Below are 121,896 nucleotides of genomic sequence, written 5' to 3' on the forward strand. Positions count from 1 at the left end.
AGGGTTTTCATTGCTGTGCGAGGGCCTTCGCCAGTTGCGGCAAGCCAGGACTACTCTCTAGTTGCGGTGGCCAAGCTTCTCTCATTGCAGTGGTCTCTCGTGGCGGGGCACGGGCTGTAGGCACATGGGCTCAGTAGCTGTGGTGCACAGGCTGAGTTGCTCTGCAGCATGTAGGATCTTAACCTCACCACAGATCGAACCCGTGTCCCCCTGCATTGGCAAGCAGATTCTTTACCACTGAACCACTAGGGAAGCCCCTTCTACAACATTTTAAAAGAATCTAGAATCTAGATTTATCACAAGAGAGAAGGCTGCTGTATATCAGTCTTGTGCTTTGGGAACTGTCAAGCTCCCAGCTGCTGAGTGCTGTCTGCAAAGCAGGCAGCAGCTGCAGTGGGAGGCAGCTTAAAAGGCCCCATAATCTAGGAGGGGCCTCTGAGAAGTTCTTATTTTACCATAGAATCCAGGCTTTCAGTCAGCTTGGCCAGCAGCTGTGACCCATCTGAACCGCAGTTTATTCTAAGAAACAAGGAATTCAGCCTTCAAACATGTTGTATTTGGCATAGTGGGTTTTCTTCTTAATTGCCAATATTTAAATAATGAGAAATTTTGTATAAATTTAGGGGCCAGAGTCATCAGGCCAGGATGTTCAGAGAGGCCTAAGGGCTCCTAGTGCTGTTCCTAATGCTAAGATTAGGAAGTGAGAAAAGTTGGACCTAGTATCTAAGCTCCGAATGCTGCCAGATTTTTTGGAAAGAGAAGAAAACCCAGGGAATCTGATCCACTCTGCAACCACTGAAGATCAGCATTGGCTGCTGTTGGAGTGGGGCTGGTCCTACCCAGATCACCACAGTCCTGACCAGGCTTACCTCCCTCACTTAAGATTCCTGCTGGTCCATCTGGCCTTTGAGTTTATGATCCTCGAACTAGCTGGTTCCTTCAGCTCTAACATGCAGTATTAACAATGACAATAGTTACCGCTTATCAAACCATTCCAGCGTTTTAGGCACTGTGGCTAGCAATATACATACATCAGCTAGTTTCAGACTTACAAAGGTGGTATTATTAACCTTACTTTTTAAATGAGAGGACTGAGGTACAGACCTGGAGGTAAAGTTGCCCACTATCACACTCACCAGTAAGCAACAGAGCCAAGACTTGAACCTGGGGCTAACAACATCCAAGGCCTGATTCTAACCATCACATTATCCTGACAGTATCACTGTATCTTTGTCAGCCTAGCTCTAGTGCAGCTAGAGTTGGAACTGCAGCTGGTGTCTTATCATTTAAATACCCCATATTCAGGAGCCAAGCTGCAGAAATGCAGGTGAGCGTGTGCCCAGATCAGGAGATGGGGAGATGATGGGGAACCTCGTTGGTCACAGCATCTAAGCACCTGAGACCAAAGTGCTTCAGAGCTGGCATGAAGAGAGGGGACTTCCCAGGGGCAGTCTTTTAGACTCCCTGCTCCCAATGCTGGGGGCCCAGGTTCAATCACTGGTCAGGGAACTAGATTCCACACGCGGCAACTAAAGGTCCCACATGTTGCAACTAAGACTCAGCACAGTCAAAAAAATTTTTTTTCAAAACAGAGATGACAAGAGAGATGAGCTTGGGTTTCTGGGGAGGCAATAGGGGAAAGGCAGGCTAGTCCCCTGTTAGAGGCCTTGGAGAGAACCCCCAGCTGCTCCTAGTGCTGGGACAGGCAAGTGGGAGGTGAAAGCATTTACAGATGGCTGATACCTGAACTGCTGGTGTCGGCAGGAACCATCCTGCGTATGTGTGGTTGGGCTGGAGGGCCTGGTGAATGAAAATGAGGTGGTTTCCTGAGCTGGGGGGCAGTGTGAGCCTCAGAGCCGTGGGGCTTCAGGGCCTCTCTACCCTCCTTGCTTGAGTGGTTGGTCTGTCGTGACCAGGAGGCTCCTTTGTAGGAGGCAGCCCAGCTCCCTCACAAGAAAAAAAATAGCATTGGAGCCCTCCTTAGGTGCAGAAATACAGCAATTTACCCAAGGCCTCCGGACCACGGCCACGTGCAATAATACATGGAAGTGGGAGGGGAAGGGAGGAAAGGTCACGTCCTGAGGCGCCTAAGCTCGGCCCGGGGCGCTGGGACGCCACACACCTGGCCCGGCGGGGAGCAGGCAGGAAGAGGCGCTGTCTGGGGCTGAGGGCACCAAGCGGTTCCGCGGCCCGGTCAGGCGGGTGACCCGGAGCCCTGAGCCCGGTGGCTTGGCTGGGGAGCGCCCCTGCGAGAGCCGAGAACGCCGCAGGCAGGTGGCAGCGCCGGGAGAGAAAGCCGACGGAGGGAGCTCTCCAGCCCCGCCGGAGCCCGGGGTGCGTCCGCGTCCCACCTGCGCGAGGGCACCTAGCCCGCGGGAGGAGGCTCGGGAGTCCGAGGCGGGTCGGATTCCCAGCCAGCTCTGTCCTCACAGGAGGCGGCCCATTATCCGGCGTCGTTAAAGAGCAATTAGATGGAAATTAAGCCGAGAACAAGTATTGATTATCTCATTAAGGCCGGGGGAGCCCTGTCTGTCGGCGAGAGTTTACTGCGGCTCACCCCATTATCTGCAAGGTGAAAGCCTGCGGTCATCAACACCTAGTGAAGTATCGATCTGGTCCCAAACCCAGTCCCGCCCCTTCCCCCTAGAGTAAGGGTTCTAAGAGGTGACACTAGGGGTGTGACAAGGTGGAGGAAGAACTCGGGCCCCCCACTCTCTCTGTCTTAGCTGTTCTCTGTAGCTGCCTTCCTTTCTTGCTCCCAAATCATTTCACACCCTGGTGCTGGCCAGGGGCGGGGCTGTAGGTGTAGGGACTGGAGAGGAAGGTCAGAGGTAGTTCACAACCCTCCAGGCCTGGAGAGATGAGACTCCCCTAGTTTTACATCCAAAGAAGAGAAACTAGAGTTGAGATTTAATGGAAAGAATTTGCCCTAGCTGACACAGCGCACAGGGCACCTCCGGACCCCAAGCCCCTGGAGGGAGGGGGAAAGGCTTCGTCTGGTTGACTACCATCACCAAAGGCAGAGACACCTGGGACCACCCCACAGATTTCCCAATGCTTAGTAACCTCAGAATTCAGAAGACGTTTCCTCAGGATCCCAGATGATGTGACATTTGGAGAAAAATCACAGTGTGTTGGAGATGAGTTTTTTTCATCCCAGCTTTGCTTCTAGTTTGGTTGTGTGACCTTGGACAAGTCACTTTGCTTCTCCGGGTCACAGAATCCTCTAAAGAATGGAGTCGAAAGAGCTCTATGGCTCTTGAGTCCTCAGACACCATAATCTGACCGACTAACTGCTGAGCTCCTGCCTGGTAGGGGCTTCCCAGGTGACTCAGTGGTAAAGAATCCACTTGCCAATGCAGGAGACTCAGGTTCAATCCCTGGGTCGGGAAGATCCCCCATAGAAGACATGGCAACCACTCCAGTATTCTTGCCTTGGAAATCCCATGGACAGAGGAGCCTGGTGGGGCTACAGTTCATGCGGTCACAGTGGAGTTGGACATGACAGTGACTAAACAACGAGAACCCAGCAGGTAGATGCTAGGGAGGCAGCTGAGTGCCCAGCTTCTGCCCACACTCCACGAGTTATGACCTCAATGGAGAGAAGATATCAAATTGATAATCACAGAAATAGTAATTCACAATTATTAATTAGAAGAGTACAGATGCTGTGAGGGTGTTTAAGAAGAGGGTGGTGGAATTTACATAGGAAACAGGTATTTCCATTAAAAAAAACAAAAACAAAAACACAGGGAACAAGCCTGTTGCCCACTCATCCACTGACCACAAAATTACTGAAGGTGCTCCAGAGCCCATGGTGAGTAAAGTGATGGTCCCTTCCACCTGGAGACTGGTGTCAAGTAGGGGAGAGAGACAATGACATAATAAACAGATGAAGGTAAAAGCACACACATGGTCTGTATACTGAAAAATATGACATGGGGATATGAGTGAGAATAAGAAAAGGAATTTACTTAGGAGCGGGGGTCAAGGGAACCTCTCTGAGAAAGCGAAGTTCAGTCCATCATTTAAAATCAAAAGTCCTTCAGTCAAACCCGCGGGAGGAAGGGAGAGGGCTCACCTTCCTCCCCTACTGGCCTAGCCTCAGACCTCTGCCCAGGTCGGAGACGGAGAAGGAAATAGAATTGCGGTCTCTGGCACTCCTGACCCTTTTATGGGGCTCACCTGACGGAAAGGAGGTGGAGAGAGGGATGGCGGCGGGTGGTGCGGCCGGCACCAGGTTGGCCAGCGCCGAGCGAGCGGCGCTGCAGCGATATCTGGGCTCATCTCCCTGCCCCGGAGTCCGGGAACTATTAATCTTGGTTGACGGTTTCTAATGTCCTAATTGGGAGGTGGGGAGAGCGGCCCAGTCCGCCCTAAAGGTAGAAGCAGCTAATGGGCCTCTTCATCACCGCCAGGAGCGAGTCCCTGGCGGAGAGCTAGGGGCGCTTCAGCAGGTGAGACGCGGAGCTGGCAGCGACCCTTAATGAAGCTGCCCGAGCGGCGGCGGACCGTGAGGGAGCTGGAGAGGGAGGCTGTTCCGGAGGTGAGTGGAGAGGTCGCACATTCCCGCCCGGCAGCCCAGCTCCGGAGCTCACCTGGGCACACTTTATCTGAGGAGACTTCCTGGGGGTTCAGTGCTGGGGGTGAAGGTGCTGAGTTAGCCTTGCCCAGATAGGAATCTTATCAGAGGTGACAGGAGCTGGGTAGGCTACACAGGGAGGAGGAGTGTCTGAAAGCCCAAGCTCCCCTACCGTAAGCAAGGGCTGGGCACGAAGTGGGCACTCTGATGTGTGTTGACCTACGAGGCCTAGGCCCTACCTGTGCGGGTAAGTAGATGTTAGGAACAAGTGTGAATTCGCAGGCCTCTGGGACCCCATGACTCCAGAGCGCCCGGTCTTTTCATAGTTGTGCCCCTCACCCCTCGGTGACTCACTTTCCCTTCTGGGGAGGGTTGGTAAGCTCTCAGTCCTCCAGCTCTCAAGCCCGTCTCTTCCACCAGCACCTGCGAGCGGGATCTGTCTCTAACCCAATCCTTCCAACGCAGCCCTCCTCACCCCCGCCCCCATCCTAGTCCAAACTGCCCGAGGAAGAGAAGCGGGGCGGGGGTGTGGGGGGGAGGTGCCCCCATGCCTCCGGGTCGGCGCCTCTCCTCCGCCCTCCCCAGGGGCCCGCCGTGCTTCTCTTCGGGATTCACTGTCTCTCACTCGCTGTCAGCCTCTTTCCCGCCCCCTCCCTCTTCCAGCCGCATCAGAAATATATTGTATTCTCGCCTAATCCCGTTCAATTACAGCATAATAAAACACATAATAAAAACCTAATTCATTTTTCTCCTGCGCCCCCCATCTCCCTGCATCTTCTTGCTCGGGATTAAAAATTTGTCTTCATGTTTGTGGCACCGCAGTCCCGGCGCCTCCGCATCTTTAATGTATGAACCGGGAGTTAGGGACCAGCGGGTTCTGCAGTCTTCGCTCCGGGAAGGCGCCCACCAGTCACCTAAGGATGCGGACTGGGAAGGAGAAAGAAGAGTAGACCAGCACTGGGCCTCACCAGCACCCACCCGCTCCGTCCCCAGGGATAGAGGCGGATCAAAGGCCAGCAGATTTGAGTGGCCTCGAGATAGCGCGTCCATTCTTCCAACGGATCCAGCGTGGCCTCCAGGGGGCTTAGTGTGGGGCAGGTCTCTGGGGATTTTACCAAGGAGGCTGGGCTACCTGATGCAGCTTAGCTGAAGGTACAGAGCAGCGCTGTCTTCAGCCTCCATTCTCTCCTTTGCTTCTGATCTGAGCTGACTTCATCAATGCAGCTCTGGCTTCCAATTTAGCAGTACCATCCCCAGTCCCTAGGGACACTCTACCACCTTCTGATCAGTGTGAACAACTGGATCACTGAAACAAGGTTAGAACTCCCCAGAAGGAATTATTAAGAATTCAGTAGGAGGACTTCCCTATCGGTCCAGTGGTGGGAACTTGCTAATTCAGGGGGCATGGGTTCGATCCCTGGTCTGGGAAGATTCTACATGTCTTGTTCAGCTAAGCTCCACACCGGCTACTAAAGCCTGCAGGCCTAGAATCTGTGCTCTGCAACAAGAGAAGCCTCTGCAATGAGATGCCCGTGCACTGCAACTAGAGTGTAGCCACCACTCACCATGACCAGAGAAAGTCTACACAAGAAAAATTTTTTTAAAAAAAGAGTTTTACTATTAAAAAACAAATTAATTTTTAAAAATTAAATTTAATTTAATTTTCAAAAAGGAATTCAGTAAGAGAAAATTTTCCCACAAAGGCGCAAGTACTTGGGGAGCTTAGAGAGGGCAAGTCTGAGACCCAAGTGCAACCCAGTGATATTCCTTCACTTCTTCCTTCATTCATCTAGGGCAGGAGTTACCAAATTTTCTACATTAATGGAGCCCTTAGTTTTTCAGGAATTTTTTCACAGTACTCTAGGCCAAAAAAAATATCTAACAATTCCCTTTAAATACTTAGTTCCAAAACAACTTAATATTTACATCCTAACTTCTTTATGCAGCTGTTTGAAAACCTAACACACATAAATTGGAAGAAAAATAGAATGGTTTTACATTATTCTTACCAATGGATGGAACGTGTGTGCCTGTTGGGCTCTGCATAACTTCTCAAACCTTGGAATCAGCTTGGATACTGCCATCATCTCCTATTCCACAGTGACTTTTGTATAGTTCTTGCTTTTTGTGATAGCAACCATCAAAAACCCAGTTTTGCAAAGACATCTTTAAAAGTAAGGTAGCACAATCTAATTTTGGAACTGTGAACTACCTCGAGCTAGTAGTTTTTGCAGTGTCCCAGAAATGTTGATTATTCTGGGGTTTCCCTGGAAGTCCTGAGTCTACTATGGCACTCTGAGGAGCCTCAGTATACTGTGTGGAAACCACAGACTTAGAGAGTCTACCTGTTTTCTTTAAGCAACAAGCCTTCTCAGTGGTCTTAGAAAAGTGCAGTTCAGTTCAGTTCAGTCACTCAGTCATGTCCAACTCTTTGAGACCCCATGGACTGCAGCACACCAGGCCTCCCTGTGCATCACCAGCTCCCAGAGTTTACTCATGCCCATTGAGTCAGTGATGCCATCCAACCATCTCATCCTCTGTCATCCCCTTCTCCTGCCTTCAATCTTTCCCAGCATCAGGATCTTTACAAATGAGTCAGTTCATCGCATCAGGTGGCCAAAGTATTGGAGCTTCAGCTTCAACATCAGTCCTTCCAATGAATATTCAGGACTGATTTCCTTTAGGATGGACTGGTAAGAAGTCATCTGATTTAGCCAAAGGAAAAGAACTAAAATCTTATCCACAGCTTATGGGTCAGATATAAACAGGGGAGTCTGATAGCCTGGGGGTTCAGGTGTTAGAAGCCAGCATGCAGAATGTGGCTCTGAAAGAAAATCACTAGCAGTGATGATCAAGTCTAGCAGGATGAACCAGACACAGAAGCCTTGATTATCATAAAAAGCAGTTCCTTAATCTTATATCACCACTACCCACCACCACCCCTGATCCTACTGTGCCATGATACCCTGGAAAGGAGGTCATGACAATGAAAGTATATCACCAGAGACCAGTAACTCTGCTATGGGAAACCAAACAAGAATGAGGTGATGTCTCTTTCCCAGCATACCTTAAAAGATGGCAGCTCAAAAAAAAAAAAAAGATGGCAGCTCAGAGCCAGCCCCAAGAACTGGCAGGTCAGCACCACAGAAACTGCCAAGAGGAAAAGGCATTGACGTGTAGAAGGAAGCAGATAGACAGCAGAGTTGGAGACAGTGGCTCTGATTACATGTTAGATATTCTGTCCCCACCTCCCTGCATTTAGGACTCCTAGAGAGACACAGAGAGGGAGGGCTGAGTTCCTTCCCTTGCTGGCTATCACATGTTGGAAGATCTCTAGGAACAAGCTTCACTTTGCCTAGGGGACTTATCAAGTCACATTACCCCCAAGATTCTGACATACCTCCCTGGGAGGGTAAGGTGAAAATCCCTGAAGCTGTGAGCCACTGTTTCTGTTGTGAATATGTTATGTCTTTTAAGTTTGTTGAGGAGTAAAATAGATTGAGAGCCACTGTGTCAGTAAACTAACCTTGGACAAATATCTGAGTGGGGTTTAGAGCACTTTTGGATTCCACATTCATTTATTCAGGAAACATGTATCGTGTACCTACCGTGGATCGGGCACTATTACAGGTGCAGTGGGCATGCACACGAAAGTGAAGATATGAGTGGTTGCTTAATGGGTATAGAGTTTCAGACGTGCAAGATGAAAAAGTTATGAAGATCTACTCCACAATGATGTGAATATACTTAATACTACTGAACTGTACACTTAAACATGGTTAAGGTGGTAAGGTTTATCTTACATGTTTTTTTAATCACAATAAAAAAAATAGTGAAGATATGATGCCTGCCCTCAGCTTTTTTATTTAAACTGGCAAGAATCCTTTGTATAGGATCAATAGGAAAACATACTGTAGCAAATACCACTCAGGTTAATTCCCAGCTCACGATAATTGCCCTTCTTTGAGAACAGCCCCAACCACAGAGAGGGACCTGAAGTAATGATGCACAATGCCCTTGCAACTTGACCCTGACCTCTGGCTACCTCCTAGGGGCAGACAACTGATCTAAGCTGCACCAATTTTTGAAACTTAAACAGAGAGACTGAAGCTGTTACCTTTATGACAGTGTCTGAGTACTGCCATTGCTGAGACCTCCGGAACTGCTCAGCTTCTTGCCCTTTCTAAGGCCTGGTTGATTAGCTACATCTCTGGTTCTGAGAGCTATGGCAGAATCCTTTCAATTTAATGAAGCTATCCACAATCATTCTCTACTGCTCTCCACCAATAACTTCAACTATAACCCAAAGCAGTAGGGCTCCTTCTGGGAAATAAAAGTTGAGGATTTGCTGGTGACAGAGGAGGGGAGGTCTTCAGTCAGAAAATAGCATAGGTGGTTAATTTACAGATTGAAATAGCAAATTCTTGTTTCATAAGCACTTTACCCTGAAGGAGCTGCAGTGTTGCTTGTTACAGACGGAGTTATTTTCCTAGTGGATGTGAGGGGATGGTGGGGAGGACAGAGTTGTGTGAATAGCCTAAATTATTCACAGTCCCTCCCCGATTCTCCTCATCCTTGTTATTCAGTTGCAAAATGTTGCTGGGAAGACTGGAAGGAGAAAGCTTGAGGAGGCTGTGGCCTGAAGTTGTGGCTGCTATGGTCCTTCTGGCAGCCTGGGCTGGGGCTGCCAGTGAGGGAAAAATAGAAGAGTGAAGGGGGCAGCTTCAGAGGCTCTCTTTGGGAAAATGATACAACTGGTTTGAGGTTCCTCCACAATTTCTAGCAAAAGATTGTTCGGCTTCAGGACCCAAGATCAGTGCAACACGCAGGGAGACTGACTAAGGGGACCGCCTGCCGAGCACTGGCTGTGTGCCAGCAGGTGGGATGGGACTCTTCACCCAACAGTCCATTTCTACTCAGCGCTGGGCACAGAGCCACACTTAGCAGAGTTTACTGAACTGTGGCATGCAAGGGTAGAGAGACGGAGAGACCGCGGAAGGCGCAAGATGCAGAGTCAACAGCCTCATAGGCCGCTGCGGGGGAAAAAAAAACAAACAAACAAACAGGCCTTGGAACCCAGGAAGGGCCTCGCGTGATTCCTCGAAAACCTCGCGTATTTCTGGGCGGGAAGTCAAAAGGCGGACGCTGGGGCACTTGTGGGTTTCGAAAGTGGAAACTAGGGAGGGGATTTGGCGGATTTAACGGCCCAGGACCCAGATGATCAACGAAGCGGATCTGTGACCTGTGACGCAGGTTCCAGGCTCAGGTAGGCGCAGAGAACTGTATCCTCAGCCTGCTGCGCTAAAGCCGTTGCCCGGGAAATGGGGAGGAGGCGGAGCCAACCGAACTTGGACTGACCGGAGCCACAGCAGGGGCGGGACTCTGCTTCTAACTGGTTATGTTCCTCGCGAGGGGCGTGCTCGCTTGTGACCAAGCGGCCGCAGGGGCGGGTTGGCTTGAGACTGACAAGCTTGACTGGGGAGAAAATGAGACTTGGTTTTAACAAGTAGGGCACCAGCCAGGGCGGGACTAGGATAGTCTGAATGGCATAAGTCCATAGGGCAGGAGCTAAAGCTAGCACGAACCACCTGTCCTACGCAGGCATTTTAGACACAGTCAGGGGAAGGACAGGGTGAGGTGATTTGGGAGAATAGCAGTGAAACATTTATATTCAGTTCAGTTCAGTTCAGTCGCTCTGTCGTGTCCGACTCTTTGAGACCCCATGGACTGCAGCAGGCCAGGCCTCCCTGTCCATCAAGCAGCTCCCGGAATTTACTCAAACTCATGCCCATTGGGTCAGTGATGCCATCCAGCCATCTCATCCTCTGTCATCCCCTTCTCCACCCGCCTTGCCTTCAATCTTTCCCAGCATCAGGGTCTTTTCAAATGAGTCAGCTCTTCGCATCAGGTGGCCAAAGTATTGGAGTTTCAGCTTCAACATCAGTCCTTCCAATGAATATTCAGGACTGATTTCTTTTAGGATGGACTGGTTGGATCTCCTTGCAGTCCAAGGAACTCTCAAGAGTCTTCTCCAACACCACAGTTAATAAGCATCAATTCTTTGGCACTCAGCTTTCTTTATAGTCCAACTCTCACATCCATATATGACTACTGGAAAAACCATAGTCTTGATTAGACGGACCTATGTTGGCAAAGTAAAGTCTCTGCTTTTTAATATGCTGTCTAGGTTGTCATAAATTTTCTTCCAAGGAGTAAGCATCTTTCATGGCTGCAGTCACCATCTGCAGTGACTTTGGAGCCCCCAAAAATAAAGTCTGCCACTGTTTCCAACATATATATATTACCATATGTAAAATAGCCAGCGGGAGTTAGATATATGAGGCAGGGAACCCAAAGCCAGGGTTTTGTGACAACCTCAAGGGGTTGGGATAGGGAGGGAGGTGGGAGGGGAGTTCAAGAGGGAAGGGACGTATGCATACCTAATGCTGATTCACATTGATGGGTAGCAAAAACCATAACAATACTGTGAAGTAATAATCCTCTAATTTAAAAAAAGAAAGAAGAAGAAAAAAAGATGTTGGCCTCCATTGGAAATATATACATTAAAAAAAAAAGATGTCGAACTCATTAGCCCCAATGGCCAAGGAAAACAGCCCCTGGCTCCCTCCTTATAGCCAGGGTAAGCCAGGCCTCCAGATCCAAGCCATTTCCCCCCCTTAGAACATGGACCAGGAGAGAGGAAGAAGGCTGGGTAGGAAGGCCAAGGATGCTGATACAAGTTCCCAGAGAAGGTTCCCGGAGTCTGAGCACTGGGAGGAAGACAGAAGGCCCAAGAATGGGGCAGATTACTTTCCAGTGAGTAAAGTGCTATCTCTGCGCAAATGCTAGCTTCCAAAGAAAATTCCAAGCATGTGGAAGCAGTTTGGAAAGCATACCTCACTAGGATTTGCCCCTAAAGAACCTGTGAAGTTAACCTTAACCAAACTTTTTTTCTTTTGAGAACCTGGTGTGAAACTAGGAATTTTGGTGGCAGAAAAGCCTTCCTACTAACTGGCCCTCTGGTGCCCTGTCCAGTCTTCTCTCTAACATGGTTTAGTATTATTTGCGGAGTACAATAATTGTTACTAAATATTCTTAATGATTTTGTTTTACAAATATTCCTGCACCTCACTTCCTAAGTAGATTTCTTTTGCCTAGATTTTCCAGTAAAGTGCAAGGCCTCTTTTCAAGGGGATTGCCAATGGTCAAAGCTATAACTATAGAAAGAGGTTTCGAGATTTGACCCAGGGTGCCAGCTGGGCTTGGTGGGAGACACTGTTCCCTGGCAGGATGCAATTGAAACTGGTTATCTAACTGTCATCCCATAGTTAATCAAGAATGGGAATCTTTGCTTATACTCCTTGTTATAAAACCCTCAAGCTTGGAAACTCTTCAGTGGCTTTGGTAAAAGGTCTGTCAATTTTTTCTGTCCTATAAACAAATTGGGCCCGGGAGGAGATGCCCTGGAATGTCAAAAGGACTAGAAGAACGACCTCAAGTTTAACTGGCGGGTGAGGAAAAAGCATAGCACAGGCTTCAGAGTCACTCAACTTGGCTTGAATCCTGATTCCACCACCAGATAGTTGTGTAGCTGTAAGCAATTTTCTTAATGTCTTAAATAAGTCTGTTTTCTTGCTATAGTGAAAGTGATAGCCACTTAGTCGTGTCCAATTCTTTGCGACCCATGAACTGTCACCTGCCAGGCTCCTCTCTCCATGGAATTCTCCAGGCAAGAATACTGGAGTGGGTATCCATTCCCTTCTCCAGAGGATCTTCCCAACCCAGGGATTGAACCATGGGTTTCCTGCATTTTTCTTGCTATGAATGGACATAATATGTCTGGCCTCACAAGGGTGTTTGTGGAGCTCAAAAGACACAATGGACTTAACAGCACTTAGTTTCATTAAGCCTGCCTGGCATGACTGGAAGGATTCAATTAGCAGTAGCTAGCGTCACTCCAGTGTTCTTGCCTGGAGAATCCCATGGACGGAGAAGCCTGGTAGGCTGCAGTCCATGGGGTCACACAGAGTCGGACACGACTGAAATGACTTGGCAGCGGCAGCAGGGTCACCCCTTGCTGTCCATCAAGTAAACTACTTTCCACAAGGAATGGGTGAGCTCAGGCTGGGGTAACAGGTCACTTGAGGCTGTTGTGGGACTATTCAGTCCTAAAGGTTCCTAAAGATTTCTCTTGACAACCTATTGTGAGAGCTTTAGGCTGAGAAAAAAAGGAGATGAGTGCGTAGAGGTGTGTGGCACCCTAACAACTTCTCTGATGGAGGTAGGCAGTCCTTAGCCCTCTAGCCTTTCTCTCTTAGAGATCACCACACCATCCCATGCCAAATGCCTGAAAACAACCAAGAAGCCTGAGCTGATTTGTAGGTGTGTGATCAGCCCCTTGCCACCCCCGTCCCCCGCCCCAGCTCCCCTCTCCTCCAAGGGAATAGGAGGTGGAGTCATCATCTACCTGCATCCTTCCTACTTTAGTACTCTGGGTGTGGATGGAAGATTGATTTTTCTAATCTCAGAGCGCCCTCTGCTGGCATCTGAGGCTCCCTACAAATGGGGAGGGAAGAGACTAAGATTCGAATTTTGTAGGGAGAGAAGGCTCCCTACAGAAGACTGCAGAAAGGAGGCTCTTCCCTGGCACTCAGGACGTGGAATTGAGTGACAAAGAAGAAACAGACAGGTGTTCAGTTTACTGAGTAACAATGGCACCATAGCTTTTATTACTGGTGGCGGTTGGTTGCGGGAAGCAGGAAGGTGCTCTTAGAGGATCTCACTGGGGCCTTCACCCCACTTCAGCCAGATGTCACAAGAGTTGGAGGCAAGGTCCAACTCTTCACTCTGTGAATTCACCAGCACATATTCCATCCCCAAGCCCACCTCCCCTTTGGACCAGCCATTGACATCTGGGCCCTTCTGCCTCTTGGAGATGGGGGTGGGGGTGGGAGCAGAACCAGCCCTCAAGAAAGAGAAGGAACTAGGATCAGGATGCTGCGGAATGTCTAACAAGATCAGTGGAACACAAAATCCCCTGTCTTAAGATTGTACACTCAGGCTTTGTTGCCCTGAGGTGTCTTACAGCCACTCAGACACCTGTGGAGTGTAAGCACCATTCCCACAGCTGCTTCCCTCTGTCAGAGGGTGCTGTGGGGGCTCTTAAAAAGGAATGCTTTGCCATGCCTTCAAGGCTTTTTGGTTGTGGGAGGGTGCTGGGATTTTAAGTTTAGCTTGAGGTTATGATGTCAGAGTGGACCGAAACTCCTGGGATTGTGCCCTAAGATGGCCTTATTGTAGTGGGAGGCAGGGAGAATGGGAAGCTGGCAAGAGCAGTACAGGATGCTGACACTCCTTTGTTCTATAGAGGAGAGGAAATGACCCATTCCAGGATGTGGGGGGTGGGACAAGCCCCCTGCCTCCCTTATCCCCCCATGTCCTCCTCCGCCAGCTCAGTTCTTGCCAGCTCAGTTCTCGAGTCAGCTTTGGGAGCCGGAAAGCAGAATTCTGAAGGATTCAGCCCAGTTTGGCCTGCTAAATGTCCTTCAACCTCTGTCGTGAGATCCTGGGGCTCCTATGTCCAGAGGGGCAAGGTCCCATCAGAAATGACTTGGCTGGTGAAACTGTTTAGGCAAGAAAGCCCTGTACTCTGGCTGGCAGATAGCCAAGAAGGGAAGCCAGACATGAGAACATCCCAGGACAGCCTGCACACACACACGTTATCACTTATGTACATACACAGACGTACTAGCGTAGGAGAAAGGGATTATGTGACCCTGCCTTTTGAAATCAGAGGAGAGAAAAAGGCTTGTGGGGGCACCTCTCAGCCTAATGGATCGCTGGTCTCAATGGCTGCTCCCCCATCAAGCCCTCCGCCCAGCACCAGGCAGATGGAAAGCAGCAAAGACGGCAAGGCTCCACTAAGCAGCAGCCCAAGGAGGCGAGGAAGGAGGCCACGGGCTGACCCTGCCTCAGAGCCCCTTGTTGTAGTAAACCACTTCGATGCTGGGGTTTTGCTCCTGAATCTGAGCTCTCAGCTCTGGCTCCAGCCTGCTCACGTGTATGGAGCTGTAACAGAAGAGCAGGCTGGCTGAGTGTCCCCTGAGCCCACCCCTCACGCTCAGGGACCACCATCCCTCATCCTCCCAGGCTGCAGAATCTTCTGCTCCGACTGCCAGAGGCCCAGATCACAGTCATTCCCTCACCCCCAGGATAAGGTGAATGTCCATCAGGCCCCTTCCTGGAACACATTGATGGGACCTAAGGTCAGCTGCTACCACAGGTGTGGAAAAGTGGAAGTGAAAGTGTTAGTCCCTCAGTTGTGTCCAACTCTTTGCGACCCTATGGACCTGTCCAAAGCCCCCAGCCAAGCCCAGAGACAGCACTTACCTTCTCTGGGGGAACAGGGCACAGCACAGGGGGGTGGCAAATACCAGGCTGAGGGAGAAGAGTGTTAGAGAGGTTTGTGAAGCGCTGATCTAAGAGTGTTCCCTCCCAGTCCCCCACCCTATCTCTGGAGACAGCCCCTACGGGTGGAAACTGATTAAAGCCAACGATGACAGATGACAGTACGTTCTGGCTGAGGAAAGAGCCTCCAGAGCAGTGATCCGGAGCGCCACAGCCAGTGACAGAACCAGGAATTAAATGTGCATCAAACTCTAAGATGGCACCAAAAGGCTTATTTCCATGGTGGATGCGGGACCCCTTTGACTAGACTCTTGACCTTCAAGAACAGACCTCACCCCTTAACACACACAGTATGCTTTACAGGTGTCCAAGACCCCTACCAGCTGACTGTATGAATGAATGACATATACAAACATCTTAAAAGCAATAATACCCACCCACATTCACCACAGAAAGGACACTCACACACACTCTAGCTGTCTTCCTGCATACTTACCAGAAGCCCACCAGGCCCATCTGCAGTGGGGCCCCCAGCCAGGGGCGGCGCTACGGGTAGAGAGAGAATATAACAGTGTGTGTCCCCTGCCCCCCTCACCCGTAAACCCATACCATGGCAGCGGTTCTATCCCATCAGCTCTACCTTTAAGCCTCTGAAATATGGCCCTTTTCTTTCCCCTAATCCCATAACAGCGATTGGCCGCCTTCCATTCCAGCCAGGCATGCTTGCCAACACCCTTCCTAGCATACCATCCTAACCCTTACCTCTCAGAATCACTTCCTACAGTTCCTCCAGGAGCATTTCTCCAGGAAGCCTTCTCTAACCCTCCACTCCCTCCCTCCCATCTCACTGCATCAATCTGTCCATTTCCAAACACACCTCCTGCTCTGCACACCCTTCTTGATTTGTTCCAGCCATACAGACCACCAATCTGTTGCTCCGTGTGTGTGTGTGTGTGTGTGTGTGTGTGTGTGTGTGTGTGTGTAGCTGGCACTCAATAAATATTTGTGAATAAAGGATTCATCAAATGAGTCAGAGCTTATATTGTAAACTACAGCATGTTCTGTCCTGTTTACACATGTGTGAGCCTGTGTGTGTGTGTGCATGTGTCTCAATGCTTTTCACAGCTGACAGCACGAGCATGATACCAGGTGTGACTGTGATGGTCCCTCCCTATGTGTGTCTCTGGAGTGACACCAGCTTCCTTCAGGACAGAAACCCTTTCCATCCTTTCCTGCCCTTCTCCTCCTGCACCCTCAGTGCTCCTTCACTCCAGTTCAATTTAGTCTTGCTGAATGAATTAATGAAGGGGGGGGAGCACAGGGGTGCAGACAGGTGGCAAGTCTTAGACTTAGGTCAGGCTGCAGAGGAGGTTGGGGACTGGTCACTTCTGCCCCCAGGCACCACTACTTCCAGGATGGGAAAGGAGAAGGTGACCTACCTTCAGGAAGTCTTTCTTCTCCAGGGTGTCCATGATCACCGGGGGAATAGCTGAGGGAAGAGCAGGGCAGGGAGGGAGGGAATGAATGGAGTGAAAGTCAGGACCCTCAGGAAGGGGTGATTCCCCCTTAGCAGCTCCTCCCACTCTCCCCAGAATCTTACAGCTCCCAGAATCCTCACACCCCCTGGAAAATGGCATCCCTTCTCTTAGGGCCTCCCGTGCCCCACGGAGCCACCCCTGCCTCACCCATGGCAGGAATCGCCATGCAGATTCTTGATATCACCACCTGGAAGATTCCTTTCTTGGCTGCAGCCACGGAATGGCCAAGCCTCTGACCCTGTTCATTGGTCACTGGGATGCCCACCTGAAGCTCCCTGAGAAGGGAAAGGGGTGAGGATCAGATCACAGGCAGCTGGTCCCTGGGGTCCCTCAGACAGCCTAGATTCAAAGGCTGGTTCTCCCACTCCACCATCCCCCAGCACCAGATGGAGACTAGGCCCGGCAGTTTGCATGGCCAGCTGGTATGCCTACAAGCACTCTGTGCATGCACACGCCAGAAGCAGGGGCCACTCACCTTTGCCTCATCAGGGGGATGTTGATGCAGTTGGCAGCTGCAACGGCTGCAAAGGGCACAAATCTGCCAACCAGTGGGGGAAGATGCTGGGGGAGGAAAGGTGTCACTGAGTGGCCCTAAGGGCCATGGGGTGGTGGGGAACTCTGAGGAGAGTCACCAGGAGCCTATAGGTTGGGTGGAGGAGGGGAAAGGAAAGAAGGAGGTAAGTAAAGAGCGAATGGGGGGGCATTTACCTTGGTCAGGGATTTGAGTCCCAGGGCCGTGGCCACAGCCCCGGTGGTGGCACTCACGTATGCCATTCCCAGCTGCCTGTGGGTGGAAGAGCCAGGAAATGAGGTGGAAATGAACAACCCAGCATGTGGCTCTTTGCTCCAGGGACACGCCAAATCCTCAGTAACTGAGGCGTGGGAGGCTGGCCTCACTGCAGAGAAATGTCTCCCCTGCTCCAGTGTAGACCTGTCTGGAAGCCCCAATCCCTCCACTTGAAGAGGGTCCCCCAAAGCATACACAAGAAGATCTTGCACCATCAGTCAGGCCAGGAAAGTGAGCAGGGGACTGGCTGAGAGGAGGGCATTGAGCCACGGGCTGCACAGGCCCGGGGGGACAAGAGAGAGAAATGGAGGGCCGGGAGGAGAGCCCCTGGGGTGAGCTCTCACCTCACAGTGATGGGAGCGTCGCCACTGCGGTTGGAGTAGTTCACGACGGCATTGAAGGACTGATTCAGCCACTGCCAGAACACCACAGTTGGGGTCTTCCTGAGGGAACAAAGGCCCTTATGTCCACAGTGTCCCACATCCTTGGACACTGACAATAAAACCCCAAAGGTTATCCCCAAACCCTCAAGAGAGGCCCTGGTGATGACCCCAGAACCTGCTCTGATGACCTGTGCATGACCCTCCTTACACAAACACACCTGAATTTTGAGAAATGGAAGCAATTCTAATACAAGCTCTCAGCCACCCACTATTTTCTGCCCAAACTGGCTCTGAGGACATGCCTAATCATCTAGCCTGAACAGAGTACCAGGGAGGAGACACACAAGATAGGACCTGCCTGTAGAAGATGAGCATGCAGCCGGTGATGGTCATGTTCATGGGCACCTGGGCCGACATGCGGCCAATCAGGACCACCTTCTCTCCTGTGTCTGGATGGAAGGCAGAGTCGTACACGTACTTGGCCCTCCACAGCTGGTCCTCGGTGAGCCCTGGCGTTACTATGCCAGCCCTGCAGAAGTTGGGAAGGAGCTGACAGGCAATTCTAGGGGGCAGATCCACCCTCCCAAGCCCTGCCCACCCAGCTTAGGGGTGATCTGGACAGAGGACCAGACACTCTGGCTCCCAATCTCAGAACAAATGAGCTTTTTGTCTCTGGGGAAGAATCAAATCTTCCAGAAAGAGTGCTCCTATTTCTATTTCCCTTCTGGCCACACAAAGAGGGGTGCCCTTCTGCTTCTGTCTAATGCTAGGTCATGGGTCATGGTGGTTTCCAATGGGTCAAAAATGGCTGGGGTGCTCTGAGGGTTTTTCCTCCTGGAAACAAGGAGGCTGCCCTCCTAATTTCTTGGGACTCAACTTTGAGCCCCTCCATCCTTGCAGAGGGTGGCCCAGCAGAGGGACAGGTCCTGTAGAGGGTTTGTGAAGCACAGAACAGCCCCCTATCCATAAATATCAACACCACCTCCTCTACCCAAATACCCTGAAATCCTTTGGGCTGAAGTTCTGTGTCTTAGTTGTCAGTGATTCCGACAGATAGAGTCAAGGAGTGAGGGGGTGGAGGAGTAGAACAGGGTCATGCTCAAGTGAGGGGAGGTAGGTACAAAAAGTACTGTATGAATAGCAGGGAATGAGCCCCTGGGTCAGATGGGGTCAGGGGTCACCTGTAGTTCTGCACGATGTTCCGGGAAGCTTCCAGCTGTGCCCCAGACAGCAGCAGATTTCGGGGGTCCGTCACGGTGAAGAAGTGCCGGGCTCTGCCTAGGAAAGTTCTTTGGTCCCAGCGAGGTTCCTGGATATTGATATCTAAGGGCAACTCACCCATTTTCTGCAGGGCAGGGACCAAAGTCAGAGGACTCCAAGGAAGGGGTCCAAGGGCTCCACATGGGGGAAACTTCGGTGGTGCTGCCCTGGTCCCTGGGCCTATTGCCAATCCTCTGGAGCTCAAGGTAACTCCAGATAGGTAAGCAAGTGGGGGAGGAGCTGCTCTCTAGGCAATGTTCCAGCCCAGGGACCTACAGCCACTGGAGGAGGGGACAGGAGAGAACAGGGCCAGGAAAGCAGATGTCCTTGTGCTCTGGCCTGCTGCAGATTTTCATGAGTGAGGATTTACACGTGTGTGGTTGACGCATGAGCGGCAACTAATCCCATGCAGCTACTCTTGTGCTCTGTATGCACAAAAATGCAGATTATATGCATCACACATCCACATTCATGTCAGCTTTAGGCCCCAGTTGCTTTGAGATCTACATGCAAACACCCGAGGCTGTTTGGAAAAATGGCATAAGCTGTACCACACTCCAGGCCCTAAATGGAGGAGAGCAAGGGCTCAACAGCTTCAGGGCTTACCTATTCCGGTCTCAAACAGGGGACTGATGCCAGCCAGCCAGTGTGCTCGCAGGCATCCACAAGTTGCCTCTCCAGACCCATCTCCCTCAACCACACTGAACTGCCCAACCCACACTGAATTGCCCAAAGTTCTCCTTGTTCCCCAGGTGGGCAGGGCTGGCATAGACACCCACTCACCTCTTCCTGAGCCACCTGCCTCTAAAGGAGCAGGATTCAGTAAGTGACCCCTTCACTCGGCATAGAGAGGAAAGCCTGAAGCAGCCATCTGGCCACGTTGGGCAAAATCCTACAAAATGACTAATCCTCTCCAACCACACTTCCTCACAGGCAGGCACACCCTCCCCTCTCGCACACTCACATTCACATACCCACACACAGAGACACCAGCATACTCGCCCTACACAGACCTGGAGACAGGGTGGACACACCCTGCACACCAAGACCGTTACTTACTTACTTACATACACACACATGCACAGCCTACATCCATCAGCTGCAGACACTTGAATGTGTGACCACACAGAGCCCCACCCTAACATTCCCTCCCTAACCAACTCCCCTGTGCCCCATGAGCCGAAGATACTGAATCCTATAGGACAGGGGCAGCTTCCCTTTCTGACTCCCAGCCCTCAATCCGCTACTCCCCTGACCCCCAAGCCCCACCCGGCACAGCGAGCACTCACGCTTTCCTAGGCTCCTGGGCTCCGCGGTTCTGCAGCCCTCAAACTCGCCTTCCTCTCCGCGCTTCCCCCGCCTCCCCGCCCCCGCCTTCACATCCATCACGCGAAACGTCACGCGTGACGCTCACGGGCTTGCGAGGCGGGGGCTCCGCCCGACGAGGCCAGGGATTGGCAGGGCCTGGGGGCGATGAGTGTCATTAAGGGCGACGCCCCCGGCCCTGGCTACCGAGACCCAGCCCTCCACAGCCTCCCAGAGCCAATCAGGGCTCGGGAATCAGTTCTGGCCGCGTCCCCAGCGCGAGAGAGGAGGGGAGGAGCTGCCCCGTTTACTTGCATTCCCTTGGCTGGCCTCGGGAGGCACCCGGCCTCTGCCCAAGGGGTCTAGGTGCCCCCCGAGAAGGCAGGAGGCGCGGAGGGGCATCCTCTGACGGTGCGCCCAGAGGGACTCGTGTTACCTCCAGGCTTGTTTACATGATGGCTACCTTGGCCGTGGCCTTTGCCTGCTTGGTCCTCTGGGCTCCTACCCCGGTTCCCATGAGGTCCTCTCGCAGCATCTAGACATTCTTATCCCCTCACAGATCAGTTCTGCTCGCGCCTGTGTCCTTTCAGTGCCCGCACCTTTCCTCCTCTGTATCTTCTATCCTCCCCTCTGTAACCTCTAGCTCCGCTGGGTCCCCAGTTTCCTTATGACTCCAGTCCCTATCCCTGCATCACAGACCCTGGCCCCTGGCCCTGTCCCGGAGGTGAAGGGGCAGAGAGCTCAAGATACCTCTGTCTGCATCAAGCAAGTGGATCAGACATTCTTCCTACTTCTGGTGGCCCGAAACCAGCTTCCCTGCTATGCGTTCTTTCCAGAACTGGAAGGCCAGAGAGACACTTTCTGACATAGAAGGAGGATGCATGTGAAGGCAACGTTCAAACACACACACACACACACACACACACACACACACACACACACACACACCCCTCAGTCATCATACAGAACATCCATGCCGCAAACTGAGGCTCCAGCTCGAGCTCCTGCCCACTGCACGTTCACGCCTCTCTCTGCCCAGGTGACATTCCCTCGCTGAAGCCTCAGGGGTGACCGCAGAGAGGTGGCAATTCCATGAGCCCTAGTAAGTAGCTGGTTCGGCCTGGAAACGACGCGGTTCTAGGCTCGCCTGCACCGAACCGGTAGCGGGAGCCGGGTGAGCCGAGATCCAGGCTTTAAGTTCATAGTGCAAGATGGGGTATCAGAACTCGAACTGGAGCGGGTAGAAACCACCGGCCCCAGCCCAGTTTACAGACGGCAGCCCCAGGCACCCAGGAGAGGTGGTGGGAGGGAGTGACTGGCGGCCTTCCCAGCCAATGGAAGCCCGAGGCTGAGCGGGCCAGCCCTATTCCTGCAGACTTGGCGGGGCGTGGGCGGAGATTCCCGGGCCGCTGCTCTCTTTTCGCGCCTGCAGGCGGGCGAGGCCGGCGGCTGCCGCAAGCGCGAGAAGGTGAGGGGGGACGGGAAGGATGGAGCCCGAGGGTGGGCTGCTGCATTCTGGATTCTGGAACTGCTCTGCGGGATTTGGCCCGAGGTTTTGCGTGGGGTGTTGTGGGTGGGATTCTCAGCAGCAGGTCCCGTCCCCAAGTCTGGTAGAGGTTCATGCACCTCTTTAGACCCAAGAGAAGGGGGGACAGAGGAGACTGCAGCCTGGGGCTTGGAGATCTCTGGGGCCCTTGGCTGCAGCTGTCCCAGGTTCTGAAGTCCCTGGGGGCCTCAGCCCCTGGGACTGGCCCCCAGCCCACATACACAGGAGAGGTGGTGCAGTGAACTGTCCTGGCCCAAATCTCTCACAGTGCTTGCAGCCCTAGGGCCGGCAATAATCCCATCCCCACTTTCTCACCCTCTGCTGAGGACTGGAGACCTGCCTGAGTAGATGACTCAGCTGAGAGCAGGAACTAGGGGTAAAAGAGGTTCTCACCCACCTTGTTGTATAAATGGCTTCAAAGTCCACAATGGTGCCTGAAATGGGCAGTTCTCTAGCCAGGGGTGGGAGAGGTGAGAGACCTAAGGGTTGAGCAGGATGCTCAAGCCATGGGGAGAGGGGGTGGAGGTCCTGGGGGGCATCAGGGGCAGCATTTACACCCCTTCCCCAATCCCTGCTCTTCCTGTGCAGGCCTGGAGCACCGACTCCTGAGGAGAAGCAGAGGTTGGGGGCTCCCAGTCCTTGAGACCCCGGTTGGCACAGAAGGCTCATGGAGCCCCAGGCGTGGGGGGCCCTCCTCTCGAGGGTCAGCAGGTTCCTTCCGGACCTGCAGGGCACCACTCCAATCTAGCCAGCATGGCACATGGTTTTGCAGTGGGCTTCAACCCGCTGGGTCTTGGAGACCTAAGCTCCAGCTCTCTGAGCTCCCTCTCCTCCCGAGGCCACCTGGGCAGCGAGTCGGGCTCCGCAACACGATATCTGCTGAGAAAGCAACGGCTGCTGAATGGGCCCCACCGTGGAATCCGAGCCTCATCGCCCATGGGCCGAGTCATCCTCATCAACTCCCCTATCGAAGGTGGGGGTAGGGCTGGGAACTACCAGGGTGGGTAGGGGACAGCAGGCTTAAGTAGGTGAAGGGAGAGCCAGCGTGGGTGGGGAGTCCTAGGGATGCAGGGAGAGAGAGGGCCTCTGGTAACCCATAGATTCTTCCTCGTCTATCCTTTTCTCATCTTCAGACCGGTTTTTCAGTGTTGCAAGATAGTGGAGAGGTCAGAGCTGGGAGGTCTGGGCATGGAGCCGAAGAAGGGGTGTGTGGTATGCTAGCCCCCAAGTAAGCAAGGCCAAATATTAAATTGGCCCCCTCCCTCCTGTGGATTCTTCCTTTCTCCAGGCTCATCTGAGTATGACTTTTGGGGGATGGGACAGCATGGAGAAAGACATTCTTCATCAACCCGCCCTTTGTGTGCCCAGCTCTATGCTGGGCTGTGGGAGTCAGTGTCCAGATGGACAGACAGAATTAAAGGCTTCAGGTGCAGAGGATGGAGACAAAGGTAGACTGGAAGATGCTCCCTTAGCAAGAACGGGGAGGGGTCGAGGGTCAGCACGGAGTCCCAGGTCTGGGCCCCGAGGGAGAGGGACACCTAATCTTATGCAGTTGCTTAGTGCCGTTTCATGGCACACCTATCTTATACCAGCTCTCATTAGGTCCTGAGGGGAACTTACAGGGAACTAAGTCTCAATTTTCACCTTCCAGAAATTTCCAGTGTAGCAGGGCTTGGAGATGGAGCCATGGTAGCAGCTGGTAGTGGGGTAGAGATATCACAGGCAAGGTTGAAATGAAAAGTGTGGAATATGGCAGGTGGGCACTTAGGAGACAGCGTGGTGCAGTGACAGATGTGAGGCGACAAAAAGCCGGTGAACCAGGCAGGACCTTGCCTACCAGCAGGGGAGGGGGCCTCCCTGGGCATGGGCTTTCCCTGAGCAGAACCAGATAAGTATCTCCAGCTGCCCTCCTCTCTCAGCCAGCAGAGTTCCCCTGGCTGGCTCTCAGACTGGACCTTTCAGACCCTGCTGTTCCCTCTGACCTCACTGGGCCCCTCTGTCCCCTGCCCGGCCACAAGGGCAGGAGTGGAATATGCTGCTCAGAGAGCAGGCTTTCCCACGCCAGTGGCCCAGCACGCTCACCCCCGTCGTCCGCCACTCTGGCCTCACTTTCAGGTGAGCAGCAAGGCAGTATGTCATTCTGGACATGAGCTGGAGTCCCCAGATGAACTAGGAGACACGGAGGAGCAGAAGGGAGGCACTGCAGTACAGCTCCTGCAAATCCCATCGTATTAGAATTACACCTAAACCTATACACCTGTACCTCCCCCCGCACACTCCATGCTCGACTATGATGCACACTGTCCCTCTGAAGAGCCTCTTCCAGCAGCTCCATGAGTGCTCTCTCCCTCACCCCATGCCCCAGTGCAGTCAGGAGAGCAGCCTCCCTTAGCAATGATGGAAGGACTAGGGCATCAGTCCAACCAATTGGTCTGTCTGGGTTGGGAGCATGTGAGCTCAGAATTGTCCCCTCTACCTGAGCACAAACATCCCCCAACTCACCACAGGCTGGAGCCCCTCCCCCATGTTATTTTATATGTTATTCTTTAGACCCTTCCAGAGGCCTAACATAACTGATGAGGGAGACACAGTAGAAAGGGGAACACTGCTACCCACATTGTCCTCGAGAGTTCCCACCAGCTCCTCAAACTCGCTGGGTCCCAGAGAAATGGCATTGTCTTTAATCCCAACCAGCCCCTTCTTCTTGCTCTCCTAACTCATTCATTTATTCATTGTTCTGGTTATTATTTCATTCATCAAAAAAAGACTTAGCAGGGACTTCTCTGGAGATCCAGTGGTTAAGACTCCATGTTGCCACTGCAGAGGGCACGGGTTTGACCCCTAGTTGAGGAAATAAGATCCTACATGCTGTGCAGTGTGGCCAAAAAAAATTTTTTTTAAAGACTTAGCAAATATCAAGCACTGTGCAACATACGGGGAATACTTTGGTGGAAAGAATTACTAAGTCCCTACCATGATTGACTTCCCTCGTGGCTCAGATGGTAAAGTGTCTGCCTACAATGCAGGGGACCTGGGTTCAATCCCTGGGTCGGGAATATCCTCTGGAGAAGGAAATGGCAATCCACTCCAGCACTCTTGCCTGGAAAATCCCATGGACAGAGGAGCATCTTAGGCTACAGTCCATGAGGTCGCAAAGAGTAGGACATGACTGAGCGACTTCAGTTTTTCACTTTACCATGATTGAGCTTATAGTCCAGTGAAAAGAGAGTGAGAATAAATAATATTACAAATGAACAAATAATGAGAAAGGATGGTAATAATCTTAAAGGTATTAATTTGGATGATAGGATAGAGTAGTGGTTATCAAACTTCAGAATACATCAGAATTGCCTGGGGGCTCATGAAAAGATTACTGGATCCTGCACTCAGAGCATCTGATTCAGTGGGTTTGTGGTAAAACTCCAAATTCACATGTGTGATAATTTTCCAGGGGCTGCTGATGCTGATCTGGAGAGCTCGCTTTGAGACCAATTTTGAGACTCCCTGGGAGGAGGGGGAGGGGCCGTTCTTCAGCAGGATTGCCCAGGAAGTCTTCTCTCAGAAAGTGGCACCCAAGCCAGGAGAACTGGAAATAGGAGGTGGCTTTACGAAGGCCTGGGCAAGAGCACCCCAGGCAGAGGGCACACAGAAAGGACTGGCTGGTGAGAGGAACAGGGAGGAGGTCAGTGTGGCCCAAGGTCATGAGGCCAGGGAGGGTGGCCAGGGGTGAGTGTTGAGAGGTGGGCAGAAGGAAACCAGGGAGGGCCTTATTGGGCATGGAAGGAATGTGCAGCTCCTTCTAGAAGCAGGGGCAGGCATTGAGGTTTTTAATCAGGGCAAAGGCATGCCTGTGTATAGAATGGATTAAAGGAGACAGAGGTGAAAGTGAGGAGATAGTGAGGCTGCTGGGTATCTGGAGAGATGCCTGGTGGCAGGGCTAGGGCACTGGAGGTAGAGAAACTTCCCTCCTCAGGGGCCCCAAGCTCCTAGGCTCGAAACCCAGATTTTGACATCCCCCTGGCCCAGGAAGCTGGCTCTCCGGGAGGGAATGAGGAGAAAGAGAATCGGAGGGCAGGAGAGCAAAAGTCTCCTTGTCTGGGCTGAGAAGGTCCTGGGACCTGTGCAGATAGAATCAGCTAGGAAGCCCCAGTGCCTCTCATGGCTCTGTCCTGCACTGTCCCTGACTGCAGGCTGCCCTTGGGGATTTCTTCCAGAGACACTCTGCTCATGCACTGTAACTTGATTTCTCTTAGATCGAGTGTGTGTGTGTGTGTGTGTGATTTCCCCTCTCAAACACCTCTGAGTAAGCCTCACCCAAGAACTCTCACCTTCCCACCTGGGACCCAAGTTACCCCTCCAGTCCCCTCACTCTTCTCTAACCAGAAGACCACCTCTGAGCCTTTGCTCACTCCATCCCTTCATCAGTGCCTTTCCCTTCCCCTCCACCCACCCAAATCCCACCTTCCAAGAAGCCTTCCCCAATAGTTCTGGTCCCTAAAGTTCCCCTCCTCTGACTTTCCCTGTCACTGATGGAGAGAACCACTTCTGTGCTCTAGGCGCATGGTGGTGTTTTGGGTTTCTCTCCTCATGTAGTCAAAGAGCTCCTAGAACCCTCACCTCGAGAATCACAGAGTCTAAAGGTAAAAGGAGCCTCAGGGATCCTTCCACAACATCCCAGACAGGGATTTACTATCAGCTTCTATGCCTCCAAATAATGAGGAATTCACTATCTTTCATGGAAAATTCATTCCATTGTCTGCCAGCTAAAGGTTTTAGAGAAAGTTTTCCCTTATTAAATCTCCTCCGTATAACTCCAGTGTGTGGGCTTGGTTCTGCCCTAGGGGTTACACAGACAAAAATATCTAATGCCTTTTATAGAATAGTTCTTCAACTATTTGAAGATAGGCTTGTCTCTGCTGTAAGCCAGAGAGCCTGGATTCCCTCGACTATGCCTCATAGAATGGAATCTTTTTCATCCATCTGACTCTGAGTGGCAGGGTTTTTTAGAATTTGGCCTGTCCCAGAGAGTATGGGAAACTTAGTAAGGATTACACACACACACACACACACACACCCTACATTATAAAGGAAAGAAAACAGTGTCTTCTAGCATGGAGTTCTGTTCTGCCTGCTCCCACAGCCTTCCTGCCATGATCTCAAAATCACCCAGAGAGGACTCAGAAATTAGCTGCCTAATGGCACCCCACTCCAGTACTCTTGCCTGGGAAATCCCATGGACGGAGGAGCCTGGTAGGCTACAGTCCATGGGGCCGCTAAGAGTCGGACACGACTGAGCGACTTCACTTTCACGCATTGGAGAAGGAAATGGCAACCCACTCCAGTGTTCTTGCCTGGAGAATCCCAGGAACAGGGGAGCCTGGTGGGCTGCCGTCTATGGGGTCGCACAGAGTTGGACACGACTGACGCGACTTAGCAGGAGCAGCAGCAGCCCACATTTAGGGTCCTGGGTGGCTGTGCCCGGCAACCCAGCCTTTGCAGGCCCCAAGTTAGGGTACTCAGGGACCCTCTGTGCCCAGAATGGGCAGGGGAGTCATGCCTGTGTCCCCACCGCCATCAGCCAACAGTGATGAAAGTGACATCATCCATGCAGTTCGAGTGGAGAAGAGTCCAGCTGGGAGGCTGGGGTTCAGTGTGCGGGGCGGCTCTGAGCACGGCCTGGGCATCTTCGTCAGCAAAGTGGAGGAGGGGAGCAGTGCAGGTGAGCGGGACCCCATGGGTGAAATCCTGGCTTAGGATGTGACCCCCCCCACTTTGGTGGTATGCGGAGCTGTTGGCAGGGATGAGAGGAGAGGACCCTCAGTTTTGGAGGGGCTGATACAGTGGGGAGATGAAAGGGGCTAATGAATAGGTCCTTGGTCCGATGGGCTAATACTCAGACCCTACCTAGGCATCCCAATCTCATCGAAGAAACTGTATCCCAGGGAGCTTCAGGGATGGGAGAGGCTCAGCCTCAACCTGGGGGACTTCTCCCCAGGGGCCCCTGCCCACCACCCCCTCCCCTGATACAGAGCGGGCTGGCTTGTGCGTGGGGGACAAGATCACCGAGGTGAATGGGCTGAGCCTGGAGAGCACCACAATGGGCAGCGCTGTGAAGGTGCTGACTGGCAGCAGCCGCCTGCACATGATGGTGAGACGCATGGGCCGCGTGCCGGGCATCAAGTTCTCCAAGGAGAAGACCACATGGTGAGCAGGCCTGGCCTCCACCCCCAGCCCAGCACCACCACCCAGAGCCATGGTGGGAGAGACCTAGAGTCCAGGGCTTCTGCTCTTCCCATCCCCTGGTACTGGAAACACAGGGATCTAATGGTCTGACCTTGAAACGAGAAAAGGCTGTGTCTTTCCCCCAGCCCTCCTCCCAACGCTACTGTCTCAGACCCCAGTGACCCTGCCCCTCTATGCTGTAGCTGCTGCAGACCTGGAGACAGGGCAGTATCTCTCTCCCCGGCCCAGAGAGGATTTAAAATGGAGCCTGGCAGTTTCGTGTGTGCCTGCTAAGTCACTTCAGTGGTGTCTGACTCTTTGCCACCCCATGGACCACAGCTTGCCAGGCTTCTCTGTCCATGGGATTCTCCAGGCAAGAATACTGGAGTGGGTTGCCATGCCCTCCTCCAGGGGATCTTCCCGATCCAGGGTTCAAACCTGCATCTCTTACATCTTCTGCATTGGCAGGCGGGTTCTTTACCACAAGTGCTACCTGGGAAGCCCAAGCTGTTGCTGCCTTGGGCCTGAGGAAAATATAGTATCCTCCCTCCTGGGCCTGGGGAGGATTTAAAATGGGGCTTGGCAGTTAGAACTGCTCAATAAAGAAAGATTTCCATGGTTTCCCTAATTTGATGAAATCTATGTCCCAGTGAAGATCTCAGGCCCCCCAAAGCAGTTCCTCCTTTCCTGTGCAATTGTCTTGGCTGCTGGGAGGAGAGGGGTGGGTGGTGGTAGATGAGGGCCCAGGCTGAGGGCCCCCTGTGATTGTCCAGGGTGGATGTGGTCAATCGGCGACTGGTGGTAGAAAAGTGCAGCTCAACACCCTCCGAAAGCAGCTCAGAGGACGGTGCACGGCGCATCGTCCACCTCTACACAACCTCCGATGACTTCTGCCTGGGCTTCAACATCCGTGGGGGCAAGGAGTTTGGCCTGGGCATCTATGTGTCCAAGTGAGACTGGGGCAGGGGATGAAACGGAGTCAGGCTGGGACCTGGGGGTGCATCAGCAAGTGGATCCTGGCCAAAGACATGTCCCGGTGACCTAGGTTAGGGATAGGATCTGGAGAGGGGCCGGGGCTCCCCAGGAGGAGGGTCAAGGAGTTTGACCAGGTCATCCCTGTGTTCAAGTGAAGAGTCTGGAATGGGGAATGAAGGAAGGCATCAGATTGCCTCTTTCCTGACCCCAGAGTGGACCACGGTGGACTGGCCGAGGAGAACGGCATCAAGGTGGGAGACCAGGTCCTGGCGGCCAACGGTGTCGGGTTCGACGACATCAGCCACAGCCAGGCCGTGGAGGTGCTGAAGGGTCAGACACACATCATGCTGACCGTCAAGGTGGGCAGGACTGTGGGAGTCAGGGAGAGGACAGACTCTAGGAAGGACTTCCCAGACCAGTCTAGCACCTAATGCTGCCCATTGCTGTGCAACTGGTGAATTTCCACAGCCTCCTGAGAGGCAAGGCAGGCATTGTCCTCATCTCTCTTCACAGAAGAAGGAACTGAGGCTCAGAAAGGCAAAGAAACTCAGGAATCAGTCATTTACACAGCTGATCAGTAGCAGGACCTGGTTTCAGCCTGGCCCCCCCCCACCCCAGGTGCAGTGGCCAGTGCCCCTTTGTATGAGTGGTGGTCTTGGAGGGTAAGGAGAAAATATCCTGCCCAGAAGGTGACGTGGTAGGACCAGGACCTGGATGGTGGGTGTCCTAGGGCACAGGGCAGGACAGAGATTGGATTTCAGGGGAGGTACCTGAATTCATTATTCATGTGGGTCTCACACTTGCCTAAGGATCAAGTCCTTCTCACCCTGGCTCCCACAGGAGGTGATGTCTTCCTCTCCCCAGGCCCCAACCCTGGCCCCTGCTCTGGTCCTCTCCTTTCTGAGCCTTCATCCTTCTCACCATTCAGTGCCTCCTCTGCCATCCCCCCACCACCTCTATTTCCCACCTCTCCTACATCCCATTTGTCCCCTTCCTTCCTCTCAAATTATCCCAAACATTCCCCTTCTCCCACTCTGCCCTCATTCATTCACTCAATACTTTTGAGCACCTACTATATGACAGCCATTATGCCAGGTACTGGGTGACAACAGTGAAAAAGATAGACAAGGTCTCTGCTGCTGGAGGGAAACAGACAGACTAGATGCACGTGGATTGTGACGGCTGTTGTAAGGAAATTGATGGAGAGGTGGGATGGGTTAATCTGGGAAGGCCCTTTTAGCCGGGGGGATCTAAGGAGGAGACACCTGAAGAGCTGGCCATAAGATGAGCTGAAGGAAGAGAATTCAGGCAGAAGACACAGCACGTGCAAAGCCCTAAAGTGTAGAGGAAGTTGGCACATTCAGAAATGAAGCAGGTGGTGTCGCTGGAGTATGATAAGCTCAGAGCAGAGTAATTGGGTTGAAAAGTTGACTCCTATCCTATTGCTCCCGTGTTCTTACCCTCCCTTCCCACTCCCTGCTCACTCACTCCCCTCTGCCCTCCTATCCTCACCATACCCTCCCCAGGAGACCGGCCGGTACCCTGCCTACAAGGAGATGGTCTCTGAGTACTGTTGGCTCGACCGACGTAAGTGACCAGCTCCCCTAGGTTGGAGGGAAAGGGCCCTAAAGTGGAACTGGGTTCTCTGAAGAATAAGTGGGAGGGGCACCAAAATCTCCTCAGGACTCCTGTCTCTGGGCTCCTCTCTAAGAAGTTGCAGGTTCTGATCCAGGCTCTCCTGGGGGCAAGTCCGGGGGTGGTTGGAGAAGTGCCTTGCCTAAGGTCCCGCAACCAGTTAGCAGGACTGCTGAGTAGTGGCTGGTTCCCGAGACCCCATGCTCACAACCTTGCTGCTGCCCAGCACTTCCACTCCAAGCCCATGAGTGGTCTGCAGCCCCAGCAGGGCCTCAAAGCCACCGGGCCAGACCTCTGAGATGTCCCTGCCCTCCCCACTGCCTGCAGTGAGCAACGGGGTGCTGCAGCAGCTGTCCCCCACCTCGGAGAGCAGCTCCAGCGTCTCCTCCTTCACCTCCAGTGCCCCCTACAGCTCGGCCGAGGGCTCCCTGCCCTCGGACCGCATGGATGTCTGCCTGGGGCCTGAGGAGCCCGGCAGCTGGGGCCCGGGCTGGGGGCGGGCGGACACAGCCATGCAGACGGAGCCCGATGCGGGGAGCCTCGTGGAGACCTGGTGCAGCGTGCGGCCCACAGTCATCCTCAGGGACACCGCCATCCGTTCCGACGACCCGCCACCCACCCGCCACCTTGACTCTGCACTCTCTGAGTCCCCCAAGACTGCTCTGTTGCTGGCCCTCAGCCGACCCCGGCCCCCCATCACCCGCTCCCAGAGCCACCTGACCTTGTGGGGTACGTGGGGGACAGGTTGCTGCTGCTCCCCCCAAAAGCTCTGGGTCCAAAATCTGTCTTGCACCCTGTCCTGGGCCCCAAACTTTCCTTTGCACCAGGCTTTGCCCAGCCACAGCTCCAGAACACACTTAGATCCTGCTTTGGGTTCCATTTTAAACTAGTCCTGGGACCCAAACCAGCCCTAACCCAGACCCTCCATCCTTAGGTTCCCAGACCTGTCCACACACACACACACACACACACAGTCCTCACATAGTTGGAGCTGTGGGTGGGGAAGGGGTGGGAAGTTGGAAGAGGAACCCCATCCCCATCTTCATCCCCACCTCCCCACACGGCTGCAGATCCTGTCTGCCCCCGACTCTCCCTTCTCTCTGCCCCTCTCCACACCCCTGCCCCTAGTCCTTCCCTTCTGCCCACCCCTCCCTCCTGTCTGTAGAGGAGAAGAAGCAGCGGAGGAAGGAGAAGTCAGGGTCCCCTGGGGAGAAGGGGGCCCTGCAGCGCTCCAAGACCCTGATGAACCTCTTCTTCAAGGGAGGGCGGCAGGGGCGGCTGGCAGGGGATGGGCACAGAGAGGCCTGGACGCTGGACAGCAGGAGCCCAGCCAAGCCCCGCCCTCGCCTGGACCTGGAGAAAGGTAGGTACACGGGTCAGATGGGAGGACAGAGGAAAAGTCGACTTGCTATTCCACAGCTCTGAGTCTAAATCCCACACTGCCTCATGCTAGCTGTGAGCCACCACCTTGCCCTGCAAGCCACAAGAGTAAAATAGGAGTAATAATACCTGTTGGTGCTAGTGGTAAAGAACCTGCCTGCCAATGCAGGAGATATGGGTTAGATCCCTGGGTCGGGAAGATCCCCTGGGAAAGAAAATGGCAACCCACTCCAGTATTCTTGCCTGGGAAATCCCATTGACAGAGGAGCCTGGTGGTCTACGGTCCACAGGGTTGCAAAGAATCTGACACGACTGAAGCAACTTAGCATACACACACGCAATACTATTTCTTTAGGAATAATGATGAATCAGTGAATCAGTGTATGTTAATCACTTAGTACATGGTCTGACATACAGTAGGTGCTCAGAATATGTAGTGGTCTTTGTTGTACTGCCTCATCTTCCCATTTTCAGACGGGAAAACTGATAAGAGTCAGCACAGACAAGAAGACCTTGGGTCAGATGCCCATGCTCTTGGTGCTCTTGGGAGTCAGGGCACTCCTTTCCTAGGGCATTTGGCTTCATCTCCCCTGGCCAGAGCTCCACAGGCTCTAGCCAGTTCTATTTTTTTATTTTATTTTTATTTATTTATTTTACTTTACAATATTGTATTGGTTTTGCCATACATTGACGTGAATCTGCCATGGGTGTACATGTGTTCCCCATCCTGAACCCCCCTCCCACCTCCCTTCCCATCCCATCCCTCTGGGTCATCCCAGTGCACCAGCCCCAAGTACCCTGTATCATGGATCGAACCTGAACTGGCTTTAGCCAGTTAGAGCAAGGCCATTTCTAAATCAAGGCCCAGGCAGGAGGGCCTAGACAGGCTTCACTCATGTTAAAGGCTTCCTGAGGACTCTTCCAGAAAGAATCTCTTCTCTCTGGTGAGATTCAAAGGCTGGACCAAAAGTGAATAATTTGAGACTCTTGGGGTTGTCTGTGAGAAAAACTTAATTGAAGCTAGCTTTAAAAAGCACTTCTTGGTTCAGCTATGGATGTAAACTGGGTCTAAAGGTTTAAACAGTCTCCTCAGCCACCTGCACTCTTCATCCTTTGGTTCCTCTTTCCCCTGGTTTGTCTTCATCATCTTGCTGGCTTTGCCATTTGAAGGTAAGAAGGCCACTGTCGCTTAGCAACCCGGGGGAAAGAGCCTGTCCTTAAATAGTTCCAGATGATGTCCCAGGCTCTGGTTGGCCCAGCTGGGATCACATGCCCAACACATCACTTGTGACCTGGGAGAGAGAGAGGGTGCTTTCATTGGCCAGCCTGGGTCATATGTCCACCCTGGAGTACAGGGACTGAGAATGCTGGGGGTGGGGGATGGGATGGATCCCCTGGTGAAATCAGGGTGCTTTTTCTAGAAGGGAGAGTGAATGTTGGGTAGGCAAAAAGGGGCTGGGCCCTGCCCCTGCCTGGGTCTCATGAGAGAGACAATCCCTTCAAATCAGGGCAGTCTAACCCCCTCCCTAAACTCATCTCTCTCTTCACAGCCCCCAAGGCCCTTCTCTCTCCTGGTTCTCTTCCCAGTTCTCTGGCTACTCCTCTCCCTCCTTCAGAGGCTCCTCTTTTTCTCTCTGTGCCCTGAAGGTAGGTGATTTGCCCTTGGGGTTCTTCCATCCATTCATATGCTTTCCAATGGACCTCTATGAGCAGGGCACACACTGTGCCCTCTCTTGATCCAAAGCCTTTACTAACTCCCCACTGCCTGTGAATGAAGCTCCTGGCCTGACCTTGGCCTTCAGGACCCACCTCAATAGCCTGGCCTCTTGCTTCCCAGTCATACCACATTGCAGCCTTGAACTCTCCATTCCAGCCCATGATCCAGCCAGTTCTGAGTCCCCAACCCCCATTTTCAGATGGGAGACCAGGGCTACAACTGAGCCTCTTTCTTCTTCTTAGCAGGGGGAGTGGGGCCCGTGCAGAAGTTTGTCACCTGGAGGCTGAGACGTGGTAATGCTTGCTTCCCCCCTCTGAGCCTGGTCTACAATAGAGCTGCAGATGGGGTGCATGTTGGGGGTGCCAAGGGACTTTGGGCTAAACTCATGGTTAAGCATGGGGTATCAGACAGATTGAGAGGTGCACATTAGGGGCAACTAAAACAATTGGACTATGCTTTCTAGAAATATAGGGTTACACATAGATATTAGGGTGCATTTTTTGAGGACTTGGAGCTTAAGCTGGGACTCCCAAAGACAGATTTTTGGGGAGATGAGGGAGGGGGCCTTTCTAGAACTCCAATGGGGACAGACTAGTATGACAGTACATATTCAGGGGGCCCAGGGGCTCTGGGCCAGGGCTCAACTAAGGAGCATACTGGGCTAGGGGTCTAGGATGGGGGCTGAAAGGCCTGAATTGGAACTCCAGTGATGGGCAGATTGCTGTGGGAGACCATGGTGGGGAACATCCGGGTTAGGCTGGGATTCCACCTGGGGAACCTGGGACCCTTAGCCAGTCTATTCTGGAGTCTGACCCCACTGAGGGGAGTCCCTGCCTTGGCTTCTGATGGCTCCTGTCTCCTTCATTGTATCCTTTTGCTCCCGCCCTGCAGACCGGGAGAGGGGTCGGGCTCTGCTCTCTGCCAGGTCTGGGAGCCCCTCCAGCCACCTGCCCAATGTGGATGAGCGGGTGCAGGCCTGGGAGAGCCGTCGGCCCCTGATTCAGGACCTGGCCCGGCGATTGCTGACCGATGATGAGGTGCTGGCTGTCACCCGCCACTGCTCCCGGGTGAGCCACCAGCCCACTCTCAGCCCCAGTACTTGGTCACTCAGTCACCCAACCCCTCACTCATTCAGGCCACTATCTGCTGGCCAGTATCTGGGTTTAACACTGTGAGCCCAGTGGTAAGTAAAGCAGAAGTCACCCCTGTGACATGGTTGCTCAGGAGTGCACACAGACACATGGACACACACACTGAGTTCACGGTCAGGAAGGAAAGATAGATAGTAACTAGAACCTAAGCACCCATAGAGACAAATCATGTGAAGTATTATGAAGGAAAAGGACATGAGAAAATAACCTGAGGCACAAACTAGACGGTGTGGTCTGGGAGGGCCTCCCAGAGGAGGTAATATTTAAGCTGAGGAGAGAAGAAGCCAGACCAGACAGGTGATGAGTTTGGGACCTCAGTCCCTGCAGTCACCTGCTTTGTTTTCTGTTCTCTTCGAAACCTCAGCCTTCCCCAGCTCATGGCTCCTTCCACTTCTGGGTCAGCCATCAGGCCTGGCCTCTCCCCTGTTACCCAAATAAGTAATCTTTTCTTCTCCCAACATACCCCAAGCCTCCCTCAATATCTACACTGTTTCTCACTGTTCCTTTCCACTTCAGACAGAAGCAGAAGTTCCCACCGTAGGGTCAAGGGTAGATTTGAGGGAGTCTTTGTAGCCTGAATGTTGGGGAGACTGTAGGAGGCACAGGTCACCCCCTCCAGGAGAACTGGAAGTCCCTCTCCTATCCTTCTGTCTCAAGAAGCCCCAGGTTTCCTGTGATGGGTTCCCTTATCTGCATCTGCATCAGTGCATGCGTGATCCTCTGTACCAGGGCAAACGGAAGAGTTTCAGGAAATTGTTTGTGGTTCCCCCCCACTCCCTCACCTTGGTCGGGGTGGGGCTGTGTTATGTCTGTGTGATGTGTACTTTTGTTTATCTGGGTTTGTGTTGACTTAACTACATAATTTGGGCTTCCCTGTTGGCTCAGTGGTGAAGAACCCAGCTGCCAATGCAGGAGACACAGGTTCCATCCCTGGGTCAGGAAGATCCCCTGGAGAAGGAAATGGCAACCCACTGCAGTGTTCTTGCTGGGAAATCCCCAGGACAGAGGAGCATGGCGGGCTACAATCCATGGGGTCGCAGAGTCGAGACTTTAGGGACTAAACAACAGCACTGTATGATCGTATCTGTGTGCATGTCACCTGGAGACTGAGGCACAGTAATTCATTCATCCTTTTCCCAATGCTTGGTTTACAGCAGAGCTACATATGGAGATGCATGTTGGGGGCAGCTAAAGGCCTCTGGGCTAAATTCACTTGAGTGTCATGCTCAGCTTAGACTGCCAAGTGGGGCGGAGTGTACCAAGTCTTTGTAAGCCTGTGACTCTGGGCTCAGGCCACCAGGTGGAGCTCTGTGTCAGTTTCTTTGGATGCTGTTCCCCCATCCCTCTGCTCCTCCCACCGTGCCCAGACCAGGAAGACCTCTCCCAGAGCCCCGCAGCACCTAGGGAGCAATGCCCACCACCCAAGTCTGACCCAAGCCCCACCCATACCAAGAGATCAGACCTTTGGGGTAGTGTCCTGGCTGGAATGATTAGTAAAGCTCCCTTAAATGTGTGGTCCTGAACCCCAAGCCTCCCTTCTATCTCCCACTCTGAGCCATCTCCCCATCTCCTGACCAGGCATTATAAACTACCTCTCTGATCACTTTACAAACTCCCCAAACCCCCTTGCAGCCTCTTGTCTTTGGCAGAATAGAGTACAAGTTCCTTATCCTCACATTCAAGGCACTCCCTGATTTGACTCCCCAGCTCACTAACCTCTGCTTTCCCATGGTCACCATATCATCTTCCCCGGGTATAACATGTAACATGATTTATACAGGTTACGACTGCGCAACTCTAGGAGCACCACCTGCACTGTAGTCCCAACCCGCACAGCCTATATGGAGGCCCCTTCATGTACCCTGTGTGCATGTGTGTGTGTGTCCTCTGTCCATGGAATTCTCCAGACAAGAATACTGGAGTGGGTTGCCATGCCCTCCTCCAGGGGATCTTCCTGACCCAAGGATCAAACCCCCATGTCCTGCGTTTTCTGCATTGCAGGCGGATTTTTTACCCACTGAGCCATAGGGGAAGCCCTGTTAAACTTCTATGAACCCATTACTCCACACCACCCTTTCTTCTCAACTTTCTTGTATTTCTTTCATTTATCTGTAAGAGTCAGTGTAAATGCCACCACCTCCGTGAAGCTTACTCTGATCTTCCCACCCCCCTCGGAGACTCCCTCTGTGCGGTCGCCAGGGGTTTGTATTTTACTGGGGTTGGTGGCTCTTTGTCCTTGTGCCCCTACTGCCCGGTACAGGACCCGGCACTTAGTGGATGCTGAATGCAGGATTGTGGACTTGAAGTGTGTGCACATATGTCATTGGTTCTTTGCCATTACGTGCATCTCTCTCCAGACAAAAGGGGGTGTATTGTCGGTATGTGTATGTGTGAGTCCCCGCAACTTTGTGTGTGGTTAATTTCCAGCTATTTATGAATGTCTCGCTCTGGCCACCAGGGTGTGCTGTTTCCCAGTGTCCTGTGCTTGCCAGGGATGCTCTGTGTGTGTCCGTCGTGGCACTAGGGGGCGGTGTGCTATCCAAGTTGGGTGACTCCCAGTATTCAGATTGTCAGTTTGCGACGGTGGGGTGTGGCTGGAGGCATCGGGGCAGTGCCAGGCAGAAATGCCTCCACTGCCCTGGCTAAAGACTGGAGAGACTTTCTATAGGGCCACTCCTTCCCCAAACTCCCCATTCCAGCCTTGAACAAAGCCTAATTTGTCGGTCTGTATGCAGACACAAGCTGGGACAGCCAGGCACACAGCCTAGCCTTTGGCTCAAATTCCTTCCTTCAGCCAGGGAGGTGGGGGTGGGGAGGAGAGTCCACTCCCTGCATATCCTTTTCCGGTACTGTAGTAGGTAGGAGCCAGATTTCTCAATTTTCAATTTCTCTTCACACTTCCTCATCTGTGTGGCCTGGGGCAAAGTCCTCTCTGAGCCTCAGTTCCCTCATCTGTAAAACAGGAATAACTGATGTCACCTCTCAAAGTGGGAGACCATGTGTAAAAGGCCTAGAAAAAGGCCTAAAGCTGTTACTGGTGTTGCTGTTACCGCTCTGTCATTATTATTGCACGTTCCGCCCAGTCACCGAGTAAGACCATCCTGTGGACAGCCCGGGCCTGGGGGAGAACCTTTCCTAAACATGGGGACCCCCGCATGCCCAGGCATGCCCCCTTACCGGGCTCTGGAGGTCCCTGCTGCTACCTGACCTGTGGTGCCTCTCTCTGCAGTACGTGCATGAGGGCGGCGTGGAGGACCTAGTGAGGCCCCTGCTGGCCATTCTGGACAGGCCGGCAAAGCTGCTGCTGCTGAGGGACATCAGGTGGGGAGGGCTTGGGGGCAGGGAGGGGACCCCCGATATCTACCCTAACCTCTCCAGGGTGGAAGCCCCTCCAGACCCCCCTGGAACTGAGCCCTGCCCACACCTCATCTCTTACCCTCCCCCAGGAGTGTGGTGGCCCCCACAGACCTGGGTCGCTTCGACAGCATGGTGATGCCTGTGGAGCTGGAGGCTTTTGAGGCCCTCAAGAGTCAGGCAGGTCAGCAGCCAGGGGACAGGACTGAGGCTCCTGAGCCCCAAGTGGGGCTGGGGGTGGGGGGCCTCCCAGGGGAGAGGGGCAGAGATGCCTGGGCCCTTTCAGCTGTGTCCCTCAGGGAGCCTCGTTCCTAACCTGCTCTCCTCTCCAACCAGTTCGGCCTCCTGCCTTGAGACCCACCCGACAAGACACACGACCCAAGCGTCACCTCATCACTCCCGTGCCTGGTCAGTCAGAGTCCCAGAGCACAGGGAGGGGCACACCCCAGGGGGACTCGGGGAGGGAAAATGGGCGTTACATCCCTGTTCCCACATAGGACTTCGTGGCTTCAGAGATACGTGTGGTGTGGTTCCCTGAAGGGAATCCCTCGTCTGCCAGGACCATTTTTATCACGTCCACTAACCATCTGTACTATTATTTACTTACTAATTGGTTTTAAAACCCACTCACTTGTTAAATCATCTCATTCTATGCAATAATCTCTGAGAAGTTACCAGCTTGGTGTGGGAGTCATATTTTTACTCAGACATGATAAGATAAAACTGTAACTATTCCAATAGAAAGTATTAAAATACTTTTGCAATAGAGCTGGGGCAGTGTTGTAACACTGCCGTAAGAGCACCCCCAGGTCTCCCTACCCCCACACAGTGAGGACTGGGCTCTGGCCAGGCAGTTTGGGCTGTTGAGGAGAGGGCGGCCTGACCTTGGCCCTCTTCCCCAGACAGTCGTGGTGGCTTCTACCTGCTTCCTGTGAACGGCTTCTCAGAAGAGGAAGATGATGGGGAGCTGAGGGAGCGGCTGGGGGGCCTCCAGGTCTCCCTGGGTGCCTCTGTCCCCTGCCACCCTCATAAAGGGATCCCCCCTCTCCAAGACGTGCCAGTAGATGCCTTCACCCCATGCCGAGGTGCCTGCACACCCCCTCCTCAGCCACCTCCCGTGGCTCCCCGGCCCCCAAGGCCTAACTGGCTGCTGACCGAACCGTTGACCCTAGAGGACCCTCGGCAGAGCCGGAGCCAGGGCCCAGCCCAGAGCCGCAGCCGGGGCCGAGGCAAGTCCCCCGGCCGCAGGCGTTCGCCATCCCCGGCACCCATCCCCACTCCCAGCACAGCCAATGGGTGTTACCACAAGCCTCGGAAAGCCAGGCCCCCTCTGCCACGACCTATGGATGGGCAGGTGGCCAAGGCAGGGGGCGGTCAAGGGCCCTCTGAGAATGGAACTGGCAGGACAGCTGAGGAGACAGCCATGAAGGTCCCTAGTGGGGAGCTGAGGACGGTCACACTGTCCAAGATGAAACAGTCCTTGGGTGAGTCCCGGCAGGACTGGGCCTGGTGGGGGGTGGGGGCTCAGGTGTGGGTGAGGTTGGTGGGCTTGGTTTTGGGGTGTGACTTGGGGACCTGGGACAAGGGAAAGAATCAGGGTATAGTTGGGAAGGTCTAAATTTGGGAGGCTTGGGGTTAGAGTGAGTTGAGGATGGAGTAGTAGTAGAATCTGGGGGTTGGCTTGGGGGGCTCTCTATTTGGGGATGGGTCCTGGGTTCTCCAGGGAGCTCTAGGCTTTAGGCATGTGGCTGCACTGTCACCCAGCATTTCTCCCTCTCACTAGGCATCAGCATTTCTGGGGGCATTGAGTCCAAGGTACAGCCCATGGTGAAGATAGAAAAGATCTTCCCCGGGGGCGCCGCCTTCCTCAGCGGGGCCCTTCAGGTGGGTGAAGGGCACCCAGACCCACTCTTTAGGCCCAGATCTGAATTCTGGCAGGGGGCAGGACCAGTGCATGCTCATCTTCCAGCCAGACATGTGTAGACTAGGTCGTGGGAGGAGGCTTGGAGCAGGGGGTTAACCTGCAGGTTGAGCAGACCTAGGGGAAAATCTGTGCCCTTGTGCCAGCCTGGGCCTGAGGGTGGCCCATCCTGTTCCACCCCTAGCCCCAAGGGACAAAAGGCCATTGTCTGTGCCCCACCCTGCCCCCATCGGGCTCCGGGCACAAAAGTCCCATTGTCCATCCCCTCCGCCCAGTTGGGGAGGAGTGTCCCAGCTGGTGGAGGTGAGAGGTTGGGGGTGGGGTGGGCTTGACCTGAGGAGGGAGGTCTGTGATTCTCCCACCCCCATCCCAGGCTGGCTTCGAGCTTGTGGCCGTGGATGGAGAGAGCCTGGAGCAGGTGACGCACCAGCGGGCAGTAGATACCATCCGCCGGGCCTATCGAAACAAGGCTCGGGAGCCCATGGAGCTTGTGGTCAGGGTCCCCAGGCCTGGCCCACTGCCCTTGCCCTCTGACTCGTCAGCCCTCAATGAACAGCGGCTTCCTGCTGACCATTCCCCTGCCCACTGACCCCTTGATGGCACTCCAGCTGCCTCCCAGAACTTCCCATTAATGCCCTTCCCACCCAAACCCAGACCCCTCCTGCTGACGCCGGGCTTCTCCAGCTGACCCCAAGCCCAGGCCTCTCTCCAAGCCTCCTGCCTCCTGATACTAATCCCAGGTTCTCTTCAGTTATCCCATAACTCTTCCCACTGACCTCGGAGAATCCTCCTGCCATCCCCCAGACCTTACCTACTAATCTCTTTAGGCTTCAGGAACCTCCCACTCCTGCCTGCCTTGCTTTCTCCACACGGGTGGCTCAGATCCCCTCCCTCGCGTCTCCCTCCCCAGTTGTCACTAAGGCTCTACCTGTTCCAGATAAACTCAGTGTCAAGGACAAGGTGCTACTGGGTAGTCGTGTCACCAGCTCACTGCCCCCAACTTCCCAAGACAGGAAGGGGACACCCAGGGTCTGGAGTTGGGGATTGGTATGCACTTTCTCATGATTCCCCGAAGCAGTGAGGGACAGGGACTTTCAGAGATGGCCCTCCACGGGGTCACCACATCCAGCCCCCAGCCCCAAGCAGTGTTCTGTTCAAGGGAGAGGAAGGTCTTTTCTAGTTTCTCAAACCCTGAGAGCCCATTTCATGTTTTAGTCCACTAGGACCTCAGATTTTCTACTGGATTTGCCCTTCCCCATCACCCTTTCCCTACCGAAGATCTCTGTGAGGGGTATGGGGATAGCCATCAAATAAAAGGGCAAGGAGGTCAAGCAAGTTCCCCTAATCTTTATCCACCACACTCATCTTTTTTTAAAAACAAAAAATTTTTAATTTTTTTCTTTGGGTTTGTACAAGAAATTTACAATGTGAAAAATATACAAGTGAAAAACGAGGCCAAAAACCTGGGTGTGGGGAGGGGCCACTTGGTCACAAACACAAATAAACATTTCTGAGTTCTTCCTTTGGTCTGACTACAGCCCCCTCTCCCCAGGAGAGGGGGTGCAGAGCTGGGACCTGGAGATCAGACCCCAGTCCCAGCCCTGTCCCCCAAAATAGGCAGGGTTGGGGGGCAGGCACATCTGGAGCAGCTGGCGCTATCTGGCTCGCTCTGGCTTTGGGATGGTGGGGAGAACGTGGAGATGAGGGAGCCCCTTCCTTTTCCGAGACCCCTGGCTGAGTGGGCTGGGAGCGCTGGGGGTGTGTGGGGTTGGCAAAGTAGCAATGGCAGTATTTGGGGAGTGAATGAAATAGGTCAAGTGAGTAGGAGCCTTTGGGTGACAGTGAACACAGGAACCTTCAGGGAATCTGATCCAAGTCATCGGGCAGCCTTGAGTCCTTGGCAGAGGCCCAGAGACCTGTATCCCAGGGACTAAGGCCCTTGGGCCCTCAGACTTTGAGGCCCTCAGTGGATCTGAGGCTACTGCCTGCTTTCAGGAGACCTCCGTGCAGAAGGGGGTGCTAAGGCCCTAGATTTCGGTGGCAGTGATCTCCTCCAGGCAGATGCAGGGTGCTGGCTCCGCCAGGCCCAGGTCCGCGAGTTCCCGGGCCTCCAGCTCCAGACTGAGCTGCTGCAGCTCCTGCTCCAGCTGCCGGTTACGTCGGTACATCTGGATGTAGTTGTGCTGCAGCTGCTTCTGGTAGCGGATCACCTGCTCCTTCTCTGCCTGCCAGGCCAGCCGCTCCCCCTCGAAGCTGTCCCGCTGCTCCTCACCTCGCCGCCGCTCCCGCTGTAGCTCCGCCCGGAGCCGCTCCACCTGGGCCCGCAGGCTGCCCCCGACCCCGGCGGCGGCCCGCTGTGCCTTGGCCTCATCACTCTCTGCCAGGAGGAATGGGTCAGCAGTGGCAGGTGGCACAGGGGGTTCCCGGAGTCCGGCAGCCTCACTGTCCAACTGCCCAGCTTTCTCCCGCAGCCGCTCAGCCTCTTGACGGTGCCGCTGCAGCTCCTGGGAACAGGCCTCCAGCTCCAGCTCCCGTGTCCGGGCCGCCTCCTGGAGGCCCCGTGCCCGGCCCTCACTGACCCGAAGCGCTGCCCGGGCCTCCCGCAGTGCCACGCGCAGGGCCACCAGCTCGCTGCCCTTCTGTACCAGCTCTGACTGAGATTCCTTCAGTTGCTGCTTCAGCAGGGAGATCTCACCTGACTTCTGGCACACCTAGGGGTAGGAGACAGTTGGAAAAGACGGTGAGAAGGTTCTCCCAGGTGGCCAGGCCCTGACATCAAGCTGGGCATTTGGGGAGAGGCAGTATGATCACTGTACCTATTTTACAGATGAAGACACTGAGGCAGCTATTCATTGGCTAAGGTGGAATATAGACCCAGATCTTCTGGTTTCAAAGCTGGGGTCTTTAAACCATCATGAAGCAGCAGCTTCATGCAGGTTTGGCAGGAGTGGAAGCAGCAAAGGGCAGTGCCTGCATTTCCAGTTGGGAGGCACTACAGTATCTTGATGAAAAGCATAGACACTGGAGCCAGACTGCCTGGGTTCAGATCTCAGCTCCGCCACTGTGTGTGGAGTGTGATCTCAGGCTCCATCCCTTCTGGGTCTCATTTTCCTCACCGATGAAATGAGGGTGTGAACAGCACCCAACTCACAGGGTTATTACAAGGATTAGATGATACTCTATGTTACTTGCTTGAGTAGCAGTACCTGTCAAGGAGTAAGCACTACATTCTCATTCTTACTATTGGTGGGAAGGCAGTGGATGGGAATGTCACTAGCTACCTGAGCACTTAGAGCAGAGCCATGAGGAGACCAAATGTGAAGGCCCCCAAGGAGACCCATACCCAGAAAGGGAGGTCAGAGGGGGGAGCCTCATCTCACAAAGGTGAGGAAGGAGAGGCCCTCTGGGGATGGCAGGTGAGGGGATGTGGCTGGGCCCCTCCTTTCAAGGCTTACCCTTCACTGAAGGCCCTGCTCCCTGCCCCTCCTGGTACAGCTCACCTCCCACTTGGTCTCCTCTAGCCGTGGCCCGAGCTCCCGTTGTTCCCGCTCGAAGGCCGCGCAGCGCCGCTCCAGCTGCTCACGTTCCTGCAGCAGCTGCGCAAAGTCGTCCTGTAGCTGCCGCTTCTCCTGCTGCAGCTGGAACACCTGAAGCTGCAGCAGCTGTTGGGCCCGCTGGGCCCGGGCCACGCCATCCTCTCGCAGAGCCTCTCGCTCACGGGGCCAGTGCCGCTGCCGCTCCTCGTACACCTGTGGGCGAGAGGGCAGGCCTGGGTCCTGGAGGCTTCCCCACACCTCGAACCCTGGCCACCCCCAGCGCCCCAGTCACCAACTGCCCTGGTGGCCCACTGTCCTGGGCTCAGGGAAGATGGATTCAACAGTGACAATAATTAGGATACCAACAACTACTTTTATGAAAAGACAACAACAATAGCAAGCATGTGTGTGGCACTTCCCAGGTGCCAGGCATTGATCTAAGCACTTTACACCCTTCACCCTGCTTAATCCTCAATGATAACCCTCAGGCCAGGAATATCCCCATTTATGGTGAGTAAACTGAGGCTCAGTACAACTGAGTAACGTGCTCAGTCAAGGCTGAAAGACAGTATATGGTGGTGCCGTGTCAACCACTCTACAGTTTAAGCCAGACAGCTGGGTGGGGATGGGGGTCACCAGCCCAACACCTGCCTCTTAGCAGACAGAAATGCATCTTGTATGCCCAGCACCTGTGGATGTCCTGCCATGCCACCCCCATCACTGCCACTGACCACACCTGGCACATGGTCACCTCACTCTCGTCCAGACTGTCCCGCAGCTGCTGCAGCTCTGCCTCCCGGTCTCGGAGCTTTCCTTCCAGGACACAGTGCAGCAGGGCCTCGTCCGAAGGGGGTGGAGGGGGTGGGGGCGGTGGTGGGGAGCGTTCCCCACAAGAGCTGCTGTCAGGGGAGGCCCGGGGACCGCTGCCCAAGAGCCCCCCAGCCAAGCGACCACCCAGGGAGCCTGTGCTCTTGCTGGAAGAAGATCGGCCGCTGTCTGAGTGGGAGGGCCCGGTGGGAGCTCCTCGGGCTGGCCCCGGCAGGGCGCCCCGCCCAGGGCCGTGGGAGGGCAGGTGCCCGCCTGGGGAGTTGGTAGCCGGCTCGGCACCCCCGGTGCTGTAAGTGGGCAAGCTGGACAATGAATTTCGGCCGGAGTCAGACAGAGTCCCTGACGGGCAGCCGCTGGCCCAGCCACTCAGTATCAGGGGTTTGTCAGCAGCCGAGGAGGAGGAGGAAGAGGAGGAGGAGGCCGGGCCCCCAAACAGCTGCGTTAGGCTGCCTTGGCTCCCCGACGGTCCGGTGGCCCGAGGACCCAGGAAGCTAGGTAGGGATGGTACCCCTCGAGGTTTGGGCAGCACTGGCTTGAAGGCTGTTGGGCGGATCACAATTTTCTCCATGTTCTGAAATGAGGTGCCATTTGACAATAGGGATGAGCCGCCCAATCTCTCAAAGCCCTTATCACACTCCCTGCCCTCCCATCTGGGGCCCCCAATCCCCATATAGTAATAACAATTGCTACCACTGGCTGAGGGCCTCCTGTGTCAGCTTTACTTACGTCAGGCAACTTAAATTGTACTTCTCAGGTCATTACAAAATCCATGCAAGCAAAATATTATCAGTATTGCATACAGAGATGAGGAAATGGAGGCTGAGGGAGTTACAGGCCTTGCTCCAATGCAAACACATAGCAGCTATATAAAACAGTATTTCTAAGAAGCTAACATTTATTGAGTACCTATTATGTGCCAGGTACTAGGCTAAACACTTTACACATATTATTAGATTTAATTCTCACAACAATCCTATGAGAGTTGACCTGTTACCTCCATTTTACAAACACAGAAGCTGAGGCTCAGAAAGGTTAAATGACTTCCCTGAGTGAGGTAGAGCTGGGGTGAGAACCCAAGTCTGGTGAATCTGGAGCCCATACTCCTTCCTATAAATAGATCTCCAAATTTCAGCTTCTCCAGGGGACCTCTAGTTCCACCCAGACCCTCAAAGGAAGGGCTGGTCCTCACCTTCTCTAGCTTTCCAGAGACAGGGATGAGCTTTGGTGGGGGACCACGGAGGTGGGCATTGCGTGCCCGCTGCTCTCGGGCATCTTCAAGGTCACTGCTTGGGCTGGGGGGTGACTCTGTCCGGAAGTCCTCGTTGATGTAGGTAAAGTTGGTACCAGGGACAGCCTTCCTGGGGGGCACAGCTGGGCACAGTGGCTCCTGTGCCTCGTAGCCACCCCGCAGCAGCCCATCCTGCTGGCGGAAGAAGGTGGGTCCAGGGGGACCATGGTGGCGAGGAGGAGCCGGCCCCCCAGGGCAGGGCCGGCCTGAGATGAGGCTGCTCACGCTGCCCATGGCTGGAGCTTGTTGGGCAGTAGCGGCCTCAGGAGCGGGTTCCAGGGGCACTGGCAGTGTCTGCACAATGGCCATGGCAGCAGAGGCTCAGGCCTGGCCAAGGGCCTCCAGGGAAACCTGTGAGCAGGGAAGTGGCATCAGAGTCTCTCCATCTTGAGCTCCCTCCCTGTATGAAGTCCTGAGTCCCTCCTGGTCCTTAGTCTCAGGTCAAACAGTCCACCCAACATCAGTGAAAAACACTGATATCCTCCCCCTAACACACCCTCTCTTGCATCTTGGCAAGAACTTCCATCCTCCCTGGGCCCCAGACCACTGCCCAATTCTGGTCTGAATAGGGCTGAGGACAGAATCTATCAAGTAGGGATGATGAGGGGATGGGGGTCCCACAGAGGCCAGGAATCAGGGAGGGAGCCCTCTGTACCAGCTCCTGGCACTGGTCCCTGTTTCCCTGGGACAGGTGGACTCATTAGATGCAGTCTGGGCAAACTCAGGGGTGCAGCAGCAACTCAAATGGTAATTAGGGAACAAAGAGCTAAGGCCAGGCAGTGCCCAGCCTCACCCAGCTGGGCCTCAGTTTCTCCCAGACAGAGAGGCGGCAAGGGTGGAGCTGGTCAAACAAGAACCAGAGCTCTTAGGAAGCCCACAGGTGCCCTCTGGGGTCTCCTGCCTCCCAGAGGTGGATGCAGGCTCATGCCTATTTCCATGACAATTCCTAGCCTCACAGCACCCAATCAGTCAGGCCTAAAGAAGCCTCTACAGGCCCACTGCCAACCTCTATGAAACCTTTTAGCTTTTGACATTCCCCAGAGTAACTCCAAAGGGATGAGAATAGAGGCTCTACCATCACCTCTGGCAGCTGCTCCAGGGAAGAGGGCTCCACCTCCCCAGGCCCTGCTCCTTCCTGGAAGGGGATAGCAAGCCTCCACCCGGAACTCCCTCCCTAGTCCTGAGGATGAAGACCAGGGCTCAGGCATCTGCTGAAGTCATCATGCAGAGCGGGGGCCAAGAAGTGGACAGAGAACTGCGTAGGAGTAGGAGTGTATGCATTTTACTTATTTGTGCGTGTGAAACTGTGCACAAGAACATGAACACTGTGTGTGAAAACATGAGTGTATGTGAGTACACGTATGCTTGGATAGATATATCAATACATTCAGATATATACATGCATGTATACATGAAATCATATGGGCATACCTTACAAAAATCTGTGCAGCTCTCAGAAACTATGTGAAAATTATAAATGCATACATCAGTGAATCTTTGATGTATGAGTGTGACTATGTCAGAGAATGGTTTGATGTCCATTCATATATACATGAGTTTCTGTATCCGACACAAGTGTGTGAATGGGAAATAGTGCACAAGTGTGTTAAGAGTGTTGTGTGTGTATGTGAGAGGGTGAGAGTCTGGGTGGCACGCAGGGCCAAATGGGTGAGTGGGAGCCCGGTTTTTGTCACTCACTGGAGTGTGTGGAGAGGAGAGACACATTATCTTTGCTTGATCTGCTCTCCTTCATTCTTGCTTGTGTTCCATTAAGTCCACCCTCCCCCACTTCCCCGCTCAAGTCAAAAGATCTGGAGGTGTCCAGACTGAGGGAGGAGGAGCTGGGAGCCAGGGGTGGGGGTGACTGGTGCCCTCGGAGCAGGGGTGGGGATTGAGTCCACCCCACAAGTGCCAGTCCTGAGCAAAGCCGATAGAACACCCCCTCCTCTGCCCTCTCCCAGACCATCCAGGGCATGCAGGAAACCGCCGGGAAGGGGCTTCCCCTAAGGCGCCAAGAAGGCTGGCATCTCGGTGTGTTTCCCCACTTCAGTGAGCACAGAGAAAGTGGAAACTGAGGGGAGGAGACAGAGAGATTCAGACAGGGGCCCAAAGGACGGGAGACAAAGACGAAGAGCGGCTCCAGGGCCAGGCGGACCCAGTGAGCCGGGGTCCCCGCGAAGCCAGGGGCCGCTAAACCAAGAGACGCTGAGCTGGGCCCTGAGCGCCAGACACCCACGGAGCCAAAGCCAGGCGCCTGGAAAGCCAGGCCCAGCCAGCCTGGCTCCCGCTCTTGGAGCCCGAGAGAAAAGGAGGGGCAAGTGGAGGCTCCATTTTGAGAAATGCGTTTGTGGCTGTGGGAAGGGAACCCCTCGCACTCCCCAACATCCTTGAGAAACCGCTCCGGTACAGCACACACTGCCCTGCTCGGTGGGCCGGGGGCGGTTGAGGGCTGGATGCAGCCGGGGCCCGAGGGAGGTCTGGCCGAGGTCCGAGTTTCCCACAGACCTGTTTTGGGGGCAGAAGAGTTCGGGAAAGTCTCCCCCTCACCAAACTCCAGGACCATCCAGCGGGATCAAGTCTGAGATCACGAGTTTCCATTACGAGACAGGAAGCCGGAGCCCCCAATCCGCCCTCCGGAGTTCACCCCCCTCCTTCCGCCTCTTCCAGAAAGTGGGGGCAGCTGTGGAATGCCGCCTCCCCACGGGACCTCCGCCGCGCAGAAGTTGGGGGCGCCCCCAGGTCGCCTCCCAGCCCCGACCCCCCCTCACCTCCACCGCGCCGCTCCATGCTCAGCCCCGGGCCGCCCCCAGCGCTCCACAGGCGCGCCGCCCGGCTCCAGCCTGCCGCGCGCGGCCACTCGGAGCGGCCCGGTACGACCCGGCCCCGCCTCCGCGGCGCCCCCGGCCCGGCCTGGCCCCCGCCCGGCCCAAGTGGGCGGTGCAGCGCGGGGGAGGGTCCGAGGGGTGACCCCGCCCCCGGGGCGCGGACACGCGTAGGCACCCGGCGTCACGCGTGTCCGGCGGGGCGCACGCTGGAGCGACGCAGCGGGGCTCAGATTCCCTCCCTCCGAGGCGCGATGGCTGTGTGTCTGGGGCTCGGCCGGCTCAAGACTAGGCGGCGGCGGGTCACCCTCTACCCTTACTTGGGCCCCGGGGCCAGCAGCAGCTGGTCATTGTTCGAGCACAAAGGGACAGGCGCCGCGGCAGCCGCCCTTCCCCCTCCGCTCCTCTAGTCGATGCCTCACCCCCAGGCACACTCTCCGGCTTCAGAGTACAGAGAGGGAGGTTGGGGGTAACCTAACCCCCAACTCTGGGCCCTGCGTCCCGGAACAAGTCAGGGGCCGACGCTTGGTGGGTGCTTGCCCCACCCCCAGCGGCTTGCAGAAGGCACACTAGGATTTGTGGAGGCGGCGCCACCTGGCGGCCCGTTCGGAGAACACACCCAGCTACCCCCAACCTTGTCTCCCCAGTGCGGTACTCCCTCTCCGGAGAGCCCAGGCCTTCCTCGAGCGCGGTTTTTTTCTCCCCAACCTTCCTTCAGGCTCCTTTGCGCCAAACCTTCCTTTGCTAAGAGGTCAATGGTCAGAGAGAGACGTCCGCTGGCCCCCAAAAGTCACCCCAGTGGGTGAGCTGGTCCAAACCCACAGGCCAAGCTTACGCCAGCCTCACAGCAGACAACGTTCCAGTCTTCTCAGGGTCAGGGATACTCTCACCCTCTGGCAAACAACACAATCTAAACACCCACACGACCTTTCCCACACTCAGTCTCAGACACAATCACTCAGTCTGTCTGGTCCATCAGAAGGTTCCATGTCCATTCTTGCCATAATCAGGCCAACTCACAGAGATACACTCGGTATCACGGCTAGTTGTGCACAAGCTTTCACAGCTTAAGTTCCTTTGTACCCAGTCACAATCTTGACTATACTTGTCTCCCAAGCATTTTTCACACTATGACAGTCTTTTTCACAGTCACAAAGACAACTTCTTAAACATACACGTCGTATTTCACAAACATTTTATCACACAGACTTTCCCATAGGGGTCTCTGTGACCTAACCAGGTCAGCTGACGCCCGCATCCCTGGGCAAGCACAGCCTCCTGCCCCCTAACCCCGCCCCCCAGAACTAAGGCCTGCCAGAGCTCCTCTGCCCCAGGAAGGAGCATTCCCCCCGCACCCCCACCCTTCCAGGCCACAGCCTGGCCGGCTCTCAGTTCTATTTTTAGCTCCATGGAAAGAGTTGTTTTCTTTCTTTTTCCCTGGAAAGGGAAACATAGCCCAGCCACCCTCAGGCTCACCCTAGACCCTCTTGCCTCACAAATACACACTGAGCCCCACCCCCATAGAGACCCCCTCTTCTGGCCTTGCCCTGATCCCAGCCTCCTGGGGCACCAGGAGCCTCCTCCCCTTTCTGGCAGCCTGCCCAGAAGCTCAGGCAGCAGCTGGGCTCAGCGTGTGTGTAGGGGGGGCGGGGTGAGGGGTAGGGGGGGAGAAGGAGGCCGAGGGCCGCTGCCCACTCTCATTCGCTGAGGGGAGGGGGCCGTGCTCCCTTCTATCAGAGGGAGATAGGCCCACTCTGGTATAGAGAGGATGTGTACGGTCATGCATTCTCTGGGGAAGGGGGACTCCTACTCTTGCATGAGTGGGCTTTCTGCTCCTACTTTGAGGGGAGGAGCTCCCAGTTCCGCAAGGAGGAGTGTAGTAAGAAAGGGGACCCACAGGCGCTCGCGCAGCTGCTCCCCGGGGCTGGAGGTCCCGGAGGAGGCTGCTGTACACTGCCAGAATTGCGCTCCCCTCGGGTATCTTCAGGAATGGGGGCAACATGTTCCGGGGAAGGAAGGTGAGGAGCCCAGGTAACCAGCCCAACAGTCTCTTGTCCTCCTGCGCTACGCCAACTCCAGGGGGCGTTGTGCTCCCATTCCTGGGGAAGGGCTTATCCCCTCCAGGTGGAGAATGGAATACAGCCCGGCAAGGTATCTTTCAAACTCGCTTAGTACTGGGGAGGGAGGTTCCCGCCGCGAGGCTCCCCCCGTACAGCCCACGGGTCTGCGAAGCGATCACGTGCTCAACGCCTGTTTACGTCTTAGTCTTCACCTGCGGGCAGCAGGGAAGCCGGAACCTCCGGAGGCGTCCCATCTGGCCCGCCCCCGTCCGCGGTCACTGGGAGGCCCTTTTCTCCCACCCTCGTCAAGTACGCGACGGCAGCACACACTGCCCGCTGGGGGTCCGCGCGGGCCAGCCGGGCTCATCCGCCGACAGCAAGCGAAACTCACTAGGCGCGTCCGCCCCGCAGTGCACGTGTTTTCGGCTGTCTCCAGCACGCGCGTGGATCTATGTACACGCGTGTGTGCGCCCGTCGGTGTGAGTTTTCGTGTAGGTTCCCTGTTCAGACTCTTCGCCCGCGGCCCCTGGACTGCGGGGCCTGTCTCTTCACCCCAATCCCCCGCTTCCCGGGATCGGGAAAGTTCACTCCGGGGCGGGGGTGTGCAGGAGGCGAGATTTCCTACACCGCCGCGAAGCCCCCACTCACTCACCCAGCGCTACCTGAACCGCCGTTCCAGCTCCCGCCGGGCTCCTGACCCAGGGCCGGCACGTCCTGGCCGCAGATCCGCCGGCTCCCCAGCGCGCTCGCCCGGGCTTGGTGGAGGGGGCGGGGCGGCTGAGGCCGCGCCCCCGACCAAGGCAGGGGAGTGGTCTGCCCAGCACCCCCTCAGCAGCAGATCTGGTACCCTGCCAAGTAGTGTCGCGATGGTGGCCCAAGACTGCCCCTCGGACTTCTGACTTCGCAGCTTCTGGAACCGGCTTTTGATCTAGGAAGGGGCCAGTGGCGCCACAGCTAAGCTAAGCTACCTGGCTGCCCTAACCAAGTTGGCTATAGGGCTTTACTGCCACCATCCTCTGGTCTGTAGGGAGCCCAGCCTGGTCCACTCTCAGCCCACTCCCCAGACACAGGGAAAACCCCTGGGAAGCAGACTAAGAAGGCTCGGATTTCACCAAAACAGACCCAGCCCTTCCTCACACACACCTCTGAGGTTGGGGCTGCTCAAGCAGAACCAACACTTCCCCCTCCCCTGGAGTAGGTGTCTGCCCGGTGAGCAGGCTTGTCAGTTCTGGCCCCCCCCAGAGTGTGGTCAGGCTTCTCTTAGACTTATAAAGTTCCACCCACAGGCACAAACAGGAAGTTGACCTGTATTGCACCAAAGGGTCCCTCCCTCCATGGCACCCAAGGCGGCCTGTGGGAGGGCAGACGGTGATGTCTACAGGTATCTGGGTCATATCTGCAGCCTGAGTACTTGGGCAGCAGGAGCCCTTTGAGTTGAGTCTCTTCTGAGACCCATCCCCAGTGAAGGGATGGAGGACCAAAGCTGCCCCCTTACAGCCAAGTGGGTTAGTGAATCTGAGGACAAGGCTGCAGATCCAGTTGGACTCTACTGGGCCAGGCTGTGCCTCAGCTCTCAGGAAGATTCCAGTTGGGCACAGGCTGAGTACTGGTTCTAGCCCAGGCAATTCGCCTCAATCCACTTTGGCGGGGTACAGAAACTGACTCCTAGGGACCATACATAGGACCCAGGGATTAACTGCTACTTCTTGGGCTCCAGGGGCTCCTGAAATACTTTGGGCTAATTTTCACGTGAGGGGTTTAAGACAGGTGTGTAATGGAATGTGTGTGTGTGTAGGGGTGGGGCTGGGGGATCATTAGCTTCCCCTCCCCCCTACCATTCTGGTTTGCTCTGTGGGCTGTCTGCTAGGAGGGTGGGGCAAGACAGGCAAGTGTGTATCTATCCCCCTATCCCCAATTCATAGACCTCAGAAAAGTCTCCTATTGGAAATCCCTGAAAGATTTCCTGAGCACAGAAGACCAGAATGTGGAACCCACATCCTTATAGGTAGGATTGACCTGGTAGTGTGCATCTGGAAGGCATGGCTGACGTTCAATGTTATAGACCCTGGATGAGGCCTAGACCAGCCAGCGGCTGGTAATGATTACTGCAGGATTAGGAGGGCTGGCTCCAGCCAGTCTGGGAGAGACCCCCAAGAAGGGAGGCCCTGGAGGAGGTCCCCCTTCCCTCCCCCCAGAGAACAGCTTTGTTCCAGGGTCTGTTTCAGGAAACAATTGTAGTCACAGTTCTCACACACAACAGACCAGAGACCCCAAACCATTCCGCAGGGTTCCAGACCTCCCTCTTAGGTTGACAGGGAATGCTTGATAAAGCAGCCTTGCTTCCAGGAAGCAGGACACCCCCCTCCCCCACCGCCCCACCTCAAATACTCTCCTTAACAAAAGGCTTCTCCCCAGCCCCCTTAGAACATCTTTCATTCTCACTACTCTTGCAGGCAAATCTAAAGGGAAACAGACTTTAGAATATCAGAGGAAGTGACATGGGAAAGTGTTATCATTTACCAATATTTCTGACATGGTCTCTTTCTGCATAAGTTATTTTTATTTTATGATCTCCTTCAGAGTTTCTTAAAAACAAGGAGTCCTGCAACCTCCAGAATCAGAAATGCCTGTGTGTCAGGAATGGGGGAAGAGTAGGGCCTAGGTTCTGCATTTTTAAACAAGAGACCGAGTTCTAACACACACTAACATAAGAGAAACCCGGAGAGGGTACAAGGAGAGGGAAATGGAAGTGGGTGGGGAGCAGATAAGAATATGCTGAGCCTGAATCCACAATGAGCGAGGCCCTGAGTGACTCATGTCACAGAGGGACAGCTGGTCAGGAAAGGTCTTAGGCATGGGGCCCAGTGACCCACACCTCTGCCAGGGATCACATGGAGATCCTCAGGGAAGACAGGGATAAAGAAGCACCATCCTATCTTCCCTAGGACATGAAGAGGTATAAGGGTGTGCATGCACGCAAATCCTGCTTTCTTGGGAGCACACAGCTCAGATGGAGTTGGGGAGGGGGCTTATCCACTCCCAATTCAAAAAGTGAGAGGTAAATTCAGTTCAAGGAAAATCCAGTTAAAGACTAGGGAGACACCTGGTGGTCAAATAAGAAAAAGCAGAGTAACAAAGGCAATGGAAAAAAATATATATATTTTTTTCTTTTTTTCAGTAAAACTGGAAAAGCCTCTACAAAAAGTCATGATTGCATCCACTCCAGCAGTCCGAAGCATACCATGGAATGAGTGTCTAGGTGGCAGGCACTCTGGGCTCACAGTGCCCTTCCATGGCTCTCTTCCAGGCTTCCACCTTTGTAGCTAGCCCTCGTGTTATATACAAGGGTGAAGCACCTAGATCAGATGGTAGTAAGCACCACTTCAGGGGAGGCTTCAGAGTGGCGGGTAGAGGAGTTTGGTGTCCACCATGTCACCCCTTGGCTCTGAAAGCCTGGGCTGGAGTTTTGGCAAGAAGTTCCCCTATTCCCCTACAGGTTCAGGGAGCCTGACCCCCCTGCTTTGACCTCACCTTGCTCGTTCTCACCTCAGGGCCTCTGTATTTACTTTTCCCTCTGCCTGGATTCCTCTTTCTCCACATGTTCACATGGCTCAATCCTAGTTCTTTAAAGGTCCCAGCTCAAATGTCCTCTGCTCAGAGATACCTTTTCAAATCTTACTCTAAACTAGCCTGTAAGCACTATCACATTACTGTATTTTTCTCCTTTAGAGCATATATTCACTATTGAGAACTATGTTTTTTGTGTGTTTGCACACTGCTTGTCTCTTCTACCAGGTTACAGGTTCCATGGAAGCAGGGACCTCATCTGTCTTGTCAGTGCTGTATTCCCAGAATCTAGAACCAAGCCCAGCACATAGTAGGTTCTCAAATATTTGCTAAATTGAATTCTCTCGCAATGAAACCATTCCCTATGCTAGGCCCCTCAGACTGAGACAGGGGCCCATAGCTCCCAACTACAGGACAGAGGCAGCCCTAGCAGAGGACTGACAGCCTCTACCCCAGACTGTCCTGCTAGGCTTGTTTCAGTGTCCAGCTCTGCAGTGTCTTCACCTTGAAGGCTTGGAGAGGTCTGGCTGGTTGGGGTTGCGGGCCTGGTTGGAACAAGTCTCAGAGATCTGGGGCATAGCCCCCTTTTTGCCAGAAGAGGGCTTTTTGGCCACTAGTCCATTGTCATCCTTGATCTTCTTGAGCCGGGCCTTGCTCTTTGGTGGTATGGAGAAGGTGAGAGAACTCTTGTTGAATTCAAGTGGGAAGACACCTACATCTCCATCAAAGCGGTTCTTGGACACCTGCAGATACCGTTTCCCTGGCCCAGTTACCAGTTTCCTGTCCTGCAGGATCAGAACGTTGTCTGCTTCCTGGCTTGCCTGGGAGATAAGGGGCAGAAGGAAGAAGGAGCAAGAAGATATATCAGAGGAGCGTAAAGGAAGGCTGAGCGTGCAGGAATAGCAAGAATGTGGAAAGGAAAAGTACTTCCCCTGTCACCAAAGCTCTCCGAACTATTGACCAAAATGCTGGGGTCACTTGAGTATTTTAGTTCCCTGACAATCCTGTTGCTGTCCCAGATTGTGTACATGCTATTCCCTCTGCTGCTAACACATCTGGCTCCTTGGATCGCCACCTCACTCAACCTGAGCTCCTTACATTTAGGTCCCAGTCTAAATGTCTCACTTCCCTGGAGAGAACATTCTTGATCCCCATAAATAAGAAAGGCACCAGCATCTTTCTACTTCTGTCATTCTTTCCCCCAGTTCCATGTCCGTTTCATCATGGCACATAGTTTACGTTCCTTGCCCTGCCTTCCTTGTGCCCAGCCCAGGCCTGGCACGTAGTAGGCATTCACTCAGTGTGCCATGGAAGCTCCAGGATGCTAGGCTGATCCTGCTGCCCAGAGGGCCCTCCCACTTACTTGCTTATTTCATACCTATTATTAGCCAAAACCCAACCCAACCTTTGTTGACACCTCTTCTAAGAAGTCTCCCCAGATGTCCCAGGCTGACTCAGATGGCTTTTCTCCCCAAATACGTGTGCTGCCTATCATAGTTCTTAGTATTATCATGAAAGTGCAACTCACTCAGTCATGTCCGACTCTTTGCCACCCCATGGACTATACAGTCCATGGAATTCTCCAGGCCAGAATACTGGAGTAGGTAGCCTTTCCCTTCTCTAGGGCATCTGCCCAACCTAGGGATTGAGCCCAGGTCTCCCACGTTGCAGGCGGATTCTTTACCAGCAGAGCCACAAGGGAAGCCCCAAGTATTATCATATTGAGTTGTAATCACTGTCTCCTTTTTTTTGTGCTGTGCTACATGGCATGTGGGATCTTAGTTCCCTGACCAGGTCTCCAACCCTCGCTCCTTGCATTGGAAGCACAGTCTTCACCACTGCACTGTCAGAATACATAGCACATATATTCTTCATGTCATGACTCCAGAGGCAGCTGCCTCCTGCCTGTTCCAGATGGGTAGTCAAAATGATTTAAGGCTGAATGAGGGCTGTCCCTGGTCATACCTGCCCCCTCTACTCTCCATGGCTTGAGATCCTCTAAAGTCCACTTACTTTGGCTGAGCCAAAAATGGATGCTGTCTGTAGTTCTTTATCATCATCCTCTTTTCGGGGGTGAATGACCAGTGTTACATGGCAGCTACTGTCTGTTGCAAACTTCCGAAAGGCCCCGACAATGTAGTCTTGAGCTGCAATCCTGCCCAACAGAGCAAAGAGGTTATCAGACACACAAGGACAAGAATGAACACATACTCCTGATACGTTCACATCTTACCACAACATCACTCTACTTCCCTTTACCCAAGGACTCACACTTAAATCCCTGTCCACACTTACCACTGTCATACCGCACACCTCTATAAAGACAGAAATACATATAGAGAGGTATGTGCCTGCACATATGTCAGAAAACAAGCGTACAGTGTTTACCCAGAGGCCAGCTGCCTGAGAAGATGTGTGTTTAAGCGGGTTACAGCTAGACAAGAGGAGGATGTCACCTGTCTGTGGACAGCTGCTCATGACCCATCATGAACTGCAGATTGTCGATGACCACATGACAAATGTCGTAAACATAAACTGCATGTTGCATTGTGTCTATTACAGTCCTGGGAAGAGGAAGAGACAATGAATTCAAGAGTCAGTTACAAGTAATCTCTAGACCACGGCAGTCTGAAGACTCTGTTGGGAGTCTGTTCTCCTGCCCTCCTGTTCTTTGAAAGCCCCAGGCCTGGAAACCTCACCTGATGCTCTGTTGCCCATGAAAAGTCATGAAATAGAGGGGCAAGTCCTCAAAGCGGTCAGCCCACTCATCGTATTTGTCCAGTTGCTCTTCCAGTCGTCCCACAGCGAACTGTGTCAGCATGACACGGGCTAGTCTCACGTTGCTGATCTCAAAGCTACCCCACAGTGTGTTCACTCCTTGGGTACACAAATCCAGGGCATACTCACTGATGAATGTTGTCTTTCCACTGCCTGTTGGCCCTGCACAGGGGTTGAACACAGACCTGGGTGAGGAAGTAAAGCCCTAACCTTGAAACCAAGATCCACAAGAAGCTTCAAAGTTGGGAGGGGAAGGCTCCTCTTAAACATTTACTATGGCCCAAACCCACATGCTTTAGTCATCTAATCCTCTGCCCCCAAACCCACCCAAGCAGTAAGTTTCCAAAGGGTTACCTGTGAACACTGTCAGCTCGCCCTTCCGATGTCCCTTCAAAAGACGATTGAGGTCTGGGAAGCGGCTCCAGCGAACACCAGCTGCCTGCTCCACGTTTGACAGTTCTCCTAGCACCTCCTCCCGAAGCTGCCGGAAAGACACGATAGACTTGTGCCAGGCGGGCAGGGCAGTACGCAGAATACGAGAAAGATTTAAGCCTTGGTTCAGAGCCTCCAGGGGAGAGGGCTGCTTGTCCCCAGGCCGCACCAAGGAGCATCGTTTGGGGTTCAGTTTTCGGGCAAACAACTTGGCAGCTTCCCAGGACCGAAGGTCATTCCCCAGCCAGAGCACAACCCGTCGGAACTGTTCGAGGTAAGGAAGCAGGGCAGGGGGTAAGCAGGCTGTTCCTCGGGGTAGGGCTAGAGTGGGCAGCCCTGTGGACTGGTTCAAGGCCAGACTGTCCAGCTCACGACTTGTCAATACCACTTCAACATCTCGTCGACTGATCAGTGGTAACCCAAACAGATTGTGGTAGGCACCAGGCCGGGGAATGGTGGTCTCCATATACTGCACCCCATCGCCCTGGGTTTCGGCCCCTAGTAGCTTCAGGCCTCGCAATCCCAAACCTCCAGGGGAGAACCAAGGGAAGACAAGCCTGCGAGCAGGCCGCAGATAGCGCACGCTGAAACGCTTAAGTGTGTCATCTGTCACTTTGGTGAGGCCAAACATCATGCGAGCTAGCTGGGCTTCCTCCGACTCAGGCAGCTCCCAGAGAGGTATGGCTCGGTCCCAGATCCTCCGGACCTCCTCACTGTCCTCAGCTTCTGGGGCCTCACTGAGTAGGACCCCTTCTCTGGCCCCACCCCCTTGCCCCTCCACGCTGGCCTGAAAGTCTTCCCAGCTCCCCTCTGCTAGGGTGGTCATGCAGAGAAAGCGGCCAGTGGTCTTGTCAATGAAGAGGCTGAAGGAAGCTGCACCAGTCTGGTGCTTGAGCTTTGAGGCCCCCACAAAGGGACTCGGTGCCCGCAGGCAGCTGTGTCCATCCTGGAAGGGGATCCCACGGGCCCGCAAATACTGGCGGATTTCAGTTGTGGTTACAGGCAGCACTGGTGCCTCCAAGGCGGGAAGAGCCTCCTTCCTGTACCGTCTGCGAGGAGGGCCGGGGGCCAAGCTTCGGGGCAGGCCTCTCCGTCCCATCCACGCCCCACGCAGGGGCAGCAGGATGCGGAGGGGGTACCCGCTTCGGAGGAGGACCCACATTCCTACTCAAACGGAGGAAGTTACTGCTTGAAATGCCTTAGCCTGGTTCAGGTGCCTTCACTACTAGGTCATACCTTAGGGACCCTGCACGCAGCTCTCTTCTCCCTCTGAATCCTCTTCAGCCCCTCTACATTGCTACCTCACATCCACGCCAGAGGACGTTTTCACGTCCGCGTTCCTCTGGCCGGTCCCTCCACAGCTACCTCACCTTTGCCACCTTCCGCGCTGCCCCTTCCTGACGCGGTGTCTCTCGATCATCTCCTCGCCGCTACCGCCCCTCCACTGCCCCTCTTCGTCGTCCTCATCTCTGCAGCTGTCTGTGTCCCTTCCGTGGTCCCTCGCCTCTGGGCCCCCTCCTAAAGGACCGCTCCACCGCTCCTCTCAAGGGGACTCCAGGCGACTACAGTGTCGCTCCGCCGCTCCCGCCGAGGAGCGCCCGTCGTGCCTCCGCCGGGTGGCTTCCTCGGCTCCACGGCTAGGAGCTCCGCCGCTCCTGACCCCAGCCCCCGGGTCACCACTCTCGTCTAACCCCTGTCGCCTGCAACATGGGTCACACGCGAGCCATTAGCCGTGACTTCGGAAGCAAAACTGCCGCCTTGCAAGTGTCCCCGGAAGCGGAAGCCTCTGGTTCGTCCCGCCTCCACTCCGCGAGACCCGGCTTGGCGACTGGAGAGCTGTGGCCATGACTGCCCGCGGGACCGCGAGCCGCTTCCTGACGAGTGTCCTGCACAACGGGCTGGGTCGCTACGTGCAGCAGCTGCAGCGGCTCAGCTTTAGCCTCAGCCGTGACGCGCCCTCGTCCCGCGGCGCCAGGTGAGCCGAGGAAGGGCGCGGGGATGCGACTCCAGCCGCTGTCGCCCCGGGTCAGGGGTCACCTTGCTCACCCTTCTCGGGTCCCTCAGGGAGTTCGTGGAACGGGAGGTGACCGACTTCGCCCGCCGGAATCCCGGGGTCGTCATATATGTGAACCCGCGGCCGTGCTGTGTGCCGAGAGTAGTGGCCGAATACCGTGAGTGGGGCCGGGCGAGGGCTGGAGGGCGGCGTCGGAGGGGGGTTCGGCCCGTTTGCCTGCCGCTCGTCTGACCCCTGCTTCGCTTCTGTTATCCCCATCTCCCTTCGACCAGTTAATGGGGCTGTGCGCGAGGAGAGCCTCAATTGCAAGTCGGTCGAGGAGATCGCCACGCTGGTGCAGAAGCTGGCCGACCAGTCGGGTTTGGACGTGATCCGCATCCGCAAGCCCTTCCACACGGACAGTCCTAGCATCCAGGGTCAGTGGCACCCCTTCACCAACAAACCGACAGCACTGGGCGGGCTGCGCCCTCGAGAGGTCCAGAATCCTGCCCCGACCCAGCGGCCAGCACAATGAAGACCAACTCCATACCCACAGTTTGGACTTTTACTCCAGCAGAGGTGGTTCCTGCTCCTGGTTTGCTTCACGGGAGACAGATGAAGCCCACCAATGGGTACTTTTGCTTGGGATAAAGAAGAGCTGCCTGTCTCTTTTGATGTCCACCGTGAGGGGCAGGGACTGTGAGTCTCCTCATTCTTAGCCAGTTGACATCCTGAAACCTGAGAATCTTCAGAGATTTGACTTGGTCTTCATTTCTTAAATCCAAATCAATAATAGTGATCTCAAATCACAGTGAGGGCTTTCAAGGCTGGCTTCTGAAGAATTCCTTTTGGCCTGTTTCTGTAGCCAGTGACCAAGAGAGTCTGCTGTGAGCCTGGCATTGGGCTAGGCCCTTTGTATCTATGTGAATGTTTGTGTGCAGATTAGAAAACTGAAGTTAATAAATTTGCCAAGGTCACACTTGAAGTCTGCTTCAAAATATGTGCATTTTAAAACTGTAACACCATTTTTTGACTATCCTAAAACCAGAAGCAAAATGAATAATAACTCTTCAGGATGGTGTAGTATCAAAGGCCATATGATTAATCTAGGCTTAACCCTTGGAAAGAGTGATTCTCAGACCATCTGATTAAAAGGCAGCATCTTCTAGACCTAGGGAGGGGAGGAGATGATGAGAAAAAGAGCCAGGAGGTAAAAATCTAGAAACTTTTGTATGAATTCTTGAATTATCATTAATTTTGTCATCCCCTTATCACCACGATCAGTAAATAGTGATCATTTTAAAAAGCCTGTGTGCCTGCTCAGGACTATCAGGATGGAAGCTGAGGATCCCAACTTCTGCAAAATTAAAAAAATAATTTATTTGTGGCTGTGTCGGGTCCTCATCGCTGCACACTGGCTTTCTCTAGTTGTGCACAGCCTTCTCGTTGCGGTGGCTTCTCTTGTTGTGAAGCACAGACTCCAGCGCACATGGGCTTCAGTAGTTGTGGCGAACAGCTCAGTAGTTGTATTCCTGGGCTCTAGAGCACAGGCTCAGTAGCTGTGACGCATGGGCTTAGATGCTTATGGGATCTTCCCGGACCATGTCTCTTGCATTGGCAGCCAAATTCTTTACCACTGGGCCACTAGGGAAGCCCTGAAAATGGTTTTATGGAAAGCAAAGCCCACCCTGAAGCATCTTTATCATAAGCTTAGAAGCCTGTCTCCTGGTGATCAGGGGAAGACCAGCCTAGACCAAGCAGACCACTCATAGTAGCTGTGGGGAAAAGGGTATTTATTAACCAACAGTAGGGGGAGGAGCTGAGCCCAGCCTCCCCACTCTGTCACATGCCTGTCCCGCCTACCTGCGTGGTGAGCGGTGGCATTTCTAAAGAAGTGTAGCCAGTTTACAATAAATACATTCATTGTGGGGTAGAGGAAGGAGAGGTTGGGTGAAGGGCAGTAAAAATCCGTGGGATTCCACGTTCTCAGCTACAAAAATAACAGTCATCCTCACCCGAGGGAAATGGGGGAGCTCAGTCAGGTTTTGATTGTCCCATGTGGGCCTGGAGACTTCAGAGGCCCCTGGACCCTGAAAGTGCCCCGGTGAGGTAGGACAGGGGTGGGAGCCAAGCATCCAGACTCCCAGCCTCTGCCCTTTGCATAGTTCCGAGAACGGGCATCAGTGCCAGGTGAGACATCAGATCTCTCCTCCTCCTGCTCTGATCTAGGGGCAGCAAATGCTTGGTCCCCAAAAGGGAGGCTGGCTCATTGAGTGCAGTGTTGGTCACCCGTCCTAAGGAAGTGTCTGCAAGGACAGCTAAATGGGAGACAGGTCTCCCTCTGAAATGTTCATGGACCAAATCCGACAGACACAGGTTCGATGCAGCAAGGGGAGGCTCAGAAGGTGCATGTGAATGGAAATGTAAGCACATGTGCGTGAGGAAGACCATGCCCGGAGCTGTCTCTGGCACTCCTGAGAGTGACCAGGGAGTAGGGAGGCTGACTCACAAGGGCTACACGTTAGGGGAGAAGAGGGAAGGATGCAGTAGTCTTACCTTCCCAGGCTGGCCTGTTGCCAAGCTCTTGTCAAAGAGGTCATCACATGGGGCTGGGACTACAGGAAGACTAGATAGGATGGGAGGTGGCAATTGAGAGGGTACCCAAAGTCCAGAAGAAGGGATGAAACGCAGGAATGCACCAGGAGGTGGGGGTGGGGCCCTGCAGCCCAGCTGATAGGCATTCTTCCATGTGTGCACGTGAATGCACGCAGGGCTCAGGTGGCTCTGGTGGCTGGCAGAGGTCTGGTTTGTTTTCAGGACCATCCAGCACATAGGGCCAGGCAGAGGGTGGTGACCTTGAGGCCACCTGGACCTGCAGAGCCCTGCCTGGGAGAAAGAGGAAGGGTGTAAGCAGACAAATGGGGCAGGAAGATGGCATCCTCTCCTCCCAAGTGCTTAGGTTAAAAAGGAAGAGGAGTGGGGGCTAGGACTGCAGAGCCTGAGGGGCACCTACCTCTGAGGAGCACCGGTTGACCTGGGCTGCTCACAGATGAGTCTGTGGAGAGACTGAGAAGGGGGCTTTGGCTGGGCCTGATGCTGGCCAGCCCTACAGGGACATCACAATGTTGGGAGAAAGGCCTGGAGTTGCGGGGATGAGGGTAAGGTGTCCGTTGGGGAGGCAGCGGCCCAGCCTGGTACAGGCAGGCTGGTTTGGAAGAGCATTTGTCCTGGGAGGCTGGGCTCAGACAGAGCTCTCATCCAGGTGCTCTACGAGCTGTGTGTGCTTCCTCTTCTCCAGGATGCGGCTGAGCTCCTCGGTGAAGGAGCAGGGCCCCGCTGGCACTCCATTGTTGCTCTGCCTCAGGAGCACGTAGCTGTTGCCATTCATCCTGCGCAGCCGGCTGGGCAGCGTCACCAGCCCATTGGTCAGCTCAGTTGGTGGTGGTGGGGGGGGTGGCGGCGGCGGGGCTGGGGTTCCCTCTCCGGGGATGATCTGGAGGCAGCCACCCTCTAAGCCCCCAGCCCGTTCCCCATCATCACCGTCATCATCCTCTCCAGGACACTGGCCTGAGACTGTCTGCAGCTGCACAGCAGAGCCCCCTGCCCGGCCGGCCCGACCCAGTGAGTATTTTCGACGGTGCCCTCGTCCACCTCCCCGAAGACAGGCCACGTAGAAGAGGGAGGAAGCCAGGATGAGGCAGAGGCCACCAAGTGCAGCAATGGCTAACACGTAGAGCAGCCGCACATCCGGTGCCAGCTGTGCCCCAGGCATGGCAGGGGCTTGTGGAGCAGGGGCTGGAGTGGCTGGTCGCACCGTGAGGCTGTAGGAGGCCAGCAGGGTGCGGAGGCCGTTCTCTTCAGCATAGCAGCCGTAGTTGCCGCTGTGCTCAGGCTGCGTGTCTGTTACCAGCAGCCCATCCACACCCACGCGGTAGCCATCCTGCCCATCGCTCAGGCCCATGCTCCCATTGAGCAGCCACAAGGCCCTGGCCAGGTTGGATGGCTGGTCACAGGGCAATAGGACATCATCACCCCGGAGCACAGAACGGGTCTTCAGTGGTGGTGGTGGCCCTGGAGGGAGCAAGGGACAGGAGAACGTGGTCAGTGCCTGCTTATCCTGGGACGCACTGGAGATGGCAAGCCAGGTGGTTCACTGTTAGATCCCCAGCACCACGCACAGAATCTAGAATTGCAGGACTAAGCCCTCTGTGCTCATGCTCCCACGCAAGGTTCAGTGGGCCCATCTCACTGGTTTCAGTTCCTGACATCTACCAGTGATTCCTCATCTCTGCCTCCAACAAAGAGTTTTCTACTGAGCGTAGACTTGACTTTCTTCTACGTGCCGTACATCTCTTGGACATGTCACAGGAACTGAGGCCAAAAGCTCCCTCTTAGACTACACTGGGTATTTTTCTTGAATTGTCATCACTGTGTATGGCACCACCAGCCATTTCCCAGAAACCTGAGTTTCCCTTGTCTCTTTCTCCCCTTCACCTTTGTATCTAACCCTCACTAAGATTCTGCTTCCAGAATCTTTCTCAGACCTGTTCACGTCTCTCCTTCCCCAGCTGCTGGCCCTCACCTAATCCATTCTTTATGCAGCAGTGGGGTGACCTTTTAAAAACACTAAGCTGATGATGCCATCCCCCTGCCTCAGCACAGTCTTGCCCATCTCTCCAGCCTCTTCTCTTGTTCAAACACCAAGCTTGCTCTTCCCTCTACTTGGGTGTCATCCCCTTCCTCATGCCCTGTATTAGCCAGGTTAACTTGGAGGAGAAAGCATAACAGTGAACAAAAGCTCAGATTCCAGTTAGCCTGCTTGGGGTTAGGCTCAAATTCTCAAAGAACTGATCGATTTTGGGTAGTTTACTTATTCTCTCTGTTACTCGGAGAGATTGCCCCTCATGGAGATGGTAATAATGGCACCTTTCTCATAGGAATGCTCTGAGAACAAACGAAATGCATGTGTTTGATCAGTGCTTGCCACATGGTAAATCCTCGGTACATATTAGCTATGATTATTATGATTATTGCTCTTGCTTCAGATATCAGCTCAGTCATCTGATCTTCCTTGGGGAAGAACCTATTATCTCTCAAATCCTTTAGTTGTAATTATTTCTTTTGTATCAAAAAAAGCCAAAGAAAAGAATTGTAATTTATTGTGGGATCATTTAATTGCCTGTGCACATACTTGGCTGTAAGCTCCAGAAATGAGGAAAAACTTCACATCTTGAACCTGTTTGCTTATTTATAACTTTTCGTTTTGCAACAAATGTTTGTTGAATACTTACTCTGTGCCGGGTCATTCTCAGTGAAAGCACAGACAGAGTCATTCAGATATATATATGCACATACGGATGGCATCAGATGGTAAAGATGACAGACTATGTTGCCAGACCCACACACGACCATGATGGCACTTACCTGTGTCCCTGTTGCCCTCGCAGCCTCGGTTTCCTCTCTCCATGTCCTGTATGAGTGCTGTCCTGGAGACAGAGGATTGGGATTCAAGAACAAGGGGAACTGGGCTGTAGTTTGCCCAGTGGAAGGGTCAGTAAAGCTGTTACTAACAACTGGACCCTACTCCCCGCAGCTGGCAGGCCCTCCTTCACCCCTTAGGCCCTGATCCCCGGGGCAAATGGGACCCTTGAGCGCCCCCCTCCCCCCGACTCCCATGCCTCTCACCTGCTACTTTGGGACCTGTTGGCTATGGTGGTGGTCACCATGCAGGCATGGGTGCTGGGGTCCCAGCCACAGTAGGGGTCCCGGGCCAGGATGCAGTCATAGCAGGAGCGGTAGCGGGAGCAGCTGGACAGTGGTAGCTGGATGATGCCACTTGGGGCCCCCACGTAGAGGCTATGCTAGGAGTCAGAGAGAACAGCTGGTTGGCAGCACCTCACTCCCACTTACAGACACACACACACACACACAGCCAGTGGCCAGCCTCCCACCTCCCTCTGTCTACTCTGGCAAGACCAGAATATTGAGGGTCATGAGTCAGGGGCTACCTGCATCGGAGAGATGACCAGGTTCTCCACAGACTGGGGCTCCTTTAACACCTGTGTCTCTTCAATAATGTGCATCCCAGAGCCCAGGACCACAGCCTTGTGGATCCAGCCATCAGCTGGTATGGGAATGGCAGAAGGTCAGATTCCAGTGGAATCTACTCTCAGCCCCCTGCAATAAATAGCCTAACGGGAACCGCTTGGAGTCCTGAGGTCAGGGACAAGGATTCAGCCAGTAGCAGTGGGTTCTCCCGAGATTGGAAACTCCAAACTAGTCATGGCAAGAATTATTGGATTTAGAAGCATTAGTGACCAGGGTCAAATGTCATTGTGGTTGGTGACAGGAGTCAGCAGTCACCAAGAGCTAGTGGTCCTTGGGGACCAGTAGTGATTGTTCACTGAAGAATCAACATCAGTGGTCACCAGGGTTTTGTGATCAGGGTCCTCCAGGGGACTGGACGTCAATAGGGATCAAGGACTCAGGCCAGCAGTCACCAAAGGGCTCAGGCCAGGGGTCAGAAGCACCTGTGCCCAGAAAGAGCAGGTCATAGGTGGGTCCGGCAGGTGTGCTGACAGGTGTCCCCGTGAGGTGTGTGTAGCGCACACTGCGCTTGAGCAGCAGGGGCCGTCCGCGTGTGGGCACCACAGGCCGAGCCATCAGTGGGTGTAACTTCACAAAGTCCAGAACCAGAGATGGCAAGTCCTGGGATGAGTTGTAGCCTCGGCTTCGCAGTGAATCTGTAATGCACTGTGGTGGGGGATAGGGTGGTGAATCTTAGAATTCTACCACTGGCCCACCCTCCCCACAAGGTTACACCTCCTCCCCATCTTAGGGGTCCTGTCTACTCAGCACTGACCCCAGGCCTCAGCACTCACCGAGCCAGGCCGGGGCTCTGGCACCCCACCCTCGTAGCGGCCCCAGCGCCGGACACCATCCTGGTATTCCATGTAGGGGCCTGCGAAGACAGCCTGCACCTCGGCCAGGTCATAGCGGCATATGGCTGAGGCCTCGAGGGTCTTCCTAAGGATGGGATGGAGGGGAGGAGGCTGAGTCACACCGAAAGGAGCCTGCCTACCTGCCCAGCCTGGAGCCCCCCGTCGCCCTGACCAATGCCAGCTCCAAGTCCACAGGCCCTCTCCTGAGTGGCAGCAGACCCCTGGACGTGCCTGAAGTTCTCCATCTGCAGCTGGCTTCCCCCCAGGGGGTCCTATCTCATCTCCCCTGACCTCTGCTCCAGTCCCTATGCTGTCCCCATCCCTCGCCTTCCCGCCATCCCTGAACTGACCACTGTGTGGTCAGCGTGAAGGCCGCATAGAAGTGTGTGTGTGCTGAGGTGTCAGCTTGCAGGCTGCAGACACTGCGCAGCATCTCATACTGTGGGATGTGGCAGATGAGGCGTGCCTTCAAGAAGGAGGTCCACTTCTTCTGCAGGATCTTCTTCCCTCCCAGGTCTCCCTGGGGGGGCAGGGGGCAGGGGGTCAGTGGCCAGGGTCAGAGATTCAGCCTCTACACCCTTGCCCTGACCTCAGTCCTCCTCACCTTGCACACCCGGGCCACACGGGCCACGCGGTGACTGCTGCGGCTCTGAGCAAAGCTGCCTGCACCCTCCTCAGCAGCACGCTCCGTGAAGAAGTAGTAAACTTTGTCGTCGTCACCCACGGCACTGGCCTGGCTCTCCCGCACCAGGACGGAGAACACAAACTCAGCATCTGTGGGTCAGGTAGCTTCTGAGATAGTTTGGGGATCTCCACCCACTGCCCCCACCCCCACCGCACTGCCCTTATTCAACCACACCCAGGAAGAGACAGGCTCACCTGGGGATTTGGGGATGGGATGATGGTCAACTGCCCAAGGGAGTACGGATGCAGAAACAGTCCCCTGCCCCCCATCACCCTGGGCCTCATCCTCCTAACCATTGAGCCAGTGCATTGGTGCCTCCTCTGTCCTCAGGGAGTGTGGGTGCCGGCTCCGGCGGATGTCAGGGATGCTCCGGAATTCATACCGAGTGGCTGTGTAGAGGCCTCCATCTGAGGCATGAACATGCCCAGCGTGAGAGACACATCACACACAAGACACATAATACTACATGGGTGGCAAGTCCTAGCAATGAGATCCATGTCTCACAGCATGCCTGTGGTTGAGGGGCCTGTGTGGAGAGGAGAGCATGCTTACCAATGATGAGGCCAGTGAAGCCGCGGGCTGGGTCGTAAGGACACTTCTCTTTCCCCTCCTCGAAGCTGGTTGGCAAGGTGAAGGCCTCAGCATCCTGGGGGAGGAAGGGCCCAAAGTCAGTGATCCTGAGGACAACAGGGGTTGTCGCCGAAGGTCAGACGGGTCCAGGGTCAGGGAGCAGGGGCGGCAGTCAGGGCAGGGGCAAACACACTCACAATGGCTGCACAGAGAGGCTGGAAGGCATGAGTCCCACATGTGTAGAGGTGGGTGGCATTGAGCCGCTGCAGGAATCGCACATGGTTGAAGCACTCGGTCTGTGGGATAGATGAGGGCTGTGAGCCCCGGGCCTCCTTAGAGACCGCTTCCATTAGGCCAGCTCTGTGGTCTGGCTCTTGCCCCCACCCACAGGACAAACGGTTCTTTCTAAGATCCTGGTGGGTATTCTCACTGCTCAGGACACAGACTGTTCCTGGGAACTTGCTGTCCTTTGGTCTCCCAGGGGCATGACTGCTCTTCCCTTGGCTAGCTCAGCTTACCTGACACACTTGGCTGGCTTCTCCTGCATCTTCTGTAGTCCCCTAGTCTGGGGGCTCCAAGGGCTCTCACCACCTGAAGATGCTTCTCTCTTGCATCTTCACAGCACCGTCTGCCAGTCATGGAGCTCCCACACCCACTTCAGGGTGGCATTACCAAACCTACCCCCCAGGTTCCAGCCATTGCTCCACCTGCTAGCCCACAGACATGTCGAACTCATGCTGTCAGAAACCAGGCTCATCCCCTCCTCCGTCCTGTGCATCTTCTCCCTTAAACCTGTTCTTCCAGTCTTTCCCACCTCACTTCATCCGTCCATCCTATTACTCAGTCCAGAAACCAGGCGTCATCTTTGCTGCTTCCCATTCCCTCACCCCCACATTCAGTCTCTCCGTGATTAAGTCTTTATCCTACACGTCCCATGACTTGGTCCACTTCCCCTCCACTGCCACCACCCTAGTCCACATTATCACCGTCATCTCTTCCCTGGGCAGCCACAGCGACCACCTGACAGCTCCCCCACCTCTCTGCCTGTCTTTACAAAAGCTGTTTATTGATTCAGTGAATGAGGAATACATGCACACGGTGTAAAATTCAAAAGGTACAAAGGGATATGTTGTAAACAGCCTCCTTTTTTATCCTGTTGCCTTCAAAGGAGACTGCTGTTACCATTGTCTGGATTTTCCTTTCAGAGAGATTCTACCAGTCAGCACCCTCTTGCAACCCACTTTCCAAGGCATATTTTAAAAATGTAAACCAGATCATGTCACTGCTGTATTTAAAACCCTCTGTGACTCACCAGAGTCCTGAACATAGGGCCCCACATGCTCCTGGCCCTACATGACAGAGCCCTGCCCCTTCCTCTGGCCTCATTCACCCTCCTGCAGCCAGTGGCCTTCTCTGCCTATCAAATGCCCTAAGCCGATGCCCTCTTGACTTCTTTGCCTTGTTAATGATTCCTCCTCCTGTCTGTTACCCAGGGTTTGAGTCCATGCAGGCCTCTATGTCTTTACCCCACTCTCACCAGGTGCAGACTTTGGCATCCAGCCCTCCTCTCCACCAGCTTGCTCAGGCCTCCCTCCTCTGACCCATATGATGCCCCCCACCTCCGCACTACCTTTCTTCCCTCCAGACTCACTCTATTTTAATTCATTTAGTGCCTGAGACCAGATAAGTATTCTTAAAATAGTGTTTCCCCAAGATGTTTCCATTAAAAAGGGGGGATCGGGGAGGGGGAGTTCTGTGGTCAAATGAATAGAAAACCACAGGTAAAAGCTACCTTTACTGGAGACACCTCAAAGCCTTAAGGGTATCGCTGTGCATTGTAGGATTGAGCATACAGCATTTTCCAAACTCATCTAACTATTAAACATCTCTTTTGAAAATTATTGCTTCTCAGAACATGCTTTGGGAAATGTTCTTCTAAAGTCAAAGAATGATCCGGGACCAGCAGTGTGTCAGCTTCATCTGGAAGCTCATTAGAATCGCAGAATCGCAGGCCTTTCCCCAGACCTTCTGAGTTAGCATCCGCATTTATAATACACCCAGGTGATTCGAGTGCATGTTAAAGTTTGAAAGTCTCTAAAATATCAAATGGTGAGGGTACTACTGTCAGAATAAAATCCAAACCCCCAGCTGGGTGTTAACAGCCCTCCATAAATTGGGCTCCATATGCTTCAGCAGCTCCATTTTCCACCCATGTTACACTTAGAGGCATCCTTTGATGAAATCTTCTGGAGACGCCTTTAAGTGCCGCAGACCCACTAAGTCAGAATCCCCCAGCTTGTGGGCCTTGGGGTATTTTTAAAAAGCTCTCCAGGTTCTTCCCTGGCAGTCCAGTGGTTAAGACTTTGTCCTTCCACTGCAGGGGGTGCCAGTTCGATCCCTGATTGGGGAACTAAGATTCCGATATGCCACGCCACAAAAAAATAAAAACTGTGTAAAAAGCTCTCCAGATAAATCTGTTAGATAGCCAGATATAGGACCCCTGCAGACATTCTGTTCTTTAGCTAGAAAGGGCTGACACTTCACTAGAGAGTGTCAGTTTCTCAGTCATGTCCAGTGTCCAACTCTTTGCAACCCCATGGATTGTAGCCCACCAGGCTCCTCTGTCCATGGGATTCTCCAGGCAAGAGTACTGGAGTGGGTTGCCATGCCCTTCTCCAGGGGATCTTCCTGACCCAGGGATTGAACCCAGGTCTCCCGCATTAAGGATAGACACTTTACTGTCTGAGCCACCAAGGAACCCTGACACTTCACTAATACCTATGGAAAAGTGGGTATTTGAGCTATTCCTTGACCAAAGCCTCATTTTTCTCATTGAAAGTGGAGGATAACACCATTTCCTAGGATCATTTTAGAATGAAATTAGATAATAGCTAAGTCAGCACTTACTAGAGATTACCTATTGTTATCATGATTATTATTTGGGAGCCCAGAGGAGATTAAGATAATATCCAAAACCACACTAGTAGGTCACCAGATGTTTGCATTACAAGTATCGCTCCCAGGCCGGCCCCTCCAGTGGCACTCACAGTGTCTATTGTGGTTGCTGCAACTGACTGGCTGATCTGTTTCTCCATCTGTGTCCCCACCAACTGTGATAGCCCCCACTGAAGAGAAAAAGGAAAGGAGTTGGGAACAGGGCGGATCACATACCTGGTTGTTTTTCCCTTTTTGATGACATTTGCTTTGCATCTCTGGAGAGGCCTCCCAGCGAATCTGGAGGGGGTGGTAAAGGAAATAGGCTGATGCATAGAACCCAATGCCTTTGCCTCTCCCCATTACCTGTGGGACAAGGTGATAGGGCCCCAGGGTGAGGAAAGTGTCAGAAGGAGCATTGGATGTAAAGGAGACCTGGGCCAGGAAAGGCAGTGCTGTCTGACCAGGGGGTTAACAGAGGACTGACAGGGTTTCCAGGAAGTTGAGGTCCTACGATGCTGAATGAAGCTGGATACCCTCTGGGCGGTCTAGGCTCCAGGGGCTGACCTCTTTGTGAGTCCCATCTCCTATGTCTTGCGCATTGAGAGAGAACAGGGCACCTCGGGCTCCCACCAGCAGCCTTGCAGAGGCCTCCTCCAGCAGCAGTGTTGAGTAGTTCTGGGCTTGGCCCTTGAAGTGCCGGGTCCCAGAGAGCTCTGGGGAGAGCGGGATCTGTGAGCCCAGCCCTGGGACTGCCTGCCTCCCCACCTCCAGCCCCCGGCTCCTGCTGCCTTTCGAGGTTGGGGCTGTCAAACCTTCGTAGGGGATGGTCATCCGTGGGGTGGCATCTAGTTCTCTGGATGGTCTCCGCAGTGAGGGTCCAGGGACTGCAGTTGCTGTGAGGAAGCTCAGGAGGAAGGGCCAGAGCCTCCCCCACATCTTCCTGGGGAGGCCCAGACCAACAAGACTCCCAAAGGGAGCCAGGGCCAGAGGTTGGGGGATGATGGGAAGAATAGTCACAGGGTATTAAGGTCCAGGGAGGTTGCTTAGAAGGTCAGAGGTCATGGGGCCAGGGAGGGTCCTGGAATCGGGAAGACATGGAATCACATGATTGTGCAGCCATGGAATCCCAGGTAAGAGGTCAAGAAGAGGGGTGGATTCCAGACTGCCTCTCGGCATCAGTTACAAATTCCATGGTGGGGTCACACAGGGGTTGTAGATCACTGGTGGGGTCACCCTGCCCCAAAAGCAGGGCTAGTTCTGGTTCACTGAGGTCTGTTTTCTGAAGAAAAGAAAAAACAAACAGAAAAAAAGTCCTTTCTTTTGTGTGTAGATGGAAAGTAGATAGCATTCCCCTCTGAGTTCAGGTGGTATCAAAGCGAGGAGGCCCAGCATCTACGAAACTCCCACAAGAGGATGAACCCCGTCATTCTGTCCTCCTTGCTGTTCAGATGCAGGAAGCTGGGTGGAGCTTGCCCACTTTACAAGACCCTAGACTCCCTTCAACCCAAATCTCAGGTGACAGCCGTTCTGTAACCTAGTCAGAAGCTAAGCTAGGCCTCCATCTTGGTAGAGCCCAGGTTCTCAGGAAGAATGCCTTCTCCCAACAGTGAGACCCAACTCGGGCAGCAGCTGCCCCTCCGCCTGCGGGGGTGCCTTATGCAGGAAGGCCTGGGCAGAGATGCTTAATGGGCCTTTGTTTATTTTGTCCTATTTTCCCTTTGTTTTTTCTTTTCCCTGGCCTGAAAGCTCCCTCTGGAATTTCTCTTTAATTAGATACTTCTCCTCCTCAGCATTCCTCTCCAAGGGGGTGCACATCTCTGCCCTGCCCATGCGAGTCTGTACTGTATCCTCTGGCTAAGCATCCACACATGCCCCTACCTGCAAACAGGAACTCACAGGCACCAAGGTGGGTATCTGCCCCCTCTTCCCTCCCCCACTCTCAGCAGTGCAGTTGTCATACCTGAACAGGAAGCTCGAGCGTGCAAGGTCACTTAACTGAGGCATGAGCAACAAGGAAAAGGTGAATGATAGGGTCCCTGAGACCTTGGCTACCTCCCTTGGTACATCTTGGAGACTGTTACCACACCTGGACCCTCCCTCATGGCAACCAGATGGGGATGGGATTGGGATAGGTGGTAGGTCTGATCTGACCCCTGAACTTCAGGTCTGATCTCTGAAGTTCCTTGGTTGGGCTAGGTGTGGAGAAAACCTGACTCACCCAATCTCATGAGACAAAGCCAGAAGCGCCACTGGCCTCTCCCTTTCCTTCCAGGTCAAATATTAACTAGGTGGCCTTGAAGAGAGGGCAGGGACTGGGAATTGGCCAGGGGGAAAACCGGAATTTGGAGGGTTTTTTCAAGAGGTAAAGGTCACTACTGTTCTGGAGCAGAGCCCAAAAATGGAGAATGGCGTATGAGTAGACTGAAGAGGCTCCCTGGACCACAGGAGGGGCATCGGATCCTGGTCTGGGGGCTGGGGCAGCAAGAGGCCCCAGGCAAACTGCCCAGGCCCCATCTCTCACTGTGGAGGCACACCTATTTACCTTTGGGGCCTCCTATTTGCTTAGTGCAGAAGTGGGGCAGGGGCGGGGGGAGCCCTAAGGCTAGGAGGGATCAGCCTCTAGGATTGGGCAAGAGGAATACACCCCAGGTCAGAGGAACCACTCAGAGCGTGGTGCCTGGCACACTGACAGAGGTTTAAATGAGTCACGTGTGTCCAGAGGAGGGAGATGTGCATGCACATAGATACACACACATACATATTCATAGGAGGGCTATGAGCACACATACACATGAAGAGTCAGCCACACACATTCACAGTGAGGTCTGCACACATATGTTTACCTAAAGGGCCTGCCACCTGTCTATACATATTTACATGTAAAGTTGTATTCACATGCCCATTCAATTAGCAAGGCACCCAGTCTCAGGGATTAACAAAGAGGGTTATACACCCAGACATGTCCCTATGGAAGACTGTACACCTATTCACAGGAGGGTCCTGCCCCTGTAGGGACACGCACACAATCCCACGGATACAGTGAGTCAGGCACCATCATGTCCACAAAAGGATCAACTACATTTATATGCACACAGTCCTCAAACACACAATTACATCTACACAGAGACAAGCATATGTACACATAGGGGTCCAGTTCTCACGGCAGGCTTGGAGGCTATCAGTATCCACTGAGGGTGAGATGTAGAGCAGAACCCTGCCTCCCTTCCCCAAAGTCCTAATTCTAAGCCCAGAATCCAAGTTTGTGTTTGTGAGTGTGTGTGTGTAAAGAGGAGGGAAGTTTCTGATCTCAGATGCTCAAATAGGATGCGTGCATGGGTCAAGGCCAGTCTTGCAAGGGATGGAGGGGCTACATAACCCAGGCAGGAGGAGGCCCCTTGATGTAGCAAAGTAAAGATGCAATGGAACAGGTAACTTAACCCACCTCTACTGCAGTTCTAGATATGGAATTTGGGCTGGGAGCGCTCAGCCTGCATTTAACCTGTTGGGCAGGAGGGTGGGGCTAAATGGGGCGGGGGGACGGGCGGAGCTGCCATCCCCTTCCCCCAGTGACCACAAGGCTTCAAGGTCTCCAGTCCACATCCCGCACACTATCTCAGGTTCCAAAGCTTGCGATCCTCCCCCAGGGCCGGCCCCCTGAACTCTGACCACCTTCCCGCTATTAGATCTTGGGGTGGAGGGAACTGAGGAGGGTAGCCAACAGGATCAATGTAGGATAGGCAGGCTGTCAACCTTCATCCCAGATGTCCACCCGCCTAGTGTAGGCGGTATCCCTCTCTGCCCAGTAGGATGATGGTCTCTCCGGGCCTGAGAGCCCCTCCCCCGCTACCTTCGCCTTCCTTCATCCTGGACAGTTTGCGGTTCTCTCCTCTCCTCAGATCTAACCTCAGTCTCTCCTGCTGCAGCTCGAGGACGAGCTCTCCTTCGATCCCGCCAGACGCCAGGAGACGTGACCCAGATCCCGGGGAGCACTGTTCACCACGCGGGCCCCCGCCCCACTCCAGATCCCGACTCTGCGGTGGCAGGTCTGCGACCAGCGCCGCCCGAGGCCTGGCCCGCGCCCCTCTAGAGCTTTTATGCGGGACTAGGGGACTTGGCGGTGAGAAAGGCCTGGCCGAGCCTGGAAGGTTTAACAGACGTAGGGAAGGCCTGGCCTGGCCCCTGCCCCCCGGCGCAGGCCCTGCCGCTGCCCGCACTCCACGCCTGTCTCACCTTTGCTCGCAGATCCCCGGCCATGCAGACGGCGATGCGCGGCTCCGCGGCCCCACAGCACCAGCTGCGGGAGGAAGGGGCCGCGGCCGGAGGCGGGGCTGGTGGAGGCGGAGCCGGGGGTGGAGCAGGGGCCTGGAAGGCGGGGCCAGGGAGGCGGGGCCAGCAGGGAAGGGTGCGGGGAAAGGCGCTCTCTGCTTTCGCATCCCCACCCTATACTATAGGTCAAGGCTCACACAGTGCCCTCGGGCGTCTGGCGTGTCCCGCCCCCTAGGGCCGCGCCCCCTGGTGGTGGTTTCATCACCCTGTGCGCTTTGTAAGGACTTATCCCACCTTCCTACCCCTCAGACCTAGGACCCCTTGGGCTTGCTTTCTCCGGGGGATGTGCACACCTGTCCTCTGGCAACGCTCCGAAGACCCTCTGGCCAGTCCTCTAATGCGGAGCTCACTTTTTGCGCTCCTGCTACCTGCTTCTGCTCTCTGCCTAGGACGGAGGGGCAGAGTAGGTGGACACCAAGTGCTGGGGCAGCTCTCAACCCAGATGAGGGTCTTGATTCCTAGCTCAAGTGTCTCCAGCCGCCTGCTCTTTCAGCTTGAGGTCTGAGGGGGTCAGTCTTGAAGGGATGAATAAAAATTTGACCGGAAGTGCATAAAAGACAAATGCTGTTTTTCTGATTAAAGAAGCCACAAACATTTGCACTTGTCCACTCAGACCAACTCTTAGATGTAACTGGGGTCTACCTCCTCAGGGACTGGGTCACTCAGACACCTGTGTTCCCTTCCAGTTCATGTTGAATATCATTCTTACTCCAGATCTTACAGTGAGCTCCTCCTAGGCGAGCAAATATCCCTCCCTTTCTAGACTTGATCACCTTACCCAGAAGCAATCTAAGAAGCCTCCTAAGAATCAACTCTCCAGCTCCGTATTCAACTAGGGTAGTCCTCCCATGCACCCTGGCCCCGCAATTTCCCCTCAACTCGGGTCATGCTTCCTTCCCAACACCTATTAAATCTCCCTCTAGGGTTTAAAATCAGACCTGAGCTCTAGCCACAACCTGGTCTGATCCTCCCTCTCTCATTTGTGACAGTACTGATATGGTCTAAGAATAAGACCAAAATGATGAGAGCCACAGGGTCATAGGTAACTGAGCCTCACATGTGCCTAGGAATCTGAACTCTGGAGGAGCAGGGAGTAGGGGAACAGGCAGATGGGCACTGGCCTAACAGAGGGTCAATAAGATTGAAGTAGCTGTCATTATTTAACTGAAGGGACCCTGGAAAAGACATGTCATCCCTTTTCTCAGAATTCCCCAAAGCTCAGTTTGGCACTTCATCACATACAGTCTGTAGTTTGTGCGGCTGTGAGACTGCATGTCGCTAGACAGCAGGGCCCACGTCCCACTTCCACCACCCCCAGCACTCCGTAAATAGGATGTGTGTGTATGTGGAAGGGGAGGTAGCTGGGAAGAAATGTTTACATTCAAGTGTACACAGGGAATTCCCTGGCAGTCCAGTGGGTAGGACTTTGCACTTCTACTGCAGCGGGGCACAGATTCAATCCCCAGTTGGGGAATTAAGATTCTGTAAGCCTCGTGGTGCAGCCAAAAATTAAAGTGTACACAAACTTTTACAAAGAGTGTCCAACTGAATATTTTTCCTTGTAGTTTCATTCCACCCTGATGGATTATCAGGCCTATTTATTAGATGGGAAAACAGGCTCTAAGGCGTTAAGTGACTTGCCTTGAAATCAGGACTGGAAAAGCCTGAGAAGAGGGAAGCAGGGTGGAGAACTGTCTGAGCAAAGGTAGAGAAGAGAGAAGCAGCGTAAACCTAAAGAATTGTCTGAGCAAAGGCAGAAATATGCAAGCTTGTGCACAGATGAGTGTTGGGGGAGTGGGCAGAAGGGAAGGGGCATGAAAGAGAAAAGTGAGTTTCATTTGGTAAGATGGTTCCTAGTAGGAAAAAGAAGGGAAAAGTCAGCAAGTAATTCAGAAAAGAACACAGAAAAAAATCTTGAAAGAGCTGATGGATTGAGTAAGTGCAAGCTGGGAAGACCAGGAGACACATAGCTATGAAAAGTAAATCTGCAGTCCTTGTGGGAAAGTGGGCTGGGGATAGCGGAGGGAGGGCAGGAAGACTACCACCTTATGGTAAAGACAGCAGAGAAATTAAAGGGCAGGGGCCCAGGGGGCTAAGGGACATAGCTCCTCATGTTCACATAGAACTCAGTGCTGATTTAGGTACCTCAGGTGGTGGCAAGTAGGCCAACATGGTTTGGTGGTCAGTTCAGCATTTAACTCACCTACACTCTACATGAGGCAAGCCTTTCTCCTCTAAGGTGCTCTGATGACTCAGAATCTTACACATTTTCAAATAAACAGAATGTATAAATCACAATGCTGAATTCTAGCATGGAACTTGCTAAACTGTAGCTGGGCAGTTACTTCACTCTCTCTGATAATATAGATTCAGACCAAATCCATTTCTCTCTGCTGTCCTCCCACTTCAATCTCTGAACCTCCCAATCTCTGAACTTAATGTGTGACAGGAATTAATGGAACTTTCTATAGGAAGCCCTTTTGATTGATAGTACTCCTCTCTGCAAATCAAGTTGATAAAATATGAATGAGGGGATAGTGACAATGGGAGAGACAAGAAATCAAACCAAGAAATTAACCTCAACTTAGCCATGAATCTGAATCTGGGGACACAAGAAGGTCATTCTTTGTGCGGATTCTTACCCTTTAAGTCACTACCCTGGCAGCTTCATAGCTTCCTTCATAGCTTCATAGGGTGGCTATGAGAGGACCCCACTTGAAAAGATTCTAGTGTAGTTCACACAGAACACAAATGTGGGTCTTGTTGTTGCTAGGTTATTCTCCCCAACTCGGCTGTAAATAAGTGGCAGAGGCCAGTGCTGGTTGTCCTCAGCCACCTATACACCAGTGTTTGGCTCCAGGATTTGCACAGACCAAGTTACTCACTGTAGCAGGGGTCCTGGGTGAAGGTATGAAAGCCTGAAACTTGAGCACAGGTTCCCTAAGACAACTCTGGCCTAGTCAAGTTGTCCTGCTTCTTTGTTCCCTGTGGCAGCACTTCTGTTCCTGTCTTGCCATCTCCACCTCTAGTTTGCCAGCACTCTCCCTTGAGGTGGCGTGACCTTTATTTTGTATGTGCATACAGCTCTGGCGCTTCTTCAGCAGACACTGTCACCAGTGTAACAATGTAGTCTCACTATTCCAGTGCCTCAGGAGCCTGTTTTGCCTGTTGCTTTTCCTTCCAGCCGGTCGTCCTGGGAGTCAAACCCGAAGCTGGGCCTTCTGGTTTGCCCTCTCTTGATTCCAGCCTGGCGAATGGTTAGCAAGGAAAAGGGAGTTATCAGGACATGTCCACATAGGATGGAAAATCATCACCCACCACCCCGTCCTCAGCTTTAGCATGCTGAGTTTAGGGGGAGGGGGAAAATCACAATTTTTTGCCAGCAGGGACAAAGCAGGACAGAGCAGCTTCTGGAGCTCCCTGTATCAGAATAGAGAACACATACACTGTAATTTTAAGAGATATGGTTTGCTCAGACGACAGTGAACCCCAAAATACTAAGATCAATTTTAATTATCATCTGAGAAAAGCCTCAGATTAAAACTAAATAATAACAGCTATCATTTATTGAAGTTCTTGCTTTATGCTAGACACTTGGCTAAGCACTTTTCACTCCACTAGCTTACTTAGCGCTCACTAATCCTGAGGTAGACACTAACAGATGAAGAAACTCAAGCTCAGAAAAGTAACTTGCCAAAGATCACATGGCTGATATTGTGAATCTGGGATCTGAGGTCAGGACTAAGGTCAAGGTCAAGGCGCTTATCTTGGGCAAGGCTGTGCTGCCTGCCTCCCAGTTAAGTACTTGAGGCAGTGTCTCTGTTTTTGCCTAGGCTGTGGCTCCCCACCCCAGCTGGAGAAAAGTGCTCACAGATGGTCAGTTCAGTTCAGTCGTATCCAACTCTTTGCGACCCCATGGACTGCAGCATACCAGGCTTCCCTGTCCATCACTAACTCCCAAAGCTTACTCAAACTCATGTCCAATGAGTTGGTGATGCTATCCAACAATCTCATCCTCTGTTGTCCCCTTCTCCTTTCACCTTCAATCTTTCCCAGCATCCGTGTCTTTTCCAATGAGTCAGTTCTTCGCATCAGGTGGCCAAAGTATTGGGAGTTTCAGCTTCAGCCTCAGTCTTTCCAATGAATATTCAGGACTGATTTTCTTTAGGATCAACTGGTTTGACAGGTGGTCAGTTTCCTCTTAATCAGCCCATCAGAAGAGAGAAGGAAATACTGGCATGGTTCTGGAACCCGAGGCCTCTGGCAATCATGCCTAGTCCTTCTGTGAGCTTGGGAGAACAGTTTCTCCTGTGAGGTCGGCTCAGCCTATGTCTCCCTTCGGCTGGCACGAAAAAAGTTAAAGTGAAAGTTGCTCAGTCGTGTCTGATTCTTTGCGACCCCATGGCCAGAATACTGGAGTGGGTAGCCTTTCCCTTCTCCAGGAGATCTTCCTAACCCAGGGATCAAACCTAGGTCTCCTGTACTGCAGGTGGATTCTTTACCAGCTGAGCCACAAGGGAAGCCCTCAGCTGGCATATCCAGAGCTATATATCTGCCTGGCAGGTTGGAGGTGGTCCTAAGTTCTGCCTCTACTCTGCATGGCTTCCCCTTTTTTTGCCCTGAGCTCCAGAAAAAGGAAGCCAGGCCAAAGGTATTCTTTTCCAGTCCTATTTGCCTAATAAAAGAAAATACCTTCACCTGGATTTCAGAAGGTAAGTTTCATGAGAGATCTTTGTGTTGTTCACCACTGAATCTTAAAAACAGTGCCTGACATGCAGTAGTAATACAGCTGTTGAATGCTTGTACTGAATGAGGTGATGTAAGAAAGAGGTGATCACATTTCCAATGGCAGAGTATACAGCAAATTATTAACTGGGTATGTAACAGTGAACTGTGTACAACTATGGGCTCAACATGGTTCCTTTCCAGAAAGAGGAAATATCAAACTAAAAAACTGACTGAAGAATCCAATCCAAGAGGAAAAAATAGGTTTAAAAACTAGGTGGGGCAAGGGAAGAAACAGGACGTCCCAGATACTTAACCATCCCCACTCCCAAACAAATTTAACCAAACACGTGTTCAAACTGAGAAAAAGCCATTTTAATAGCAGACACATACATTCATAGGACTTTAAACAAGACGTAGTATAAAATCTGTTTAAAAAAAAAAAAGGGAAGAAAAAGGAAATCTGCATTTACCTGTAAACTTCCTAAAAGCTGGTGGATTACCTGGCTCACAGGACTGCCCAGGGAAAACAAATGCACACATAATGAGGTGCACCGACACTGTTGATGAGTAAGAAATAGCCGCAGATCACACGCTACACGCCCAAGCCACCTGTACTCCAACGTGCCTTCTAAAGAGACAAGCCAGAACGGTCCTCCTCTAATTCTCCAACTCAGTCACTTGCTAATGGGTCACCTCTTCAATTTTTAATTTCAAAATTACTCTTGGTTTAAAGACTCCACACATTATTACTGGCCCATCCCCACCAACTATACTTATTTTGACAGAAATAAAAATGCAAATACTCCAACTGAGCCAGGATGACAACGCACCATTTTCTTCTACGTCCGGGGAGATTTTTGTGAAGTCAAAAGCAAGCTGTTACTTGTATTTAAAAACAAAAACAAAATGCCAACCTTCTAAAAGGTGACAAAGGCACCACTGCCATCAGGAGAGAAACAGAAAATGTACAAATATGACTTTACTGCTACATAGATGCATTTTGTGCATGGAAAGCCTCTTCACTTAACATGATATAACCAACAGAATTATACTTTAGGATAACAAGAAAAGCAGTTTAGATAAGGCAAACAGTTACACACAAAAGCATAAACACTTGCAAGTACCTTAATTTTCAGCTTGCAATAAGGGCAATAAGTTTGACATACAGATCCAGAAAATTAGACAAGGTGATTTTTGACACAGTAATATTGCCAAACACACCACCACTCAGTGCAAGCTTTGTTTGCCAAGTCCAAAAAGTGACCTGACATTCTCTGTGCAACAAACATATTCCCCCCCCACTACCATCCCATTCACAGGACAACAGCAGCAGGAGGGAGACAAAGCATGGGGACTCAGAGGGTGAAGGATAATACTTGATTTCGGAGAAAAACCATGGGCTACTTGTGCTAAAGACTCACAAAAATTTCTGAGAGCCCCAATGAAAATACTGTTGGAATATGACCTGGAGACTAAGGATATCTACCAAGCCATAAATATAACGGTTCAAATTGATGTTTGGCCATTTATTTTAAAGGGACAGATGAACTTTTTTTCCAATGGAGAGAGACAATTAAAAATAGAGACTTTTCTTATTGGAACTCCTAAATAAAACGTATCAAAGTGGTTTTAAATTTGATGAGCAGTTATCTGCTGAAACTGCAATACAAAAGGGTCACTTTAAAAAAAAAACACCTGAATAACCCACTCGTTCCCCCTTTCAATGTACACGATTAGAAAATATTTACACACTGTAATTACAAGCAATATAAGCAGTATTTTATACTTTGAGATATTGTACACTTTACACAATGCAAAATGAGAAAAATATGAACACTTATAAAATTACACACAAATAATGTATATCTACAAAATATTAAATTACAGAGAGTGAAAGCCCCCACTGTTGGGCAGATAGATGCCAGAGTTTCAAGCTTCTGTCAATATAACTCTTTGTATCTATCTCATTAACCATAAGTGGCATTTTCTAACAATACCCTTGAGAGGTAGTATCAAGATAATAATATTCTTACCAGTAAACGCAACACAGAATAAAACTTTTGTTGGTCTGACTCTTGAAGCCTCATTCAGTCAGGGTTCTTAGGGACTAGATTAACTTAGTCTTCCCTATAAAATCTCTAACTGCTCAATGTTTGACATGGGCTCAAAAGTTACTATTTTAAATGAAAATTTAAGATAAAATGCTTTTTACTGCTAAGCCTCAATTAGAGGTAGAAAGCTATTTTTCAAAATTTATTTTCTCCTCTCTCAAACTATAAACATCAAGTCCAAATCCCTTCCCCTTCATCCTTCTCCCACAACTGGAGGCAACAGAGTGCTCAGGAGAGCAGTGTCATCCAAGTCAATATTGAAAGAAAGAAACACAAAGCTGGCATCATCTTTCAGGAAACCAACCCTCCTAAAGGGACACTCAGTCAACAAAAGAATTCTTCAGTTAGCTAGTAAGAGTCTATTACTACCGAAGGCTTCAAAAGGGCCCTGGGCTAAGACTAGCATGTGCATTTCTCCTAACCCTCCACCATTGAAACCAAAGGATGGCTTTCCAGTGTTTAAGAATTTAGAGCAGCTGTGGTTTTCAAGTGCAACAAATTTAAAATACAAGCACGCACATACATACATACATACACACGCGTGCATAGCGTACCAAAGAATAAATGTTATTCAGGTCTCTGCTAAGGTTATATCCTCATGAAAGTAAAAGTTTTTGGAAACCTGTTCAGACCTTTAGCTTTTACAATACAGACTTCTGTAATATGGCTACGAAGGGCCAGAATTCTAAGATTTAGCCAAGATGCTAAGATTTAACCAGTATTAAAAAATATATAAACGCATGTAAAATAAATCCAAAACAAACAGCAGATGTATGTTTTGGAATAAAAACAAAGCCACTATTTTATAGCTTAAACTCTTCCCCTTAAGGGGATCTGACAAGGTACCAAACTTCTGTTTCTCAACTGTTTGTTTAAATGTATTTTAAAAACCCAACAGATTTATAATCTTGAATAGTGAAGAAAAATGCATGGATTAAAACACCCCAGTGGTTTTACAAGAGTAACAGAAAAGATTTATCCTTTCAATTATTAAACTCAGTTTTAAGCTTTCCCCTTTGAGTCATAAAATAACTAAAAAGGAAAATTAAATCAAACTGGAACTTGATCTTGGTTTCCAGGTCCAGCTTTTCAAGTTGGTCCAAGCCCTTTCTTACATACTTCCTGTGATTATCCAAGTGCTGCAAATATAATCCAAAAAAAAAAAAAAGATAACAGGCTTACAATTTAACAAGAGTAAACAGGGGAAGGTTAGATATGCAACTGTCAGCTGCTTCTACCTCTCCCCTCTCAAGGAATTCTTCTCTTTTAAAAGGCCAGTTGCTGTAATTAATCAGATTATATTTCATATCTGCTTCAGAAATGGCAATTTCTTCATTACCAGCTTCATTCTAGATACTCAAGTAGCACGTCTGCTGCACATGTTCTTAGCTTTCCATTGGATTCTGTAGTATTCCTTTAGGAAAGGCTCTTATTGAATTTCTCTTAGTTCATAATTTTTTTGCTGCAACTCCTGTTAAGAATCTGGTACCCAAAAGTCATGAAGTTGCCCCTAGAAAAGGAAAGGGAAGGAAAAAAACAGGATAAAGGAAAATCAGATTATGAATTAATCCATATAAAACCACTAATCACCAGACAATGGGCTTTGATAATGAAATTAATAAAATGTTGACATAGTACATTTCTCTGATAATTTATCGTAATCAGATTCAAGTTTCACATTTTATAGTCTAACAATTTAAACTAAGTATAAATTAGTACAAGATGTTTTCCTCAGCAACACACACAGGTGGAGGGATGTATTTAGAAAGATTAATGAAAACGTTAAGCTGATTAACAGTTTTGGTATTAAATTTTTTTGTTTTAATGCTACATCAGCAAAAAAGGCTGGCCTAAAAGAAGTCTATGGAGATTAGTAACTAAAACAAGAACAACAAAACATTAACATAATATTTCTCGAAGACTTCTGTGTTCCTGTTACTTTGATACAATCCATTTATTACTGTAGTTGGTCTGTAAATTAACAGGATGGTAAACTTAATAGCAAGTGTTTAAACAATGCCCTTCTTATGGAAAGTATCCTTAGATATAATACCAAAACCCTAAGTGACAAAAGAAAAAAAAAAACAAAACTGGACTTCATCATAATGAAAAACTTCTTTGAATAACATCATCAAAACAATGAAAGACAACACAGAGAATGGAAGAAAATATTGGCAAATTATGTACCTCATGGGGGAATTTATATTTAGAACATATGGAGAATTCTCACAGTTAAAAAATGGACAAAGGATTTGAATAGAGACTTCTTCAAAGAAAATGTATGAATGGCCAACAAACACATAAAAAGATGCTCAGCATCGGGGAAATGCAAATTAAAATCACAATGACATTCCTTGTCCCTATGTCTATATCTGAAAAACAGATAATAACAAATGTTGGCGAGAATGTGAAAAAACTGGAAACCTCAAACCTTCTGGTGGGAATGTAAAACAGTGCAGCCACTTTACCTATACACAAATGTTCACGGAAGCAGTATTCACAACAGCCAGGAAGTGGAAACAATTCATAATAAGCAGATATATAAAAGTAAATATATAAATCTACTAAGTAGATATATAAAATATGATATATGCATATAGTGGAATATTATTTGGCAATACAAAGGATATACAACATGCCAAACATGCATTAACTTAACATTATGTTATGTAAAAGAAGCCAGTCATAAAAGACTACATCATATATGATTCCATTTGTATGAAATATAAAGAATAGGCAAACCTACTTAGACAGAAAGTGGATTAGTGGTAGCCTAGGGCTTGCAGGGAGTGGGGATGGGAGTGCAGGTGCTTGGGGAATGAGGAGTGACTGCTAATGGGTATGAGTGTCACTTTTTGGACTGACAGATGTACTAAACTGTGGTGATGATTGAACTGTGCATATACTAAAAAAAACACTGTATACTTTAATTGGGTGAAATGTATGACATGTGAATTTTATCTCAATAAAGATATTAAGAAATACTCCACATGAAATAAACACCATTGGATGCAATGTAACATTTTAAAATTGGGTCAACCACCTTTGAAAATAAATTAATGAATATAAGAACAAACAAAAATTTTAAAAACATACATAAAGGAGTATATTGGAATTTTCAGTTTATCTTAACATATCTAGAAGTAAGTATTTGTCATGTCTTTTTAGAAGAGTATGAAGAAATAACATCATCAAACCAGTCAATCCCAAAGGAAATCAATTCTGAATATTCACTGGAAGGACTGATGCTGAAGCTGAAGCTCCAATACTTTGGCCACTTGATGCAAAGAGCCAACTCATGGAAAAGAACCAGATGCTGGGAAAGATTGAAGGCAGGAGGAGAAGGGGACAACAGAGGATGAGATGGTTGGATGGCATCACCGACTAAATGGACATTAAGTTTGAGCAAACTCTGGGAAATGGTGATGGACACGGAAGCCTGGTGTGCTGCACTCCATGGGGTTGCAAAGAGTCAGAAACGACTGACTGAACAACAACAAACTGAGAACAAATAAAACTGTTTAATAAAATGACACCTGAGTAGGCCGACAGTTCTGTATTATTTCCTGCCATTTTCCATGTATCCTGGCAACCAAGTCTTTTACCTTAAAAATACAAAGAAGGGGAAAAGAGATCAGATCAAAACAATTTAAGACTTGACACAAAAGACCTGATAATTGTGACAGACCCACCCCCAACAACTCAATGTAGTATCTATCAAGAAAGAAGAAACTCCTCAACTTCTAGAGGGGTTTTCAAGTCACAGTGATTAACTAAGACCGTTCTTCATCATTATGTCTAAGATACTGAATGCTTAGGACTCCATTTTCACATTAGTCAACTAAAGATCATCCAAAAAAACAAATTTTCTGCCTTTAAGACACCTATTTTCAACTCGCTGGCTTCTGAACACCCAACAGGAAAGCTGAAGAGTAGGCTTTCCACTCTTACAGGACCCAAGGCTTTGGTTGTTCCTTGCCTTTCAAGTTCTATTTGATTCAAGGTCACAGAAGAGGGTTGTTATTTGTTCCTTTTCAATTGAGTGTTAAGTCTCTCTAGGATTCTGCAAAGTATAGATGACTCGTAAACAATGTGGGGGGGTTAGCGGTGCCAAGTCCCTGCACCAGAGAAAATCCTACTGCTATCTCTGCCTCAAAAACAAAGAAAGTGATAAATAATGACTCACTCAAGAGCAGGAAGCTGAGATAGTTTGGAAAGAATCTGTGGCTGAAGGTAGACTGCACAAAGAATCCTCTTTACATATAAATACCTGATGCATTCCTACATTTGGAGCTCTAGTAAGTCTTTGTATGAAACTCAAACTTTCCTACCACACTAGAGGATTCTCAATTAGTTCTTGGACATAACAGCCTGACAAAATATTTGTATATATTTATGTATGTCTATTTTGGGCTGTGCCATGCAATATGTGGGATCTCAGTTTTCTGACAAGGGATTGACCTCGTGCCCCCTGAAGTGGAAGTGTGGAGTCTTAACCACTGGACTGCCAGGGAAGTCCCAGCAAAATATTTTAAAAGGGTGAGGAATTTTAGAGTTGCTTTAAGTTTATAAAGTAAACTGTAAGGTCTGCTTTTTTCTCCATTTACAGTTTGGCAGATTCAGTTTCTCCAAAACAATCAGCACCTTTTCTACTAGAGGCTTGTGGAGAGGCATGCAATTCATTCACTTCAGCAGGACCGCCCCCGAAGCAATTTCCATAGATCTCCATGTCACTCTCCACTCTAAGTAAGAGGAGCCCTGGCACCAGTCTACACCCAGCCTCTTGACTTTAAGAAACAAACAACTTGGGGGTGGTCCCCTGTAGCATGTCTGTCAGCAGTAGCCACCACCACCAAGTTCTACGGGCCAGTAACTAGTCGATGTTCAAAAGAATGTGTTTCTGAAACTGGTTTTCACTCTAAGCCAAAGAGCTATCTCCTACCTGCATTTGAAAATCCACAATCTAATACAATTTTGTTAGTTGCTCCTTTTGGTATTTAACTTACATCTATTAAACAAATACAGATACTAAATCTACATAGGCATTGTTGAAATGACTTTATAGCTAATTACAAACCTGAAATCTCACTTAAGACTATCTAAACAAATGGCAAGAAAGAATCACCCCTACACTGCAAAAGCTAAAGGATGATTAAGAATAAAAAAAAAAATCCTTAGAAGAAAATGTTTTAAAAATAGTGGTGTTTATGTTTCAGGAAAAATTGTCAAATTGTTTTATTAATACTAAAGTTGCTTTCCTAACTCCATATTCTTATATTCAGCTTTTCTTTTCAGCTTCTTGTCTTAAATGTTTTGCTTTGAGATTTTTCCCTTTCACTTTCAATCTAGCTAGAAGTACTTAGACGAACCTAATTTGTTATTAAACGAGAAAGTCTTATTTCTAATGCTATATGTTCTTAAAAAAGAGGCTTATAGGCTTCTCTTACTCAAATATTAACAAAGCCAAGGATAAACAAACAATGAAACTATTAGGAAAAAGGCATACTTACCTTGGTTCTATAAAACAGTCTTGCATCTTCCCTAATATCACACTTAACGTGCTTTTCCAAAGCCCCACAGAGGTGCACAAAATGTTTCTGTGTAAAACAAATACAAAGGATGAAAACAATTTTAAAGCATTACAAATGAGCAAAGAAGAGATTATGTAGCTAGAACTGACAATCATTTAAAAAAAAATCTACCTTAGCAATTTCTGATACTAACTGTCCAACACAGAAGCAGTCATATGAGTAAAATGTAGTGACTGCTGCAATAATCAGTTACAGCTTATTGCTAGCTTTTTGCATTAAGACACATTAATGAAAACTAGCCCCAGAGTTCAGACTATGATGTAGTGCCCAGAAATGTAAGTCCTTCTGTTAACACGATCTCTAATGAAATATTCAAGTAACAGCTGACCTATTTTCTCTATGAACAAAACAATGTTTACTAATAGTTCTTTGAAAAATTAAGTGGCCTAAGTTTTAGAAGTATACACTTCCAAAGAGTCACACTCGTATACATACTAAGGTGAGAATGTAAATGGACATTTTTGAGGAGGGAAATATGATAATAATCATTTTACAATAATTAAAATTTGAAAACTTTATAAATTTTGATTCAGCATTTCTACTTCTAGGAATTTACCCTATAGAAATGCTTCCAAAGGTTCATGTTAGTATTGTGTGTAATCACAGAAACAGGAATGTTCATCAGTAAAGATTTTGGAATACTATAGTTTAATTACACAGAAGTGCTAAGTAATTTACAGTGGAGGAGAAAAGACAATTTGCAAATAATGTGAATAGCATGACAGCATTTTTAAAAAAGTAATTATGTTAGGATATCCATAAATTATGGAGAAATTTACAGGAGGGCACTGGATTATAAAGTCTTTCACTTTCTACCTTACATGGTTTTATAGTAATTGAGTTTTAACGTAATAATTGTTTTCTAATCAGAAAAAATAATTAAAAAATTTAAAGACCATATATAAGAACAGATAGATGACTGCATGCATGCTAAGCTGCTTCAGTTGCGTCCAACTCTTTGCGATCCTATGGACTGTAGCTTGCCAGGCTCGTCTGTTCATGGGATTCTCCAGGCAAGATACTGGAGTGGGTTGCTCTGCCCTCCTCCAGGGGATATTCCTGATCCTGGGATGGAACCCATGTCTCTTCTGTCTCCTGCATTGGCAGGCACGTTCTTTACCACTAGGGCCACTAGGGAAGCCCCACAGATGATTATATTAGGTTCCAATCAGGAAAGCAAACACAGTTCTATGCACAACAGTGTTTATAAAAACACAGGAAGCAGTCTTGTGTCCTTTTTGATCATGTCTAAGGAGATACAAAATTTTAAACAGGGGTTGGATTACCTAAAGTGTGAAACATGGGAGTATTAAACAAGAATTTTCCCCACAAATAAGGAACATGATAGTACTGGAAGAATAAACTAATTCAAAATGAAAATCTTAACACGAGGAGATAATTTAGGAATGTAGATCTCGAGTAGCCTGACTTACCATCAGTTTAATTTTGAAGGCAAACATTATTTTTAAAGAAAAAAGGAAATGGAGTGGGAGCAGAGATGGGAAGAATGGAGCTAAGAGCTAGCTCATTTAGTATTTGGTGATTTTGATATTAATGTATTACACTACTGCCAAGTTATCACGGTTAAGTTCCACTCCAATAAACAGAACAAACATCTCTAGACAAATAATTGTCAACAATATGGCTAGAATCCCTGGTTGAGGAACTAAGATTCGGCAAGTCGTATAGCAAGGCAAGAAAAAAAAAAATGTTGAGTTTGGACTTCCCTGGTGGTCCAGCAGTTAAGAATCCGCCTGCCAATACTGGGGACGCAGGTTGGCCCAGGAACATTCCACATGCCATGGGGCAACTCAGCCTGTGAACCACAACTACTAAAGCCCACACATTCTAGAGAGACTGTGTGCCCTAACTATGGAGCCTGCAAGTTGCAACTATGAAGCCCACATACCCTAGGGCCTGTGCCCCATAACAAGAGAAGTCACCGCAATGAGAAGCCCACACACTCCAATGAGAGAGTAGCTCCTGCTTGCTGCAACTGGAGAAAGCCTGCACAGCAATGAAGACTCAGTGCAGACAACAACAAAAGAAGGCTGCAAGGTTACCATCACTTCTCCCTTTCCAGTGTACAGTTATTTCGACAGTGAATCCAAAGTGAATTTGATAAGTTATTATATTTTCTCCTATATAAAAAATGATCATTATTCCATCAATAGTGACATTTATTAAAAATAAAAAGGATGAAAAAATACCTACCCGTTGTCCAGAAGAAAAGGAGTGAGAACAACTAACCTCACCGATTAAATGAAGAAGAATGTAGGTCAGGTAATATGCCTGGTAGAGAAATGAATAAAGTCAACACCCATGGATGAAATTAGCTAGAGTACATGTCATCCCAGTTTAAACAAACATTAGGGAAGTTGCCCAGGAAGGACTGGATTTGCTAAAGTTAACTGGACTGGTAAGTAAGCAAAAGTCAAGCATTTATCCCAGGTTTCTGATTTCTAATTCAAGTTCATTCCTTTTACCACCTCATGACTGCCCTAGTAAAGGGCTATGAAAAATACTCACAGTATTAAATTACCAACAATCCTTTTATTTCAATCTTCAAGTTAACTGAAGGATTTTTATGACAGCAATAAACAAAAATATCATTCACCATATAACTATGCTACAATGTATCTAGTCTCTAAATTCAGAAATGTCTATGGTTAGGAAGCTATCACAGGTCGTGCTCAAATGTACTCTTTTGAGATGATCTAGCCCTGGATACCTGCTTTTCAAGTTCCAAATGAAGACTATCATCAATAGTGCTGTTTGGTTGTTCAGCTCTTTTCTTCAAGACCATTTTCTTCAACAAATCTGAAGGCTTCATTTGCACAAGATAGCGATGTAAGACTGATATCTATCAAAGGAAAGAGGAGACAATGAAACATATTAGGCAATACACTTACTCTTTCTTAGGCATGTTTTCAGTGTCCTCTGTTCATTTTGTCTTTTCTAATTTAGTTTCTTAAAGTTCAGTGATATTCATTTATTCTTTACTTAAAAGTTCCCAACCGAGGGACTTCCTTGGCAGTCAGTGGTTAAAAACTACACACTACCAATGTAGGGGGCACAGGTTTGATCCCTAGTCAGGGAAGATTCTGCATGCCACGTGGTACAACCAAAAAAACCAAGTCTCCAACTGACCCACCAAGGTTTATGTGTCTTTTATATACTGTTAAACTTCATTGTAATAAAATGAGAGGGGGAAAAAGAGTCAACTGTTTAAAAGGGATCTTAATTTTTTTGGTTGTACTTTGAGGCTTGTAGGATCTTAGTTCCCCAATCAGGGATTGAACCCAGGCCCTGGCAGTGAAAGTGCCAAGTGCTAACCACTGAACCACCAGGAAATTCCCTAAAAGGGATATTAAATTTAAGATTTAGTACTTTTAATTGAAGATGAAAACTTAAGGAGGAGACCAAATTGCATTACCAAAGAGGTCAAAGGGAATACTTTTTATGAAAAATTATTCAAAAGTCAGCAAAGTTGAATCTTCATCCTTGTGAGTAGAAGTCACTGATTTTTGGAAAGAATTCTCTTTTGATGGCAGTAATATCACTGAAAGGACTGAGAGCTATTTCTAATTACCTTGGTGGCTCAGGTGTGGTCCCCCCATAAATCTAGAATCAAATCTACTTCAACTCTACTAATATAGAAACAGCTGTCCTCTTCAATCTCTCTGTCCCACAGCACCCTGAGCATACTTCTGTCACTGCTCTTACTACACTGTACCACAATGGTTGCTTAACTGTTTCAACCACTACAGTTTGTTTTCAAGGCCAGAATCTTTATCTCCACTTTATTTATTTTTACTCTGTAGGACGTGACAGATTATCTTATACTGCACTGCAATTCAAACAAGAACACTACATCTAGATCGGATTCTATGTTTCAAATTCAACTACAAATAGCCTCACTAGTGCTACTGATGTTTGTAAAAAGCCTTCAGGACTTCTCAGAATGGGTTTTCTATAGGACATGTTTATATATGCACATATACACATAATATATTCACTACTGAACCAAGTACTTAAACGGCAACCACATTTAAGCTCTATAATTTAAAGAGCTATAATTTAAAAATATAAACACAGGATATAATTAACATTTAATAGTTTAGTAATTTCTAATCTCGTGATAAAATTGCTAACGTTGACAAGGTGAAATAAATAATTCACATTTATATAGCATATTTTTATTTTCCCAGCACTTTTTATAAATTAATTCATCTAATTGTCCACAACCATCCTATGTGGTAGATGGTGTGATACTGTCTCCATTTCACAGATAAAGAAACTGGGTCTTATTGGTTAAATACCATGCAAAAGATTACATGAACAGTATTTGGCCTAAGAGTTAAGCCCTAACTGCAGGACTTTTGACATAGGATCCATCATTTTTTTCTATACGTCTCTCCCATTTATTAAAAGAAAATAAAAGTGCTATTTATACCTGCAGATTATTCACATTAGGGATATCTTCACGTTTTTCATCCAAAAGCTTTGAAATAATCACTAGGCTGAGGCACTGTCTCAGTTGCCTGAAATTAGAATTTTTAGGATGCATTTAATCAATATTGTTTAAGAAGCAAATGAATGAGCCAAAAGAAGTTCTTCTAATTTGCAACACAGCTAATGTTTCAAGAGAAGGCTATATAAGAATATATAAACTTTATTAGAATAGTAACATTTCCATGTAAAATATTTGTACACAAAGTTAAAGTTGTCTGAAGTGCAGGAAAACCATTGAGAGCCTTTATTTTTGACCCTGACGATTTACTGTTAGAAAATCTATTTTATTGCTGGAATTCCTTTTTATTAAAGCAAAAAAAAAAAAAAAAAAAAAAGCGAATTGATTCATTTTTGTGGTATATGCCATCTATATTAAGTTATCAGATAAGCTAAAGCTAAAATTAACAATCAAGACTATTACAAAGTGATCTGAGCTGAAAATCAGAATCAGGCTGTCAATGCCTTTTCTTATAATATCAAATAAAAGACTCTGATCTAACATTCAAGAAATGATGAAAGGAAATAAAGGACCTAAAAGCATTTCATTAATGTAAACATATATCATTCTAATGTTTCATTCTCACTTTTCAATACCTTCCACGTGATGTCCAATTAGGGACCAGCTGTACCAACCAGAGAAGGTTGTGGGGATGAGTGGAGAGTTCGTTTATGGCCAGAGAGAGTTCAGGCACCTGAAAACAAACCGTGAGCACAATTTTTCACCTAAGTTAGTGGAATCAAGTATCTAACAGATCATCAATGTCCCTTCTTGACTTAAGATTACAAAAAGAGCACACAGATTCAGTTTTATCTTAAACTCTAGAGTAAACTGAATCAATACATTTATCAGAACTTTATTTAACTTTTGTGTTTTGTGCTACATCATATCTACACTGATTTTAAGTCCTTCAAAGAATAATCTAAATACACCATTGTGTATATGTACCACAGCTTTCTTATCCATTCATCTGCTGATGGACATCTAGGATGCTTCCATGTCGTAAAGTTAAAAGAAAAAAAAAAAAATCTAAATACAAACACCAGTTTCCAAAGGTATATAATAAGAGTTGCACAATACATGTTCCTGAACAGGAATTTTTTGAATTTAGGAATCCTCAAGTTTAAATACTATTTCAGTATTCAAAATAATCCCTTAGCAAGAGTTGGGAAGATCCCCTGGAGAAGGAAATGGCAACCCACTCCAGTATTTTTGCCTGGGAAATCCCATGGAGAGAAGAACCTGGTGGGCTACAGTGAATGGGGTTCCAAAGAGCTAGACACGACTGGCCAACCGAATTTAAAAAAAAAAAAAGGAAAGGAAATATAGGATAGGGTAAGAGATAAGACTGATTGTGTGCTGTGCTAAGTCGCTGCAGTCATGTCCAACTCTGTGCAACCCAATGGACTATAGCCCACCAGGTTCCTGTGTCCATGGGATTCTCCAGGCAAGATACTGGAGTGGGTTGCCATGGCCTCCTCCAGGGGCTCTTCCCAACCCAGGGATCAAACCTATGTCTCTTATGTCTCCTGCATTGGCAGGCAGGTTCTTTATCACTAGTGCCACCTAGGAAGCTGAAAATTGATTACATTTTGATAATTGCTGAAGCTGGGTGATAAGTACTTAGGGGTTCATTAAACTGTTTCCCCTACTTTAGCACGTTTGACATTTTCTACCAAAAAAAGGTTGAAAAACATAATTTTAAAAAACCTAACAAAAATTATACATGTTTACCCTCAATGGCCACAGAAATTTAACTCAAATTTTGTATGCATGATTCACTCTACCACTTCATTTAGGGCTCTGTTCAAAGGTTACTTCAGAAAGGCCTTCTCTAACTGCCTCATACCAAATAGCAGAGGATCCCTGCCTTGTCCTGCTTTATTGTAATTTGTAGCATTTACTATAACTTAATATGATATTATAATCTACATTTACACTGTTTATAACCTAGCCCTTTGACTAAAAAGTGTGGGGAGAGCAAGGGTTTTATCTTCACACAGCTTTGTCTCTAGCACCTGTATTAATAATACTTGGCTCACAGTTAATCCCCAATAAACATAACACATTTTTTGTTGAATTAATGGCTTCAGTTTTATTAAGATTCAGTTTCATGAATTAAATATAGTTCCAGCAAAGACAGTCCTTTCCTCAGTTTTCATCTGCTGAAGATCTCAACTTAGGTTAGAAACTGTCAATTCTGCATACACTATGAAAGTCAAACTGTGACGCTATACAAAAAACAATACTAAAGTTTTAAGTAATGTTACCTTTGTGTTCCAATCTCTGATGTTTTTCATCAGGTTTATTAAGAGGCTCTGAAAGTCCACTAGAGGAATCTGTTTCAATTCTTTTTCCAAACTCATTTTAAACAACATTAAGATCAGTAACATTATTTCACGATCCTGGTAACCTTCTGGATGTATTGATGTACACAAGCCTAGAAACTTTGACACAGATCAGAGACAAAACAACTTAAGGAAATATATTCTGCTTGAAGAGTTTACAGTATAAAAACTTTTTGACAAAAAATGCAAATGGGAACTACACAGAAACCAAAACATCAGCTGTCTAGGAAAAGGCAAAAAACATTAATGTTAATAGTTGAATTGCTAAGTATTTTCTTCTCCATTTTTAATTTTCAAGATTTTAACAGTTCAATATCACGAATGATTCGATTCAGTCACTAAAGATTTTTAACACTTATTAATTCTTGGTCACTAAGGTATACTGTAAATAACAATTTTTCTTTGTATATTCTAATTCTAGAAAATTATTATTTTCAAAAATACTAGTTTCAAAAAGCTTCTTGGTAAAGGTATTCCTAGAACTAATTTAATCACATAATGCTGATTTAAAGTTCCCTTTTGCTCGTAATATTAAAACAAAAATAAAAACAGCAAAATCAAGTTTTAATACAAAGAATATTGCTAAGGAATTTCAGACACTAGAAATGCCATGGTAAAACACTAGTGATTTTGTTTGAAAATCGCTAAGCAAAAAACTAAATGGTTCCAGCTCTGTGCTAAAGACATACAAAACAGTTTTTTTCCTACCTTAACCACATTTAAAATGTTGGTTTCAGGGAGAGAAGAAAAAATTGGCTTGTAAGATGAATCTTCATTTTCTTTCACCCCCAATGTCATCTGTGTTTCAGAACTATAGAAAAGTGAATAAAGAAGTGAGAAATTAGGAATAAAATTCTGAGAAGCACTGAACAACAAAAATTTTATTGAGGTATAATTACATACGATAAAATAAATATACACATTTAAAACTTTGATGAATATGTATATACTAGTGTAACCACCATCCCAACCAAGAAATAGAACATTTCTATTACTTCCCAGAGTCCTTGTCAGATCTGAGTTAATCAGCTATCTCCTACTCCAGGTATATTTGATTTCCGTCTCTACACATTAGTTTTCCCTCAAACAGCTGCTTTTTATAAAGCAATCTCCCTGTTGCTCTTGGTGTCTGAGAGCTATGTAGAAGGTGGCTCTGACTACAAAGAACTCAAAATGCCAGTGGCCCAATAAAACTGCCACAGCAATATAAACAATTCTAAGCATTTCAATTTTGGTTGAAGAAATCAGTGAAGGTTCATGGTAGAGAGAGAAATGAACCTAGCCTTCAAAATACAGGTAATATTTTATTTAATTTTTTTGAATAAATAACCCTTTCATATGGTTAAAAAAAGGCTGAGAGATATGAAGGCACAGTGTGCTGAAGAGAATGGTCCTTGCAGTCTAGGGCCTCAGCGGCTCATTCCCCTTCCCGTGGACAATCACTATGAGCTTCAGCCCTTCCTCCCGTAGGTGTTTTATATACATACAAGAGTAAATATGAATGCACCTCTCCCCAGTGCTTTAATACTTGTATCTTGGAGATACTCCTATAACTACATGTGCAGAACCTTATTTCTTAAAATGTCTGAGTAGCTGTAGTGACTATCAGATGAAGTACTATATATTAAGCCCCCAGAACCATGTCTGGCACACAGTAAAAATATGTAAGTATTGGTAGCTCCACTCAAATGAACAGTGCTTCAGGAAGTGAGACAGATAAGATCTTGGTAAGCAGACACTGAGGATGGAGGTGAGGGACTTGCATGAGGAAGATCCAATGCAACAATGGCTAATATGAAGAAAGAGCAAGAGAATCAATTTGGTTAGAACAAAAGGGTGAACAAAATAGAAAACAGGTCAGAGTCAATTGTAGAGTCTTAAATACAGGTATAAAGGTTTAAAAGTGGAGAAGAAAATTTTCATAAAAGGAATCCTCTAACAGTGAAAAGAAGAAGTATATTGGAGGTGGGAAGCTTCCAGGAGGAAGATTTTTGCCACGCTAGACATGAGAGGAGGATCTGAATAAGGCTGATGCTAGGAATGAAAAGGAAAGAATAGCTGTGAGATAGGTACAGGTGCAGGAAGAGAACACAGAGATGTAACACAGCGATGGAATGTAGAATAGAAAGAGGTTAGAACTAAGTCTGTATATCCTGCAGACTAATGCTAAAGAACTGTTACTTGAATCCTTTAATGTCTTACTCTCCTATCTGAATATTTACTCTAACAACCTTCAAATCTACTATTTGGATGCATATTTGTGAGTATGCATACACATAACAGAAAAAATAGATAGGTTGCACATGAGTCCTAGTAAAGAAGAGTGAGTTGTGGTCATATCTCAATAGGATTTAGTCTTGTACTCCATGCTGTTTAAACAGGTATTTCATTATGCTTCACTCATTCCTTCACCAGCTCACTCTTGCTCATCTGTGTTCATCTTTGCCTACCACTATACAGCAACAGTAACTTACAGCCACCACCTCCTGGCTGCAGTCACCAAACCTGACTGAGGCAACTCGTCAGTTGGTAAATAATCAATCAGAAAAACTATTACTGGCATTTATTATGTCTTAATGAAATCATTATATCTTTACTTCACTATTTCCACTATAGTACCTGTTCACTACAGTGAAGAGAAAAAATTCAAATCTGTTGCATACATACAAAATCACCACATACTACTCAGTTCATTAAATGTTAAATAATAAAATAGTATTAACTTTCTAAATATAGGTATGAGTATTTTGGTCTTTTTGGGGAGGAAATATTGGAGCTTTTGAATGCTCTGAGAAAGCATTATGTTTCCTATTTAAAGTGATAGAATACAGTCTTGATGTGAAAATTTGCTATCTAACGTATTTTCAGATACAGGTTACATCTAAGCAACAAGGAGGAATCCTGTATGTGGTGGAAAGAGATGGAGGGATGAAGATTTTGGTTCTAGATATATCAAATAACAAAATTTGTATTTTTAAAAAAAGTAAAGGTGAGTGCATTTTCATAAAGTTTAAGAACTGTTTTTCCTTTTTTATTTACTTCCTTTGTCCATTTTTCTAATACTTATTGAACTTTTTCTTATTAATTTGAAATTAAGCCTTTATTCATGACCAGAATTCCATTCATAGTTGATGATCACACAATGCAGGGGTTGGAGCACCCACCCGCCACAAAGTCTAAAATCCTTGTATTAGGTATAACTGGCCCTGTATATATCTGCAGATTCAATCAACTGATGATTGTATAGTACTGCAGACTCTTCAACAACCTGGTCTGAAATGCGCAGGTCTACTTAAAAGTGGGTTTTTAAAAATAGTAAGTAATATAGTACTATTATGATATACATATTCTCCCCTCCACCCCTCAATTTTGACTTTTGTTTATGGTGATTACTGTCATAGAGATTTTTCTTTAAAAAAGTGGTCAAATATGTTAAATATCTCCTTTTATGGATTTTGCATATTCAAACAAAATCATCTTCCCTTCTTCTAGGATTATTAAAAAAAGTTCTTCTATTACTCTGTGATTTCATTATACACATTTAAATCTTTATCAGTTTGAAGTATGGAAAGATTTCTTTTCCTAGAAATCCACCTCATTCCCAAATAATGGGTAATACAGATACTGAATAGCTCACTCTTTCCTCATTTTTTGAAACACTACCTTTAGCATTTACCAAGTATTTGTTTCTTTTCCGGGCTTATTTTCTTCCACTGATGGAGCTTTGAATCTCTATACCTGTCCCATGTTATTATCTGCTAAGGTCAATCCTGCCTCATAACTTCTCAAAACTTTCCTGGGTATTATTTTTTCTATATGACTTTAGAATCACTTGTAGAGTCCCAATTCCCCTTGTCCCCACAAAAACCTGATTGGCATTTCTTTAATTTTGCTGGAGTATAGTTGATTTACAGGGTTGTTTAAGTTTTAATTTTTATTTAGGATCTCATCAAGTTCAGTGTACCTTAGGGGGAGCTCTAACGTATTTATGATGAATTTTCCTACTATTCTTTTTTCTTCTTTAGTAATTTTACATACACATACACAACTTCTATTTAAGCTTATTCCTGGGTATTTAGCATATTTTTCTTACTATTGTAAATTAAGTGTATCTTTTAGTTTCATTGCTTTTCAATAGACTCTTAGGTTTCTATATATACATTAAATCACCTTTTCTGCAAACAATGAATCTTTCACCATTTCCAATCTTTGTATCTTTTTTTTCTTATCTAATTATTTTGACTTATTGTGTTTGAGCTTTCCTCTTCCCAGGCTTCAAGGCTGAATTCTTTCTTTCTTTTGGTTTCTGCCCTCTAAGGTTGGTCCAGAGGTTTGTGTAAGCTTCTTAGAGGGTGAGATCTTGCTGAGTTTTGGTTTGTTTTGTTTCTCCTCTGATGGGCAAGGCTGAGTGAGGGGGTAATCCTGTCTGCTGATGATTTGGTTTGTATATTTGTTTTGTTTGTTGTTTAGATGAGGTGTCCTGCACATCTATTGGTGCTATTGGTGGTAGGGTGATGCCGGGTCTTGTATTCCAATGGTTCCCTTTGTGTGAGTTCTCACTATTTGATACCTCCTAGGGTTAGTTCTCTGGTAGTCTAGGGTCTTGGAGTCAGTGCTCCCACTCCGAAGCCTCAGGGCTTGATCTAGAGTTTTGCGTGGGGGCCTATATATTCTTTTCCACTGGTCAGGTACTGCTGTCTGCTCTCAATTGGTGTTTGGCATGCACTTCAGTGTCTGAAGGTGTATTCCTGATGTATTGTGCAGAGAGATGTACTCCATGCCCACCTACTCCTCCGCCATCTTGTCCTTCCCCTGAATTAAACAATTTTTTTCATGGAGAATAGAGAAAGTGTTTGTATGAAGATTCGGTAGTTCAGAATTTTTCCAAGGGGAGCTGATGGAGAAAGTTCCTTTTCTTCTTATAGACCATGGACTCCACTACACGGAAGAGCCTTGCTGGCATGGGCAAGCAGCTAGGCTTGCAGCTCCTTCAGCTCCCACCATATCTTCCCTTCAGACTCTCCAAGTCCTGGGCCTCTCCGTATATTTTACTTGATGAGGTCAGATACAAAAATGATCCAGTAGATGGAACCACGTGAAGAGCTTCTCTCGTAGGCAGCCCTGTCCTGCAGCCGAGGGTGTGCCTTCAGGCCGGCCCACAGGACGGCGGCTAGGGTGGGGCTGGGGGTGAGGACTGGGGGTGAGCCAGAGGTGACCAAGCCTGAAGGAACTGAGATGACTGAGGCGGCAGTAGCTGCTCATGGCCTAATTGTTTTGGCCAGTAATCCCCAAATAGTTGTAAATAACAACGGGCAGTCTCATTAAAAAAAAAAAATTTTTTTTTAATTTAAAAATGTTTCCATTTTTTCCCTGTTAAATATGATGATGGCATTTAGATTTAGATGTTAACAATGTCTCTCATTCAAGATCCATTTCAACTTTGAGAGATTTTTAAAAAACCAAGAATGAATACTGAATTTATCAAATGAATATTAACTATTGTTATATAAATCATTTAAAAGATAATTTTGGAGTTAATAGTGAAAAGAACACTTACACTAGATTGTCTTCATTAAAGTCTGGCTGAAGATTCTCCAGAGGAAATAAAGATCTAAAATCAATTCCCATATTGAAAAACACAGCAGCTATATCAGACAATGATGGAATCCAGGGCCAAATTGGTGAATCACTGAAGGTATCTATTTAACAGAAGAAAATATTTTATCCCAAATCTTGGGTTCACAAACCCTCAGTTGTAAGATGATAGTTTGCATGTGAAACATGGATTATTACCATGATTTCATAGAAATGGTAGCTGGTAATAAATTAAGTATATAGTCATCTAGAATAATCATATAGGAATTATAGATTTTCAATTAAATATGAAGGAAATGACATTTATGAACAAAATATCTGTGAGTGATGGATGATAAAAAGGTGTAACATGGGAGGAACATTTTGAGAAGACTGGAAAACAACAACAGTAAGAACAGTTAAAAAAACCAAATACTGCTAACACAAAGATTTTATCATGTACACTGTCTATGTAGTCCCAAGTCTTACAGGTAAATCATAATGCTTGTTTCATTAAAAGGGATCCCAAAGGTTAGAATGCAACTGTTATACTCTTATGGTGGATACTTTCAATCTTTTCAGGCATAATCAGTACAATACTGTTGCTCACCAAAAAGCCATCCAAGTCAATTGGCTAATTAAACAATTTCTCTTTACCCAGCACAGCACGCCATGACTTGGTAAAAATTATGTAAGGGCTGCCACTTGTAAGATCTTATATCCCTTTTCTCAATGCAACTAGAAAAATGCACTCTCTTATTAGTTTCATTTTATTATTAAAGACTTTATATTAAAAAAATAATTTTTATTCTATATTTCCAAATATCCTAATGTTTAGTAATATGAAAGAGATCATGCAAAAGCAACCAAAAATTCATGCTACTAATCACAGTAAATTTGTATACTCACCATTTCTTATTGTTATTTCCATTAATGTACTTAGAATCTGCATAGATACAATACAGTCTGTATGAACTGACATCATCTGTTAAAAGTAGTAAAGAGTATTGAGAGAGAAGAAAGAGCAAAGAGGGTCAGAGAGATTAACATACTCCACCCAACATAAAATATGAGTTGGAATTTAAATACAGAGCTGATTCATAAGTCAGAGCCCTTTCCATTCTAACACGCTTTTTCTTTTTTTACAACTTTCATTTATAATTAGATAAATATCATATTTAAAATGATCAAAAGTACATTTCTAGTTCATATCATACCATGAAACCAAAAGACCATAAAGGAGAAGGCTACTAAGCTGTTTGTCACATCACGGGCAAAAATCAAATCACGAACTAATAAAAAATATTTTACAAATATACAAATTAATATGTCAATGTGAATTTTTAAAAGCTACTCAATATCACTAATAATCAAATAAACGCCAAAAAAAAAAAGATATCATTAGTTGACTTCAGGATTGGTAAAAATCAGGAGTTGTGATAATAGTGTTCACAAGACTACTAAGGAAAGAGGTAGTATGCCCAATGTGAGTGTGATTTGGTAAAAACTGTAAAGTCTATTTGGCAATGTTTATGCAAAGTCATTGTCCTTATACTTTGATCTACTCAGGCTTTTTTATGTACAAAAATTAACATACGGAAGCATATCATTAGTGTAATTTCTACAAGACAACTTTTGGGAATAAAATCTCAAGTTTAACAGACATTAAAAAAATCATAACATATCAAGTTATTTTAAAATGGTTTTGTAGAGGAAAACATATCGTGCTTCTATTTCTTTTGTTTTGGAACCATAGATTATAATAATGAATAAATTTAAATCTATGTAAGGATGAATAGCCTAAACTCTGGTTTCAGTCAGGCATATAACATGTGTCATTTCAAAATCAACCTATGTGAAAAAAAAAGTCTCTGCTATGATGTTTGAGTCATCATTACACTCTGCCAGCAGGGGCAGAATCATTCAAAGGCCTGGCTACAGGACAAGTTCTAGATAAACAACCTTTTTGTAGGGGGTGATGAACTTAAAGGTGGGCAATACAGTGAAAGTGAAAGCTCTCAGTTGTGTCTGACTCTGCAACCCCTTGGAATTCTCCAGGCCAGAATACAGGAGTGGGTAGCCATTCCCTTCTCCAGAGGATCTTCTTAACCCAGGTCTCCCACATGAGCCACCAGGAAAGCCTGGCGGCAATACAGAACTTGGAGATAAATAAGTAGAGATATATATACATAAAACAATCTAATGTCTGTCAATTAAGATTGGGTTAAATAAATCAATCATGATATAGCACTACAAAGGAATACTTATAAAGTGATTAAGAAGAATGATAACATGTCTATATCAAGATGAAAATAAATCAATAATTTATAGTTATCTGAAGAAAAAAAAGTTATAAAACAGCTCATATTCTGTTCACATTTTCTGGACAACTACATTTAGACACATGATAAAATCATGAAGAGGCAAACATTTCAATTAACAATTCAATTTCAAACTATTAGGATTATAGGATTAAAGTGAATTCTGACTCATTTTCTGGGGGAAAAAAAATACATATATATAAGTTGGTAAGTCTCTCCATCATGAAAAACGGACTTGGAATTAAAAAGAAATGAGACAAAGTGTCTTACATGGAAAAAAGCACTTAACAAATGGTTATTAGTTTGCTTTTCAAAGAATAAATATGAAGAGTATAAAAAACTGCTTACATGAAGGTATGTTTGTATGTCATTATTAGGGTTTTAAAGGCTATAATGATGGACCCACATCAACATGATGAAAACACAGATGAATGCAAAGTCGTACTTGTAAGTTTAAGAAAAAATATATTACACAGAGAATAATGGAGTCCTGGCATGACAACAAATGAGGTTCTGAATTGTTATAAATATCTGGGGGCAGGGGTTGATGGGTAGAGTCTTGCTGGAAACTGCTGACAATAAAGATCTTATATGGAGCCCTTGTTCATTCATTGGGGAGAACAAATTAACAATTTAGGAGTGAAAGTAACAAGCTAAAGGTCATTCAGGAGGGTGACCGGTAAAGGGACTTGAGAATATTTAGTGTGGGAAGTGATGAGTCATGACAGTTGTTTAAATAACTGAAGGACTGTTAGATGAGGTATATTGTGGGGAGCTATAGAAAAGATAATTAGTATTACTAGATAAAAATTATTTGGAGGCAAATTTTGATTTAATTAGGATTGTTAAGAAAAAAAAATTACTGGAATCCAAGAAGTGAGCAACTAAGCACAGGAAGCAAATGTTCCTGCTCCATAGTCTGTCCCACCTGTTATTCTCTCTGCCTAGAATGCTCTTCTCTCCTCTCATTTATCATTTGACATATCTATTAATATAAATGTACACACACACATTTATGGTCTGTCTCCTCTATACTAGAACATGGGTTTCAAGAAATCAGAAACAGTTTTTTTATTACTGTTCTCTCCAGTACCTGGCACAGTTGGCACTCAAATATGCCAGCTATATGAAAAATGAATGAGAAACTATACTGGAGTATCTAGTTCTTGCCAAATATGAGATTTTTTGAAATGCAATCTTAGAAGTCCAAAATAGAAACTGCATGTTTCCCCTACTTCTCGCTTCATACATTTAGTAGTTCTCTGATACCACTGATACTTATAAAATTACCATGTAGATACCACAAAATTAAGGTAATTATTTAAGTGGATTTAAAAGTTAAATATGGAACTTCCCTGGTGGTATGAGTGAAGTTGCTCAGTCATGTCCCATTCTTTGCAACCCCATGGACTGTAGCCCACCAGGCTCCTTCGTCCATGGGATTCTCCCGGCAAGAGTACTAGAGTGGGTTGCCATTTCCTTCTCCAGGGGATGTTCCTGACCCAGGGATCGAACCCGGGTCTCCCGTATAGTAGGCAGACGCTTTACCGTCTGAGCTACCAGGGAAGTAGTGGATAAGAATCTGCCTACCAATGCAGGAGACAAGGGTCCGATCCCTAGTCCAGCAAGATTCCACACACCATGGAGCAACTAAGCCTGTGCACCACAACTACTGAGCCTGTGTTCCAGACCCTGGGACTCACAAATACTGAAGCCTGTGCACCCTAGAGCCTGTGCCCCTCAAAAAGAGAAGCCACAGCAATGAGAAGCCCTCGTACTCCAACGAAGAGTAGCCCCCATTCACCACAACTAGAGAAAGCCTGCACAGCAACAAAGAACTAGTGCAGCCAAAAATAAAATAAATTTAAAAGTTCAATATGAACAGGGATGAGAATACTCGGGTGGATTTGCACCTCCCCAAATACGAATGGGGGAATATTAACATACAATTCAAATCCTAACAATGTATGGAGCTGCTGGCACAAAAATAGGGGGAATAGGTAGGAGAAAAACTCCAGGTACATAAGCATTAGAAGACCTTTTCTAAAGCAAACTACAATAGTGATTTACCAGTGTGATGAAATGTCTTAGGCACAACTAGCATACTGCCTATCTTGCACACTGTCTACATTGGCATTTCTCTGGCAAACATTTTCCTTAAATTTGTATTTATTGGCTGCACTGGGTCTTCATTGCTGCATGCAGACTTTCTCTAGTTGTGGCAAGCAAGGGCTACTCTTTGTTGTGGTGCTTGGATTTCGTTGGCTTCTCTTGTTGCAGAGCACAGGCTCTAGGAACTTGGGCTTCAGTATTTGCACCACACCTGGGCTCAGTAGCTGAGGCGTGCAGGCTCTAGGGCATATGGGCTTCAGCAGTTGTGGCACATGGGTTTAGCTGCTCTGCAGCATGTGCAATCTTCCCAGACCAGGGATCAGAACCCGTGTTCCCTGCATTGGCAGGTGGATTCTTATCGACTGTACCACCCGGGAAGTGCTGGTAACCTCTTTATGCCAGTTTTTAACCCACTAAAATCATGGGTTTGATATGCTAGATTTTTTTTCTTTAGCAATATGCAAATAAGATTACATTTTAAAAGTTTACTTTTGACTGAAAAGTATAGAGAGAGACAGTATCTCAAAAACATTTCTCTTACCCGAAATAACCACTTCAACACAGGTACAGGACACTGGACATAGTGATAAGCCGAGGTAAGGAAGCCTTGTGTTGTCAAAAAAATTTGATCTGTTTTTCCTGATCTGAAAAAACACAGTGAAATCAATATGACTGCTACATTCATGGCAAGAAACGTGTACCACATCTGATATAATCAGGGAAATGAACAAGCAAACCATTGCAGTCCGTGGAGGTGGACTCTGCCCTAATGTGGATAGGTTACTCATTAAAAAAATTCAATCAATGGCCTCAAGCTGAACCAACCTGGTGGCCTGGCTCCAGATTTATCTGGTGGATGAATCTACATTAGCTGGCAGTGTTAAAGAGCCTATCAAGTCTCAGAACACTGTCCACTTTTGCCAGCCTGGGTTTGTACTTCTAAAAAGCTCAGCACCAGAATTAGTGCTCTCTCTCTCTGGGTCTGAACTATCACACACCGAGAGAAATTAGACTAGTCTGGGTATTGTGGTAGAGACTGTTAGTTGCCTATTCTGCCATCTATTCATGTCTTTCCTCTTGGTAAATGAACTCTGGGGTTTTTAGCTGGGCACACTGGCTGCCTGAAATAAAAATCACTCCCAGGCTTCCTTGCAAAGCTAGGTGTGGCCATGCTGACTAAGTTCTACCCAACTATCCCTAAGTTGAAGTGTTATGTGGGGCTTCTGGGAACTTAAATGTAAAGGCTGGACCTCCAGTAGCACCTGAAGCAACCAAGTGCTAAAGATGGTGAAGAAGAAAGACTATATTTCTTGAGTAAGCTCTTGTTATTTTGACAGTCATTGTTATTAGATATTGATCTTAATCCTAACTAGTAGAGGCATGAGATATGCCAAACGACTATCTTACACTGCTTCCTATAATAATAAACACAAAGAGCAATAGTAATAAGAGGACTAAGAAACAGGACAAGTCATAATAGAAATTAACCTTTCAGAAGAATTGCATCAAGTCAGTAATCTTTTAATTCTTATACAGGAAAAAGTAAAATGTCTATTTTCCTACTTACTTAAGAATAAGCTTTTCTACAGCACTTTGTCCGATAAAACCAGAGTCTCTTAAATCCAAAGTATACTGACTGAAAATTTTTCCAGAATTAAGGAAATTAAATATTTCTTCGCCTGGGTGATGATCAGGAATAGCATCAATTGTAATTGAAAATTTCTTTAGAAATTCTCTGGGAAAAAAGAAAAAAAAGAAGTTATTGAATACTGAACAGTTATACTGCATATAGTTTTGTATTTAAAGACTGAGTGCAAAAAACCCTTATCTTAGGACCACTATTAACCCTAGATTAGAAGGCGAACATGAGAACACATGTTCTGCTCCTCCCACTTTTTGCTAGTAGTTAATACTGCAAAGCCACTAAACGTGTCTGTGCAAAAAGAAAAACTAGGAAAGACAAAGAAATGTAACTTGGCCTTAACATTTGCCTTTCAAGTCCACCCCAGATGGATTAAGAACCCACCATATATTATTCATAAAGTAAACCACCACCAATGTTCCATTTATTTTATGAAAAACAGAATTTTTAAATGTATTTTTAATAGAGTGTATTTATGAAAAACAGAGTGCTCTTTTTTTCCTCCGAATGATTTGTTTATTTATCTAGTTTTATTGAGGTATAATAGACATACAGCATGGTATAAGTTTAAAATATACAGCATAAAGATGTGACTTACATATATCTGGAAATGATGATCACAAGTTTAGTGAACATCCACCATCTTATACTGGTATAAAATTAAAGAAATAGGAAAAAAAATTTTTTCTTGTGATAAGAACTCTTAGGATTTACTCTTCTTTCAACTTTCACTACAACATACAACAGTGTTAACTTTATTTCTCACGTTGTACATTACAACCCTAGTACTTATTTATCTTATAATTGGAAGTTTGTACCTTGTGATCACCTTCATCCAATCCATCCTTCCTCTGAACCCTCTGCCTCTGGTAACCACAAATCTGATCTTTTTCTGTGGTTTGTTTTGAAGTAAAACTGACCTACAACACTGTTAGTTCCTGTTAACACAACATAGTGACTTTGTACTTCTATACATTTCAAAATGATCACCATGACAAGTCTAGTTATGATGTACCACCATTTACAGCTATTTACTAATTCCCCACATACTTGTGCTCTTCTAAGAGGCCATCTTCATCATCAGTACTGTCGTGATCACCAATTCTGATTGGGGATTTAATCCCTCGGCCCTGCCTGATGTCTTCCTGTAGTTGCTTTTGCAGTTCATCTAGCCTGAGAATCAAAAGAATGTTATAATAAATGGCTTAACCTAAAAATAAAAAATCTTTAGTTTATGTCTAAAAGCAGTACCTACAAAAACTCATTAAAAGACTTGACTATTTCTTTATGGCTAGGACTTCAAGAGGGCTTCCTGGATGGCTCAGCGGGTAAAGAATCCGCTTGCCAATGCGGGAGACACAACAGATGAGAGTTCAATCCTGGGTCAGGAAGATTCCCTGTAGAAGGAAATGGCAACCTGGGTAGTCCAGTATTCTCGCCTGGGAAATTCCATGGACAAGGAGCCTGATGGGCTACAGTGCATGGGGTCAAAAAGAGTTGGACACAACTAAGCACACGTCGCTGAGGGTCGGACACGACTGGGTGACTTCACTTTCAATTTTCACTTTCATGCATTGAAGGAGGAAATGGCACACCCACACAGAATTTCAAGAATGATGTCCAAACCCATTTAAAGAAAGGGGAAGAAAAAAAATCACAAAGAATGAAAACTACTGACTTGATTACCCCTTCTAATCTTTAATGCTCCTCTGACTTCCAGTTAACTAGGCTTTCAGGAAGCTGTAGTCTTTACCATTGTCACTGTCATGATCACAACACTCAACACTTACTAAGCAGCTACTATGACACTGTCCTAAGGACTTTATTAACTCTTAACCCTCACAACAACCCCAGGAGATAGTTTATTATTATCCATTTTATACAACAAGGAAACAGATATAGAAAAGCTAACTTGCTCAAGCTCACAATATAAAGGAGCTGGGATCCAACTAGAGAGTCTAGTTCTGGAGTCCTTGCACAGATTGCTTGCCAAGATTAAGTTATTTTAACCAAGGTCCTTATTCCTAGCTCCAGCCCCACAGTACATGAGTAAACACACTGCTTTATCACTACAGGAGTCATTAGATCAAACCAGAATCTCTCCCCTTGGTCTGTGAATGTTCAGTTTTAAATAAGAAACTTCAGATTTGACCTCAGAAATCATGAAACGTCAAAAGAATTTTACAGTAGACAGGAATTCCCCGGCGGTCCAGTGACTACAAATCCATGCTTCCACTGTAGGAGGCACCAATTCGACCTCTGGTTGGGGAACTAAGATCCTACATGCTGTGCAATGTGCACCACTCCCTCATCGAAAGACTTTTACAGTAGAGACAAATTTATTTCTCTGTTAAATTCAGAAAGGGGAATATCTCTTACTTACTAATTGTCTGTAATTCCTATACTTAGCTACTTGGAGACACATATATACCAACTTCAGGCCAGTTAAGGTTTTAGTGAAGTTCTCTGAGTTAGTTTTAAGGACAGTCTTTGAATTAATAAGGAATATTATTTTTTCCCTCTAATAAGCAAAAGCAGTTTGCAACTAGTTACATAAATTTCACTAGGATTATTATAATTTTCAAACTTTTTGATTTCTGTGTATGTGTGGGTGGTGATGGGATATCAGTCATAATTCTAAACTTCTTCCTCAAAAGAGTAACTTGATGTGAAAACGCCCTGTCTAGTTATACTGGTTTCAAAACTTGGACTAGGTGGGCATACAAACATTTAACAAGTATGAAGGTGCTGCTTCATACTTGTTTGGATGGCTATCATTAAAAAAATCAGAAAAACCAAGTGTTAGTGAGTACGTGGGGAAAACGGAAACCTATGTGCACTTGCAGGAATACACAATGGTATAGCCACTATGGATGACAGTATACCAATTCCTCAAAAAATTATTCATAGAATTACCAGTGATCCAGAAATTCCACTTCTAGATACATATGCAAAAGAACTTAAAGTGGGGACTTGACGAGAGAATTTGTACACCCATGCTGATAGCAGAAAAATTTACAGTAGTCAAAAAAAAAGAAGCATCCCAAGTGTGTCAATCAACAGATAAATGGATAAACAAAATGAAGTATATACATACAATGGAGTATTATTCAGCTTTAAAAAGGAAGGAAATTCTGACACATGCTACAACATGGATAAACCTTGAAGACCTTACACCAAATACAACAAGCCAGTCATTAAAGGACAAATACTGTATGATCCCATTTACATGAGGTACCTAGAACAGTCAATTTCATAGTAAAAGAAAGAGATATGGCTGCCAGGAGCTAGAGGCAAGGAGAGAATAGAGAGTTACTGTTTAATGGGTATACAATTTCAGTTAGGGAAAATGAAAAAAAGAAAAGTTCTGGAGATGCATGGTGGTGACGGTTGTACAACAATGCAAATGAGTGCTAGGTAATGCCTGTGAAGTATTTAAAAATAATTGAAATGGTCAGTTTTATGTGATATATTTTTGGTCACACACACACACAAAAAACAAAAAATCTTTTCTACCCATGCTTTGGATCAAGAATTTTAGCTACCAGATACTAGCTGCGGTAAGCAGAAAGGAATTCATACTACTAATTGATACAGTATACAATAAAAACCAGTATCTTCCAATTTAGCCTGTAAATAAGAACACCTTATTTTTAACACAAATGACAGTGAAACTATAATGGCACTAGCACAAAATACCTGCTAATTTCTCTATTTTTTTTTTTAAGGTAAATTAAAAGCCAGTCATACGAACAGTACGTTAAATTTAGCAAGACAGTCATGATGCTAACCTACCTGTGTGTGTCTTCCATCTCCTTCACTAGACGCTCTAAAGTATTTGTATAAGTCCCACTATGAGCATGTTCCTAAAATAAAAAGAAAATTTAGGAATACTTCATAACATATCTTAGCAGAAAAATTGGGATGTTTTAAGTTACTCAGAAACTAAAAAACAATTTCTTTTTCAATAACCTGGGCCAGGAGGATATATATTTTTTTAAAATAATTTTCACCATCATGCTTTAAATTGAGAATTTTGTAGTGCAGTCAATTTGATTTTACCATCTATTAGGAAAGGGCACTACTTATAAAAACCCTGCTAGTCTTAGGAACTGACTGCCAACACCCAAGGGCTCCATGGCTACCCTGTCTTTATTTTTAAATTCTATTTTACTGGAATTAAACTACTAATTTTTAGGTGTTACTATGAAACAGTAACACCTTCCCCACCAAATTTTACACACATATGAAAATTTAATTCCGCTTATTCCCAAGATAGCATGAAGCACTTCATAAATAAAATTGCACACCACAATTAACAACATTTCTACACTCTACCTTCATTTACAGCAGTGGTCTCCAAAGCAGGGGGTGTGCAAGGTGATCCATTGGGGTGCAGGAAGAAAATAATAGAACTTCTATTTATATGGAACTTCTATAGAAACTCCAGTAGAACTTACTCTATATTAACTTCTATATAACTTCTATAGAAAAATACTTTTTCTTCTTCCTTTCATATTGTTTTTTTAATATCTTTAGAAAGTACACAGTAGTATAGTAGTACATGTATATAATCTATAAGTATACATATATATTGGGCTACATGCTCTAAATTTGTTTTACTAATAAAAGTGTGTCTGATCAAAGAAGTTTGGAGACCACTGATTTACAGTTATAAAGCTAAAAATGTGGGAAACCCATTCACCAAAAAAGAACTATACTGCTTTCAGTCTGAGTTGTACCAAACACTGAATCTTAAAGTAAGTTCTAATAGATCTATCGCTCTTTCACTAGTCAATCCATTTTTCTCTCTTCAAGTAAAGATAGATGTCGTAGAACTACTTACTGTATAGTCTGATGACTGAGATCTAAGCCCTTTAGAAAGAGCCGGAGGCTTTCCTGTAGCTGTAGGAGTCTGATTGAAGTTCAAAGCCATTATTTCTTCCAGTGATTTTAATGTTTCCTCTTCCTCATCACTCTCTAGGTTATAACCTAAACTTTCTTCATCACTATCAAAATCACCCCTTAGTTTCCTTTTCAGTGCACTGCTACCTGCATTAGAATTTCCTGAACTCTCTTTATCTGAAGGGGCTTTATCTGAAGGTGCTGATGGGCTTGGAATACATGGCACAACTTCCAAAGCAGCTGGGGGGGACTTTGTAGGAGTGCCATATTCTGAACGTAAAGATCCCTCAGAAATTTTCCCTGAAGATATGTTAGAATCAGCCTTATTAGTCTTTGCTTTGTGTTCCTTGTGTTTGGAGGACTCTGTAGAATGCCCAGAACACTCTTTAGGTGAAGAACGCTCTTTATCTTTTTTAGGAACTGGAAGAGTGCAATTTTTAGCATTTAATGGAACCCGAGAGGAACCAGCACTTGGAACATGGGAAAGCAAAGGTAGAAGTTTTGTCTCCTGTGATGCCACAGAGCTAGCAGTTTTATTTTTCTGAAGGTTGCTAGCTTTTTTAACTGCAGACTTTTCCTGAGGTAAAGATAAGTGGGGTTTCGGTATCTTAGTCTCTTTGGTACTTGCCACACGGTTTTGGTCACTACCACGGATCTGGTGCCCAGAATTTGTAGGTGTCAAGCCTGCAGAGGAGCAATCAGCTTCTTCACTTGGGTCCTTGGATATATCTTCCAAGCGCAATACATCACCAGGTGTCTTCAGTGCAATATGTTTTATAAATTTTTCTTTCTGATGTGGTCCATCGGGACGCTTCTCAAGGAAGGACTCTTTTGCTTTTGGCATTATAGACTCTCTTGTGCTTTTCAGATCTGAGTCCACAGAGTTCCTTTTTCTTTTGTCAGGGAATTTATTCTGCTTAGAGCCTGCTAAAATTTAATTTTTGCCAGATTAGTGAAAATATACTTTTCTATCTTATTAAAGTTTATTCAGAGTGTCTAGAACACCCTGACAAAGTATTTAAATTCTAAAAGCTTAGGCTGAGATTATCACATATGGAATGAGGAAAAAGTTAATAATATTTCTTTGACATACTCATGTCAAAGAAATTTAGTCCAAAGCGAATGACAAATGCTCATTTTCACTCAAAAGCTATTAAAAGTTTATTATCTAAATAGAATTAAAAAATAAATAAATAGAATTAAAGGTGTTACTTGCCAAAACACTAAAAAGCTGTGTATCTGTATCAAGGAAAGGTAACTTCTCAATTAAAAAAACTTCCTGTAAGTATTTTCCCCTACAATTAAATTGTTTATTCTTCCCCATTTATCCCTCTAAGCCTCAGCTGTGTAGCTCCCAAAATAATATGCTGGAGTGTTAACTCCCAGAACCTCAGACTATGACCTAAATTAGAAACAGGGTTTTTATAGGGGCAATCAAATTAAAATGAGGTCATTAGGGTGAGTCCTAATCCGATATAACAGGTGTCCTTATAAAAAGGGGCAATTTGGACATGGAGAAAGACATGCAGAGGGAAGATAATATGAAGACACATACAAAGAAGATGCCATGTGACCGGAGTGATGCACCTGCAAATCAAGGAATGCCAAGAACTGTAGATAAACACAAGAAGCTGGAAGAAGGAAGGAAGGATTCTTCTCCTAGAGTTATTGAGAGCATGGCCCTGCTGATAACCTTAGTTGGGGAATTCTAGCTTCCAGAATCATGAGACAATAAATTTTTGTTGTTTTAAGCCATCTAGTTTTAGATACTTTGTATGGTAGCTCTAGAAAACTAATACAACTTGACTCCATGTTAGGAACTCCATCCAGAAGCACTTTAATTTTAAACACCACATATACATGAATTAATCAGTTTTTTTTTTAAATTTCCGTGTTTAAAAATGTGATGTTTCATTAATTCACTCTGAAAAATTCACTATTTATATAATTAGTACTCTCAAAATCAAATTTCCTTAAACCAAGTTTCTACACATGGACAGATATCCCCACATCTCAAGTTGGATTTAAAAAACAAAAAAACTCAAGAGTTAAGCAATTATTTGGATAAGCTTATCAATACACAGTCTGGAAAATCAATATGTAAGAATTAAAAATTAATTAATAATCAAATGTTCCAGGACTTCCTTGGCGGTCCAAGTGGTTAATAATCTGCCTGCCAATGCAGGGGACGTGCGTTTGATCCCTGTTCTGGGAAGATTCCATGTGCTGTGGAGTAACTAAGTCTGTGTGTTACAACTACTGAGCCCAGCTGCCACACCTACTGCCCCTGTGCCATAAAGCCTGTGTTCCACAAAAGAAACCACTGCAATGAGAAGCCCAAGCACTACAATTGAAGAGTACCCCTCACTCGCTGCCAACTAGAGAAAAGCCTGTGCATAGCAATGAAGACCCAGTGCAGCCATAAATATACAATTTATATAAAACAAACAAACAAACAAACCCAGGGGAACTTCCCTGGTAGTCCAGTGGCTAAGACTGTGCTCCCAATGCAGGTGGCCTGGGTTCAATCCCTGGTCAAGGAACTAGATCCCACATCCTACAACTCAGACCCAGTACAGCTAAGAAATTAAAACAAAAATAAACTCAATCCCCAAGAGCTCTTGTCTGCATTCTTCTACAGATATTTTCTATTAGCTGATAAATCATTCTATGCTCTCAGTTTTCTGGGGTTAAATGTCTTAAAATGACAGGGATCCTTTATAGGGCAGGATGACAAATCAAATAACCAAGAAAAGAGAAGACTTGGAGAAGACAAGTCTTCATGATTCTTTGTGTGTCTCCTGTACAATCTGTAGGTTGATGCTTTACAACATTTCAAATACCTATTAATATAGAAAATATTCAGATAAGACAAGGACTGAGTTTGTAAAAAGAAAAAAAGGAAAAATCCAAATGCTCAATAGAAGATTGGCTATTACTAAATAATATAATAGAATAAATTAGGGAGGGATTAAGTTGATTCTCAGAATTCAACCACAGGACAGGACTCTGGAAGATCAATAAGCTAAATGTCTATCCTACTAATATTGCTGAAGTCCCTGAACTTGTATGTGATTAATGAATGTGTGATTATGTGTATCATCACAACTGTTAAGTGTAGTAACAATAATATAAATATAGCATAACATCTGGATTAATATCTATTCACATTTTAGGGAATATGTGAAGAACCAACTCATTGGAAAAGGCCCTGATGCTGGGAAAGACTGAGAGCAGGAGGAGAAGGGGGCTATAGAGGATGGGATTATGTGTATCATCACAACTGTTGAGTATAACAATAATATAAATATAGCGTAACATCTGGATTAATATCTATTCACATTTTAGGGAATACCCACATGTGATGTGAAGAACCAACTCATTGGAAAAGACCCTGATGCTGGGAAAGACTGAGAGCAGGAGGAGAAGGGGGCTACACAGGATGGGATGGTTGCATGGCATCATTAACTCAACGGACAGGAGTTTAAGCAAACTCTGGGAGATAGTGAAGAACAAGGAAGCCTGGTGTGCTGCAGTCCATGGAGTTGGAAAGAACTGGACATGACTTAGTGGCTGAACAACCACAAATTCACTATCAGATAAACATGCTTCACGTTGTCTAGAAAAAAAAAAATCTCCTTATGCTCTTTATAGTCTGCTGCTGCTGCTAAGTCACTTCAGTCGTGTGCGACTCTGTGCGAGCCCATAGACGGCAGCCCAGCAGGCCTGGGATTCTCCAGGCAAGAACACTGGAGTGGGTCTATTGATATTCAATTGAAGTATAAATGTATATTAAGATTATTATACCATAATTATTAATGGGGATTATGGAAATAAAAATATAAGTGAAACCAATCATCTTAAACCTGCCTCTGAAAATAGAAAGAACCTTTTTCAAGTGGTTTTCAAGAAGTGCAGTATATGGGATTATATAAAAGGAAACCACTTCAGTCACCACTAGTGAAATCTGCAAACCCATGAACTGAAGAGAACTGCTATCTTAGTCATTATCAGAGAAAAAAATGCTGAACAGCTTGTTGGCAACACCATTACCAGTGGCCCCTTATACTAGCAGAGCTAGTGTAAAGATATCTTGTTTTTCCCTTCAACAAATATGTTACACAGTGAGTACATGAGCAATCTCATGGCTGAGAACTTATTGTTCTTTTACTGTAATGTCAAAATCCACTAAAATGTGATCACTAAAACCAAAAATGTAAAAATTAAAACAAACAAACAACACAGATCACTTGGTCAAAATGCAATACACCTCTAGAACGTACAGAAAACAGAGTTTTACATGAAACCAGAAGAAGGAGTCAAAACTGTCTCTTTGTACCTGTTTTTTCATCTCTAAAAGCAAGGACATGAATCAAATGATAATTCACAAAGCACACAGTAAGTGCTCAGTAAATGTTGGCTATTATCAGTACGTCCAATGTATCTTACTGATTGTGGAAATCTGTAAAGCCCACTTTTCAAAGTCTGCAGTCACAGCAGGAAAAACGAGATATACCAGATTATTATTAACAGCGGGCATTTTTGGTGGCCTTTTTCTATGTTATATAAACTTTTGTGGTGGTTGAATTTCACAGGGTTTTATCTTCTAGTTAAAAAGAATACTTTAAGAATTACTGAATTAACAGTAGCTGTTTGTTATGTATTTTATCAACAGATACTGAAAGTATAAACCAATATCATATAGGTATCCTTGAATTTGATAATAAAAGGGATCTTTATATTTGAAATATTAAGAAACATTGTCTTGAACCATAAGTTTCACACTTAAACAAAGCATCTGCAATATCAAGACCTCAGTCCATAATTCAAGAATATAAGATTATGGTTCTTAATGTAGCCAAAGATTCAGAAGTAGAACACTGAATTCCAATATGAGAAACACATTATAAGGAACTGTTGAAGAAGGCAGAGAAAAGTCAAGACAACTACTGTTTACACATACTGAATTCAAGAACTGTTCCTTCTGAATATAACTTTCCCAAACTTTAACCTGAGACACCCAATTTACCTCTAGCAAGGAAACTGTACATTTAAACAAAGTAAAAACCAGTGCCATTAATAGGCAAATTTATTTAGAATTCTTAAATTTATTTTGATTCTACCTGAAGTAGGTCCCCATGAATCAGAAGAAGATCTTTTTCTTGAGAGATGTCCATTTTCCTATTAGCAAAATGAGAAAAAATTAATTAGGAGTTGAGAGCAGTCAGGAATGTGAACTTTCTTTCATTATATTTAAACAAAGACTTCTAGACTGACTAAAGCAAGCATCAAATTTGGAGGTAAATCCAAACTTCTACAGCAAAGTATTTTAAACTCAAGTCTTTACTGAAAACTGAAGTACCTCTGTATTATATGTAAAAATGTCAATTTTCACAATGTAAATTTAGAAATTTTTATTAATAGCTCAAAATTAATACTAGAGCACTGTACTATTTATTTTAATAAAGACATAGCCTAATATTTGCCAATCAAATGGGTACAACTCCCTCTTCAATACTTCTGTTTAGGTACTAATGCACCACCAAACATTGAAATCTTATGAAAATGAACCAAACATTACTACATCTATTGATCATTAGCAAACCTCACTGGTAAAGGCACCAAAGTCCTTGTAAGTAAACCCGTGAGTTTACAAATACATTTCCAGCTATTCACTCTTAGAATGTCATAGTTTGGTTTATTTTTGTCCATCTGGTTTTAAAACCACAGCATCTTATATTAACATAGCACTTTGTTATCTCATCTTCCTTTAGTTGTTCAATATGTACAGAAGCTCTTTCAAACAGGTATACTTAACAACTTGACTTTCCAGTGGAGAGGGACAGTTTTTACGGTAATCTAAGTTTGGTCTATTCTCAAAAGAGACATCTGATGAGCTTAAGACATATTTGAATAGTTTTCTAAGACGTCATCATTTTGTAGGTTTTCCAGGGCCCGTACTTAATTATTTAAGACATACATAACATAAACCAGTGATTCTCAAACTTCAGGGCAGCCTAATTTAAAAATGACTGTACTTACCTTAGAAAAAAAAATGCTTATTTTCCTGATTAAGGAACATCTTTGTTCCTGGTCTGAAAAAATTAAGGGCAGAAAACATTGCTTTACATCAGCCATCAGAAATGTTTTGATGGACAGTTAGAGGAAACTTAATGAAACTAGCTTCTGTATCAGTATTTCCCTAACAAAAGGCACTGTATTGTTATCAAACATTTTTATATTTAGTATTCTAAATATGATAAAACAGTAGCAAGCTAATTTAGCATTTATTGCACATACCAGGTTTGAAAGATTACTGTTTCCAGCTGTGACATCATTCTGTTTACTCAGTTCCTGCCTTGGTTTGCATTTCCTTTCTATACTAGAAGATTTTAAAGAAAGATTGCTTGCTTCTGAGAAAGAATTTTCTGAGTTGATTCTCTGCTCCATTTGCTCCCTTCTCAATCTCTTTAGTTCTCTTTCTCTGCAGTAAGAAGCTAGAGATAACTGGAACTTAGCTCCCAGTGGGCTTTCTCCTGGGTGGTGCCTGGATAGGCTGCTCCTGCTGCTAAGACTTCGGGAGCTGTTCTTGAAGATGTCAGCTTCTGTCACCGTGGCCTGCTTCTTAGAATCTGCACTGATCCTGCCTCGATTGCCATCATTCTTCTCCCTGCTATTTTCATGAATGAAATGTGACTTCCTTCCCTCTGGAGACTGATGTTTTTTCTTGGTCTCTTTTGACAAGAGATATGAAGGAGGAACGTATTTTGTAACTGCCTTTGAATATTTGGTGTCCAGTGACACACAAGGCTGACGTGACTCATGTACACCACGGTCTCTATGGTGCTCTTTAACACCTTTTATGAATGCCTCTAAGACAGGGCTCTTTTCTGATGGCACTCTTTTGGGTTTAGAACTTTTTGGTGAGGATAGTTTCCTTTCAAACTGCTCTGTCCCACTGATGGACAATCCACTTTCTCCATATTTGATGTTCGATTTTTGTGGAGAATCCAACATACGTCTATCTGAATAGCCAATTAAAACAAATGCACATTGTATGTTATTAAAAATAGCACAAACTATTACACTTGTATAAATATTATAATTAACACTTAAAATATTAAGCTATCACAAATGTTTTCAAATTTATATTTAAATAATGATACACATTTTATGGGGGGTAGAATCAAGACATGATTTTAAAGCCTTACTTTCATAAAACTCTCTTCCGCATCATGTAAGTTCTCCATGGCTCTATTTATGAAGTTACTTTAATCCAGAATCAAAATAGTATACTTAATGAACATTATTGACTTGAATATTTTAAATGTAATAAACCATAACAGCAAAGTTTCTTCATGATTTTAGAACTTGTTTATCTTTGTAAACAACACTGTATCTTCTTTATATTTTCAATTTTGAACACCATATTTCATCAAATTAGTAAGTTAAGAGTAGATTTAAAAATCAACTCCATCTCCCTCCCCAAAAGATCCCACAAAAAATGCATGAATAGTATACATACCTTGTTTTGAAGCTGGTTTGAAGAAATCTATAATTGACTGTTTCCTGAAAATAAAAGCATAACTAATATGGGATCACATTGGCAAATATTAAAACTTCAATAATTCAGATTAAGTTGAGAATACTAGTAGATTTACAGACTAGAGGCTGAATTTCACTATCTGGCTTAATCATGTTCTGACAATATTGCTTTACTAAGCTGATTATAAAAAAATTTTTTTTTAATATAGTTCACCAGTTCCTGTAGGAGTAAATTTATAAAAGCAAAACTGAAGTTTATATACTTCATAGTACAAAAATGATAAGACTGTAGTGTGGATCTAAGGAATCGGTAGACAGCTTTTTAGGACTGAAAGGCTTGCTGCTATGTGGGAGAATAAAAGAACCTGAAGGGATCTGATCCTATTCCTTGAAATCTCCAGTGACAGGTACAAAATTTGTTCTAGAGATGTTTGCTGAATGAATAATGGAGATTATAAAAACCCATTAAAACTTGAGCAGACTCTTAAGAAGAGTAGATGGTAGAACGGCAAACATGGTTGATTTTGCTGGTTTGGAGAGGCAGCTAAAGAGTGTGCTGAGCAGAAGGCAGAAAAAGATCTAAGCTTATACTACATTCTTTATACACTACAGTGGGATGTTAATCTAATAGCAAAAATTGGAATGAGGAGTGTTTCAAAGTCTTAATTTACCAAGAATTCTTAAGATATTTACAAAATCAATGTGTTGCCCAGGAAAAAGAACAAAACAGAGAAAAAGACGTTAAGGAGTAAAGAATAACAAAAATCAAACTTTTTAATTTTTAAGGATTTCTGCACTCTACAATGAACACAGTGAAGTAGGACCATATTACTAGAATTTGTATTCTGATTTATGTATTTAGTTTCCAACTGCACAGAGCGGTGTTACTACTAAGTAGAACAAAAAAGTCACCTTTCTGGCAAATTTTACTAAAATTTCTTCGTTTTAGCTGAAAGAAAATAAGTGGTAGACAAGTTCCCCTAAACATTTATCCACTATGAGATTGGACTGCTCAGAGAAAACTTGAACAATGGAAGTCCCTGAAGCTTATGCTGCTTTTACATCTTGCACTCTTTACTGGCCACATCAGAATAGCGATGCCCATCTTTAAGGGGGTACTGAGAGTCTACAATGTTTGTTTGAGATATTAATAGAAAAGCTAAGCAGCCCTGAAATGAATGAGTGACACACTAAGGGAGAATCTATGCATTTTTTCCCTCACGAAATAAATTACATCAGAGTAAAGAAATACTACAGGTTTTGCAAAGGGGAGAAGGATAATATCTTGCTATTGGTTGAGTAAAGGGAGGTGAGAATGGACTAAAAAGCAGCTAATTAACTCAAAGCAAGGTAATACTGAATGTTTTTAAATTACTAAAAGTAACACTGTATCTCTTGCCTAAAGTATTACATCTTTTTGTTCATTACCCCTGGGAGAAAAATGGCTTTGGGTATAACACACAAGAAACCTGTAAAATAACCATGAATGTAACTTTCAAGAAGTAACAATCCCCTAAATTCAAATGCACAGAAAGGTCCATTATTTACTTATAACTAGTTAAACAAAATCATGTGTAACAGCACACAAACCCTCATCTGAAACTTTTGGGAACCAATGTGTTTTAGAATTCTGAATTTATTGTATTTTAGAAAGGCGGTAACTTGGATGCATTATGGAAAGCCCCCAGTGGGGTCTGAGACTGCACTCTGTAAGGAAATACGTAAATGTTTTTCCAGCAGAACTTAGACTCACACTTAAAGAGATGACCAACTATAGCCTTCCTCTAGTTCTGGTCAGGTCTGGCTGCCAAGTTAGATGTGGTGCCAAACTTACTAGAAACTTTAGGTTTTAGTAACTTTCTGGCTTTCAGAATTAAGATAAGGGATTGTGGACCTGTACCACAAGATCAGAAGATAAATTTACTGTTAAACTAATATTACAAGTTTTCAAACTTAAAATAAAAAAGACAGTACCCAAGTTCGAAGAGAATTTAAACATGTTTTATTGTCAGAGAATGTCATTTGATGAAATTCTCCATCTTTTTACATAGCTCCAACAAAATCTTTACAAGAAAACCTGGCCTCTTGGAGAGAAAACACAACACACTCCTAATCTGCATGTTCTTTAAATTTAGATTTATCGCGTGTACTAGACTTTAAAGCAATTCATCAAAGTTGTTTCCGTCATCACATCTTACATAATTTCACCCACAATATAGAAAATGCTTATACCATTCAACCACTAGGATGAGGAGAACCGACAATGCAGAGAAAACCACTTAAGTATGCATTTAGCAGTTAGGGCCCAGAGTCCAGCTAAAATAAAGGACAAAAATTACATTCTACCTAAGGCGGTTGGTTCGAAGCCATCCAGGTTGTGGTCACTAGACCGAGAACACCGTCCCAACTACAGAAAACGAGACTCGAGCTCCCAGCAGTCCCCGCGTGGAGGCGGGGCAGGGGTTTGCCAGGCCCCGGACGCGGAGGCCTGAGCTCGCGGAGGATGGCGGGAACTGGAAAAGCAACCGTCCGCAGACCTCCCTCATACCCTTGCCCCCGCGACCCGGCCCCTTCTCAAGCCCTCTGCACGGTACCTGTCCCCAGGCCTCTCTGTTTTCTTTCCCGCTGCAGCAGGGACGGTACTACCGGGTCTCAGATGGCAGCGCGGGGGCGACGACCCCGGGGCTGGGGATGAGGGGAAACCTGGCCTAGCGGGCATGCAGCGCCTTGTCATGTCGGCGCCGCTGGCGACGGCGGCATGAGCTGTAGCTGGAGAAGTTGGATGCGTGGTTGCCGTCTTGCTGCTGGGACTCGGGGATGCTGTCGGAGCAGAGGTGGGCGGCACCCCCTTCCCTCTTCATGGCGGTTCTCTCTCTTCGGAAGTGACTCCGGTGTGAGCGGGAAGGAACCTGAGGACCCACAGGGGGCGGGTCTTACTTGAAGCGACGCGTTCTTATTGGCCGGCACGGGGGTCATTCCAATAGTGGTGCAATAGAGAGCCGTAGCTTCTCAAGAGAAGGCAGGGTTTCGGGGGAGGGGGTGGGGAGGAGGGGAGGAACACTGCCCCCCCCCGTCACGTGCACGGGGTGGGGGGTGGGGCGCCTCGGCGGTCGGGCCGCGTCCGCTTTGGCGGGCATGTGGGGGCCGGAAGGCGCGGGATGCCAAGGGCGCTGCGGTAGCTGGCGATACCCGTCTTGAGGAAGGCGAGGGGCAAGATTTGCTGAAGCAAACCCGAGCCCAGCAGCTTCCCCCAATGAAGATTGCCAATAGTTGGGCTTCTTGTGTCACACAATTGTGCCTCAGAAATCCCCAGCTGTTCATTACATCGTTCTCTTAACATCTTAGGCCGAAGTGTGCTGATGCTGTCACCATTTCCTCAGTAGTCGGCACAACCCAATGTGAAGACTTGTTCATTGTGTGAGGGTTCTTGTTGAATGCTGGAGTGGCTCCTCTCTCTCTCTCTTTTTTTAAAAGAAGGAAAAAAACCTCATTGAAATAAAGACTTTTTATTACACAAACGCATTTTGTTTCTCAGTTGCTGTGATGAGTTATCCGTAAAGTCTCTGGAGCCAGATTCCGT

The 121,896-nt window shown here is 47.8% G+C and overlaps 7 protein-coding genes across 26 annotated transcripts; 2 read left to right on the top strand and 5 right to left on the bottom strand.

The window, feature by feature from the left end:
• Positions 1-13,274: 13,274 nt before the first annotated feature.
• On the bottom strand, positions 13,275-20,480 carry SFXN3 (sideroflexin 3). The gene is made up of 11 exons (XM_027528995.1): positions 20,247-20,480; positions 18,879-19,042; positions 18,056-18,226; positions 17,659-17,757; positions 17,236-17,311; positions 17,003-17,088; positions 16,675-16,802; positions 16,429-16,478; positions 15,486-15,535; positions 14,972-15,019; positions 13,275-14,650 (listed from the first exon to the last, which is right to left on the bottom strand). The coding sequence occupies exons 2-11, from the start codon at positions 19,037-19,039 to the stop codon at positions 14,554-14,556; spliced, it is 966 nt and encodes a 321-aa protein (XP_027384796.1). The 5' UTR covers positions 19,040-19,042; positions 20,247-20,480; the 3' UTR covers positions 13,275-14,553.
• A 1,178-nt stretch (positions 20,481-21,658) lies between these two features.
• Positions 21,659-41,494, top strand: PDZD7 (PDZ domain containing 7). 7 transcript variants are annotated; one of them, XM_027529038.1, is made up of 17 exons: positions 21,659-21,730; positions 22,397-22,781; positions 27,387-27,527; positions 27,838-28,012; positions 28,804-28,980; positions 29,217-29,364; positions 30,532-30,592; positions 30,968-31,369; positions 31,806-32,003; positions 33,980-34,030; positions 34,629-34,804; positions 38,118-38,209; positions 38,335-38,426; positions 38,579-38,650; positions 39,145-39,726; positions 40,026-40,126; positions 40,537-41,494. In XM_027529038.1, exons 2-17 carry the CDS (start codon positions 22,562-22,564, stop codon positions 40,750-40,752), a joined length of 2,904 nt encoding a protein of 967 aa, XP_027384839.1. In that variant the 5' UTR covers positions 21,659-21,730; positions 22,397-22,561; the 3' UTR covers positions 40,753-41,494. The 7 variants fall into 7 exon arrangements, 4 of the variants coding, with proteins under 4 accessions (XP_027384839.1, XP_027384840.1, XP_027384841.1 ...); XR_003508870.1 differs by lacking the exons at positions 39,145-39,726; positions 40,026-40,126; positions 40,537-41,494 and adding exons at positions 33,608-33,667; positions 38,740-38,868 and having other exon boundaries at positions 31,769-32,003; XM_027529039.1 differs by lacking the exons at positions 29,217-29,364; positions 30,968-31,369 and adding an exon at positions 33,608-33,667 and having other exon boundaries at positions 31,769-32,003.
• A 35-nt stretch (positions 41,495-41,529) lies between these two features.
• LZTS2 (leucine zipper tumor suppressor 2) lies at positions 41,530-51,448 on the bottom strand. Of its 7 annotated transcripts, none has more exons than XM_027529052.1 (5): positions 51,350-51,448; positions 45,717-46,166; positions 44,436-45,098; positions 43,664-43,912; positions 41,530-42,874 (listed from the first exon to the last, which is right to left on the bottom strand). In XM_027529052.1, exons 2-5 carry the CDS (start codon positions 46,122-46,124, stop codon positions 42,191-42,193), a joined length of 2,004 nt encoding a protein of 667 aa, XP_027384853.1. In that variant the 5' UTR covers positions 46,125-46,166; positions 51,350-51,448; the 3' UTR covers positions 41,530-42,190. The 7 variants fall into 7 exon arrangements, with proteins under 7 accessions (XP_027384853.1, XP_027384855.1, XP_027384856.1 ...); XM_027529054.1 differs by having other exon boundaries at positions 51,360-51,423; XM_027529055.1 differs by lacking the exon at positions 51,350-51,448 and adding an exon at positions 48,584-48,752 and having other exon boundaries at positions 44,451-45,098.
• Positions 51,449-53,834: 2,386 nt separating this feature from the next.
• Positions 53,835-62,319, bottom strand: TWNK (twinkle mtDNA helicase). Of its 3 annotated transcripts, none has more exons than XM_027529047.1 (6): positions 62,024-62,319; positions 57,397-57,523; positions 56,964-57,204; positions 56,721-56,828; positions 56,278-56,419; positions 53,836-55,085 (listed from the first exon to the last, which is right to left on the bottom strand). In XM_027529047.1, exons 1-6 carry the CDS (start codon positions 62,297-62,299, stop codon positions 54,765-54,767), a joined length of 1,215 nt encoding a protein of 404 aa, XP_027384848.1. In that variant the 5' UTR covers positions 62,300-62,319; the 3' UTR covers positions 53,836-54,764. The 3 variants fall into 3 exon arrangements, with proteins under 3 accessions (XP_027384847.1, XP_027384848.1, XP_027384849.1); XM_027529048.1 differs by lacking the exon at positions 62,024-62,319 and adding an exon at positions 58,845-59,190; XM_027529046.1 differs by lacking the exon at positions 62,024-62,319 and having other exon boundaries at positions 53,835-55,085; positions 57,397-59,226.
• Positions 59,279-60,452, top strand: MRPL43 (mitochondrial ribosomal protein L43). The gene is made up of 3 exons (XM_027529057.1): positions 59,279-59,449; positions 59,539-59,645; positions 59,761-60,452. Exons 1-3 carry the CDS (start codon positions 59,319-59,321, stop codon positions 60,000-60,002), a joined length of 480 nt encoding a protein of 159 aa, XP_027384858.1. The 5' UTR covers positions 59,279-59,318; the 3' UTR covers positions 60,003-60,452.
• On the bottom strand, positions 61,244-74,939 carry SEMA4G (semaphorin 4G). 3 transcript variants are annotated; one of them, XM_027529044.1, is made up of 17 exons: positions 74,831-74,924; positions 74,043-74,099; positions 71,413-71,879; positions 71,165-71,313; positions 70,835-70,897; positions 67,861-67,959; positions 67,646-67,739; positions 67,387-67,500; positions 67,013-67,182; positions 66,759-66,928; positions 66,349-66,493; positions 65,998-66,220; positions 65,476-65,591; positions 65,153-65,328; positions 64,892-64,953; positions 62,481-63,538; positions 61,244-62,353 (listed from the first exon to the last, which is right to left on the bottom strand). In XM_027529044.1, exons 3-16 carry the CDS (start codon positions 71,534-71,536, stop codon positions 62,709-62,711), a joined length of 2,535 nt encoding a protein of 844 aa, XP_027384845.1. In that variant the 5' UTR covers positions 71,537-71,879; positions 74,043-74,099; positions 74,831-74,924; the 3' UTR covers positions 61,244-62,353; positions 62,481-62,708. The 3 variants fall into 3 exon arrangements, with proteins under 3 accessions (XP_027384845.1, XP_027384844.1, XP_027384846.1); XM_027529043.1 differs by lacking the exon at positions 74,043-74,099 and having other exon boundaries at positions 74,831-74,939; XM_027529045.1 differs by lacking the exons at positions 74,043-74,099; positions 74,831-74,924 and adding an exon at positions 72,561-72,763.
• A 5,065-nt stretch (positions 74,940-80,004) lies between these two features.
• SLF2 (SMC5-SMC6 complex localization factor 2) lies at positions 80,005-121,204 on the bottom strand. Of its 4 annotated transcripts, none has more exons than XM_027529314.1 (20): positions 120,911-121,200; positions 118,297-118,340; positions 117,072-117,796; positions 115,895-115,952; positions 110,713-111,695; positions 109,662-109,732; positions 106,917-107,039; positions 105,792-105,959; positions 104,766-104,868; positions 100,701-100,776; positions 99,775-99,916; positions 94,926-95,028; positions 94,140-94,316; positions 92,466-92,563; positions 91,813-91,900; positions 90,088-90,219; positions 89,571-89,648; positions 87,276-87,362; positions 85,302-85,370; positions 80,005-83,275 (listed from the first exon to the last, which is right to left on the bottom strand). In XM_027529314.1, the coding sequence occupies exons 1-20, from the start codon at positions 121,048-121,050 to the stop codon at positions 83,240-83,242; spliced, it is 3,501 nt and encodes a 1,166-aa protein (XP_027385115.1). In that variant the 5' UTR covers positions 121,051-121,200; the 3' UTR covers positions 80,005-83,239. The 4 variants fall into 4 exon arrangements, with proteins under 4 accessions (XP_027385115.1, XP_027385114.1, XP_027385117.1 ...); XM_027529313.1 differs by having other exon boundaries at positions 110,713-111,698; XM_027529316.1 differs by lacking the exon at positions 117,072-117,796 and adding an exon at positions 116,814-116,866 and having other exon boundaries at positions 120,911-121,193.
• Between the last annotated feature and the right edge of the window lie 692 nt (positions 121,205-121,896).

Source organism: Bos indicus x Bos taurus, chromosome 26 (assembly GCF_003369695.1).
Source record: "Bos indicus x Bos taurus breed Angus x Brahman F1 hybrid chromosome 26, Bos_hybrid_MaternalHap_v2.0, whole genome shotgun sequence".
Lineage (NCBI taxonomy): Eukaryota > Metazoa > Chordata > Mammalia > Artiodactyla > Bovidae > Bos > Bos indicus x Bos taurus.

Bases quoted from the DNA above. Each gene is read 5' to 3' on its own strand.
- SEMA4G (XM_027529043.1), bottom strand. From the start codon at position 71,536: ATGTGGGGGAGGCTCTGGCCCTTCCTCCTGAGCTTCCTCACAGCAACT. The intron at 67,501-67,645 runs GTAAGCATGCTC...TTCATGCCTCAG, and splicing joins CTTCACTGGCCTCATCATTG to ATGGAGGCCTCTACACAGCC. The intron at 63,539-64,891 runs GTAAGTGCCATC...TGCTCCCTCCAG, and splicing joins CGAGGGCAACAGGGACACAG to GGCCACCACCACCACTGAAG.
- SFXN3 (XM_027528995.1), bottom strand. From the start codon at position 19,039: ATGGGTGAGTTGCCCTTAGATATCAATATCCAGGAACCTCGCTGGGAC. The intron at 17,312-17,658 runs GTGAGAGCTCAC...TTCCACCCACAG, and splicing joins GACGCTCCCATCACTGTGAG to GCAGCTGGGAATGGCATACG. The intron at 16,479-16,674 runs GTGAGGCAGGGG...CTCTTCCCTCAG, and splicing joins CATGGCGATTCCTGCCATGG to CTATTCCCCCGGTGATCATG.
- TWNK (XM_027529046.1), bottom strand. From the start codon at position 58,636: ATGTGGGTCCTCCTCCGAAGCGGGTACCCCCTCCGCATCCTGCTGCCC. The intron at 57,205-57,396 runs GTAACCCTTTGG...ACCCCTGTGCAG, and splicing joins CGAGCTGACAGTGTTCACAG to GGCCAACAGGCAGTGGAAAG. The intron at 55,086-56,277 runs GTAAGTGGACTT...CTTATCTCCCAG, and splicing joins CCATTTTTGGCTCAGCCAAA to GCAAGCCAGGAAGCAGACAA.
- LZTS2 (XM_027529052.1), bottom strand. From the start codon at position 46,124: ATGGCCATTGTGCAGACACTGCCAGTGCCCCTGGAACCCGCTCCTGAG. The intron at 43,913-44,435 runs GTGTGGTCAGTG...TCTCGCCCACAG, and splicing joins GTGAGGTGACCATGTGCCAG to GTGTACGAGGAGCGGCAGCG. The intron at 42,875-43,663 runs GTGAGCTGTACC...TCCTACCCCTAG, and splicing joins TAGAGGAGACCAAGTGGGAG to GTGTGCCAGAAGTCAGGTGA.
- SLF2 (XM_027529313.1), bottom strand. From the start codon at position 121,050: ATGACAAGGCGCTGCATGCCCGCTAGGCCAGGTTTCCCCTCATCCCCA. The intron at 90,220-91,812 runs GTATAAATAGCA...TTCCTTTGATAG, and splicing joins CTAATGTGAATAATCTGCAG to ATATCAGTCTTACATCGCTA. The intron at 85,371-87,275 runs GTAAGTATGCCT...TGTATTTTTAAG, and splicing joins GACTGTTTTATAGAACCAAG to GTAAAAGACTTGGTTGCCAG.
- MRPL43 (XM_027529057.1), top strand. From the start codon at position 59,319: ATGACTGCCCGCGGGACCGCGAGCCGCTTCCTGACGAGTGTCCTGCAC. The intron at 59,450-59,538 runs GTGAGCCGAGGA...CGGGTCCCTCAG, and splicing joins CCCTCGTCCCGCGGCGCCAG to GGAGTTCGTGGAACGGGAGG. The intron at 59,646-59,760 runs GTGAGTGGGGCC...CCCTTCGACCAG, and splicing joins GAGAGTAGTGGCCGAATACC to TTAATGGGGCTGTGCGCGAG.
- PDZD7 (XM_027529038.1), top strand. From the start codon at position 22,562: ATGGCACATGGTTTTGCAGTGGGCTTCAACCCGCTGGGTCTTGGAGAC. The intron at 34,805-38,117 runs GTGAGCCACCAG...CTCTCTCTGCAG, and splicing joins TCACCCGCCACTGCTCCCGG to TACGTGCATGAGGGCGGCGT. The intron at 38,210-38,334 runs GTGGGGAGGGCT...ACCCTCCCCCAG, and splicing joins CTGCTGCTGAGGGACATCAG to GAGTGTGGTGGCCCCCACAG.